The sequence below is a fragment of the Staurois parvus genome, unplaced genomic scaffold (genome assembly GCF_062004578.1).
Source record: "Staurois parvus isolate SC_StPar_1 unplaced genomic scaffold, SC_StPar_1.0 ptg000694l, whole genome shotgun sequence".
Taxonomy (NCBI): domain Eukaryota; kingdom Metazoa; phylum Chordata; class Amphibia; order Anura; family Ranidae; genus Staurois; species Staurois parvus.
In genome coordinates this window covers 4052997-4197175 of record NW_028318490.1, presented here as the reverse complement: position 1 = coordinate 4197175, position 144179 = coordinate 4052997, and the positions used below count along the sequence as shown (strand labels likewise).

The following is a 144179-nucleotide window of genomic DNA, read 5'->3' as shown; positions in this document are numbered from 1 at the left end:
TAAAAACAAACTGCTTCAAATTGCTCACTTCACTGGCGTCTTCACAATTTCTGTGGAAATTGTGTGGTGTTCTGGCCTCCACACAACTGGAGTGGGCAGGTTAGCTTTTGTCTCTCTGCTTCCTGCTCACACAGCTGGGTTCCTATGGCAACTCCCTCCACACCAAGGGCAGAGTCATGGTTATAAACAAACTGCTCCAAGTTGCTGACATCACTGGCGATTGCCATCTTCAAACGGTTGTAGTTTTAAAAGTATAAATGCTACCGTGAAAAGGCTTATATTGTGACAATCACAAGAAACAGACCTAAATTTTGATATATAGTATGTCTCTGCAATATTAAAAATGAAGGCACAGTCGCAGTTTAAAAACGTCCCTTAAAATTTCTTGTGTCTAAAGTGGAGTTTCAATGAAAGTCAATGGGAGGAGTGAGGTGCAAACAAATGGTCATATTCTGAAAACTATCAGGAGTATGTCCTAGCCGTGAACATTTTTAGTGACAGCAGGGTTAGCTGAACGTTTTGATATAAGATATGTGTAGGTGGGCTTGAAAATGGCAGAGTGATGGCAGTTTACAAATCATGTTCTGATTTTTCCTTCCACATTGCAGCTTTCTCACTCTAATGTGACTCAGCTGCCCCCTGAGTGACCTTTGCTTGCACCTGTTACCTCAGTCAGTCACAGGTGTGTGAGGAGCTGTGCTCTAAACAGGCTATTTAAACTTGCCAAATTCACTGGCGATTGCCATCTTCAAACGCTTGTAGTTTTAAAAGTATAAATGCTACCGTGAAAAGGTTTATATTGTGACAATCACAAGAAAAAGACCTACAGTTTGATGTATAGTATGTCTCTGAAAGATAACAAATGAAGGCACAGTCGCAGTTTAAAAACGTCCCTTAAAATGTCTGGTGTCTAGAGTGGAGTTTCAATGAAAGTCAATGGGAGGGGTGATGTGCAAACAAATGGTCATATTCTGAAAACTATCAGGAGTATGTCCTAGCCGTGAACATTTTTAGTGACAGCAGGGTTAGCTGAACGTTTTGATATAAGATATGTGTAGGTGGGCTTGAAAATGGCAGAGTGATGGCAGTTTACAAATCATGTTCTGATTTTTCCTTTGCACACTCTAGCTGTGCTCTGCTGCCACTCTAGATGCACCATTCATTCCTATGGGAAAATTTCGCCGCAAAAACCGCGATATTTCTTGAACGATTCGGTGAAACGTTCCACAAAGTAATAGCAATCCGATCGGGAACAATCCGCACGTTTTGATATATTACTTGTCTTTGTAGTGTAAAAACTGTGGGAGGAGTTAGCGTGGCAAATTTGGCTATAATAATAAGAATAAAAACTAGACAATCTACAATTTCTGGGGAAATTGTGTAAAGTGTTCTTGCCGCAACCTTTACCAAATGATTGATGAAATGTAAGCAGTGCACATTGCAAGCCTGATAGTGAGAAATGCATTTCAGCTTGTATTTTGAAGCTCACAGTCCAGCCTGGTGAGTCATCTGCCTCTTGAGTGACCTTTGGTTGCTGCACCTGGAGAGGGCGGAGTAGGCTCACTGTGCTGAGACAGCTGGGTTGCTATGACAACTCACTCTGAGAGGAATGTCAGCATGTGTGTTCTAAACAGGCTTTTTAAACTTGCCAAGTTCAATTGCGTGCTAAAATTAGTATTAATTAAATATTAAAGAAAAGAAACATAGTGTCTTATCCGGGATATCAATTATTTATTTTTATTTTTATTTTAATTTTTTTTTTATTTTAATTTTATTTTAATTTTAATTTTTATTATTTTATTTTATTTTTAATTTTATTTTTATTTTTATTTTATTTTAATTTTATGTTTATTTTTATTTTAATTTTAATTTTTTTTTAATTTTATTTTTATTTTTATTTTAATTTTATGTTAATTTAATTTTATTTTAATTTTTATTTTAATTTTATTTTTATTTTAATTTTATGTTAATTTTATTTTGATTTTAATTTTTTTTTAAATTTAATTTTATTTTTATTTTAATTTTTATTTTTATTTTATTTTTAATTTTATTTTAATTTTAATTTTTTTTTTTTTTATTTTAATTAAATTTTTATTTTATTTTTATTTTTATCCAGATTGAATAATAATACCATCTCATTTATACAGAAGGAACTGTCATTCCCACTGCAAATATTTTTTATTTATTTTAATTTTTATTTAATTTTTATTTTATTTTTAATTTTTATTTTGTTTTAATTTTAATTTTTAATTTTATTTTTATTTTAATTTTATTTTATTTTTATTTTTATCCAGACTGAATAATAACACCATCTCATTTATACAGAAGGAACTGTCATTCCCACTGCAAATATTTTTTATTTTTTATTTATATTTTTCATTCATAGTTTTTGTTTTTTCACATTGATAAATTAATTTATTTTATATATTTACACAAATCATATATTTAAGTATAATTAATTGATGTAATTATTTGATTATCGGTGGTACACTTATGAATTCATTATATCACATAAGGTAGAATATATTGGAGCGCGGTACACTACTGGTATTCGTGAACATTTTTAGTGACAGCAGGGTTAGCGGAACGTTTTGATATAAGATTTGTGTAGGTGGGCTTGAAAATGAAAGAGTGATGGCAGTTTACAAATCATGTTCTGATTTTTCTGATTTTTCCTTTGCACACTCTAGCTGTGCTGTGCTGCTCAATGCATTCCTATGGGAAAATTTCGCCGCAAAAACCGCGATATTTCTTGAACGATTCGGCGAAACGTTCTACAAAGTAATAGCAATCCGATCGGGATCAATGCGCACGTTTTGATATATTACTTGTCTTTGTAGTGTAAAAACTGTGGGAGGAGTTAGCGTGGCAAATATGGCTATAATAAGAATAAGAATTAGATTTCAAATATGGCAGAGAAGAGCGGTTAAAAACAAACTGCTTCAAATTGCTTACTTCACTGGCGTCTTCACAATTTCTGTGGAAATTGTGTGGTGTTCTGGCCTCCACACAACTGGAGTGGGCAGGTTAGCTTTTGTCTCTCTGCTTCCTGCTCACACAGCTGGGTTCCTATGGCAACTCCCTCCACACCAAGGGCAGAGTCATGGTTATAAACAAACTGCTCCAAGTTGCTGACATCACTGGCGATTGCCATCTTCAAACGGTTGTAGTTTTAAAAGTATAAATGCTACCGTGAAAAGGCTTATATTGTGACAATCACAAGAAACAGACCTAAATTTTGATATATAGTATGTCTCTGCAATATTAAAAATGAAGGCACAGTCGCAGTTTAAAAACGTCCCTTAAAATTTCTTGTGTCTAAAGTGGAGTTTCAATGAAAGTCAATGGGAGAATATGGTCATATTCTGAAAACTATCAGGAGTATGTCCTAGCCGTGAACATTTTTAGTGACAGCAGGGTTAGCTGAACGTTTTGATATAAGATATGTGTAGGTGGGCTTGATAATGACATAGTTATGGCAGTTTACAAATCATGTTCTGATTTTTCCTTTCACATTGCAGCTTTCTCACTCTAATGTGACTCAGCTGCCCCCTGAGTGACCTTTGCTTGCACCTGTTACCTCAGTCAGTCACAGGTGTGTGAGGAGCTGTGCTCTAAACAGGCTGTTTAAACTTGCCAAATTCACTGGCGATTGCCATCTTCAAACGCTTGTAGTTTTAAAAGTATAAATGCTACCGTGAAAAGGTTTATATTGTGACATTCACAAGAAAAAGACCTACAGTTTGATGTATAGTATGTCTCTGAAAGATAACAAATGAAGGCACAGTCGCAGTTTAAAAACGTCCCTTAAAATGTCTGGTGTCTAGAGTGGAGTTTCAATGAAAGTCAATGGGAGGGGTGATGTGCAAACAAATGGTCATATTCTGAAAACTATCAGGAGTATGTCCTAGCCGTGAACATTTTTAGTGACAGCAGGGTTAGCTGAACGTTTTGATATAAGATATGTGTAGGTGGGCTTGAAAATGGCAGAGTGATGGCAGTTTACAAATCATGTTCTGATTTTTCCTTTGCACACTCTAGCTGTGCTCTGCTCCCACTCTAGATGCACCATTCATTCCTATGGGAAAATTTCGCCACAAAAACCGCGATATTTCTTGAACGATTCGGCGAAACGTTCCACAAAGTAATAGCAATCCGATCGGGAACAATCCGCACGTTTTGATATATTACTTGTCTTTGTAGTGTAAAAACTGTGGGAGGAGTTAGCGTGGCAAATTTGGCTATAATAATAAGAATAAGAACTAGACAATCTACAATTTCTGGGGAAATTGTGTAAAGTGTTCTTGCCGCAACCTTTACCAAATGATTGATGAAATGTAAGCAGTGCACATTGCAAGCCTGATAGTGAGAAATGCATTTCAGCTTGTATTTTGAAGCTCACAGTCCAGCCTGGTGAGTCATCTGCCTCTTGAGTGACCTTTGGTTGCTGCACCTGGAGAGGGCGGAGTAGGCTCACTGTGCTGAGACAGCTGGGTTGCTATGACAACTCACTCTGAGAGGAATGTCAGCATGTGTGTTCTAAACAGGCTTTTTAAACTTGCCAAGTTCAATTGCGTGCTAAAATTAGTATTAATTAAATATTAAAGAAAAGAAACATAGTGTCTTATCCGGGATATCAATTATTTATTTTTATTTTTATTTTATTTTTATTTTAATTGTAATTTTTATTATTTTATTTTATTTTTAATTTCATTTTTATTTTTATTTTATTTTAATTTTAATTTTATGTTTATTTTAATTTTATTTTAATTTTATTTTTATTTTAATTTTATGTTAATTTTAATTTTATTTTTATTTTAATTTTAATTTTATTTTATTTTTAATTTTATTTTTAATTGTATTTTTATTTTTATTTTAATTTTAATTTTATTTTTATTTTAATTTTATGTTAATTTTATTTTTATTTTAATTTTAATTTTATTTTTATTTTAATTTTATGTTAATTTTATTTTTATTTTAATTTTTTTTTTATTTTAATTTTATTTTTATTTTAATTTTTATTTTTATTTTATTTTTAATTTTATTTTAATTTTAATTTTATTTTTTTTTAATTTTAATTAAATTTTTATTTTATTTTTATTTTTATCCAGACTGAATAATAATACCATCTCATTTATACAGAAGGAACTGTCATTCCCACTGCAAATATTTTTTATTTATTTTAATTTTTATTTAATTTTTAATTTTATTTTTATTTTAATTTTATTTTATTTTTATTTTTATCCAGACTGAATAATAACACCATCTCATTTATACAGAAGGAACTGTCATTCCCACTGCAAATATTTTTTATTTTTTATTTATATTTTTCATTCATAGTTTTTGTTTTTTCACATTGATAAATTAATTTATTTTATATATTTACACAAATCATATATTTAAGTATAATTAATTGATGTAATTATTTGATTATCGGTGGTACACTTATGAATTCATTATATCACATAAGGTAGAATATATTGGAGCGCGGTACACTACTGGTATTCGTGAACATTTTTAGTGACAGCAGGGTTAGCGGAACGTTTTGATATAAGATATGTGTAGGTGGGCTTGAAAATGGCAGAGTGATGGCAGTTTACAAATCATGTTCTGATTTTTCTGATTTTTCCTTTGCACACTCTAGCTGTGCTGTGCTGCTCAATGCATTCCTATGGGAAAATTTCGCCGCAAAAACCGCGATATTTCTTGAACGATTCGGCGAAACGTTCTACAAAGTAATAGCAATCCGATCGGGATCAATGCGCACGTTTTGATATATTACTTGTCTTTGTAGTGTAAAAACTGTGGGAGGAGTTAGCGTGGCAAATATGGCTATAATAAGAAAAAGAATTAGATTTCAAATATGGCAGAGAAGAGCGGTTAAAAACAAACTGCTTCAAATTGCTCACTTCACTGGCGTCTTCACAATTTCTGTGGAAATTGTGTGGTGTTCTGGCCTCCACACAACTGGAGTGGGCAGGTTAGCTTTTGTCTCTCTGCTTCCTGCTCACACAGCTGGGTTCCTATGGCAACTCCCTCCACACCAAGGGCAGAGTCATGGTTATAAACAAACTGCTCCAAGTTGCTGACATCACTGGCGATTGCCATCTTCAAACGGTTGTAGTTTTAAAAGTATAAATGGTACCGTGAAAAGGCTTATATTGTGACAATCACAAGAAACAGACCTAAATTTTGATATATAGTATGTCTCTGCAATATTAAAAATGAAGGCACAGTCGCAGTTTAAAAACGTCCCTTAAAATTTCTTGTGTCTAAAGTGGAGTTTCAATGAAAGTCAATGGGAGGAGTGAGGTGCAAACAAATGGTCATATTCTGAAAACTATCAGGAGTATGTCCTAGCCGTGAACATTTTTAGTGACAGCAGGGTTAGCTGAACGTTTTGATATAAGATATGTGTAGGTGGGCTTGATAATGACATAGTTATGGCAGTTTACAAATCATGTTCTGATTTTTCCTTTCACATTGTAGCTTTCTCACTCTAATGTGACTCAGCTGCCCCCTGAGTGACCTTTGCTTGCACCTGTTACCTCAGTCAGTCACAGGTGTTTGAGAAACTGTGCTCTAAACAGGCTATTTAAACTTGCCAAATTCACTGGCGATTGCCATCTTCAAACGCTTGTAGTTTTAAAAGTATAAATGCTACCGTGAAAAGGTTTATATTGTGACAATCACAAGAAAAAGACCTACAGTTTGATGTATAGTGTGTCTCTGAAAGATAACAAATGAAGGCACAGTCGCAGTTTAAAAACGTCCCTTAAAATGTCTGGTGTCTAGAGTGGAGTTTCAATGAAAGTCAATGGGAGGTGTGAGGTCCAAACAAATGGTCATATTGTGAAAACTATCAGGAGTATGTCCTAGCCGTGAACATTTTTAGTGACAGCAGGGTTAGCTGAACGTTTTGATTAGAGATGAGCGAAGAAATGAAAAATTCGATTCGGCTGATTCGGCGAATTCCAGTGTGAAATTCGATTCGATGCGAATTTCTCCGCTACGAAGATGACTTATTTAAAGGGTTTCTAGGCTTCAGAGAGCCTTTAAATTAGTGCAGAACACTGTACCTTTAATTTAAATGCCCTTGGAGATGAGGAAGGAGAAGGAGAAGGATGAGAAGAAGGAGAAGGAGAAGGATGAGAAGAAGGAGAAGGAGAAGGATGAGAAGAAGGAGAAGGATGAGAAGAAGGAGAAGGATGAGAAGAAGGAGAAGGATGAGAAGAAGGAGAAGGAGAAGGATGAGAAGAAGGAGAAGGAGAAGGATGAGAAGAAGGAGAAGGAGAAGGATGAGAAGAAGGAGAAGGAGAAGGATGAGAAGAAGGAGAAGGATGAGAAGAAGGAGAAGGATGAGAAGAAGAAGGCTGAGAATAAGGAGAAGGATGAGAAGAAGGAGAAGGAGAAGGATGAGAAGAAGGAGAAGGAGAAGGATGAGAAGAAAGAGAAGGATGAGAAGGAGAAGGATGAGAAGAAGAAGGATGAGAAGAAGAAGGATGAGAAGAAGGAAAAGGATGAGAAGAAGGAGAAGGATGAGAAGAAGGAGAAGGATGAGAAGAAGGAGAATGATGAGAAGAAGGAGAAGGAAGAGAAGAAGGAGAAGGAGAAGGATGAGAAGAAGGAGAAGGATGAGAAGAAGGAGAAGGATGAGAAGAAGGAGAAGGATGAGAAGAAGGAGAAGGATGAGAAGAAGGAGAAGGATGAGAAGAAGGAGAAGGATGAGAAGAAGGAGAAGGAGAAGGATGAGAAGAAGGAGAAGGATGAGAAGAAGAAGGATGAGAAGAAGGAGGAGAAGGATGAGAAGAAGGAGAAGGATGAGAAGAAGGAGAATGATGAGAAGAAGGAGAAGAAGGAGAAGGATGAGAAGAAGGAGAAGGATGAGAAGAAGGAGAAGGATGAGAAGAAGGAGAAGGATGAGAAGAAGGAGAAGGATGAGAAGAAGGAGAAGGAAGAGAAGAAGGAGAAGGAGAAGGATGAGAAGGAGAAGGATGAGAAGAAGGAGAAGGATGAGAAGAAGGAGAAGGATGAGAAGAAGGAGAAGGAGAAGGATGAGAAGAAGGAGAAGGATGAGAAGAAGAAGGATGAGAAGAAGGATGAGAAGGATGAGAAGAAGGAGAAGGATGAGAAGAAGGAGAATGATGAGAAGAAGGAGAAGAAGGAGAAGGATGAGAAGAAGGAGAAGGATGAGAAGAAGGAGAAGGATGAGAAGAAGGAGAAGGAGAAGGATGAGAAGAAAAAGGATGAGGAGAAGGAGAAGGATGAGAAGAAGGAGAAGGATGAGAAGGAGAAGGAGAAGGATGAGAAGAAGGAGAAGGAGAAGGATGAGAAGAAGGAGAAGGATGAGAAGGAGAAGGAGAAGGATGAGAAGGAGAAGGATGAGAAGAAGGAGAAGGAGAAGGATGAGAAGAAGGAGAAGGAGAAGGATGAGAAGAAGGAGAAGGAGAAGGATGAGAAGAAGGAGAAGGATGAGAAGAAGGATGAGCAGAAGGAGAAGGATGAGAAGAAGGAGAAGGATGAGAAGAAGGAGAAGGATGAGAAGAAGGATGAGAAGAAGGATGAGAAGAAGGAGAAGGATGAGAAGAAGGACAGTTCTGTGACAGTTTCTGTCTATTTCTGACAGTTCTGGGACATTCACTCCATACAGCGGTTTCAACCGCTGTATGGAGGGAATGTCATAGAACTGTCAGAAATAGACTATTAATGACAGTTCTGGGACTGTCCTTCCATGCAGCGGTTGAAACATTGTATGTATTTGTTTCCATAAATGGATCCATTTATGGAAACAAATACATACAATGTTTCAACCGCTGCATTGAAGGACAGTCCCAGAACTGTCATTAATAGTCTATTTCTGACAGTTCCATGACATTCCCTCCATACAGCGGTTAAAACAGCTGTATGCAGTGAATGTCCCAGAACTGTCATAAATAGTCTATTTCTGATAGATCTGGGACATTCACTCCATACAGCTGTTTTAACCGCTGTATGGAGGGAATGTCATGGAACTGTCAGAAATAGACTATTAATGACAGTTGTGGGACTGTCCTTCCATACAGCGGTTGAAACATTGTATGTATTTGTTTCCATAAATGGATCCATTTATGGAAACAAATACATACAATGTTTCAACCGCTGCATGGAAGGACAGTCCCAGAACTGTCATTAATAGTCTATTTCTGACAGTTCCATGACATTCCCTCCATACAGCGGTTAAAACAGCTGTATGCAGTGAATGTCCCAGAACTGTCATAAATAGTCTATTTCTGATAGATCTGGGACATTCACTCCATACAGCGGTTTCCGGCAAAAAGTGTATGTGCAGAGTTCCTCTATTCTGCAGATACACTTAGAGGAGCTCTGCAGATACACTTAGAGGAGCTCTGCACATACACTTTTTTCCGGTTTGGAATTATTCTTATTTTCATCCTACTTCTTCTTCTTCTTCTTCATCCTCATCCTCATCCTCTTCTTCTTCTGAGGATGAGGATGAAGAAGAAGAAGAAGAAGAAGTAGGATGAAAATAAGATTAATTCCAAGCCGGCAAAAAGTGTATGTGCAGAGCTCCTCTAAGTGTATCTGCAGAGCTCCTCTAAGTGTATCTGCAGAATAGAGGAACTCTGCACATACACTTTTTGCCGGCTTGGAATTATTCTTCTTTTCATCCTACTTCTTCTTCATCCTCATCCTCAGAAGAAGAGGATGAGGATGAGGATGAGGATGAGGATGAGGATGAGGAAGAAGAATGAAAAGAAGAATAATTCCAAGCCGGCAAAAAGTGTATGTGCAGAGTTCCTCTATTTCTGACAGTTCTCTCACAGCTTCTTCACATGTACAGCGGTTGAAATATCTGTATCCTAAATGGAAACTAATAGATACAAATTGTATCTATTAGTTTCCATTTAGGATACAGATGTTTCAACCGCTGTACATGTGAAGAAGCTGTGAGAGAACTGTCAGAAATAGAGGAACTCTGCACATACACTTTTTGCCGGCTTGGAATTATTCTTCTTTTCATCCTACTTCTTCTTCTTCTTCTTCTTCTTCATCCTCATCCTCATCCTCTTCTTCTGAGGATGAAGAAGAAGAAGAAGTAGGATGAAAAGAAGAATAATTCCAAGCCGGCAAAAAGTGTATGTGCAGAGTTCCTCTATTTCTGACAGTTCTCTCACAACTTCTTCACATGTACAGTGGTTGAAACATCTGTATCCTAAATGTAAACTAATAGATACAATGTTTCAACCGCTAAACATGTGTTCCTTCTGTCAGAGAACTGTCAGAAATAGCGGAGCTCACTGCAGGGACACTTTTGCCGGCTGATCGGGAAATGTTCGATTCGCGCACCCGAAGTAGGCAAAATTTCGGTTTCGACACGAATCGAATATTTCCTGAAATTCGACTCGAATTCCGGTTCGCCTAGTTCGATTCGCTCATCTCTAGTTTTGATATAAGATATGTGTAGGTGGGCTTGAAAATGAAAGAGTGATGGCAGTTTACAAATCATGTTCTGATTTTTCTGATTTTTCCTTTGCACACTCTAGCTGTGCTGCTCAATGCATTCCTATGGGAAAATTTCGCCGCAAAAACCGCGATATTTCTTGAACGATTCGGCGAAACGTTCTACAAAGTAATAGCAATCCGATCGGGATCAATGCGCACATTTTGATATATTACTTGTCTTTGTAGTGTAAAAACTGTGGGAGGAGTTAGCGTGGCAAATATGGCTATAATAAGAATAAGAATAAGAACTAGACAATCTACAATTTCTGGGGAAATTGTGTAAAGTGTTCTTGCCGCAACCTTTACCAAATGATTGATGAAATGTAAGCAGTGCACATTGCAAGCCTGATAGTGAGAAATGCATTTCAGCTTGTATTTTGAAGCTAACAGTCCAGCCTCGTGAGTCATCTGCCTCTTGAGTGACCTTTGGTTGCTGCACCTGGAGAGTGTGGAGTAGGCTCACTGTGCTGAGACAGCTGGGTTGCTATGACAACTCACTCTGAGAGGAATGTCAGCATGCCTGTTCTAAACAGGCTTTTTAAACGTGCCAAGTTCAATTGCGTGCTAAAATTAGTATTAATTAAATATTAAAGAAAAGAAACATAGTGTCTTATCCGGGATATCAATTATTTATTTTTATTTTTATTTTAATTTTTTTTTTATTTTAATTTTAATTTTTATTTTATTTTAATTTTATTTTTATTTAAATTTTATGTTAATTTTAAGTTAATTTTAATTTTATTTTAATTTTATTTTATTTTATGTTATTTTAATTTTATTTTTATTTAATTTTTTTTTTAATTTTAATTTTATTTTTATTTTAATTTTTATTTTTATTTTTAATTTTATTTTAATTTTAATTTTATTTTTTTTTATTTTAATTTAATTTTTATTTTATTTTTATTTTTATCCAGACTGAATAATAATACCATCTCATTTATACAGAAGGAACTGTCATTCCCACTGCAAATATTTTTTATTTATTTTAATTTTAATTTAATTTTTATTTTATTTTTCATTTTATTTTAATTTTTAATTTTTAATTTTATTTTTATTTTAATTTTATTTTATTTTTTTATTTTAATTTTATTTTATTTTTATCCAGACTGAATAATAACACCATCTCATTTATACAGAAGGAACTGTCATTCCCACTGCAAATATTTTTTATTTATATTTTTCATTCATAGTTTTTGTTTTTTCACATTGATAAATTAATTTATTTTATATATTTACACAAATCATATATTTAAGTATAATTAATTGATGTAATTATTTGATTATCGGTGGTACACTTATGAATTCATTATATCACATAAGGTAGAATATATTGGAGCGCGGTACAGTACTGGCATTCGTGAACATTTTTAGTGACAGCAGGGTTAGCTGAACATTTTGATATAAGATATGTGTAGGTGGGCTTGAAAATGACATAGTGATGGCAGTTTACAAATCATGTTCTGATTTTTCCTTTCACACTGCAGCTTTCTCACTCTAATGTGACTCAGCTGCCCCCTGAGTGACCTTTGCTTGCACCTGTTACCTCAGTCAGTCACAGGTGTGTGAGGAGCTGTGCTCTAAACAGGCTGTTTAAACTTGCCAAATTCACTGGCGATTGCCATCTTCAAACGCTTGTAGTTTTAAAAGTATAAATGCTACCGTGAAAAGGTTTATATTGTGACAATCACAAGAAACAGACCTAAATTTTGATGTATAGTATGTCTCTGAAAGATAAAAAAATGAAGGCACAGTCGCAGTTTAAAAACGTCCCTTAAAATGTCTGGTGTCTAGAGTGGAGTTTCAATGAAAGTCAATGGGAGGGGTGATGTGCAAACAAATGGTCATATTCTGAAAACTATCAGGAGTATGTCCTAGCCGTGAACATTTTTAGTGACAGCAGGGTTAGCTGAACGTTTTGATATAAGATATGTGTAGGTGGTCTTGAAAATGAAAGAGTGATGGCAGTTTACAAATCATGTTCTGATTTTTCCTTCCACACTGCAGCTTTCTCACTTCTCACTCTAATGTGACTCAGCTGCCCCCTGAGTGACCTTTGGTGCACCTGTTACCTCAGTCAGTCACAGGTGTGTGACAAGCTCTGCTCTAAACACACTGCTCAAACTTGCCAAATTCACTGGCGATTGCCATCTTCAAACGCTTGTAGTTTTAAAAGTATAAATGCTACCGTGAAAAGGTTTATACTGTGACAATCACAAGAAACAGACCTAAATTTTGATGTATAGTATGTCTCTGCAATATTAAAAATGAAGGCACAGTCGCAGTTTAAAAACGTCCCTTAAAATGTCTTGTGTCTAAAGTGGAGTTTCAATGAAAGTCAATGGGAGGGATGAGGTCCAAACAAATAGTCATATTCTGAAAACTATCAGGAATATGGCTTAGCTGTGAACATGTTTAGTGACAGCAGGGTTAGCTGAACGTTTTGATATAAGATATGTGTAGGTGGGCTTGAAAATGAAAGAGTGATGGCAGTTTACAAATCATGTTCTGATTTTTCTGATTTTTCCTTTACACACTCTAGCTGTGCTCTGCTGCTCAATGCATTCCTATGGGAAAATTTCACCGCAAAAACCGCGATATTTCTTGAACGATTCGGCGAAACGTTCCACAAAGTAATAGCAATCCGATCGGGAACAATCCGCACGTTTTGATATATTACTTGTATTTGTAGTGTAAAAACTGTGGGAGGAGTTAGCGTGGCAAATATGGCTATAATAAGAAACGGAATAAGAATAAGAATATATATGTGAGATAACAATAAGTGTTCCTTGCTATGCAAGAACACTTAATAAGAATATATATGTGAGATAACAATAAGTGTTCCTTGCTATGCAAGAACACTTAATAACTAGACAATCTACAATTTCTGGGGAAATTGTGTAAAGTGTTCTTGCCGCAACCTTTACCAAATGATTGATGAAATGTAAGCAGTGCACATTGCAAGCCTTATAGTGAGAAATGCATTTCAGCTTGTATTTTGAAGCTCACAGTCCAGCCTCGTGAGTCATCTGCCTCTTGAGTGACCTTTGGTTGCTGCACCTGGAGAGGGCGGAGTAGGCTAACTGTGCTGAGACAGCTGGGTTGCTATGACAACTCACTCTGAGAGGAATGTCAGCATGCCTGTTCTAAACAGGCTTTTTAAACTTGCCAAGTTCAATTGCGTGCTAAAATTAGTATTAATTAAATATTAAAGAAAAGAAACATAGTGTCTTATCCGGGATATCAATTATTTATTTTTATTTTTATTTTAATTTTTTTTTTATTTTAATTTTAATTTTTATTTTATTTTATTTTTAATTTTATTTTTATTTTTATTTTAATTTTATGTTTATTTTTATTTTAATTTTATTTTAATTTTATTTTAATTTTAATTTTATTTATTTTTTTTATGTTATTTTAATTTTATTTTTATTTTAATTTTGTGTTAATTTTATTTTTATTTTATTTTAATTTTATTTTTATTTTCATTTTATTTTTAATTTTATTTGAATTTTAATTTTATTTTTTTTTATTTTAATTAAATTTTTATTTTATTTTTATTTTTATCCAGACTGAATAATAATACCATCTCATTTATACAGAAGGAACTGTCATTCCCACTGCAAATATTTTTTATTTAATTTGATTTTAATTTAATTTTTATTTTATTTTTAATTTTATTTTTATTTTATTTTAATTTTAATTTTATTTTTATTTTAATTTTATTTTATTTTTTTATTTTATTTTAATTTTAATTTTATTTTATTTTTATCCAGACTGAATAATAACACCATCTCATTTATACAGAAGGAACTGTCATTCCCACTGCAAATATTTTTTATTTTTTATTTATATTTTTCATTCATAGTTTTTGTTTTTTCACATTGATAAATTAATTTATTTTATATATTTACACAAATCATATATTTAAGTATAATTAATTGATGTAATTATTTGATTATCGGTGGTACACTTATGAATTCATTATATCACATAAGGTAGAATATATTGGAGCGCGGTACACTACTGGCATCCGTGAACATTTTTAGTGACAGCAGGGTTAGCTGAACGTTTTGATATAAGATATGTGTAGGTGGGCTTGAAAATGACATAGTGATGGCAGTTTACAAATCATGTTCTGATTTTTCCTTTCACACTGCAGCTTTCTCACTCTAATGTGACTCAGCTGCCCCCTGAGTGACCTTTGCTTGCACCTGTTACCTCAGTCAGTCACAGGTGTGTGACAGGCTCTGCTCTAAACAGGCTGTTTAAACTTGCCAAGTTCACTGGCGATTGCCATTTTCAAACGCTTGTAGTTTTAAAAGTATAAATGCTACCGTGAAAAGGTTTATATTGTGACAATCACAAGAAACAGACCTAAATTTTGATGTATAGTATGTCTCTGAAAGATAAAAAATGAAGGCACAGTCGCAGTTTAAAAACGTCCCTTAAAATGTCAGGTATCTAGAGTGGAGTTTCAATGAAAGTCAATGGGAGGGATGAGGTCCAAACAAATGGTCATATTCTGAAAACTATCAGGAGTATGTCCTAGCCGTGAACATTTTTAGTGACAGCAGGGTTAGCTGAACGTTTTGATATAAGATATGTGTAGGTGGGCTTGAAAATGGCAGAGTGATGGCAGTAGAGATGAGCGAATCGAAGTATCCGAAGTGGAATTCGAGTCGAATATCGGAAAAATTTCGATTCGTGCCGAATCCGAAAAACAGCCTAATTCGGACGCGCGAATCGAAATTTTTCCGAAAATGGCGGCTGACATGTGCGGCGACGGAGCGGGGATGTCGGGGAAGGCGCGCAGACAAGGCGCGCTGCCCCATAATGCATTCCTCAACGACATGTGATCGCATCAGCCAATCAGCAGCCAGCCAGCCAGCACTGTGTAATGGTCGAGGTATATATAGCGGCCATTTTGGAAATCTTCATTTGCCTGCAGTCATTGAACAGAGGCAGACCGCTCTGTACTAGGGACAGGGACAGAGTTAGGGCCACAGAAACGAGAATTGGGGACAGAGAGAAGTTACTTAGGGACAGAGAACCATTACTCAGGGACACAGACTTGTTAATGAGGGCCACAGAATCGTTATTTAGGGACAAAGAAACGCTAGTTAGGGCCACAGAATTCATACTCAGGGACAGACAGAATTGTTACTCAGTGCCAGAGAATTGTTACTTAGGGCCACAGAAACGTTATTAGGGCCACAGAATTTTTACTCAGGGACAGACAGAATTGTTACTGAGTGCCAGAGAATTGTTACTCAGGGACAGACAGAATTGTTACTGAGTGCCAGAGAATTCTTAGGGCCACAGAATTCATTCTCAGGGACAGACAGAATTGTTACTCAGGGACAGACAGAATTGTTACTGAGTGCCAGAGAATTGTTACTCAGGGACAGACAGAATTGTTACTGAGTGCCAGAGAATTGTTACTCAGGGACAGACAGAATTGTTACTGAGTGCCAGAGAATTGTTACTCAGGGACAGACAGAATTGTTACTGAGTGCCAGAGAATTGTTACTCAGGGACAGACAGAATTGTTACTGAGTGCCAGAGAATTGTTACTCAGGGACAGACAGAATTGTTACTGAGTGCCAGAGAATTGTTACTCAGGGACAGACAGAATTGTTACTGAGTGCCAGAGAATTGTTACTCGCACAGACACAAAATTGTTACTTGCACAGACACAGAATTGTTACTCGCACAGACACAGAATTGTTACTCAGGGCCACAGAATTCATACTCAGGGATAGACAGAATTGTTACTGAGTGCCAGAGAATTGTTACTCAGGGACAGACAGAATTGTTACTGAGTGCCAGAGAATTGTTACTCAGGGACAGACAGAATTGTTACTGAGTGCCAGAGAATTGTTACTCGCACAGACACAAAATTGTTACTTGCACAGACACAGAATTGTTACTCGCACAGACACAGAATTGTTACTCAGGGCCACAGAATTCATACTCAGGGACAGACAGAATTGTTACTGAGTGCCAGAGAATTGTTACTCAGGGACAGACAGAATTGTTACTGAGTGCCAGAGAATTGTTACTCAGGGACAGACAGAATTGTTACTGAGTGCCAGAGAATTGTTACTCAGGGACAGACAGAATTGTTACTGAGTGCCAGAGAATTGTTACTCAGGGACAGACAGAATTGTTACTGAGTGCCAGAGAATTGTTACTCGCACAGACACAGAATTGTTACTCGCACAGACACAGAATTGTTACTCAGGGCCACAGAATTCATACTCAGGGACAGACAGAATTGTTACTGAGTGCCAGAGAATTGTTACTCAGGGACAGACAGAATTGTTACTGAGTGCCAGAGAATTGTTACTCAGGGACAGACAGAATTGTTACTGAGTGCCAGAGAATTGTTACTCAGGGACAGACAGAATTGTTACTGAGTGCCAGAGAATTGTTACTCGCACAGACACAAAATTGTTACTTGCACAGACACAGAATTGTTACTCGCACAGACACAGAATTGTTACTCAGGGCCACAGAATTCATACTCAGGGATAGACAGAATTGTTACTGAGTGCCAGAGAATTGTTACTCAGGGACAGACAGAATTGTTACTGAGTGCCAGAGAATTGTTACTCAGGGACAGACAGAATTGTTACTGAGTGCCAGAGAATTGTTACTCAGGGACAGACAGAATTGTTACTGAGTGCCAGAGAATTGTTACTCGCACAGACACAAAATTGTTACTTGCACAGACACAGAATTGTTACTCGCACAGACACAGAATTGTTACTCAGGGCCACAGAATTCATACTCAGGGATAGACAGAATTGTTACTGAGTGCCAGAGAATTGTTACTCAGGGACAGACAGAATTGTTACTGAGTGCCAGAGAATTGTTACTCAGGGACAGACAGAATTGTTACTGAGTGCCAGAGAATTGTTACTCGCACAGACACAAAATTGTTACTTGCACAGACACAGAATTGTTACTCGCACAGACACAGAATTGTTACTCAGGGCCACAGAATTCATACTCAGGGACAGACAGAATTGTTACTGAGTGCCAGAGAATTGTTACTCAGGGACAGACAGAATTGTTACTGAGTGCCAGAGAATTGTTACTCAGGGACAGACAGAATTGTTACTGAGTGCCAGAGATTTGTTACTCGCACAGACACAAAATTGTTACTTGCACAGACACAGAATTGTTACTCGCACAGACACAGAATTGTTACTCAGGGCCACAGAATTCATACTCAGGGACAGACAGAATTGTTACTGAGTGCCAGAGAATTGTTACTCAGGGACAGACAGAATTGTTACTGAGTGCCAGAGAATTGTTACTCGCACAGACACAAAATTGTTACTTGCACAGACACAGAATTGTTACTCGCACAGACACAGAATTGTTACTCAGGGCCACAGAATTCATACTCAGGGACAGACAGAATTGTTACTGAGTGCCAGAGAATTGTTACTCAGGGACAGACAGAATTGTTACTGAGTGCCAGAGAATTGTTACTCGCACAGACACAAAATTGTTACTTGCACAGACACAGAATTGTTACTCGCACAGACACAGAATTGTTACTCGCACAGACACATAATTGTTACTCAGGGCCACAGAATTCATACTCAGGGACAGACAGAATTGTTACTGAGTGCCAGAGAATTGTTACTCAGGGACACCTAATCGTTGAATTAAATAGTATGTCAGACAACATGCAGAGGAGTGGCAGAGGAGGCAATGTTTTAGGAGCGAGCAGACGTGGCAGCAGAGGAAGGGGTCGAGGCAGCAGTATTCGCAGCCAGAGGCCAGTGCTCCCGGTGTCATCCAGCGGTCGTGTCTCCACCGACAACCCTGCCGTCATTGATTGGTTGGCTCGGTCGTCTTCCTCTTCCCAGGTCACCTCTGACACCTACAGCCAACGGTCGGTGGGTACGTCAGACACAACCGTTAGTTGGCATGGCCCGGGACCAAGCCCACTGAAATCACGTGTCCTCTACCTGCCCCTGTCCTTTGCTGTTCCCTCACCAAGCGAAGTATCGCATGCTGTGGGCTCAGCCCCACTGTACAGTGAGGAAGAGCTAACAGAGGGCGGTCAGGAACGGGGGGAGACATCGGCCTTTTCAGCAGCCAAGCGAACAAGTACTGGCGAGGAGAGTGGCTCGGTAGCCGGTCTAGAGACAGGTCTGTCTCCTGACCCAGACGCAGCCGAGGGGGCTAGTAGTGAGGCGGAGACCCTACTTGATGATGAGGAGGTTGATCGCACTTGGCAGCCTCGTCGTCATCAGGCAATTTCTTCCGCATCATCAGGAGAAGAGGGTGGCAGCTTGGCAGCGAGCAAAACAGTCGGTGGGTTGCCCAGGAGACAGCAGCAGGGTCGCATCAGTGTCAGTGGAGCCAAACGTCCACGGAGTAGAGCACCAGCTCCACTGCAGCCTACCACCACGGCCAGTAGTGGTGCCGTTGCGCACGGAGGAAGTAGCAGTCAGCCAGTGAAGAGTAGCGGGGGCAAAGTTTCCTACTCGGTGGTGTGGCAATTTTTCCTCAAGCCGCCCGAGGAAGTAAACGTAGCCGTATGTCGACTATGTGGCCAGAAATGCAAGCGTGGCCAGGGGGCCCATGTTGGGACTACAGCGTTGCGTCAGCATATGCAGCGTCACCATTCGGTGGCCTGGGAAAACCGTGATAAACATACGGCGGTTCTGCCTGCCCCAGCCCCCGCTCCATCACCCGCTCCGTTACTTGCTCCGTCACCCGACGTCGTCAATCGCCCTCTATCAGCCAGTCAAGGCTCCAACACCTCTGCTGAGGGGAGTTGTCGCTCATTGGCATCTTCCGCTCGTTCAGATGCTCCTTCTCCTGCTACTCCTCTTCTCGGATTCCGTCAACAGTCTTTCTTGGAATCCGTATCCAAGAGACAACAGTTTGCGAGCACGCACCCGACGGTGCAAAAGCTGAACGTCCTCCTGTCCAAGTTGCTGGTGCTGCAGTCCCTCCCTTTCCAACTGGTGGACTCAGCACCTTTCCGAGAAATGATGGCTTGTGCCGCGCCGCGGTGGAGAGTGCCAAGCCGTCATTTCTTTGCCCAAAAGGCAGTGCCAGCCCTGCATTCACATGTAGAAGAGATGGTGGGCCAGTCTTTGAGCATGTCGGTCTCTGCCAAAGTGCACGGCAGCGCCGACGTGTGGAGCTGTAACTACGGTCAGGGACAGTACATGTCATTTACGGCCCACTGGGTGAACGTGGTGCCGGCACAGCCGCACCAGCAACTTGGACAGGTCACGACGCTTTTGCCTCCACGTTTGCACGTCCTTGGTCCAGCAAGCATGTCCGCCTCTACCACCTCTTTTTCCGCCGTGTCCTCAGCCGCCACCCCCGTGCCAAGTCCCATTACCCGACCGGCATATCACATGTGCAGGGCGCAACGGTGTCACGCTGTGCTGCACCTGGTATGCCTTGGCGAACGTAGTCACACAGGGGAGGAACTGCTGAGTGTAATGAACAGAGAAATCGACAGATGGCTGTCTCCGCGCAAACTAAAAATCGGAACCATGTTGACTGACAACGGAAAGAACATGGTGTCTGCTCTGCGTCAAGGAAGGTTGTGCCATGCGCCATGCATGGCTCACGTGTTCAATCTGGTTGTCAAGCGGTTCCTAAAATCCACCATCCCACTGCAAGACATCCTTAAAATGTCACGTAAACTGTGCATGCATTTCAGCCATTCCTACACCGCAAAGAACACCCTCATTGAGCTGCAGCGGCAGAACGGAATTCCACAGCATCGCCTGATCTGCGACGTTGCAACAAGGTGGAATTCAACCCTACACATGTTAGACCGCCTTTACGAGCAGCGAAAGGCCATCACCGATTTCCTGATGTTACAAGCGGATAAAGGTACTCCCCTGTGTAACTTAGATGTCAGCCATTGGCAGCTCATGCGTGACACCTGCCGCTTGCTCAGGCCCTTTGAGGAGGCCACGCTATTCGTGAGTCGGCAGGACTATGGGATGAACGACGTCATTCCTCTGTTGCACGTCCTGGAACAAATGCTGTTAACAATGGCTGGTCAGGGTGCGGTAGACGTGGCGCACAGATCTCAACGCCACATGACCCCTGTGGGGGCAGGACAGGAAGAAGAGGAGGAGGTAGAGGAGGACATTTGTGCTCAGGAATTATTGAGTGAAATGGGTGGTTTTTCCACTCAGCGGACAGGAGTGGAGGAGCAGGAGCATCTGGTAGAGGAGGAGGAGGAGACAGAGGACCCAGACGCACCGTGGCAGTATGCTGTGGAGATGGAGGCAGGGAGTCCCTCGCATTCCTTGGCACAAATGGCCCATAGCATGCTCGGTTGCTTGCGTAGCGACAGCCGAATAATAACCATCAGACAGAGGGATGACTTTTGGCTGTCCACCTTGTTGGACCCTCGCTACCGGTCCAAAATGGTGGCCTTTTTCACACCTGCTGAGAGGGAGGCCAAAATTACGTACTATAAAAACCACCTATGTAGTCAGTTGGTCTCTGCCTTTGTGCGCCAACGTCCATCCTCAGACACTGTGGGCCCTGTGCGCTCGCGTTCCGCTGGCATGGCAGCAGGGGAGGGGTGGGGTGGTAGGAGCAGTGGCAGCTCCACCAGCAGCGGCTGCCTCAGTCTGCAGTCGATGATGAGTAGCTTTCTTCACCAGCGCAGTGAGGAAACTACTAACCAGCCGCAGCAGCAGCAGCAGCATCAGGTGGACCTGGAGCAGGAGCTCAAACAACAGGCTTGGGCCTACTTGGACAGCACCCTGCCAACCGAGGTAGACAATCCCCTTGACTACTGGGCAACGAAACTTGACCTTTGGCCCCAACTAGCTGAATTTGCCCTTGAAAGGCTGTCATGCCCGGCCAGTAGCGTGGCATCGGAGCGCGTGTTTAGTGCGGCAGGAGGTATTGTAACTCCGCGGAGGACACGACTGTCCACCCAAAGTGTGGAGAGACTCACGTTTGTGAAAATGAATCAGGCGTGGATTAGTCTGGATTTCAAACCACCAGTTCCTGACACAACTGACTAAATCCGCCATGAATCATGCCTCAAACATGTGCCACTTTCAGGTCTCCTCACACTGCTGGTGTGTTAAATTTTTTGACATAGGGTGCAGGCAGATTACGGGCCTCACATAGCTGCTGCCAGGCCCCTAATCTGCCATGGGCCCCTATATACCGCCTCCTCATGCTGCTGCCAAGTCCAGAGTCTCTCATGGGTCCCTGTACGGCCTCCCATTGCTGCTGTCTCCATCGCCACACTCTGCTGCCATGTGCCACTTTCAGGTCTCTTCACACTGCTGGTGTGTTAAATTTTTTGACATAGGGTGCAGGCAGATTACGGGCCTCACATAGCTGCTGCCAGGCCCCTAATCTGCCATGGGCCCCTATATACCGCCTCCTCATGCTGCTGCCAAGTCTAGAGTCTGTCATGGGTCCCTGTACGGCCTCCCATTGCTGCTGTCTCCATCGCCACACTCTGCTGCCATGTGCCACTTTCAGGTCTCCTCACACTGCTGGTGTGTAGAATTTTTTGACATAGGGTGCTGGCAGATTATGGGCCTCCTATAGCTGCTGCCAGGCCCCTAATCTGCCATAGGCCCCTATATACCGCCTCCTCATGCTGCTGCCAGGTCCAGAGTCTCTCATGGGTCCCTGTACGGCCTCCCATTGCTGCTGTCTCCATCGCCACACTCTGCCATGTGCCACTTTCAGGTCTCCTCACACACTGCTGGTGTGTTACATTTTTTGACATAGGGTGCAGGCAGATTACGGGCCTCACATAGCTGCTGCCAGGCCCCTAATCTGCCATGGGCCCCTATATACCGCCTCCTCATGCTGCTGCCAAGTCTAGAGTCTCTCATGGGTCCCTGTACGGCCTCCCATTGCTGCTGTCTCCATCGCCACACTCTGCTGCCATGTGCCACTTTCAGGTCTCTTCACACTGCTGGTGTGTTAAATTTTTTGACATAGGGTGCAGGCAGATTACGGGCCTCACATAGCTGCTGCCAGGCCCCTAATCTGCCATGGGCCCCTATATACCGCCTCCTCATGCTGCTGCCAAGTCCAGAGTCTCTCATGGGTCCCTGTACGGCCTCCCATTGCTGCTGTCTCCATCGCCACACTCTGCTGCCATGTGCCACTTTCAGGTCTCTTCACACTGCTGGTGTGTTAAATTTTTTGACATAGGGTGCAGGCAGATTACGGGCCTCACATAGCTGCTGCCAGGCCCCTAATCTGCCATGGGCCCCTATATACCGCCTCCTCATGCTGCTGCCAAGTCCAGAGTCTCTCATGGGTCCCTGTACGGCCTCCCATTGCTGCTGTCTCCATCGCCACACTCTGCTGCCATGTGCCACTTTCAGGTCTCTTCACACTGCTGGTGTGTTAAATTTTTTGACATAGGGTGCAGGCAGATTACGGGCCTCACATAGCTGCTGCCAGGCCCCTAATCTGCCATGGGCCCCTATATACCGCCTCCTCATGCTGCTGCCAAGTCTAGAGTCTCTCATGGGTCCCTGTACGGCCTCCCATTGCTGCTGTCTCCATCGCCACACTCTGCTGCCATGTGCCACTTTCAGGTCTCTTCACACTGCTGGTGTGTTAAATTTTTTGACATAGGGTGCAGGCAGATTACGGGCCTCACATAGCTGCTGCCAGGCCCCTAATCTGCCATGGGCCCCTATATACCGCCTCCTCATGCTGCTGCCAAGTCCAGAGTCTGTCATGGGTCCCTGTATGGCCTCCCATTGCTGCTGTCTCCATCGCCACACTCTGCTGCCATGTGCCACTTTCAGGTCTCTTCACACTGCTGGTGTGTTAAATTTTTTGACATAGGGTGCAGGCAGATTACGGGCCTCACATAGCTGCTGCCAGGCCCCTAATCTGCCATGGGCCCCTATATACCGCCTCCTCATGCTGCTGCCAAGTCTAGAGTCTGTCATGGGTCCCTGTACGGCCTCCCATTGCTGCTGTCTCCATCGCCACACTCTGCTGCCATGTGCCACTTTCAGGTCTCCTCACACTGCTGGTGTGTAGAATTTTTTGACATAGGGTGCTGGCAGATTATGGGCCTCCTATAGCTGCTGCCAGGCCCCTAATCTGCCATAGGCCCCTATATACCGCCTCCTCATGCTGCTGCCAGGTCCAGAGTCTCTCATGGGTCCCTGTACGGCCTCCCATTGCTGCTGTCTCCATCGCCACACTCTGCCATGTGCCACTTTCAGGTCTCCTCACACACTGCTGGTGTGTAGAATTTTTTGACATAGGGTGCTGGCAGATTATGGGCCTCCTATAGCTGCTGCCAGGCCCCTAATCTGCCATAGGCCCCTATATACCGCTTCCTCATGCTGCTGCCAGGTCCAGAGTCTCTCATGGGTCCCTGTACGGCCTCCCATTGCTGCTGTCTCCATCGCCACACTCTGCCATGTGCCACTTTCAGGTCTCCTCACACACTGCTGGTGTGTTAAATTTTTTGACATAGGGTGCAGGCAGATTACGGGCCTCACATAGCTGCTGCCAGGCCCCTAATCTGCCATGGGCCCCTATATACCGCCTCCTCATGCTGCTGCCAAGTCTAGAGTCTCTCATGGGTCCCTGTACGGCCTCCCATTGCTGCTGTCTCCATCGCCACACTCTGCTGCCATGTGCCACTTTCAGGTCTCTTCACACTGCTGGTGTGTTAAATTTTTTGACATAGGGTGCAGGCAGATTACGGGCCTCACATAGCTGCTGCCAGGCCCCTAATCTGCCATGGGCCCCTATATACCGCCTCCTCATGCTGCTGCCAAGTCCAGAGTCTCTCATGGGTCCCTGTACGGCCTCCCATTGCTGCTGTCTCCATCGCCACACTCTGCTGCCATGTGCCACTTTCAGGTCTCTTCACACTGCTGGTGTGTTAAATTTTTTGACATAGGGTGCAGGCAGATTACGGGCCTCACATAGCTGCTGCCAGGCCCCTAATCTGCCATGGGCCCCTATATACCGCCTCCTCATGCTGCTGCCAAGTCTAGAGTCTCTCATGGGTCCCTGTACGGCCTCCCATTGCTGCTGTCTCCATCGCCACACTCTGCTGCCATGTGCCACTTTCAGGTCTCTTCACACTGCTGGTGTGTTAAATTTTTTGACATAGGGTGCAGGCAGATTACGGGCCTCACATAGCTGCTGCCAGGCCCCTAATCTGCCATGGGCCCCTATATACCGCCTCCTCATGCTGCTGCCAAGTCTAGAGTCTCTCATGGGTCCCTGTACGGCCTCCCATTGCTGCTGTCTCCATCGCCACACTCTGCTGCCATGTGCCACTTTCAGGTCTCTTCACACTGCTGGTGTGTTAAATTTTTTGACATAGGGTGCAGGCAGATTACGGGCCTCACATAGCTGCTGCCAGACATGTAATCTGCCATGGGCCCCCGTACCGACTCCTCATGCTGTGACGTTGCAACAAGGTGGAATTCAACCCTACATATGTTAGACCGCCTTTACGAACAGCTAAAGGCCATCACAGATTTCCTGATGTTAAAAGCGGATAAAGGTACTCCCTGTGTAACTTAGATGTCAGCCATTGGCAGCTCATGTGTGACACCTGCGCTTGCTCAGGCCCTTTGAGGAGGCCACGCTATTCGTGAGTCGGCAGGACTATGGGATGAATGAGGTCAAATCGGCCATGGGCCCCCGTACCGCCTGTTCACGCTGATGCTGGTCCCACAGTGTGACCTGGGTCCCTGTACGGCCTTCCATTGCTTCCACTCTGCCATGTGCCACTTTGAAATCTCCTCACACTCCTGCGGTTGTCCATTTTGTCATAGGTTGCTGGCAGATTACAGGCCTTCCATAGGTGCCACCAAGCCCCATATCGGCCATGGGCCCCCGTACCGCCTGGTCACGCTGCTGCTGGGCCCATAGTGTGACCTGGGTCCCTGTACCGCCTCCCATTGCTCCCACTCTGCCATGTGCCACTTTCAGGTCTCCTCACGCTCCTGCTGGTTTCCATTTTGTCATAGGTTGCTGTATGGCCTCCCATTGCTGCTGCCTCCACCGCCACACTGTGGCTCCAAACACTGGTTTTGGCCCCGTGACTGGCCAAAGGAGTGAAGTGTGCAGTGATTCTAAGATCGACGGCACTCATCTGCATGTCATACTGACAGACAGTATTATTTCTCTTCCCCAGCAGACTCCAAGGGCATTTAAATTAAAGGTACAGTGTTCTGCACTAATATTAAGTCTCTCTGAAGCCTAGAAACACCCTTTTTTAAGTTAAATTCACAGCGAATTTATTCGACTCGAATCGAATATTGTCCACGAATTCGCCGAATCAGTCGAATCGAATTTTTCATTTCTTCGCTCATCTCTAGATGGCAGTTTACAAATCATGTTCTGATTTTTCCTTTCACACTGCAGCTTTCTCACTCTAATGTGACTCAGCTGCCCCCTGAGTGACCTTTGCTTGCACCTGTTACCTCAGTCAGTCACAGGTGTGTGACAAGCTGTGCTCTAAACAGGCTTTTTAAACTTGCCAAGTTCACTGGCGATTGCCATCTTCAAACGCTTGTAGTTTTAAAAGTTTAAATGCTACCGTGAAAAGGTTTATATTGTGACAATCACAAGAAACAGACCTAAATTTTGATGTATAGTATGTCTCTGAAAGATAAAAAATGAAGGCACAGTCGCAGTTTAAAAACGTCCCTTAAAATGTCAGGTATCTAGAGTGGAGTTTCAATGAAAGTCAATGGGAGGGGTGAGGTCCAAACAAATGGTCATATTGTGAAAACTATCAGGAGTATGTCCTAGCCGTGAACATTTTTAGTGACAGCAGGGTTAGCTGAACGTTTTGATATAAGATATGTGTAGGTGGGCTTGAAAATGGCAGAGTGATGGCAGTTTACAAATCATGTTCTGATTTTTCCTTTGCACACTCTAGCTGTGCTCTGCTGCCACTCTAGATGCACCATTCATTCCTATGGGAAAATTTCGCCACAAAAACCGCGATATTTCTTGAACGATTCGGCGAAACGTTCCACAAAGTAATAGCAATCCGATCGGGAACAATCCGCGCGTTTTGATATATTACTTGTCTTTGTAGTGTAAAAACTGTGGGAGGAGTTAGCGTGGCAAATTTGGCTATAATAATAAGAATAAGAACTAGACAATCTACAATTTCTGGGGAAATTGTGTAAAGTGTTCTTGCCGCAACCTTTACCAAATGATTGATGAAATGTAAGCAGGGCACATTGCAAGCCTGATAGTGAGAAATGCATTTCAGCTTGTATTTTGAAGCTCACAGTCCAGCCTCGTGAGTCATCTGCCTCTTGAGTGACCTTTGGTTGCTGCACCTGGAGAGGACGGAGTAGGCTCACTGTGCTGAGACAGCTGGGTTGCTATGACAACTCACTCTGAGAGGAATGTCAGCATGACTGGTTTAAACAGGCTTTTTAAACTTGCCAAGTTCAATTGCGTGCTAAAATTAGTATTAATTAAATATTAAAGAAAAGAAACATAGTGTCTTATCCGGGATATCAATTATTTATTTTTATTTTTTTTTATTTTAATTTTAATTTTTATTTTATTTTATTTTTAATTTTATTTTTATTTTAATTTTATGTTAATTTTTATTTTATTTTTAATTTTATTTTTATTTTAATTTAATTTAAATTTTATGTTAATTTTAATTTTATTTTTATTTTAATTTTATTTTTATTTTAATTTTATGTTAATTTTAATTTTATGTTAATTTTAATTTTATTTTTATTTTATTTTTAATTTTATTTTTATTTTATGTTATTTTAATTTTATGTTAATTTTATTTAATTTTTTTTTTAATTTTAATTTTATTTTATTTTAATTTTATTTTTATTTAATTTTTATTTTATTTTTATTTTTATCCAGACTGAATAATAATACCATCTCATTTATACAGAAGGAACTGTCATTCCCACTGCAAATATTTTTTATTTATTTTAATTTTTATTTTAATTTAATTTTTATTTTATTTTTCATTTTATTTTTGTTTTAATTTTAATTTTTAATTTTATTTTTATTTTAATTTTATTTTATTTTTTTATTTTAATTTTATTTTATTTTTATCCAGACTGAATAATAACACCATCTCATTTATACAGAAGGAACTGTCATTCCCACTGCAAATATTTTTTATTTTTATTTATATTTTTCATTCATAGTTTTTGTTTTTTCACATTGATAAATTAATTTATTTTATATATTTACACAAATCATATATTTAAGTATAATTAATTGATGTAATTATTTGATTATCGGTGGTACACTTATGAATTCATTATATCACATAAGGTAGAATATATTGGAGCGCGGTACACTACTGGTATTCGTGAACATTTTTAGTGACAGCAGGGTTAGTGGAACGTTTTGATATAAGATATGTGTAGGTGGGCTTGAAAATGGCAGAGTGATGGCAGTTTACAAATCATGTTCTGATTTTTCTGATTTTTCCTTTGCACACTCTAGCTGTGCTGTGCTGCTCAATGCATTCCTATGGGAAAATTTCACCGCAAAAACCGCGATATTTCTTGAACGATTCGGCGAAACGTTCTACAAAGTAATAGCAATCCGATCGGGATCAATGCGCACGTTTTGATATATTACTTGTCTTTGTAGTGTAAAAACTGTGGGAGGAGTTAGCGTGGCAAATATGGCTATAATAAGAAAAAGAATTAGATTTCAAATATGGCAGAGAAGAGCGGTTAAAAACAAACTGCTTCAAATTGCTTACTTCACTGGCGTCTTCACAATTTCTGTGGAAATTGTGTGGTGTTCTGGCCTCCACACAACTGGAGTGGGCAGGTTAGCTTTTGTCTCTCTGCTTCCTGCTCACACAGCTGGGTTCCTATGGCAACTCCCTCCACACCAAGGGCAGAGTCATGGTTATAAACAAACTGCTCCAAGTTGCTGACATCACTGGCGATTGCCATCTTCAAACGGTTGTAGTTTTAAAAGTATAAATGGTACCGTGAAAAGGCTTATATTGTGACAATCACAAGAAACAGACCTAAATTTTGATATATAGTATGTCTCTGCAATATTAAAAATGAAGGCACAGTCGCAGTTTAAAAACGTCCCTTAAAATTTCTTGTGTCTAAAGTGGAGTTTCAATGAAAGTCAATGGGAGGAGTGAGGTGCAAACAAATGGTCATATTCTGAAAACTATCAGGAGTATGTCCTAGCCGTGAACATTTTTAGTGACAGCAGGGTTAGCTGAACGTTTTGATATAAGATATGTGTAGGTGGGCTTGATAATGACAGAGTGATGGCAGTTTACAAATCATGTTCTGATTTTTCCTTTCACATTGTAGCTTTCTCACTCTAATGTGACTCAGCTGCCCCCTGAGTGACCTTTGCTTGCACCTGTTACCTCAGTCAGTCACAGGTGTTTGAGAAGCTGTGCTCTAAACAGGCTATTTAAACTTGCCAAATTCACTGGCGATTGCCATCTTCAAACGCTTGTAGTTTTAAAAGTATAAATGCTACCGTGAAAAGGTTTATATTGTGACAATCACAAGAAAAAGACCTACAGTTTGATGTATAGTGTGTCTCTGAAAGATAACAAATGAAGGCACAGTCGCAGTTTAAAAACGTCCCTTAAAATGTCTGGTGTCTAGAGTGGAGTTTCAATGAAAGTCAATGGGAGGTGTGAGGTCCAAACAAATGGTCATATTGTGAAAACTATCAGGAGTATGTCCTAGCCGTGAACATTTTTAGTGACAGCAGGGTTAGCTGAACGTTTTGATATAAGATATGTGTAGGTGGGCTTGAAAATGAAAGAGTGATGGCAGTTTACAAATCATGTTCTGATTTTTCTGATTTTTCCTTTGCACACTCTAGCTGTGCTGTGCTGCTCAATGCATTCCTATGGGAAAATTTCGCCGCAAAAACCGCGATATTTCTTGAACGATTCGGCGAAACGTTCTACAAAGTAATAGCAATCCGATCGGGATCAATGCGCACATTTTGATATATTACTTGTCTTTGTAGTGTAAAAACTGTGGGAGGAGTTAGCGTGGCAAATATGGCTATAATAAGAATAAGAATAAGAATATATATGTGAGATAACAATAAGTGTTCCTTGCTATGCAAGAACACTTAACTAGACAATCTACAATTTCTGGGGAAATTGTGTAAAGTGTTCTTGCCGCAACCTTTACCAAATGATTGATGAAATGTAAGCAGGGCACATTGCAAGCCTGATAGTGAGAAATGCATTTCAGCTTGTATTTTGAAGCTCACAGTCCAGCCTCGTGAGTCATCTGCCTCTTGAGTGACCTTTGGTTGCTGCACCTGGAGAGGGCGGAGTAGGCTCACTGTGCTGAGACAGCTGGGTTGCTATGACAACTCACTCTGAGAGGAATGTCAGCATGCCTGTTCTAAACAAGCTTTTTAAACTTGCCAAGTTCAATTGCGTGCTAAAATTAGTATTAATTAAATATTAAAGAAAAGAAACATAGTGTCTTATCCGGGATATCAATTATTTATTTTTATTTTTATTTTAATTTTTTTTTTATTTTAATTTTAATTTTTATTTTATTTTATTTTTAATTTTATTTTTATTTTAATTTAATTTTAATTTTATGTTAATTTTATTTTTATTTTTATTTTTATTTTATTTTTATTTTATTTTTATTTTTATTTTATTTTTATTTTAATTATAATTTTATTTTTATTTTATTTTTATTTTAATTATAATTTTATTTTTATTTTTATTTTAATTTTATTTTTATTTTATGTTATTTTAATTTTTATTTTATTTTTATCCAGACTGAATAATAATACCATCTCATTTATACAGAAGGAACTGTCATTCCCACTGCAAATATTTTTTATTTATTTTAATTTTAATTTTAATTTCATTTTTATTTTATTTTTAATTTTATTTTTATTTTAATTTTATTTTATTTTTTTATTTTAATTTTATTTTATTTTTATCCAGACTGAATAATAACACCATCTCATTTATACAGAAGGAACTGTCATTCCCACTGCAAATATTTTTTATTTTTTATTTATATTTTTCATTCATAGTTTTTGTTTGTTCACATTGATAAATTAATTTATTTTATATATTTACACAAATCATATATTTAAGTATAATTAATTGATGTAATTATTTGATTATCGGTGGTACACTTATGAATTCATTATATCACATAAGGTAGAATATATTGGAGCGCGGTACACTACTGGCATTCGTGAACATTTTTAGTGACAGCAGGGTTAGCTGGACGTTTTGATATAAGATATGTGTAGGTGGGCTTGAAAATGAAAGAGTGATGGCAGTTTACAAATCATGTTCTGATTTTTTCTTCCACACTGCAGCTTTCTCACTTCTCACTCTAATGTGACTCAGCTGCCCCCTGAGTGACAATTGGTGCACCTGTGACTCAGTCAGTCACAGGTGTGTGACAAGCTCTGCTCTAAACACAGTGCTCAAACTTGCCAAATTCACTGGTGATTGCCATCTTCAAACACTTTTAGTTTTAAAAGTATAAATGCTACTGTGAAAAGGTTTATACTGTGACAATCACAAGAAACAGACCTAAATTTTGATATATAGTATGTCTCTGCAATATTAAAAATGAAGGCACAGTCGCAGTTTAAAAACGTCCCTTAACATTTCAGGTGGCTGTGAGTGAAGTTTCAATGAAAGTCAATGGGAGGGGTGAGGTGCAAACACATGGTCATATTCTGAAAACTATCAGGAGTATGTCCTAGCCGTGAACATTTTTAGTGACAGCAGGGTTAGCTGAACGTTTTGATATAAGATATGTGTAGGTGGGCTTGAAAATGACATAGTTATGGCAGTTTACAAATCATGTTCTGATTTTTCCTTTCACACTGTAGATTTCTCACTCTAATGTGACTCAGCTGCCCCCTGAGTGACCTTTGCTTGCACCTGTTACCTCAGTCAGTCACAGGTGTGTGAGAAGCCTCGCTCTAAACAAGCTATTTAAACTTGCCAAGTTCACTGGCGATTGCCATTTTCAAACGCTTGTAGTTTTAAAAGTATAAATGCTACCGTGAAAAGGTTTATACTGTGACAATCACAAGAAACAGACCTAAATTTTGATGTATAGTATGTCTCTGAAAGATAAAAAATGAAGGCACAGTCGCAGTTTAAAAACGTCCCTTAAAATTTCTTGTGTCTAAAGTGGAGTTTCAATGAAAGTCAATGGGAGGGATGAGGTCCAAACAAATGGTCATATTCTGAAAACTATCAGGAATAAGGCTTAGCCGTGAACATTTTTAGTGACAGCAGGGTTAGCTGAACGTTTTGATATAAGATATGTGTAGGTGGGCTTGAAAATGAAAGAGTGATGGCAGTTTACAAATCATGTTCTGATTTTTCCTTTACACACTCTAGCTCTGCTCTGCTGCTCAATGCATTCCTATGGGAAAATTTTGCCGCAAAAACCGCGATATTTCTTGAACGATTTGGCGAAACGTTCCACAAAGTAATAGCAATCCGATCGGGAACAAACCGCACGTTTTGATATATTACTTGTCTTTGTAGTGTAAAAACTGTGGGAGGAGTTAGCGTGGCAAATATGGCTATAATAAGAATAAGAATAAGAATATATATGTGAGATAACAATAAGTGTTCCTTGCTATGCAAGAACACTTAATAAGAATAAGAATATACTTGTGAGATAACAATAAGTGTTCCTTGCTATGCAAGAACACTTAACTAGACAATCTACAATTTCTGGGGAAATTGTGTAAAGTGTTCTTGCCGCAACCTTTACCAAATGATTGATGAAATGTAAGCAGGGCACATTGCAAGCCTGATAGTGAGAAATGCATTTCAGCTTGTATTTTGAAGCTCACAGTCCAGCCTCGTGAGTCATCTGCCTCTTGAGTGACCTTTGGTTGCTGCACCTGGACAGGGCGGAGTAGGCTCACTGTGCTGAGACAGCTGGGTTGCTATGACAACTCACTCTGAGAGGAATGTCAGCATGCCTGTTCTAAACAGGCTTTTTAAACTTGCCAAGTTCAATTGCGTGCTAAAATTAGTATTAATTAAATATTAAAGAAAAGAAACATAGTGTCTTATCCGGGATATCAATTATTTATTTTTATTTTTTATTTTAATTTTTATTTTATTTTATTTTTAATTTTATTTTTATTTTTATTTTATGTTATTTTAATTTTATTTTTATTTTAATTTTATGTTAATTTTATTTTTATTTAATTTTTTTTTTAATTTTAATTTTTATTTTAATTTTTATTTTTATTTTTAATTTTATTTTAATTTTAATTTTATTTTTTTTTATTTTAATTTAATTTTTATTTTATTTTTATTTTTATCCAGACTGAATAATAATACCATCTCATTTATACAGAAGGAACTGTCATTCCCACTGCAAATATTTTTTATTTATTTTAATTTTAATTTAATTTTTATTTTATTTTTCATTTTATTTTTATTTTAATTTTTAATTTTATTTTTATTTTAATTTTATTTTATTTTTTTATTTTAATTTTAATTTTATTTTATTTTTATCCAGACTGAATAATAACACCATCTCATTTATACAGAAGGAACTGTCATTCCCACTGCAAATATTTTTTATTTATATTTTTCATTCATAGTTTTTGTTTTTTCACATTGATAAATTAATTTATTTTATATATTTACACAAATCATATATTTAAGTATAATTAATTGATGTAATTATTTGATTATCGGTGGTACACTTATGAATTCATTATATCACATAAGGTAGAATATATTGGAGCGCGGTACACTACTGGCATTCGTGAACATTTTTAGTGACAGCAGGGTTAGCTGAACGTTTTGATAGAAGATATGTGTAGGTGGGCTTGAAAATGAAAGAGTGATGGCAGTTTACAAATCATGTTCTGATTTTTCTGATTTTTCCTTTACACACTCTAGCTATGCTCTGCTGCTCAATGCATTCCTATGGGAAAATTTCACCGCAAAAACCGCGATATTTCTTAAACGATTCGGCGAAACGTTCCACAAAGTAATAGCAATCCGATCGGGAACAATCCGCACGTTTTGATATATTACTTGTATTTGTAGTGTAAAAACTGTGGGAGGAGTTAGCGTGGCAAATATGGCTATAATAAGAAACGGAATAAGAATAAGAATATATATGTGAGATAACAATAAGTGTTCCTTGCTATGCAAGAACACTTAATAAGAACTAGAAAATCTACAATTTCTGGGGAAATTGTGTAAAGTGTTCTTGCCGCAACCTTTACCAAATGATTGATGAAATGTAAGCAGTGCACATTGCAAGCCTGATAGTGAGAAATGCATTTCAGCTTGTATTTTGAAGCTCACAGTCCAGCCTGGTGAGTCATCTGCCTCTTGAGTGACCTTTGGTTGCTGCACCTGGAGTGGGCGGAGTAGGCTCACTCTGCTGAGACAGCTGGGTTGCTATGACAACTCACTCTGAGAGGAATGTCAGCATGCCTGTTCTAAACAGGCTTTTTAAACTTGCCATCTTCACTGGCGATTGCCATCTTCAAACGCTTGTAGTTTTAAAAGTATAAATGCTACCGTGAAAATGTTTATATTGTGACAATCACAAGAAACAGACCTAAATTTTGATGTATAGTATGTCTCTGAAAGATAAAAAATGAAGGCACAGTCCCAGTTTAAAAATGTCCCTTAAAATTTCTGGTGTCTAGAGTGGAGTTTCAATGAAAGTCATATTCTGAAAACTATCAGGAGTATGTCCTAGCCGTGAACATTTTTAGTGACAGCAGGGTTAGCGGAACGTTTTGATATAACGGGCTTGAAAATGAAAGAGTGATGGCAGTTTACAAATCATGTTCTGATTTTTCTGATTTTTCCTTTGCACACTCTAGCTGTGCTCTGCTGCTCAATGCATTCCTATGGGAAAATTTCGCCACAAAAACCACGATATTTCTTGAACGATTCGGCGAAACATTCCACAAAGTAATAGCAATCCGATCGAGAACAATCCGCACGTTTTGATATGTTACTTGTCTTTGTAGTGTAAAAACTGTGGGAGGAGTTAGCGTGGCAAATATGGCTATAATAAGAATAAGAATATATTTGTGAGATAACAATAAGTGTTCCTTGCTATGCAAGAACACTTAAGAATATATATGTGAGATAACAATAAGTGTTCCTTGCTATGCAAGAACACTTAATAAAAATAAAAGCGGATGAAAGCACTGAAAAACATATGATGAAACAGATGATTTTTAAAAATTTGGCTAATGAAAAAAACACCAAAGCTCAAAAAACACACAAAAATGCTCATGTTAAAACACATGACAAAACGCTCAAAACTGAATGCTCAGGTAAGAATGAAGCCAAACAGAAAGGCTGCAAAACCGAAACTTACAGGTTGGAAGAGGCAAAACATGCAAACAAATGTGGACAGCGCCTATTTCACCAACATAAATACACATACAATGTTTTCAATATATTACTTTAAATAACATACAGTGTTAGGAAATCCCAAGTTAGATCATCTACTGTCACTGCAGAACAGCAGGATAGGTGGCCTGCCCACCCAAAAATGATAGTTTTTAGAGGTGCAGTCTGGTGATCAGCCCCTGGCCTCTTAAATGCTTAGGATAGTCCAAAAGCAAGATATCCTCATCCACATTTGCATGTGTTACCTGCAGTTGAATTCTTCATGATATAAAATAAATAAAATCCTACAGGAGAAGTGGAACCTCTTCATAAGAACAATAGGTGTTCCCACCCAGGAACTGAAGTGCGTGAGCTCACCAATGGATTATTCAAGATATAACCGAAGGCAAAACTTTTTTTTTTAGTTTTGGATATTAGAAACGGATTAGAACACCCTGTACGGTTTCTGATTCTATCTGTGTCCTCATTAGGGAGATGCATCCTCATTGTCTGTCCTGTTTACTGTTATTACCAAAAAAGTGAAAGAAAATCCCAAATTTTGGGGTGATCTTGGTAACAGGGGATTTTCCTAACTTTGGAGGGATTTCTTCCCTGGTGTGGCCATGGGACAGGAAATTAAAGATAATCTCCCTGGTAGGACAACAATTGACAGCAATTTTAGCTTTAGTTCTACTTTAACTACTTTCGCCCAGAGTTTGATTAGTTTAAAACAAGTTACTACTACTGCAGTCATGAGCTTGTATCTGTTTTGGTCATGTAAAAGTGTTAATGCAAAAGTGATCCAATCACTTTTACAGTATTTGTAGTGTGCCACTTTCCCTCGCTGGTCCCTCTTCTTTATGGTTTCCAGGTACTCCCACTCCTCTTAGGAGCCTGAGGACACAACAAATGTGTTCAGATTGCTGAGTGCTATGTATGAAACTAGAAATGTTTAAAGTGGTTGTAAACCTCAGGCATGCAATATGAACAAAGCATATCCCTCTATAGTGTGTACTCATCTCAATTAGGGCACTAACAGCACTAAGTGTCATTTCTGTCTGATGATTTATTCCTCTTCCATTAGCATAAATCACTTCTGACAAGTTTTCCTGACACCAAGAGAAAAATGGTGACAGGGTTGGGATCACCAGCAGGGTAACAGTCCTAGCTCTGTTCCTGTGTGAAGGGGTGTGTGTCTCAGCTCTCAGGCTCTCCTCACTGAACTCTGCTCTGAACCTCAGCTCCCCTTTTTGTGAACTCTCAGACAAGCTTTACAAATGTATCACTTTGAATGGATGTACAGTAGAGAAGACTGCAGATAGACAGGTACAACATATGTAGGAGATTTTGTTTAATCTCTGTGTATCACCTGCGGCCAGTCACTTCACTGGGCATACAGTCATGGTATAATTTATCAGCACGCATGCATTTCTGTCAGATGTTGTACCACCTTGCCCAGAAAATTGTCGCAATTACAAATATTTTGGCATTTTCATGTTTATTTCTTTTGTTTGTATTGGTATGACACAAAAAAAAAAAAGTTGAGAAACAAAATGCCAAATCTGACACATTCCACACAAAACCTCAAAAATGGACTTGACAAAATTATTGGCACCTTTTCAAAATCATAAGAAATAACTGAATTCCAAGATTATGATGCTCCTTTAATTTGTAATTAAACTCGCCTGAGTCATTTAACAGATCTTAACGTTTCTGTCACAATATGGTAAACCAGCGGCCCACCCTGGGAATGACGCAGGCTCACCTGAGGTGCGGGGTCTAAGCATCCACCGGTCTTCCCCAGAGCTCCTAATGGTGGAGATGGATTTGGCTGCGTCTGAATGCCAGGTCGCAGATCTCAGGATCACCCCACCAGGGAATGAGTAGGCTGGAAACCAAAAGCGGATCAAACAGTTCAGGGATCAAACAGAAGCGGAGTCAGTCACAAGCCAAGGGTCGGTCACCAATGGTAGTAGATAGGATGAGGCAGAATCGTAGTCAGTAGCAAGCCAAAGGTCGGTAACGTAGATGAAGCCAGCAGCAGGAACAGTAAGCGGGATATTGGCTGGTAAGGCACAATAATCTGGCAACCAGGAAGTGCAGAGACATGGTTTTTATAGGAAGTTCATGGGAGGAGCAAGGAGTTCAAGGTTCAAGACAAAACAGGGCAAAGGCAGGATCATCCAAAGAATTGTCAAGGGAGCTGTCCAGCATTCCAGGTGGCTCAGTGAGAAGAAACACTGTCTCTCACCGCAGAAGGCCCAGGTTCGATTCCAGGCTCTGACAGTACTCCCCTCCTCACAGGACGTCCCCTGGACATCTTAGGACCAGGCTTGTGGGGAAACCTCTGGTGGAATTCTCTTGTTAGTCTAGGAGCATGAACATTTTCCTCAGGCTCCCAAGAATTTTCCTCTAGCCCATATCCTTCCCATTGGACCAGATATTGCAACTTTCCTCTAAACATCCTAGAATCAAGAATCTTCTCCACCACATATTCTTCTTCGCCCTGTACCTCAACAGGTGGAGGAGGTGGAAGAATTCTTCCAAAGAAAGGATTTTCATTAAATGATTTGAAAAGCGATACATGAAAAACCGGGTGAATCTTCATACTGTCAGGAAGTTTTAAGCGAAAGGTAACTGGGTTGATCTGAGCAGAAATCTGAAAAGGACCAACAAACTTTTGACCTAACTTAGCAGATGGCACATGCACCTTCAGATTCTTCGTTGATAACCAAACTTTGTCACCAACATGAAACGTAGGAAGTGCTCTCCGGTGTCTGTCAGCAGCCTTTTTGTAACATTCCTGAGCTTCCCTCAAAGTCTCAATCAATTTCTCCTGAATCTCCTGCAATGTAGTTAGTCTGTTGGTAACAGCAGGAATTGGAGTTGTGATAGGGAGATCAGGAATAAAAACTGGATGATAACCGTTTAAGTAAAAAGGGACTTTGAGAGGTGGAACTATGTTTAGAATTGTTGTATGCAAACTCTGCAGTGGGAAGACAGTCCACCCAGTCATCCTGAAGATAAGTGACAAAGCATCGAAGATACTGCTCCATGGTTTGATTAGTTCTCTCAGTCTGACCATTAGACTGGGGATGAAAAGCAGAGGACAGATTGATTGTAACACCCAAGGCTGAGCAAAAGCTTTTCCAAAATTTCGAAGTAAACTGCACACCTCTGTCAGCCACCACATCATCAGGGATTCCATGCAGTTTAAATACTTCTCGAACCATTAGTTCTGCAGTCTGTTCAGCAGTGGGCACCCCCTTCACTGGAACAAAATGGGCCATCTTTGTGAGACGGTCAACCACCACCAAAATGGTGGTCATTTCTTTTGAGGGAGGTAAATCTACCACAAAATCCATAGAAATAGACCCCCATGGTCTCGATGGAACAGGGAGTGGCTGAAGCAACCCCAAAGGAGAGGCTCGGGGAGTTTTATTGCATGCACAGGTCAAGCATGAGGCCACATAGCGTTTGACATCCTTCTTGTACCCCGGCCACCAAAAGGAACGTGACAACAGTTCTTCGGTCTTAGTAACTCCAAAATGCCCAGCAAGTTTGGAATCATGAACCAACTTGAGAGCTTCCACCCGAACAGATTCAGGTACATAAAGATGATGTCCTTGAACCCAAAAGCCATTTTTGTACACCAGGTTCATGTCCCTAGGAGGATCATTGAGAAGTGGGTCATTCTCATACCCCTCTTTGAGAAGACACAAGAATGTCTTTGCACTTGTGGCCCCTAGGAAGTTCTTTTGTGTTAGGATGGAATATTCGGAGTTGCCCTCCAGGAGAGGCTCGGACAGCATCCTTGATAAGGCATCGGCCTTACCATTCCTCGATCCTGGTCGATATGATATAACAAAATTAAATCTGGAAAAGAATAGAGACCAGCGAGCTTGTCTAGAAGACAATCTCTTGGCCGAACGAATAAATTCCAGATTTTTATGGTCTGTGAGAACAGTTACAGGATGATTAGCTCCTAGCAGATGCCTCCATTCAGAAAAGGCTTCCTTAATTTCCAGTAGCTCTTTATTCCCAATGTCGTAATTTCTCTCGGCTGAGGACATCAAACGGGAGAAGAAGGCACAAGGATGAAGCTGCATCTTTTCACCACTTCGCTGAGACAGGATCGCTCCCACGGCAGAATTGGAGGCATCCACTTCCACTGTAAAGGGTAGTTCAGGATCTGGATGTACCAAAATTGGTGCAGAAGTGAAAAGAGTTTTTAGTTTTTCAAACGCAGCTTGTGCCTCAGAGGTCCACACAAAGGGTACCCCTTTCTTTGTAAGCTGTGTGATTGAAGCTATCACTTTAGAAAAGTTTCTTATAAATTTTCTGTAAAAGTTGGCAAACCCAACGAAACGTTGAATTTCCTTAACATTTCCAGGTGCTGACCAATCTACCACTGCTTTGATTTTCTCAGGATCCATGCTCACGCCCTCTGGAGAAATGATATAGCCTAAGAACTGGATCTGGGTTTGTTCAAACTCACATTTTTCCAATTTAATGTAGAGTCTATTCTTCCTTAATCTTTCAAAGACTGTGCAAACATGTTTGCGGTGCTCCTCCCAATTATTGGAAAAGATAAGGATATCATCTAGATAGGCAATCACAAATTGGTCCAGCAGATCACGAAAAACATAGTTGACAAAATGTTGAAATGTTGCAGGGGCATTGCAAAGTCCAAACGGCATCACCAAGGATTCGAAATGCCCATACCTAGTTCTGAAGGCAGTCTTCCATTCGTCTCCTTGACGAATGCGGACAAGGTTATATGCCCCTCGTAGATCAAGCTTAGTAAAGATCTTGGCAGAGCAAAGTCTTTCCAACATTTCAGAGATCAAAGGTAATGGATAGCGGTTTTTAATAGTAATTTTATTCATGTCTCTGTAGTCAATGCATGGACACAAGGTGGAGTCTCTTTTCAACGAAGAACAGGGCTGCCCCCGCTGGAGAAGTTGAGTGTCTAATAAAGCCCTTCTCCAAATTCTCATCGATCCACACCCCGAGTACTTTTAATTCAGGTTCCAACAGATTGAAGAGGCGGCCAAAAGGTATTTCTGCCCCTGGGAGCAGCTCAATGGGGCAATCATATGGGCGATGAGGGGGAAATAGATCTGCATTCTTCTTGTCACAGACGTCCCGGAACTCATGGTAATGTGTGGGCAAGTTGTCATATGACTGGGTAGCCACTATATCACCTTGCGCTTCCTTGGTCGGTGATGAACTTGGTCGGCAAGGTTTTTTGCAATGTTTTTTACAGTGGGAGGATGTAAAATCTATAGTCCGTGCTCCCCAGTTGATGGAAGGATTGTGAGTGGAGAACAAAGGAATGCCCAGGATGATGGGAAACTTGGGTGATGTAATCAGCTGAAAGCTGATGGTCTCACAATGGTCAGCCTCAAACAACAGTTTCAGGGGGACCGTTTTATGGGTAACAGGTCCTGAAGATAAGGGTGACCCTTCAACTGTCTCCATATCAATAGGGGTAAATGTGTCTCTTGCTTCAATATTATTGCTGTTGGCAAACTCTATATCCATAAAGTTCCCCCCGCTCCGGAGTCCAGCATAGCTGAGCAGGAGATTTCATGGCCCTCAAATACAAGTTTAAAAGGGATAACAAAGTGAGAAAGTAGGGAGTTCACTTTATTCTCTTCAGAAATCAGTGGGGAGACAGACTGGCTTATAGAGTTTATGTGTTCAGGCTCAATCACATCAGTCACAGCAATAGTTCTTCTAACCTTGTTAGGACAATTAATTGCATAATGACCAGAATCCCCACAATAAAGACATAAATTCTCTGAACGTCTTCGCTCTTTCTCCTGAATGGAGATGGATCTCTTGATTGCATCAACCTGCATAGGCTCAGGAGTGTTAGAACCCAGAGAGACTCTTGAATCCTGCTGAACAAACGGACTAGCAGAGAGATGCATGCCCCTATTACTTCCAAGTATTCCCAGCTTCTCCTTTCTCCTTTCTGTAAGTCTTTGATCGATTCGGATACACAATTGGATGAATTCCTCAAGATCATTAGGCGTATCACCTCTGGCAAGCTCATCCTTTACCTGTTCAGAAAGCCCTTGGCGGAACTGGCTCTTTTGTGCTGCAGGGTTCCAAGTGGTATCTGCAACCCAACTTCTGAACTCGGCTGTGTATTCAGCGACCGAGCGTCTACCCTGCCTTAGACTATGTAATTTTGCTTCGGCAGAAGCACAACGGTTGGGATCATCAAAAACCTGATTCATCGCGGTCAAAAAGGTATCAAAATTATTTAGAATGCCATGGTTTTGCTCTATATAAGGGGAGGCCCAAGCTAAAGCTTCCCCAGTAAGAAGCCCAATAATAAACATTACCTTCTTTTTCTCTGAAGGAAACGCAGCAGGGTACATTTGAAAATATACACGACATTGATTAAGGAAACCCCTGTATTGGCGGCGGTCTCCATTAAACTTAGATGGTTGGGGCTGGGGCATATGTGAGCTAGGATCATCACGGTTCAGCAGTTGCCTCTGCAGAGCCTGAATCTCTCCCTGTTGCCTATCCACAATGCTTTCCAGTTTGGCAACTTTTTCCTGATGGGTAACCCCAAATTCCTGCAGCTCAGCAATTTGCTGCCTAAGAGGATTCACAACACTTGCTATAGCGGCCTCCATGTTTGGGCCAGATTATTCTGTCACAATATAAGGTCAGGTTCAGAGACCAGTTGCTAAAGCAGTTGTAAGGCTTACCTGAAACCAGCAGGATTGGTAAACCAGCGGCCCACCCTGGGAATGACGCAGGCTCACCTGAGGTGCGGGGTCTAAGCATCCACCGGTCTTCCCCAGAGCTCCTAATGGTGGAGATGGATTTGGCTGCGTGTGAATGCCAGGTCGCAGATCTCGGGATCACCCCACCAGGGAATGAGTAGGCTGGAAACCAAAAGCGGATCAAACAGTTCAGGGATCAAACAGAAGCGGAGTCAGTCACAAGCCAAGGGTCGGTCACCAATGGTAGTAGATAGGAATCATAGTCAGTAGCAAGCCAAAGGTCGGTAACGTAGATGAAGCCAGCAGCAGGAACAGTAAGCGGGATATTGGCTGGTAAGGCACAATAATCTGGCAACCAGGAAGTGCAGAGACATGGCTTTTATAGAAAGTTCATGGGAGGAGCAAGGAGTTCAAGGTTCAAGACAAAACAGGGAATAGGCAGGATCATCCAAAGAATTGTCAAGGGAGCTGTCCAGCATTCCAGGTGGCTCAGTGAGAAGAAACACTATCTCTCACCGCAGAAGGCCCAGGTTCAATTCCAGGCTCTGACAGGTTCTGTATCCACTGTGCACAACATTGTCAAGAGGTTTACAGCCCATGGCACTGTAGCTAATCTCCCTGGACGTGGATGAAAGAGAAACATTTATCAAACATTGCAACAAAGGATTGTTTGAATGATGGATAAAGTTCCTTGATCAACTTCCAGACAAATTCAGGCTGACCTTCAGACACAGGGTACAACTGTGTCAGCTTGCACTATACGTTGGCATCTGAATGAAAAGGGACTCTATGGTAGGAGGTCTCCACTGCTGACACAGAAACATAGAAAAGCCAGATTGGAGTTTGCCAAAACTTACCAGAGGAAGCCAAAATCCTTTTGGGAGAATGTTCTGTGGACAGATGAAACAAAATGTATAGCTTTTTTGGTAAAGCCCATCATTCCACTGTTTTAAGAAAAAAATTAGGCCTTTAAAAAGAGAATACAGTCCCTACAGTCAAACGTGGTGGAGGTTCACTGTTGTTTCATGGGTTGCTTTGCTGCTTCAGGCACTAGATTTCTTGACTGCATGGCATTATGAAATCTGAAGACTACCAAAGAATTCTGGGGTGCAATATAGGGCCCAATGTTACAAAGTTGGGTCTCCGTTAGAGGTCCTGGGTCTTACAGCAGGACAATGACCCAAAGCATAACAGGGCATTCACATTTAAGTAAACAGCAACTGCACCACACATATGTTTTCTTGCGAACATTGGAGTGAGAGCAATAATTCTAGACCCCTCATTTGGAGTTTACTCAAATACTGAGCTGTGAAGGTGTTTAACCGCCTCCCGCCCGCCATATAAGGAAATGACGGGCGCAAGGCGGTTCTCTCATTCTGGGAAGACATCATATGATGTCCTCCCACTCTAACCGGTCGTGCGTGGCTCTGAGAGCGCACAGCGTGGGGATTGGTGGATACAGCAGATCACCGATCAATGGAAAGAGCTGAAGATGTTTTCTCTGTCATGTGATCAGCGGTGTCCAATTACAGCTGATCGCATGTAAATAAGAAAATGCTGGTTATCGGCATTCCTCTCCTCACAAGCTATCACGCTGACAGCTCGTGAGGAGAGGAGAGCTGTTAACGGCATTCCTCAGAGGAGACATGTACACTGATCATCAGGGCACTGATGATCAGTGTGCCCCGATGATTAGTGTAGCCCCATCAGTGCCAGCTGTCAGTGCTCATCAATGTTACCTGCCAGTGCCCATCAGTGCCACATCAATGCCACATATCAGTTCCTACCAGTGTACATCAATGCCACATATCAGTGGCCATCTGAGCTGCCTTTCAGTGCCACCTATCATTGCCAGCCAGTGCCACCTATCAGTGCTGTCAATCAGTGCCGCCTATCATTGCCAGTCAGTGCCACCTATCAGTGCACATCAATGCCGCCTATCAGTGCCCGTCAGTGCTGCCTATCAGTGCCGCCTACCAGTGCCAGTCAGTGCCACCTAACAGTGCCAGTCAGTGCTGCCTGTCAGTGCCACCTATCAGTGCTGCCTATCAGTGCTATATATGTGTGCTACCTTTCAGTACCCATCAGTGATGCCTGTCAATGCCCATCAGTGCCACCTACCAGTGCCTCCTAATTGGTGTGCATCAGTGCCATCTAACAGTGCCCATCAGTGCAGCCTATCAGTGCCCATCACTGCAGCCTCATTAGCGCACATCAGTGAAGGAGAAAAATCACTTATTTACTACATTTTATAACAGAAATTAAGAAAAAATTTTTTTTTTCAAAATTTTCAGTTGTTTTTGGTTTGTTTAGCAAAAAATAAAAAACCCAGAGGTGATTAAATACCACCAAAAGAAAGCTCTATCTGTCACAAAAAATTACACAAATTTCATATGGGTATAGTGTTGCATGACTGCGAAATTGTCATTCAAAGTATAACAGCACTGAAAGCTGAAAATTGGCCTGGGCAGGAAGGGGGGTATAAGTGCCCTGTAGGAAAGTGGTTAAAGCACCACCTATGGATAATTATGGGTACTGTAATTTTTCTGCATTTGTTGGGTGCACGCAGTTTTGCAGCTTGATATATTTGGTATCTAGTTAGTCAACATGACCTCATATTTTATTTTAAGCATAAATGGGGATTCAATTGTGTTTCATGTGTGATAAAATTCATTTTAGTGTTTTTTTTTACCAAAAATATAGATTTGATTAACAGTTCCAAAAATATTCTGCATCATAAAAATTTGCAACTACTTTTTATTTTACAGTGCCTCTGAGCTCAGAAAATATATAATGTTATGAGGATTTTAAGTAATTTTTATAGCCAAAAATGCAGATTTTAATATGCTGCAAAAAAAATTCACTAGAGAGGAAGTGGTTAAAAGAGTTCTAAGGTCACAGCATATGCTTTCATTCTATATCATCAACATGGTAATAGCAAAACAAACAATATTTTTTTTGATCATCACATACTTGAAAAATCTGATTTCATGTTGTTAGTTCTGTCTGCTAGCCATCTCTTTCCAGAAATTTCCTAGATTCCCTGCATGCTTTACAGTCTCTCCTCTGTTGTTTACTTTCAATTTCTAAGGACTACATATCCCATGGTACATTGCTGCCTGCAAGCATTGATTCCTGTGCTAACTCTGCCTCCTGAAACCCTTCCTCTCAGCACCTCTACATACCTCTCAACTTTCTGAGATGGGAATGAGGGACACCTATAAGCAAAAGTATGTATTCATAGCCCCCCCCCCCGCCATTCCCCCTTACAAGGAAAATTAATACGCAAAAATGCTTGGTTAAACCCACACGTGCTTTTTTACCACTACTATTCCTTTATATTATCTTTTGAAATGTACAAATGCAACAGTTTAGAAATTGGATGAAAGGTTTAACACTGCAAAATGTTTTGATATAAAATAGCGCATTTTTAATACAGGTATATACATCCAGGGCTGTATATAAGGGGGTAACATCAGTCCTCCTATACAGGGCCCAGGCAGCTGGGTGTATCGGATTTGGGCAGGGAGGGTGATCGGAATGGCGGGAGGGCAAATGGAACCAATCCTCTGTATGGCTCCCTCTGAAGCAGCTGAAAGCTAGATTCTTCTCCTCTCCTTCCCACTGGCTTTCAGCTACTGCACAGAGAGACATACAGAGGAATCCAGTAATCCCCCCCCATTGCATCCATCACCCTTTCTATGCATAAAATATTTCCCCCTGCTGCCCAGGCCACCCCCATGTGCCAACAAATATCTAAAAGGAACGAGCGCTAGATCTATATAGTGGAGCAGCTTAGCATAAAAGGGTAAAACCTCAGAAAACCTCTTGGAAAAACATCAATATGTAAAGCAAACATGCAGCGCTCCTAAATGGTATGAAACAAACAACATAGAAAACAAATATATATTACTCCCAGTTTAACATATATGCTTATATGTATGCAAAATGGTGCATGACCCCCATGTGCCCCCACCATTGCAGTGCTGCCGGGTTCCATCCTTTCCTTCTCACCAATAGCTGCAAGCACACAATAGAATCCTTCAGGATGGAGAGTGGGGGAAGGGTCCGGAAAATATGTCACATTTACCAACCCCTTCCGTTTCTGAATGAACACAATGAGTGATTGGTACCAATCACTCACTATTTTCATTCATAACTGAAGCATAGGAAATTGTGTGCTTTGGGGGGGGGGGGGGGGCATGTCAGGTTGGCTGTATAGGGTCCGCGGTTCAACAGGAAGAAAGGTCAGCCGCACACTGGAGGATAGATCGGATAGATAGGGCCCGCAGTTTCCAACAGCAGCCATCTAAACATCAGACAAAAATACAGGAGAAATGAGGCTGCAAGACGGATAGATGGACTTTGTTCCAAATAAGGGACAGTCCCTCAAAATTAGGGACAGTTGGGAGTTATGACCTCTGTAGTTCAAAAGGCAGGCTCTGTGAAATGGGTGACACAGCAGTGCCTATTCACAGGGCATAGTGAATATATGTCACAGAAATGTAAAGATGTAAATCTGTAAGGATCTCCATAAAGTAAGTTCACAAACTGCAGGATTATAGGCTAGAAATAATACGATGTGGAAATGATTAAATGATCTTAAACCATAGATACACTCTAAATATCAGTATTGGTTGGACTGACTTGGTAATCTTCAACATTCATATACTGTGGAACCTTGCGAGTATATGGTTTAGTCTTTCTCAACCTTTTAAACACAGAGGAACCCTTGAAATAACTTTCTAGTCTCAAGGAACCCTTGCTAATAACACTATCTACAACTCGTAATACATTCGTGTGATGGTCATTGGGAAGAATTACTCCCTTACACATAGCTAAAAAGATCAATGATGTCAGTGGGAACTTATCTGAAAGGCAGAAACTGCTCATTGCTTAAGGAACCCCAAGCAACCTCTGGAGGACCCTTAGGGTTCCATGGAACCCTGGTTGAGAAATACTGATCTAGCTGATGGAGAATTTAGACAAAACATAATTTTATTTACAGATTTGATCACAAAATTATTTATGTTTATGTCCAGATGATTTTGTACTGTAGTTTTCTCTAGAATACAGTCAGTTTTGCTTTGTATCTCCTTATTATCTCATTGCAAATTATTTATGAACAGGATGTTAAATAAGGGTTTTCCCACTGGGAATTTATAAGAGGCTTTTCATTTCTAAGAACATACACAAGGTATAACACCTGACTCCTCACTATTAGGCCACTGTAGAGTTCCATGTTTATTTTTTGTTAACCACTTGAAGAACAAGGCATTTTTTTATATGTTCACATGAATGTAAAAATCTACATTTTTGCTAAATAATTATGAAAAACCCGCAAAAATGTATATATTTTCTGAAAGCAAAGGGCCCGTAGAATAAAATGATGGCACAGGATATTTACACAACTGTTTATCAAATGTATAATTTAAAAAACACACTAAAATTAATTTTAGTGCACATAAACACAGTATAATTCCTATTTTTTGTGAAAGTATAAAACATAGGGTTATGTTGAGTTTTAAGGGATAGGTTCACCTTTTGTAACATTTAGGGTGTAACATGTTACAAATAGACTGGCCTCTGCAACCCTCAATCCCTGTTGTGAAAGCTAGCGGTGGATCTTTTCCTCCCTGCTAGCTGTCAAAATTTAAAAAAAAGGCAGCCAAGTGGGGCTCCGCCCGCCCTGCCGTGTCATTCATTCACAGTATTCTGTGAATGAGAACACTACAAGTTCCAACAAACTGTTGGTTTGTAGTTCATTGAGTCTTCCTGTCAGTGAGCATCTGCTTTCCCATTTGAGATGTACAGGCAGACAGAAACACTGACAGGTCTGCAGGAGACCTTCATGGCACCCCTGATCTACTGATCGCTGGTGCAATGCTTTAGAACAGGGTTTCTCAACCAGGGTTCCTCCAGAGGTTGCCAGGCGTTCCTTGAGCAATGAGCAATTTTTGCCTCGCAAGTAAGTTCCCACTGACACATTGATCTTTTTAGCAATCTGTAAGGGGGTAATTTTCCCAATCACCACAAGTGTAAGGAGCATTCTTACCTCTGACTATCACACTAATGTATCATAATTGTAGATAAAGTCATTTTTAACAGGGTTTCCCTGAGAAAGTTATGTCAAGGGTTCCTCTGTGTTTAACCTCCCTGGCGGTATGATCATGTCAGGAATTTTGTGCTGAAAGCGGTACCATTTTTTTGCATGGAAATATGTAGTTTTTAATTGTAGGCTGTAATTTTTAGGAATAACTCACTGAAATCTATCCGAAAAAGAGTCTATTAAACATTCTGGATATGATAAAACTTGAAACACGAAATCATAAATTATAATTTAATAAATAATCATAAAAAATAATAATATAATAATAATAAATTTAATTCAATAATATAATCAAACCAAAAACACTGAAATTTGAAATACAGAGGCAAATTCGCACATCGCTGAGCAAAGTCGCAAAATCGTTTTCAGTGTCTGATGACGAATTTCCCCACAAATCATTATCACTCAATTCTGCAAGTGGTTCTGATTTACTATCGTTGTTCTAAAACCGCTTTTGATGTAAAGGGATGCTTTTTGGCCGTCATGGACTTTTCTAAGTTTCCAGGCAGAAAGAACAGTCAAAATGCAGGCAGGGCACAGGACAAAGCACTAGGGACAAAATGTATGTGAAATGCAGTGAAAAAGCAATGACAGCAAAAATGTAATTTTTTAAAAATTTCAAATTTCCCGCCGGTTCCGCCGCCCGAACGTTCCGACGTCACGGGGACCGGAACACGGAAGCCAGATGCCGGCATCCGCCGGAGGAGATGGACGGGGACGCTGCAGGGGACACATCGTGGGAGCGAAGGACAAGGTAAGTGCTGCAGGGACCCCCAGAGAACGCTGCATAGTAAGCCCGAGTGTAGCTCGGGGTTACCGCTCTTGGTATAGAAATTCTACCCCGAGCTACACTCGGGAAAACCGCCAAGGAGGTTAAAAGGTTGAGAAAGGCTGCTTTAGAGGCTCCAGAAACAAAAAATAATAAATAGAATTTTTTTACCTGCAAAAAACCTGCATTTTTTTTTTTTAAAGGTGAACTTATGCTTTAAAATTGCATGTAACACTCTGTACTCTTACTGATTGCAGGATGTTAATTAACCACAAGATGGCAATGTTCTGTAGTTTAATGATTACAGACTTTAATATATCAAAGTATTGTTGAACTTGTGTGCAGATAGCAGGACTGCAGTATCCGGACAAGCTAAAACAAACTACATTTCCCAGAAGAGCTGGCAAAAGAGAAGGAACCTATATAATCAGGATCTTTCTGGATTGGAAATAAGGAGACTGTGAGAGTGTGAGGACATGTGTGAGAAGCTAGTGCAGATGACCTAGGCCAGATTAGGTCATGCCAGAGTGGCATAAAGAGAGACTACAGATTGTTGTTATTGCTGACAAGCAGGAGAGTCAACTCTGCAGGCAGGTGGATTGGGGTTTCATCATTAACATCAATTCTTCCTCAGAGGGATCGAGAGAACAAGGGCCCCCCCAACCGAGAGACCATCCTTTGCTCTGGTAATATTACAGACCTGGTGAGAGGGTCCATAACCCAGACTGTCACAAGTTAGTCAGAAGTGATTCTGTTGTTTTCAGTTGCTCTAGTTCAGTACACCTTTCATCACAGTTTGCCATTCAAGAGACACAGACTTCCTAGCCCATTCAGTACTGCGGCCTACTGTTCTAGAGTCTCCCTGTTGCTCTGAATGCTGAACTCTTGCTACTGCACATGTGTCCATGCGGGCAGGAGTACTGTTAATATCTCATCTTAAACCTCCTCCAGCTGCAAAAGAGCTTGCTTCATCAGATGAATTCACACCTATAGGATTCAATGCTAATGAAGTCTACTCCCGCCCATTTCTATATAACAATTCTTGCATTCATCTTCTGTGTTAAAGGGACCTTCCCAAGTTTTTCTTACCATCAGTCAAGGGGGAGCTTCTCTTACTACTGTACCCTTTTCAGGAGATCTTGTTTCCATCCAAGAGGACTTAAACTCTATTGTGCACCAACTAGGGCCCAATCAAGCATGTAGAAGAATCTGTTTTTATACGTGGGAGTGATGCTAGAGGGGATGTTATTACATGCAAATTCATCTTGAGAGTTAAACCCTGTCTCTGGTCATTGAGAACCCATAAATGAGTTAGCCCGACATCTCTTTATACTCCATTTCATCTCACTTTGGGAAAGAAAACGTCTCAGTACTGGAATTAAACTGATACTAAAGGCTTCAATTTTTTCTTCTAAAAATAACAAACATGTTATACTTACCTGCTGTGTGCAGTGGTTTTGCACAGAGCAGCTCACATCTTCCTCTTCTCGGGTCCCCCTCAGACTCTCCTGGCCCTTCCCTCCTGTCGGGTGCCCCCACAGCAAGCAGCTTGCTATGAGGGCACCCGCTGCTCCGTGTGTCCATTCACTTACACAGCCATGGCTTGAATCCACCCCCTCTCTCTTCTCATTGGCTCACTGGCTGTTATTGACATTGTTTCAGCCAATGAGGAGAGGGAGGCACAGGATACCTGAGACTCCAGTGCACATCGCTGGATGTGGGTGAGTATTGGGGGGCTGGGGGGGCTGTTGCACTGAGAAGGTTTTTTACCTTCATGCATAGAATGCATGAAGGTAAAATACCTTGAGCCTTTACAAACACTTTAATGTTTACACTCTGGTCCTGCAGGACAATTGCTTCTATTTAAAGTGGTACTGTGTATGTTCCTTTTGACTAAGTTTTCCAGAGTGACAATTTTTTATACACACCTGCCATTGTTCTTTTGTGCTTGCATTACGTTTACTCTAAGTTCAATACAATCAGAGCATTGGTCCATCTTAAACTGTGTGATTGTTTTGTGTTTAATAGCCAGGGGGTTCTCCTGGCCAAGGGTATACGGTGGTGCTAGCAGGGGTTGTGCTCTATCAAGCTCAGAGTGACAGGGGACCCAAAATACTCAGTGGCTCCTGAGGGGATAGCACTACATGCACATGCCTGTGAAATGGCAGAAAAGGCAAAATAGTCCATAGGTGATGCTTTAAAAGCCTTTACAAATTATCATTGTAGAATTCACCACAAATTATGGCCCTCAAAGTATTGCTCTCACACTGCCAGGTCTACTGCCTGGGATTGGTCAGACTCCCATAAATATGGAGATCAGCCACTCCTCACCTTCACCCACTGGCTTCTAGAAACCTTTTCAAGTCTCTAAAGCAGGGGGAAGTACCAGAGGACTGACCTGTAGAGCCATCCAGCCCTAACCTGAAGTAACCTTACTGACTCACTCCCGGACTGACTCACACCCAGGCTTCTAGCAAGGCTCTAACTATAAACAAAAAACTAACTGCACTAGAGGATGTTACATACAATATATATGGCCTATGGGCACCAAGTGGTTAAAGGCTAAGTTCACTTTGTTTTTTCTAAATTCCAGCTTCCATACGTACCAATAAACCATTAATCCACCTCTTTTGCAGAAAAAAAACCTTTCTTTATTATCATACATGCAGCCCTCACCTCAGCGTCGAGATTGTTGTATGATAAACTTCTCATTTGCTTCCTCTACGGACCTTAGGATGTAAATACTGTTAAGACACAGGAAGGAGTTCACACTCTGCACTTGGCCTCCCTCTTTTGGGAGATCGCTCCCACCCACCACCCACCTCTGTGCACACATACAATCAAAGTCAAGGAAGAACATTGACACATACATAGCCTTAGATCTACCATCAACTATGTAGTGCAAGAGCCTGCCTGATTGGATACAGAATAATTGGATAGATGGTGTATCCTCCTATTATATAGTTTTGGTAAATCTAAAGGAGATTGTACAGTGATTGTACAGTCAGGTTGTATATTGGATGGCCACCTTTATCCATCTAAAATGAACACTAGTGATGGCTATATTGATACTTCAGAGGACAGGTTTCCTGGGGTTGTCAACACAGGGCAATGCCTGCATAATGTGTTGTAACTGCCACTTGTACTCCCTCTTAGAATCCCCTGGGAGCAGGGTGTCAATACAGGAGCATAAGTGAGAGAAATTGGAGTCGGGGATAGAGTGCCATCACCCTATAACTGGAAGGCCTAAACAAGGACCTTCATGGCACTATAACCATATATTAACTTAAAGAAAGCAGCCGATTTAAAAACATTGGAAATTATTTTTAAATTGTCATTAAAATATAAAAGTTTGTATAATATATTAATGATAGGAAAGGACCCAAGTCAGCTAAACCAAGCAAGGTGTCATTGGCAAAAACTGGAATTCTTCCCTTTGTGAGTGAAGCGCTTGGAGGACTGAGTAAAGGGCCTACATATTCCCCAGGATACTCTTCTAAAAAAGAAAAAGAAAAAAAGTCTGTATCAATATATAGTTGAAGATAGTTTGCTTCAAGTGTTTCAAGATTCAAAGTGAAAAACTTTAATTTGAATAAAATATCAATATGCAACTCACATGATTCAGGTGCTCCATTGCACCCAATATTTCACGCATAAAAAAATATATCATAGCTGACACCCTCTGGCTATACAAGTTCTCTCTGTATTCCCCTCTGTGATCCCTCTCTAAAGCGGGTCAGCTGACCGCAATTGTCATGACGTCACCAAGCCCCTCCATTTGGGAGCACCTGAATCACGTGAATAAAATGAAAGTTTTTAAACAATAAAGCACTATTGGTTTGCCTTTGTATTTCCTACATGTATGCTGAGTGGAGGAGAAGGAGTTAGAAGAAAGGGGCTGAATCAACAGTGGAGGAGAATCTTGGTAGAAGTCAAACCATCACTATTTGTCCACCTAAAGGACACAAGCTATTTTTGACCAAACTTAGTTGTGAGGTCAAAAATTCCAGGTGAGAGCACAACTGGTGTCACTGATGGTGGAGGTGCACTATACATGAAAAAATTTTTTTGATGGCATGGTTTTTCGAGTTGAAAGGGCTATGCATTAGAGATGGACTGTATTAGTTCTTAGTAATTGTGCATGTTGTTTGCAATAGCTTTTCACTATCCAGTTCATATTGGGATTCATTTTTATGTCACCATTTTCATTTGAAAAAAGCGTGGCACTGTTATTGCATCATTTTGTTATTTAGCACATTTATATGAGTATGTTTAGGTGTGGGCAGCTTTTCATTATTTATTTGATTTTTTAATTTTGAGGTAGGATTTAATTGCTCGCAGGTTTATATTTATATCAGGGTTTACCACGACTTCATGTGCTGTATTGGACCATTCTTTTTTATTGGCCTGTTTATGTATACAAACTCTACATTTGCCTTTGCTTTCAGTTCTTATAGCTACATCTCGATGCACTGTTGATGCGTCTGGTACGCTAAGCCTCATTTGCCACTGTAGATGTTTGAAGGTAAATCATGTTTGAAATAATAATGAAGTAATTTTCTTAAAGTGTTACTAAACCCAGGACCCTGCATCCACTATATCTGGTCTCCCACAGTACACAGAACATGAAAATGTAATTATTTTAGTAAATATAAACTGCTAAATACCTTTTCTTATCAGCAGTTAGAGCAGTCTTGTGACTTCTATCAGTGTCCAGACCAGCACTAGCTAAGGCTTGTAGGAGGAGTTTTCTTTCTGCTCTAGGAGGATGCAAAACCCCTGACCTCTCTAGCAATACACACCAAACTGAGCATGAGCAAATGCCTACAGTTCAGTCTGTCTTATCAGGAGATAAGAGGTGGTCAATTGAAAAAGGGGAGGAACAGAGAAGACAGGATCAAATGACCTTTTTACACAATACAGAGGATTAACCCCTTAGGTTCCACAGTGAGTACAACAAGCATGTTTTACTGCATATACAGACTGATATTACTTTTGTGGGTTTAGTAACACTTTAAAGTCAAATTCCTGGATGATATACGAAACGCAAATTAATTCAGCTAAGTGCTTGTTAAAACAGCCTTATTGTTTTATCACAGCAATGTAAGTACCTGAATTTGGCTTTAAACATCAATGGAAAGGGGTAATGATAAACTTGTATTTTGTTTTTTGTTTCTAGCTTGTGATGAATCTCTTTGAAAACAGCTTGTACCATTCAAGTATGCTCCACACCCTTTAGTAAATTAATTGTATCCAATTTGAGAGCATCTAAATTGCATGACAGATGCATCCCATATGCTTCAGGTGGATTTCTACCGTTCCTATTCAAAGGGAATTGACAATCACCTTGATAACAAAACACAACTTTAATTAGAAAAAGATAAAGCTTACAACATCATCATCTTTTCAAACATATCTCATTCTTATAAATGCTCATAAAATGCATGCCTTGTTTTATGCACACACATGGGTTTATGATTTCACAGAATGCTGACTTTACCTGCATCAGCTTACAATCACAAATGTAGTGTTTACTTTTTGTCACTATTCATGTATTGTAGAAACCCAGGAAAATATATTTCACAAGAGAACCCAGAGTAATGTATGCCAATATCTAATAACCAGGGAACACCAAAGGTAGTGATTACACTCATTGTGCACTTCTGGTTCATGGGAAGCGTAAAAACTAGGAGCTGCACATAACTCTTCTAATAGCGAAATAATCATTACTTGAGTCTAGTTGATGTCTTGGGTTTGGCAGCTTGCCAAAAAAACGGAGGGCCCATTGGGAAACGAGTCACCTAGATTGAGAAATCTTGTGTAATCAAGCCAATAAAAGAAACAAACATGTTTAAAAAAAATCAAAGTTCTAATAATTCAGTCTGTAACAGCTAGAAAGCAAAAGACAGCCTTTTACTGGTTGAATTATTAAAAGACTTTGGACTCTCAAGACATTTGTTTGACGCTTTCACTGGCTCAATTACTGGTTCATGACAGCAAGTTTTTAAAAGTATCCTATGTTCACTTTTTATTTGCTATTCTCAAAAGGGTTTTTTGCTAGAAAGCAATATTATAATCGATAGTCAGCATGGATTCACAAAAGACCAAAGTTGTCAAATAAGTCTGCTTTGTTTTTATGAGGAAATTAGCAATAACTTAGACAAAGGTATGGCTGTGGATATAGTATACTTGGAATTTTCTAAAGTGTTTTTACCCAGTTCCCACTAGACAGCTAATGTGTTCTATATGCTTAGAATATTCAGTCTGTAAATGGATAGAAAATACTGTATTCAAAGAATAGGCAGTAATGATTCCTTCACTGAATTGGTCTAAGGTTATTAGTGGTGTCCAGCAAGGTTCAGTGTTGGAACCCTTACTTTTTAACCTAGTTAATTGTTCTTGCATGGCAAGACCACTTACTGTTATCTCCCATATATATTCTTATTATTTAGCCAAATTTACCACCCTAACTCCTCCCACAGTTTTTACACTACATAGACAGTAACATACCAAAACGTGCGGAATGTTCCCGATTGGTGTGCTATTACTTTGTGGAATGTTTCGCTGAATGGTTCACGAAATATCAGCGTTTTTGTGGTGAAATTGGTCCCATAGGAATGAATGGCGGAATGTTCAAAACTAAAGTGGGAGCTGACAAAAGCTAGAGTTTGAGCTGAAAAATCAGGACATGATTTCTAAACTGCCATCACTCCCTCTTTTTCAAGCCCACCTACACATATCTTATATCAAAACATTCAGCTATCCCTGCTGCCACTAAAAATGTCCACTGCTAAGCCATAGTCCTGATAGTTTTCACAATATGATCATTTGTTTGCAACTCACTCCGCCCATTGACATTCATTGAAACTCCACTCTAGCGACCTCAAATTTGAAGGGCAATTTCTAAACTATGACGGTGACTTCATTTGTAATATTTTAGAGACATACTATGCATCAAAATGTAGGTCTGGGTCTTGTGATTCTCACAATATAAAGCTCTTCGGTGTTGGATTCAAAATTTTTAAACTACAACCGTTTGAAGATGGCAACCGCCAGTGAAGTGAGCAAGTTGGAGCAGTTTGTTTTTAACCGCTCTTCTCTGCCCTTGATGTAGAGTGAGTTGCCATAGGAACCCAGGTGTGTGAGCAGGCAGCAGAGTGTAGGCAAGAACACTTCACACAATTTCCCCAGAAATTGTAGCTTTTCTAGTTATATATGATATAGTTTAGTGCTTCTCAACCTTTTATCATTCAAGGCACCCTTTAAAGTTTTGAACAATCTTGAGGCACCCTTTAAAATTTTGGACAGTCTCAAAGTACCCCATTCTAAAATGTAAAAAAAACTATTCTAATAGTTTTACCTAATGCAGCAACACCCACACATGTAGGACACCCAATGTTAGAGGGGATTTATTCTTCAAAACAAATACAATTTTCCACACTGATACTGAATAGTATTCAAATGTTTCTCCCTCAGGTTCTCTCTATCACTTAGCTAACTTGACCCTATTAGTGACAGAGATGAGATGGAAGGGTCAAACAAAGATGCAGTGCAGACAACCGACATTCTCTGTATCAACTTATGGCGTCATTGGTTGTTAGGACGCCTCCGGCTAGAAAAGGTTGTAATGGTGTACTATGAAATCCATAGCTTTTTGTAACTAAAAGGCAGGCTTGTATACAATTTTTTGCAATTTTTAGGCATTGTGCCAGGGCTCCCCTGAAGAAACTTCAAGGCACCTCAGGGTGGCTGGGTACCCTGCTTGTAAAAGGCTGAAGTAGATCACAAAACAATAGTGCAGCGCTAGGATAAATTAAAATGTATGTGCAGTACAATGGTGCAATGCAAATATATCAAACACTTATGTGTCACCACAAATCGAAAAAAATATCACAAAGGACTTCAAATGTAAAGCCAGAAATGGTGAATTCAGTGGTTCTTCAATTGTGAGAGAAATTACAGATTTCAAGCATCCCCAATCATCTTACCAGAATCATTTGACCCCCAATTAAGAGTGGTCAACCAGCACTTGTGTATCGTGCCACGATATCAAGCTTTCCTCTAAACCACATGTCAAACGATGGTACTACTGCGTTATATAAGATCGCTGTGCATATATACTCAATTGGATATAGTATCCTGAAAAAGTAAAAGACACACTCTCCATAGTGTAATCTCAATTAAAACACCAATTTAATGTGCTAATTGCACTTACTGTACAATGAAAAGATGACAACCATATGGTATTAAAATTCATTTAATTATTCTGCTGTTGATTGAACGTAATGGACTCTTTAACCTTGCAAATTATGACAGTATAACTTGTTAGCCTTTCTTTTAGCCTATTCTTTTTTAAAGCATTTAAACTGATTTTAAGAATGGCTGTTTTACCTTTAATTTCCATCCCTAAACAAGGAAGAAAAAATACATTTCCTCTTCACACAGAGATCATCTTAGGCTTCTCCCTACAAAAAAAACCTGGAACATCTTCACGGATGCTACATGTATTATAAAGCAGAAGGTGTGAATGCCTTATAATTGCAGAATTCTACTTCCTTTAGGCTAGGTTCACTTTTGAGCTTTGTAAGAATGCTTGCAAATTTGTGCACATTTCCTCAACATACAAAAACTTGCAGCCCTTTTGCAGGCACACAGCTGTGCCAATAGTTCTTAATGACACCCCCCCACCTTGCACGTACCTTGCTAATGCATGTGCTTTTGCGCTCACCTGTGCCAAGACACTTGCGTTCTGGTGGTGCAGCATGCATTTTAAAAAGTGTTGTGCACTTCTTTTGTGCATTTTTCATGCGTAGGGCAGCCCAGTGAATTGAATGGGTTGCCATAAACACAACGTACAAAATCATGCTAAAATATGCCTACATCGGCATAGGTGGATTTCAAATGTCCTTTGTTCAAGGACAGAACTTCATATGTCACCTTGAGTACCAGAACATTATGCATCCTGATTGTACTACAGTAATAAAAAAAGAAGGTTCAATTTTACCTTATGGGTTGGACTGTAAGGTAAAATTGAACCTTCTTTTTTATTACTGTAGTACAATCAGGATGCATAATGTTCTGCTTCAGTGCAATCTAAACACTGAAAGTGTGATCTCTGTGACTGATCCAGTTGTAGTGAGATAGCTTTACTTATAGTTTTAGTAGTCTGGAAGACAGTGATTCGATCCAAATTACATCTTGCAGATTGTAGAATGCTTTAATCTGGACAGCTTGTACAGATCATAACAGATGAGCATCGGATAAGTAAAAAATCATAGTGTGTCTAGTTCCAGCAGAATACTGTACATGCGGTGAATGGAGACTAAAGCATGAAGAAGAAGAAGGGTGGGTATAACTTCATAGAGCATCCGCTAGCTAAGGAGTGAGGAAAGGACAAAATTATTTAAAGGCAAACAAACAACAATGCATGTGTAACATGATACTCCCCGCTGAAATCTAGGATTTCAAATATTAAACAATTGTGAATCAAGTCCAAACATTAAGTGAAGACTCTGTTCCAGGAACACGTGAAAAGAAAGAAAGGGGAGAACAAGAGGATAATAATGCAAACATTAACATACTATAAAACTTTACAGTTACTATTGATGTCTGTCATGAGTCTGTCATCAGAGGGAGAAGCAGCAAAATTCATTTGAAGATGAATCCTCTTCCTTAGGCTAAAGAAGTACCAGTTCAAATGTAGAATCATTGTGAATTTTGATAGGGTCATCATTTAAGAAGTCAGGTGGAGGTGACCATGAAATGTTCAGAAATGCAGGGGCTGGTACTGCATGGGTGCCACAATCAACTGGGTTGAGGACTATAGGCACATGGTGGCGTTGATCAAGATTGGAGAACCTTCTGACGTGTCCTACTCTGTTACTGATATACACATAGAACTTTTTTTTGGTTGTGTATGTATCTTAACACTATTTTGTTGTCTGTGTAAAAGTGAAAACAGTCTATTTCAAGTCTATATCTCATTTTATAAGCTCAGCAATTTCAATGGCTAATAAGGCTGCACAAGTTCAAGCCTTGGAATGGTATGTGCTGGTTTTGGGGTTAGCTTGGCCTTACTGACGACAAAACTCACACTTACTTTGTCTCTTGGATCAAAAACTTTTATATATGCTACCACAGCTATTGCTTCAATAGAATCATCAGAATAAACATGGATAACTCTTCTGGTGGCATTCATTAGGGATGCAGAAATATAAGAGCATGATATCTGAAATTGTTCTAGTGCTTTCAGAGACTCCTTCCATGATTCCTATGTTTTATGTTTCTCTGTGGGTAATGAGGCATCATAATCTGTGTTTTTAGAGCTAAGCTTTCTTAGAAGGATCTTACCCTGAATGGTAGGGTGCTATGAAACCCAGAAGATTGTAGTTGCTGTTCACGGCAGACAAAACTCCTCGTTTCACAAAGGGCTTGCTGATACTTGAAATGTGAACATGTCTTGTTTGACAAATCCAAGGCTACCCTACATATATGAAAGATCCATTCCTAGCTCAAATCCCTTTCCACCATCAGCATGGTTCTCTTGAGAAGGTAGAGATTTGAGCCTGTCATCTTCCTAAAAATTCTTTTGCACAAATTTACGTGCATCAGATCTGAATTCTTTTTTCACCTTCTTGAGCTGTTCTTCTCAGCCCATAAATTCCTGCAATAGGAGAAGGGCTGTCACCAAGAACATGTGCTTTCAATCGATAGTCTATGACTTCAACACTGACAGCATTGTTGCGAACCCATCGAAAACTAAGGACATTTCTGTTGTCGTCTCGAACAATGAAAAAATGGAAAATTTGCTGATTGTAGTCCATAACAGCAAATGGTTCTTTTCAGAAGCAAAGCAGAACCATAAGGTTGTTTTTCAGGTTAGGCTCAACAAGAGGGACATCACTGAGGGAAACATCTTCATATTGAGTACTTGACTCAAATACCACTCTGATCTGATCTGGCTTGCGAGGATGGTACATGCCAAAGCATGGGAGGTGACAACAGTCCTCTGCTTCCTTGAGAGGTGGTGCAGGCTCAGCATGATCTCTCGCCAATAATCTCTGCATAAAGTCAGCAAAGTGTTCTTTTCATCTTAGGTTTTCTATTTAGGGTGCGTGGTAAAGAAGTAAATTGTGCTTCTGCATGCTGAACATTATTTGGTAGTTTCTTTCTTGAGGCACGAAATGGTAGGGGTGCAACCCAGCTGTTATTTTTAATTGTCCCAGGAGAACTCCTTATGTACAGTTATTAGGAACTCCTTTTCTTTCATGGTGGCTGCCAGTTCATTATCTTTAGTCAAACCCTGTGGTGTTAACATTATCATTCCAGAAATGAAAGGCTTTGTGTAAAGAACTGTTGCTTGACTTTACTGCAAAGACTTTCTTTGACATGATAGTGATGTGGGCGCTGTTTAAAACATAGAATATGACCATTTGGCAGGACACATGTCTTGAAAGAAGAAACTGTGGAAGACCTCCTGACATTACCCAAGCAAATTTTGCCAATAATGACTCAGCCTAGGTCCAGGCTTTGGTGCGTTATGTGGCCCATTGATTTGTTTGCTTACACTCAATTGCCCTCACAATCAACTTACTGATGACCAAGTAATTAGTGTCCAGCCAAAATGTGAACTAAATAAGCAATAATGCATATAATTTTAGGAATGAGGCCAGAACCATTCCACTTAAATTAGTTATCCTAATCCTGAGCTATTTTTTTTAAATGTAGTTGTAAAATTAAAAAGATGCCCTCAGTCTATAGGAATTAAGTGACTGAAATCATACTGTGTGTGCAGGGCATCATGGACTCACCCCCAATGGGTTTTCACCTCAGCACCTTGCACTCACAGTATGTTAATGCGGAGAGAAGCACTGACATCAAAGCTTTATCACTGCTCTCTGCATCATTGAGGACTAACCAAAGCTAAGAGGAGATCCAAAGATGCCCAAAGTTTGTTTAGGGGGTGGGGGTTAGAGCCTGGAGTTGGGCTTTAACCTTTTATAATCGAGCACACGTTTGCTAGTTTCCCTTAATTTTGTAGTATGGCAGTTTTCTGAAAAGAGTAAAACACATTTCTAAATGGTATAAGTACGGGGTGTTTTGTAAAGTGGTTGTTTTGTAAAGCCCTCTGAAAATTCTGGGACCACCTGATTTACTTCCACAGTATTTCACTTATTATTTAGTGCTTCATGGATGTAAAAGGGTAGATATGGCATCATTATCTCCCATAACAATAATTATGTGACCACTGAAGCACGTTTGAAAAAAAAAAACTAAAACAAGAAGGGTATTCTCAAAAGTGGAGAACTGGACCATAGTAACCAGTTTTTTGTTTTTATTTTTCATAGAATATAAGATGAAACCTGATAGGGCACTTTTTTTTTAGAACTTGTTTCTCAAGCTTTCATTATTGAAACTGCTAAGGCTGTTGTAAAACACAGATCTGCCTTTTATAACAGGTTTATAGACTAGCACTATAGTTGCCAGTAGCACTGTGCAGTAATAAAGGAAAATGTGTACACCATAAAATGCATTTTTATGTCCTTTTATACAGCAGGACTCATTTAGAATGAGAAGAACACAACAGCTTCTTAAAGTTTACAAACATTCTAATAGCTTGAGTGATCTGAATGTCACAAGCTACATTTGGGAAGTTTACCACACTGCCCCCTGGGAACCCATTTATATACATACTCTACAATGCTACAAAGAAACTAACTGACTGGGTGATGCCATACTTGGGAGTCCATCTCCCCTCCTCGCAATCACGTTTATATTCAGTTAACTACCCTCTCTTATATAAATGACAAGAGCAAGGTTCACTAAATTGTGGACAGTGGTTCAGACCTGGACCGAGCGACAGTCTTGTCTGGACCGTGGCCGTGGGTGTTGTCTCTCTTTGATCTCCCACCCAGCCACTGCGATCATCCTCTCACGGGGGCAAGAGGTGTTGCATATCGGGAAAGAGGACAGGATTCTTTCCATATTAACAAGCTGGTTATCATCTGCTTACTATTTTAATAAATTGGGCAGCTCCCACCTTTGCTACGATATGCAGCACCTCCCACCCGCTGTGAGGATGATAGTGGCAGCCAGGTGGGAGACCAGAGAGAGAGAACACCCAGCTGTGATGTGCCTTTGCTCTGGTGGGACTATGCAGGGGAGGCTGAATGATGAAAGGGGGCTGTGATGTAAAGGAGGAGAGGGGGCTATGACTGCAAGGGGCACTGTAATGTGTAAAGGGGGCACTGTGCAAAGTGGGCACTGTGTAAATGGGGCACTGTAATTTGTAAAAGAGGCACTGTGATGTGTAAAGGGGGTACTGTGATTTGTAAAGGGGGCACTGTGTAAAGGGGGCACTGTTATGTGTAAAGGGGCATTGTGAAGTTGAAAGGGGGTACTGTGATGTGTAAAGGGGGCATGCTATATGTAAAGAGAGCACTGTGTTGTGTAAAGGGGGCACTGTGAATTGCAAAGGGGCATTGTGATGTGAAGAGAGAACACTGTGATGTGTAGAAAGGGCACTGTGATGTGTAGAAGGGGTATTGTGATGTGTAAAGGGGGCACTGTGATGTGTAAAGGAGCATTATGATGTGAAGGGGAACCAAGGACACTGTTGGACTGCTTTAATGAGGGGACTGTGAAGTGAATGGGGTCTGTGATGTAAAGAGGGAGCTGTGATGTTAAGGAGAGTTGTGGTGTGAGGGGGGGGGGGGGTGCTGAGGATAGTGATGTATAGGGGAGACTGATGTAAAAGGGGGCTGCGATGTGTGTGAATATTTTACCAACTGGACCCCCGTGAAGTTTAATTTAAGATCCTTGGTAGTCCAGGGAACATCTTTCCAGTTGGTCGATCTGTCTTGGATCAGCAGAATATATGCAGTTACAATGACCATATTGCCTAAGTTTTTCTATCTCTTCTAATCCTTGCCAGTATTGCTATGGCAAGCTGAGCTAATGCATTTCCAAGTGAAAGTCCTTCATTCCATCTGGGTTAAGAAAGGCCATAAATTAGCGAAAAAACCCTATTTACCCCAAGGACTGGGTATATATAGAGCAACAGGCTATACATCCTTACACAGTAAATTATTTGATGTGGAGATCCCCTAAAGACAGACCTCCAATTACGGCCCCAACGCTGTCAAACTTGCTCACTTTGTGGGACCACCTACAGACTCATACTTCACTTGTCTCAGACTTCCCCCCACTTGCTCATATATTCAACAACCCAAAATTCCCTCCAGATGTGAATGCAAAAGGCTTTTGAAGGTGGATAAATAAAGGCGTCTAACACATTGATCATTTATTCGATTGCAAGGGACCTTTCACCATACAACATTGCTTTACAAATCTTGGGATGCCCCAATCCTAGACTTTTCGTTTTTACTAAATATCCTATTTTTTACACCTCAATGCTCAAACTCACTGGAATCTCCCTCTTTGACAGACTATGAAATGTGGTGTGTTAATGATCAGAGTTTAAGTGAAGTTATCTGTATGATTTATGGGCTCCTACTCACCATGTTCCACAGGTTACTATATACAGTCAGGTCCATAAATATTGGGACATCAACACAATTCTAACATTTTTGGCTCTATACACCACCACAATGGATTTGAAATGAAACGAACAAGATGTGCTTTAACTGCAGACTGTCAGCTTTAATTTGTGGGTATTTACATCCAAATCAGGTGAACGGTGTAGGAATTACAACAGTTTGCATATGTGCCTTGTTAAGGGACCAAAAGTAATGGGACAATTGGCTTCTCAGCTGTTCCATGGCCAGGTGTGTGTTATTCTCTCATTATCCCAATTACAATGAGCAGATAAAAGGTACAGAGTTCATTTCAAGTGTGCTATTTGCATTTGGAATCTGTTGCTGTCAACTCTCAAGATGAGATCCAAAAAGCTGTCACTATCAGTGAACCAAGCCAACATTACGCTGAAAAAACAAAACAAACCCATCAGAGAGATAGCAAAAACATTAGGCATGGCCAAAACAACTGTTTGGAACATTCTTAAAAAGAAGGAACGCACCGGTGAGCTCAGCAACACCAAAAGACCCAGAAGACCACGGAAAACAACTGTGGTGGATGACCAAAGAATTCTTTCTCTGGTGAAGAAAACACCCTTCACAACAGTTGGCCAGATCAAGAACACTCTCCAGGAGGTAGGTGTATGTGTGTCAAAGTCAACAATCAAGAGAAGACTTCACCAGAGTGAATACAGAGGGTTCACCACAAGATGTAAACCATTGGTGAGCCTCAAAAACAGGAAGGCCAGATTAGAGTTTGCCAAACGACATCTAAAAAAGCCTTCACAGTTCTGGAACAACATCCTATGGACAGATGAGACCAAGATCAACTTGTACCAGAGTGATGGGAAGAGAAGAATATGGAGAAGGAAAGGAACTGCTCATGATCCTAAGCATACCACCTCATGAGTGAAGCATGGTGGTGGTAGTGTCATGGCGTGGGCATGTATGGCTGCCAATGGAACTGGTTCTCTTGTATTTATTGATGATGTGACTGCTGACAAAAGCAGCAGGATGAATTCTGAAGCGTTTCGGGCAATATTATCTGCTCATATTCAGCCAAATGCTTCACAACTCATTGGACGCCGCTTCACAGTGCAGATGGACAATGACCCAAAGCATACTGCAAAAGCAACCAAAGAGTTTTTTAAGGGAAAGAAGTGGAATGTTATGCAATGGCCAAGTCAGTCACCTGACCTGAATCTGATTGAGCATGCATTTCACTTGCTGAAGACAAAACTGAATGGAACATGCCCCAAGAACAAGCAGGAACTGAAGACAGTTGCAGTAGAGGCCTGGCAGAGCATCACCAGGGATGAAACCCAGCGTCTGGTGATGTCTATGCGTTCCAGACTTCAGGCTGTAATTCACTGCAAAGGATTTGCAACCAAGTATTAAAAAGTGAAAGTTTGATTTATGATTATTATTCTGTCCCATTACTTTTGGTCCCTTAACAAGTGGGAGGCACATATGCAAACTGTTGTAATTCCTACACCGTTCACCTGATTTGGATGTAAATACCCTCAAATTAAATCTGACAGTCTGCAGTTAAAACACATCTTGTTTGTTTCATTTCAAATCCATTGTGGTGGTGTATAGAGCCAAAAATGTTAGAATTGTATCGATGTCCCAATATTTATGGACCTGACTGTATGACAGAATGGAATAGGGATCTTTCTAAAGATTTTAAACTCTTGGTGCCCACTCCTTCGATCCTCCCTCCAGGGTATCTTGAAAGTCTTATAGAAGCCAATCCAGTCAAGGGGCTGTAGCCTGGGAACCCAGGAGGAAGACCAGGTGAAGATGGAAGCCTCTGCTGCAATGACAGCACGCCACTGGAGGGCTTTGTTCTCAGGTGAGTCTTTCATAATGTGCTAGTATGCAATGCATGCCATGTAATGACTAAGCACGTGTTCTTGTGAAACATGTCTACTGCTCCTCTGCTCATTCTTGGAGCTGTCATGTTTTTATCATATTGCATGTAAAGGATTCCAATAAAGGATTTCATCCACCACATCGCTGTTTGTGTGGCCAACCATTCTGTTTATCCATAGCACATTATGCCTTTACCTTGCAGTTTTGGTTTTTTTTACATTTACTACCACTTTAATGCCTCACTGTATTGCTTTAGAGGGTGTACTATGTAGGGCACAATGCTCCATATTTGGTGGGATTTCCCAAAGTTGGGAGGGTTCTGGAATAGGGTCTTTTCTTTGCTCGAGTTACTGGTATTTCAAACCTGTTCCTGTGATCTCTCATAGCTCTCACCAACTGATCACGTTTATTCTTCTTGTTGCTAAAATCTCGATAGCAAGAGCATGACAGGGACCCTTGGTCTTCTTGAGGAGAGTGAATTATATGACTTCTTGGATTATGGTTCAAGAACAGATTGCCAGTAAGATCAATGGCAAAGTACAACAATATGAGAAGACATGGGAACCTTGGACTAAATATATGCATATTCAGTTAACTCCTTCTCCAGTAATGACTTTGATGTCTCAAAGAGTTTCCTAGCTCTATCGTTTTCTTTCCTTTTTGATTCTTCCTCTTATCTCTTCTGTTCTTTACTTTTTTTCTCTTCTATGCCTTTCCTTTGAACATCCTCCCTTTGCTATCAAGAGATGTTTGTTGCAAATGGTGTCACTAAGCATTTGGACTGGCCATGCTATGTTTAACTTCCATATACTGTACTTATTGTACATACAGTTGTCATTATTCTTCAGACACGCTTTGATAACAAGTTAAAAGAACCTTTCTTTTCTTTTTTTTTTTTTACTATGTTTTATACATTTCTACCTGTATGACCAGTGCTTCTGCTTGATCTTTGTAATCTTCCAACATTTTCTCAATAAAAAATATTGCATGAGAAAATAACCTAAGGACACAAAACTAAAATCCAACCTTGTTTGTATTGTTTGCTGTAGAAAGACAAGGAAGTGTAGAGTGCTAACATGGATGGTTTTTTTTAGCACATTAAGCTTACTAAGATTTCTTGTATGGTTACCACTTTTTATCAGTTATATGTAAGTAAACTAAAAAATTTTGAGTTTTAGCCCACCGTGGTTGCAGACCATTGGACATACAGTACCTGTTTATTTCTTAATTTTCTGTTGAGTTGTACACCCCTTTTCCCACCAATGGATCTTGTATTTAAAAAAATTACAAGTGAGCGCTTGGTTTTCTAGCTGCTTGCATAAAGGTGAAACCTCTTACCCTCTAAATAAATATATATACAGATATGCAGCACTGAAAAAAGGAAATATTAAAGTGACTGGTGCGAGCGCTTTATAGCGCTATAGGTGATAATGAGTATAATGTGAATCTTATACCCAGATGACCACAAAGGGATAAAATATACACACATGCGCTTTAATTTTGCGCTTCTGGTGAGTGCAATCACATTGTCAGTTCCAGTCACAGATTTCACCGACACGGATCACCTGAATTTTGGACTTTATTTATTTTGCTGTTTTATGTCAATTATTCAACAAATCATTTTATATTTATTATATTTGTTTATTTTCACTTGTTGATACATCATCACTGGATGATTCACGTTATACTCATTATCACCTATAGCGCTATAAAGCGCTCGCACCAGTCACTTTAATATTTCCTTTTTTCAGCGCTACATATCTGTATATATAATGGATCTTGTATGAGTATCCAAGGATGACATCTCTAACATTAATATTTTTCAGAAAAAAATGAAATTGGAGCTATGCTTCTGATACTTTTGTCTTACAGCCTGGGCAGTACCTTATCTATCACACCCTGCCCTGTGCACAAAACAAAACTTAGTTTATATTAGCATGGTGCACTTAGAGAGATAAAATGGCACTAACACTCTTTGTTTTTTAGCTGAGCTGTAATACCAGGATCCAACTGTCACTGATCTTGCAGGCCAACTCAAAAGTTTTGGATCTTACTGTAGTCACCCTGCTCTAAGCAGAAGTGACTATTTTAATGTAATGTTGCTAGGCTGTAATCAGCCTAAACTGAAATTGATAGATCTGCAATCACTTAGAGCATAAGAGCACAGGGATCTAATAATGTTGGATTATGAATATTTATGTTCCCACAGGCCAACCACTATGAGTTTTATGCCAGTGTTACAGACTGAGAGAGTATATAAATATATTTTTTTCCATGTCTCCTCTTGCCTAGGGAGGGCAACCATTGCTCAGGAGACTAGGCCAGAGTCTAGGGTCTATTCTTAAACTGATCTACTGAATGTGGTCTTTCCAGGGGGAATGGAACAGTGCCTAGACAAGGAATACCACTGAAGAACTTTGACTGGGATATCTGGGACCTCACCAGAAGTAAACTGTCCTACCTGAGAATGTATTACTACCTCACCTACTCTACAACCAGGAGCTTAAACTCACAGAATGCTAGAGCAGCTTAAAGGTTTTATGAAGGCTGAACGTTTTTTCACTTGTTGGCCTAACTTCTGGAGTCTGCTGTACGTTTAGGATTGTCCTGTGCTCCAGCCCTCTCTCCCTCAAACATTGCTGAATAAATTCTCTGCAAACAAATGATCAACAGTGTGGAAGTCGATCTATTGGTCACCACTGGTGGGTTGGTAAGCACTCTGGGACAACTATGGAACTGTTTAACCCTCGATAAATTAGGAGGTACTAATGCAATCAGTAGCTTGTTTAGGGTTGGTCTCTACATTACTGAAAAGGGAAGCATATTATAAGAGCTGCTTTGTTTTTTTTCACCTATCAGTCAGAAGTAAGTATTTGATATTTATTCGTGCTGGAAATTGTTTTAAGCCATGTTAGTTCTCTTTGTCTTTAGAAGTAAAACCATTTTATATTGTATAATCATCTATATGTAAATTAATGGTGCACAAGGGAGACACAGAAATATATTCAAAAAACCATAATAATAACTTACATTGAAAACTAGACAGGTTAAATGCAGAAATGAATAACAGCTTGCATTTTCAAAGCCCTTTTGTGTTATGGGAATGTCTCTTTAAGCTTTGTGAGATTAGGGTATTTAAGGACAGGTGGAGAGTATAAAAGTTCACAAATTGATCCAGTGATGAGAAAAGATGTAAGGACAGGCTAGGGAAACAATATCTGGAAAGATGCCATGCATTATTATGAATCTCAGAGAAACATAATGGAGAGTGGGGCATGCTCTGTAGCAATGAAGATAGAAACTGTAGAGTACTGGTTCAGTCTTGGCAGCACATAAAACAAACAGCATTTAATCTGTAGCCGCACAGACAACTCATTAAACCTCTTTATTGCAGACCATTTATTAATCACATTCACCTCCCCACCTATAGGCAATAGCTTCAGCCAATCAGATGACTGCAGAGAAAGTATAAAAAAACATGAGCTCATGAGTCTACCTATGAATTAACCCCTGCTGATATGGTGATAATTGGTGAGTAAGTGCTGGATGTCAGTGTTCCTGTGAAAAGCTCGTGCACCTGCAATTCATAGATTAGACCTAAGACTGATACTGTAACAATTGTATTTATAATACGAGGGGCGTTCAAGTCAAACTTTTCTTTTTACAGATATAAAAAGGAATGCTAGCATGGCGGTACTACACGCAGTAGTAAGTGGCAAGTATGTCCTATTACTCATGGGCGGCGCATATGTCACGGGCCAGTCCTGAGACCAATAATAAAGATGGCAGACAACAGCGTTAGTGCATGGAACAGCTTGTAGTGATAACGTTTCTTGTGAACTAAGGCGTAAAACCCATGGATATCTACAGAAGACTTCAAGCACAATATGGTGATGAGACATTCAGCAGCTGTAAGACATTTGAATGGTGTAAACGTTTCAAAGATGGCTGTACATCCATCAGTGACGATCCTGGCTGTGGTGGTTCCCAGCCCACAGCACTCTTTCCTGTGAACATTCAGTGCATTGAACACCTGATCCTGGATAATTGATGCACAACCTGTCGTGAAATTGCACAGGAGACAAATCTTTCTGTGGGAACAGTGAACACAATGATGACAAAGTAAAGCAGGCTGTCCTAGGATGGTTCAAGCGTACAGACAAATCTTTCTATGCCGAAGCTTTCCAGGCACTAGTTAAACACTGGGATAAGTGTATAAATATAGCAGGGGAGTATGTTGAAAAATAAATTCAGTTTCCACTCCTTGAAATTTGTTCTTTTATTATATAAATGAAAAAGTACTGGTTTGACTTGAATGCCCCTCATATATTTAAGTACTGTAGTAGAGTCCGAATCTGTTTCTCACAAAAAGGTTGGCACTTTGCACTTGTTAGGTATTGTCATGTGTTTTAAGATGCATTTTCATAGTGCATTGAGCAGCACCCTAGCTAAAACCTTTAATATTACTGTCAATAGAGTGGAGAAGGGTTAGAACTTTTGCCATATTTTCATTATTGTCTGTTCCCCCCATTGGGGAGATTTTGTCTCTTATTCTGCTTTGGTGACAGGTGGTTGTGGGAGGATTGGAGAGGAAATCTCTTCAACAAAGTGTAGTATCAGGTGTTTATTGCTGCTTGTGTCCTTTTTGTGAAGTTTGCCTTCACTTAAGGTCCTGGTAACAGGGCAAGGAGAAATCTCCTTAACCACTTGTTTCACCAATAACATTTTAAAACAGCACTGGAAAATCGTCTGTTTGTTCCAGTTTTTTTTTAAAAGGGCACCAGAAATCAGCAGGCCCTTCAGGTCCTGGAGAGGGTTTCAGCTGGAAATGCTAGCTGTCAGTGATAACTGGCATGCATTATTAAGCTCAGGAGTTAAAAAGATCAACTCTTAGGCTTCTAATGCTCTCACAGATTTCTTCATAGGAATATTCCGTAGAAGCCAAATGCTTTTGCATAGTGTTTATATCGGGAGTATAGTAATGTCACAAGTGATGTCCCCACAATTCCTGTCAGTGCTGAGGCTTGAGCTGTCCTCTACCTACAGCAGTAGATCACTCACATAAGTGAACGCAATGTCATTGAAATTTTTACTGTTCACAAATCTGAGAAAAAGTTGCTGTATTGGTAATTTGTGTCCTCATTAACCAAACTTAATCGTATCTTAATGTTATGCTAATAATTTATGCAAACCTTTTTTCCCCCACATGCTTAAAAAAAAACACATGCGTTCACTTTGAACTTTACCATTCCACTACACTGGATAAAAGTTGCACTAATTTGATATAAATTTAATCAGCAGACTTTGTTGAATATATTTTTCAGCAAATATAAGGGGGTGTCCAAATTGTATAAGCATTGCCTTGGAAAAAATGAAAGGAAAATTCATTTTTAAAATGTTTTTCCTAATTAGTCCCAATAAATACCAAGGAAAAAAATATTCCTGTCTAAATGTGTTACTAAATTAAAGACTTACTGTACCTGTCCCAAAACCCCCCCAAAATGTAATATGTTAGGGTAAACAACAAACCTTAAAAGATCTAGAGGGAGATTTACTAAAACTGGTGCACTCAGAATCTGGTGCAGTTGTGCATGGTAGCCAATCAGCTTCTAAATTCAGCTTGTTCAATGAAGCTTTAGCAATAAAACCTGAAAGCTGATTGGTTTCTGTGAAGCACTGCACCAGATTTTGCATTCTTCCATTTTACTAAATAACCCTCTATATGTGTGGAATCGAGTAGAAATGTAAAAAAAATGCTCTGAAACTTGAGGTTAAAGCAACCAAAAAATGCACAATAAAAGTTTAAAAAATATGTTCTGCCTTAAAGCCAAACTGCAAGAATTAGAAAACTCTAGTTTTGTAGTGGGGCCCCTCTGCATTGCACAGCTTAAATGCTTGTTATGTCTAGAAGGTTTCGAAACAGGAATTATTACCTACCCAATTCTCCACTGCAGCAGGCTCCAATGCTCTGCTCTTCAGTTCTTCCTGATACTCCAGGGTGTGGGCAGTCCCTCGTACATCACGTATAATGCAAGGCTATTCACCTTGCATTGTACATGGAGGGGGTGAGCAAGTGACCAAGGCTGTGAGAGGCTTACATTGGAAGCTACAAGGACCATGCTGGAGTGTGAATAAGGTATTTCTCCTTTTTCCAGCACCCCTAATAATAACAAGCAGTTACCCTTGTAGTTCAGTGTTCCAGGAGTTGGGATTTGATCCAGGATTGTCCTCCATATTACTTCTTTCCCCCCACTTGATGTCTTCAGTCTTCAAAGTTGAATGACAGCCAGCATCATTCAACCAATTCCTCTGAGCCCATAATGCTGCCTGGGCACAGAGTACTACTGCCCTAAGTAGGGTCCACACCTCATTGTGTAAGCAACATTCAGGATCACTCACCACTGGAGGAGAAGAGGAAGGACTCATGATCTAACTGGAAAGTCCTGAAAACTATTGAAAATATGTATGTATGCATTTTTTTACATTCCAGGGGGCACATAACATGCTTCTGCATTGAAAAAGAAACTCAGTGAGAAACTTTCTGGCTGCCAATGTTGGCCTTTCCTCCTAAAAATATTAATTTCACAGTGGTCTTATCGAACTTCATGATTCAGTACTTTAACTCACTGACCCAGATCACATATGCAGATAAATATTTCTGATTTTCCCAGTCTTTCCTGATTTGCATTCTTGTTCCTGGGTCAAAATGACAGACAGTCCAGTTATGTTTTTAGAAGGAGGCCAGCAATGGCAGCTCCTTATTTCCCTATGAGAGGTTTACTTTAATGGGGGCACAGAGAATAATATAAACCTGAAATATGTTGTAACATTTCAAAACTCCAAAACAAATTTAAAAATTGTTTGAAATGGCACTTTAAATCCCAAATTAACTTTCATCTTAAATCTGCTAAATACATTATAGGTGCATCAAATAAAAATGTGCAAAGGTTTATAGTTAATTTTCTTTTGAAAACAGGAAGAGCTTTAGAAAAAAAAAAGAATCCTGCCCCATGCCAGCAAGCTATAGAAAAGACCCTTGCTATTTCTGCAGTGGCAAAGGTCTCTGTAGAGGTCTGACAACCCTACTAAGTCAGCGTTATAGCTCTGCAATCAACAAAGCTCATGCTCCCTAGTGATTGGGGAGTTTTAGCTCTGTTTTCTAGGGGTATGTTGGACCTCTTCAGAGAGCCCACTTTTTCCTCATACAGATAAAGGGTCTTTTCTGCAGTGTAGCTGTCTGGGAACAGTCTTTTCTACTCAGGTTGTGGCTGCTTTCTAAAGAGAATGAACTGTAAGAATTTTCATGACTTGTTTTGATACACTGGGAAAGTAAAGTTGGGCTTTAATCTTAATACGTAGTGGTACAGGGGATTCTGACATTGATGCAGCCTATACTTATTCCTGGATATGTGTGGATGGACATAGAAAATTGAATATTTTGTTTTCAAAATAGCCAGTAAAATATCAAAATAATCTGGCTGAAGGCAAAAATCAGTTTGTAGATGAACAACAGGCATGAGGCCAAAAACTGTGAAAAACATTCTCAAGAACTTCAGTTTATATACCTGCAATATATTATCATTATTTCATGGGGACTATGGTAGTGCAGTATAGGGAAGAGAGTGGCACTTTGGTAGTACTGGAACTTTTTAAAGCAGAACTTTAGGAATAAGGTTAATTTCCCCTAACCACTTTCCCCTTTATCTCGATTCCGTGGGGCAGAAATGCTTCGTCCACCCAACCTCTTCCTTTTCTTGATTTTCACTTTTCCTTTGTCTCCAATTTGATCCCCTTTTGCTCCTTCCTCTTTCCCCTTCTCACTCTGACTGTCAGATGATTCATCAATGAAAGCCAAATTTTGACCCCACTCCATGGCTCGTCTCCCAGCATCCTCTGTTCTCAGTGCAGGAGTAAGTGGGGGTGTTTGTGGAATGATGGGGGTAGATGTTGGAAGTGTTTGTGGTTCTTCATTTTCCTCTTCTTCTTCTCTCTCGTACTCCTCCTCTCCATCCACATCCATTTCTTCATCCTGCTCTTGTCCTGGTTCTCGTATAGTCCCTTTCTGCCGAAGCATTCGTTCTTGAAAGTTAAGACTTATTCCACGGTGGGGAAGTTTAATATCAGCAGTCATATTTGCTGTCCAGTTTGCTGCATGGGCTGTTAGTCCACCCATCTGAAAGAAAAGGTAAAGGTGATTGTCTATGAGTCTTCACTTTCTTTTTGTGAACAATGAAAAACAACGTACTGTACTTGCATATTTCCATATTATTATGCACTCAGTATACACAGCACAGAATACCTGTATCATAACATACTTCTGCTTTTGTAATACAGCTAGAAAACAATTTACACAAACCATTGACCTAAATTAATTAAGATTAACTTAAAGTAGTTCTGAAGGCTCGAGGTTTTTTACCTTCATGCATAAAGGTTTAAAACCTTCTGTGTGTAGCAGCTCCCCCAGCCCCCTCAATACTTACTTGAGCCTCATCGCGATCCAGCGATGTGAATGACAGCCTCGGCTTTTCTGGGTCTCTGCCTCCTCATCATTGGCTGAGAAAACAAGCGGGAGACATTGGCTCCCACTGCGTCAATCACAGCCAATTAGCCAATGTGGAGAGAGGGGCGGGGCCAAGCAGCGGCTCCATGTGTGAATGGACACACAGAGCAGCAGGTTCCCCCATAGCAAGCTGCTTGCAGTGGGGACACCCAACAGACAGTAGGAGTCAGGAGAGCCTGCGGGGGACCCAAGAAGAGGAGGATCCAGGCTACTCTGTGCAAAATCACTGAACACATCAGGTAAGTATAGACATGTCTGTTATTTTACACAAAAAATGAACCTTTAGAATTGCTTTAAAGTATATCTAAAACCAAAATCTTTTTCATGTTAAATAGAGAAGACTTATGTGGAAATAGTGTGGCGCTCTCTTCTTTGCACTTCTTTGCACTTTTTTCTTGTTGGCATTCTGCAGGCCCATGTAGACATAGGGCACCCAGAGAGATGCCTTTCCTGTTTGACTTTGAGGACTACTCTCAGATCCTGAGGATTACTTTTTAAACCAGGGTCCAGTGCTCCCCCGAACTCCTCTTATCCTAACAAAACAGCTAATCAACTATCTTTTTCAGAAGGTCAGAAAGTTAACAATTGCATTATTTCATATTTTTCCAAACAAACTCTGGGTGGATCATTTACTTACAGTCCTGTAATACAAAATATGGCATTATGTAGGAGCTTTTCTCTTTTTGGAAGGATTTACTTATGTATGTTCTTGGACTGGATTTCCTCAAATTCTCCCTGTTTCCTGTACTCTAGTGAAGTCAGTAAAAATAATTCTGATTGCCAGATTAATTTTTCCAATAAGCATACTGTGGGAACCCCAAAGAGGCCATAGAGGCCAGCAGTTTGTAGGTCCCAAGGTCTTTCCCCACTATTGCCCCCAGCCAGGCACACATGCAAGTTCTCTCTCTCGGCTCAAGAAACAGTTTAGGGTGTTGTTGGTTTTTTTTTTTTTTATTATTTTATGGTTGAACTGGGATGGTGATTGGGGTAAGTAGGATGTTCCAATATTTTGCTATAACAAAACTTTGAGGACACTGAACTTGCTTCTTGAAAAATAGAATTCTTGGAACTTAGAACACTGTCTCTGTGTAGCAAAAAGCGGACAGGTTCTGCAAAGCAGTATTGAGAAGGTTGAATCTTGCTCAGGGAACTGTCCAAACAACAGCTCTTCAGGAAAAACATATTAGCAAACACACGGCTGACTTTCTAACACATAAGACGGATGGTAGCACTCTAGCCTCTAGTATCTCTCCCAGCCTGTACAGAATGAATCTGGATAACTAGTTGTCTCCCACCAATATCCTGCAGGCAGCTTCTCCCAGTGCAAACAGCAACTTCAGGCCTTCCAGCCTCCAGGATGGCGTCTTCACTCAACAGGCACATGGCAGGATTGCCTGAAAGGTAGACGAGCCCCCAGGAGATGGTCTCCCCTTGGCAAGAAGAAGATGACCAGGCTGCTCCCTGCACCAAAGTATTCTCTAGGCTGACCATTCTAGAGATTGGCTGGGTCTACATAATTATTAAGCTGCTGATTAATATGCACACCTCTGTTTCCCAGAGCTCCTCCAGGTAAAGAGGGAGAATGAAACAATCATTCAGCCCCTGGAACACAGACCAGACCAAATTAATCAAATCCAGCTCCACTGGTTACAGTGAGCTAAACTAAATTTACCTACGCTAACACTTAACTGTAAACCCCAAACAGAATTCCAGCCTCCCAGACTCACTTGGTACAGTGAGCATATCTACATTTTCCTAACAGAACAAATTAACCCCATTGACTACAATGGGCCTAAACATAATTTATCTATTCTAGCACCTGAATAGGAGGGTGCTACACTTAAAAAGCAGTATGGTCATAGACAAAAGGGTGGATAACAAATCTGCAGAGAGAATGAGAGAGTGATAAAATGGAGTTACAACCAAGGTTTTGGATAGAGTAGAGAAGGGACAGATCCTCTTTAAAGTTCCATTAATATCGTATTGGTATTGTATGCAGACTGAGTGAGGGAACTATGAATAAATTGTCAGCAGGGCATATTGACTTCTTAGGTCTTGCTCATACTATATATTGCTTACAGCACAAAAAATGGCAGCCATCCCAACCTATAACCAGCCTTAGCAATAAGGTGCACATGGAAGGGCAATGCCATCACAAACAGACAAAAGATTTCCCAGCAACACTTACCAGCCAGCCTGTAAAACAACCAATTTGTCCCTGTCTAACAGTTGGCGTTAAAAACAGAGGGTTTTGTTTGCACCTATTTGCAAATACACGCGTAAGCCACAGTCCCGCGTCAAGGGTCCTCTGTATACTGTGGACCTTACTCTAAAATTTACAGAGTCTCCATAGTAAGAGCACATATATCAATGGATAGGTAAAGGGCAGGTGTGCCTTGAGGAGCCCATCCCTCCTTAAAGGATGCCTTTGCTGTAATTTTGCTATAGCTGGGTGTTGCATGCATCCCTGTACCTTTGGCCCTGTTACACAGGGCCAAATGTGTTGTTTTGCAGGCTGGCTGGTAAGTGTTGCTAGGAAATCTTTTGTCTGTTTGCTATGTGCATTGCCCTTCCATGTGCAACTTACTGCTAAGGCTGGGTATAGGTTGGGACGGTTGCCATTTTTTGTGTAGTTGGCTAATTTGGATGCAGGGATGCACTGGATGCCTTTGCTGTCATTTTGGTATAGCTGGGCATCATGTGCGTCCCTGCATCTTTAAGGAGGGATGAGCTCCTCCAGGCACACCTGTCCTTAACCTATCCATTTTTAAAATGTTTTCAATGCAAACTGTTAGACAGGGCTAAATTGGTTGTTTTGCAGACTGGCTGGTAAGTGTTGCTGGGAAATCATTTGTGATATATATTGCTTAGTGTGTAAAATATAAGACTGCACTAAAGATAAAAAAGTGTTTCTTATGGAAGTCTGGTGATAAAATTAACATGTATCATAGGCCTAGTGGATGAAATTATAACTAAACTTTCAAAATCACCAAAAACCTCATAAAATGGAACAAAAAAGCAGGACATAGCTCACAAATGACTATACGGTGAATTTCCTCTGGTCCCTACCCACCCTCCTTATAACATATCATTAGCTCTAAAATTACAGTTGCTGTACTCTAATGATCAGCATCATATTCTGTGAAGTCACCATCAATGAGAGGCTCATTCATCCACCTTGTTTATCTTTTAGTTCATTAAAACAAGCAATTTGAAATACTGTACATACTATGCAAATACTGTGCATATCTAGAAAGTCCACCATAGACTTCCTGGATACCTGTCCACTGGCTGTCCTCAAAAAGTATACTCACATGCCCAGCAAATCCAGTGTTGTCTGGTGAAGCCTGCCAGTCCTCTGCTGGGTGTCTCTACCAGGTACTAGCACCCAAACCCCTGGAGATGCACCACTGCACAAGCGCAGTGTGCCTGAGACTGCATGCAAAATGTGCTGGAAATTGCCCGGAAGCCTCCTGGGGTGGGTGATGCAAGTATCCCAGGATACTTCAGGAAGGAGGGAGACATCACTATTGCTTGGGAAAGAAACCATGATGTGCTGGGCATGTCCAACTGAAAATGTATTAACCCCTTGACGCTGGCGCCTCCCTGGTCTTTAAGGAGTTTCTGATGCTGAGAGGCAGTGCGGGGTTTATGATCATGTGACTGCCGTGATTGGCTCCGGTAACTGTGCTGGGAGCAGACAAGGCGCATGCTCTTGTCATGGCTTTGTTTACATTTTGGTACGCTTATATATGGCCTCTTGGTGTTAAGGCCAATCCACCGAGAGGCTGCATATATGCATACTCTCAGCACCAAGGAGTTAAAGAAGAACAAATTTAATCTCTGATTGGGTAACAAGAAGGGGGTTGGAGGAAAAAATATGTAAAGTACCTAAAGAAGGTGAAGATCTCCTTTAATACTCTTTTTTAATTATTAGCATTTTAAACAAAAGTAATGGGATTATTCAGTAAACCACAGCAAGAAATTGAAAAGTGCATCATCTCACAGGAAAACCAGTTAGATTTAAAGTTAACTGAAATCAGATTCCAAAATGTTGAAGTCTTATTAGTTGCTGTGGGTTCATGCATTTTCTTCTTACTTTATTGAAACAGCCTACTTTAAAGTCATCCTAAAGGCCTATTTTAAAAAAAATTAAAAAAACATGTCTATGCTTACCTGCTGTGTGCAGTGGTTTTGCACAGAGCAGCCCGGATCCTCCTCTTCTCAGGTTCCCCTCCGGCGCTCTTGGCCCCTCCCTCCTGTTGGGTGCTCCCACAGCAAGCAGCTTTCTATGAGGATACCATCTGCTCCATGTATCCATTCATACATGGAGACATGGCTTGGGCACTCCCGCTCTCTCTTCTCATTAGCTCACTGGCTGTGATTAACAGCAGTGGGAGCCAATTGCTTCTGCTTCTGTCTCAGACAATGAGGAGAGGGGTTCCTGGAATAGCCAAGACTCCAGTACACATGGCTGGATCAAGAGGGGGCTTAGGTGAGTATTAGGGGGGCTGCTGCATACAGAAGGTTTTTTATCTTCATGCATAGAATGCATAAAGGTAAAAAGCTTGAGGCTTTAGAACCACTTTAAATAAATTGAAGGACTACTAGACGTGCATACGGGTTGATTTACTAAAACTGGAGACTGCAGAATCTGGTGCAGCTGTGCATGGTAGCCAATCAGCTTTTAATGTTATCTTGTTCAATTAAGCTTTGACAAAAAAAAACTGGAAGCTGATTGGTTTCTATGCAGAGCTGCACCAGATTTTGTACTCTCCAGATTTAGTAAATCAACCGCACAATGTCAAGAGCATTGCTTCTTTGGCTCCTATTGTACAGATAAACATGTGCATATTTGCTTTTATTACAAATACATGGATTCCCAAAACACTTTTATAGATAAAATATAATATATTTACCTCTGCCCGTGTTTTTCTGGACAAAACTCTCAGCCAGTTCCCAATCATTGTCAAGATGGAAGCAAAGTAGGCAAGACCGAGCAAAATCCAGAACCAGACCAACGGTTTGTACCACGTGTGCTCCTTACCAGCACTATCTCCTGCAAATTGACATGTGAATTAGAGACAACCATCCTCTGATAAAAAGCACCATCTATAGATCATAATACTCTAAACAACTTGCCTATAAGGCTGCATGCACACTGGGTGTTTTAATAATGCGGTAGCATTAGCTGTGTAAAGTCACGCTAAAAATGCGAGTTTTTCAGCGGTTTTTAGCATTTTTGCATTAGCGGTTAGCCGTGTTTTTCCACGTTTGTGTTTCTTAGTGTTTTTTTACCAAACATTTTTTTTTGCTCAAAAAAAGTCACAAAAAGACCTGTTTGCCATGTTTTACTGTGTTTTGCCGCATTTTCCATGTTTTTCAGCATTAGAATGTTTTTACAGTTAAAAAACTCCTCTAGAAACCAACTAGTTCTGGGTTTTTTTTCCAGCCAAAAAATGCCCCAACCAAAAAGCCCTGATTACAGCCTATGTGTGGATGCTGGGGAGTTTACTGGCTGTGAAAAAAAAATTCCAAAAGCCAAAAACAGCAGCTGTAAAAACGTTCAGTGTGCATGAGGACTAATAGATCTCCCCTTGAGTACTCGAAAATACAAAGGTGTTTCTTATTCAAATGTCTTACATACCAGAGCTTATTCACTATGATGTGCGTAGAATAATAATGCAGAGCAGAGTGTATTAATTATATAGATTTCACATTACTGTTTATTTAGTGCTAGTATTTGTATGGTGACCTTTGTTTGTAAAGCAAACTTAAAGTAGGGGAAAGTGCTTCTGGCAGCACATAGCAGGAACCTCCAGTACCTCAATGCTTTCTGTTGAAATGTTATATAGTACGTAATAAATTGTATAGAGAGTAGCTGCAGGATTCACTTTGTAACTACTTGCCAACTGCTCCATGTATTTATACTGTGGGGTAGCGGCTCTTCTGCATCAGATCACATACATGTATGAGATCTGGCATTTCCAGGTAGAGGGTGCGTGTGCACATGTATGCCCGCCGTTCCAGCTGTGCTGTCATTTGCTACAGCACAAACCTATCAATGGGTCCCAGCCAATGATTTAAGACTGGGGCCCGCTGATTGGCGAGTGAATGACAGAAGAAATGTAGGGTTCCTCCAACAAAAGCTCTCTGGTTTGCTAAAATTAACAAACTCCAGGTCATGGAAGACCTTACAATCACCTCGCACAACATGGAGGAGTTGTTCAACAAAACTTGGATTCCCTGGAACTTTTTTGTGCACACTGATGCCTATCTCAATGAGCTGTCCACCCCTTTGGGATTCATTACATCTTCTAAGACCCCTCTCAAGAGAGGGGTGTCCATGTGACCCTTTTTCTTTCCCTTACTATTTCACCCTGGTCCTGTCTTAATCATCCGCTTTTTCTCTTTTTCTATCTCTCCGACTTTGTTTCCGCTCAATCCTTTTCTGCACTCTACCTAACCCCCTCATGCTCTCCCTATCCATCCCAACTGCTTCTCTGACTCTCTAGGGACAATTATTCCCTTACCTTTTAGACCACCATGTTTTTATTTTGCGACTCGTGGTCTAGTGTTCCCCCTCCTCTTTGTTTTTAGTTCCCTGCAGCATTGCTCTATTTAGTTTTATGCAATAACTGGATAATGAGCTTACCATATGCTACAGCATATGCTACTTCTCATAATAATGTTCTCCACTGGAATTCACTTTTGTAATATCAGTCTCAGGGAATGTTCATTGCTACACTGCAGTATCAAAATGTTTTCTGATGCTTTATTATGTGTTTATTACTTTGGAAGTTATTATGAATCTTTTTCACATGATATTGTACTAATACTGTACTATTATTCTCTGTATTTCATATAACCTTTGCTAAATAAAGAAATTATACAAAAAAAAAAAGTAAAATATACACAGGGCTCTCTACCAGTGTAGCAACGTGGCTGTTTTTTTCTCCTTGCAAAGCAGGGAGTAAAATTAGTCACATCCACTAGTGAAAGCAGCACACTTTACACATTGATAGACACACAGTTAACCCTTTTAATCACCCCTAAATGTTAACCCCTGAATGTTAAATCCCAGCCAGTTTCAATAGTACAGTGACAGTTTATATTATTAGCACTGGTCACTGTATTAGTGTCACTGGTGATGTCAGTGTCAGTTAGCCAGTTCCCACAAAGTGTCAGATTGCCTGCCACACTATCACAGTCCCACTATATGTAGGTGATCACCGCCATTACTAGTATAAAAAAATACATTAAACTTCCAATATAAATCTCATCGTTTGTAGATGCTGTAATGTTCATGCAAACCAATTAATATAGGCTTATTGGAATTTATTATTTTACCAAAGACATGTAGCAGAATACATTTTGGCCTAAATTTATGAAGAAATTGGGGCGTGGCCAAGCAGGGCATGTGAGTGGCTGTGCTTCACAGAGCTCCCGCTTCTGATCCTATCACTTATCCATACTGGAGAGATTTTTGTGGCTCCTGCTATTTTTGCAGAGCGGCCCTGACCTGGGGCACCTCTACATACTTGGGGTGAGCTTTTACCTACAATGATGACCCGTAAAAGTCAGGAAGAATCGGCCAGCACGGACTTCTCAAACATGGCATCCAAACAATAAGAGAAAGGACCATAGCTTCGAAGAGTCGCATAAGTGGCCTGGAAGATAAACTTCCCCCATTGCTCTCTGATCCCCGCTCTATGGCACAATTAACTAAGACTAACAATGTCAGAATGGATGATGAAAACCGTCTACGATGTAATAATGTACATATTGTAGGCCTTCCAGAACGCACTGAGGGAAGTAACCCCACACAATTCATCAAAACCTGGATGGGCACATCGTACCCCTACTCGCCCGTTGCCTGCTGGACAACCGCCCAGACCTGTTTTGGCTCGTCTTCTCAATTACAAAGATAGAGAGATCATACTACTGCTGGCTAGGGAGCGCTACAGCAATCAATTCAATGGGGCTAAAGTTTCCTTTTACCCTGACTTCTCGGCGGAGGTGCAGCGTAAGAGAGCTAAATTTCTTGAGGTTAAAGGTCACCTCCGAACCCTGCAACTGACATATGCGATGTTGTACCCTGTTCGCCTGAAAATCATTGCCAATAATCAGTCGCACTTTCTTGATTCTGCTGTCGCAGCCTCAGATTGGGTGGACATGCATGAAGCTCAACAGCGACATCGTCCACGCAATCCAGATGATTGACTCTTGCCGCCATACCTTCTTTGATAAGCCGGGATGCCTGATATGCCTTGTTCATTCCTCACCGGGAAGTTATTTTTGTAGACTGACGCAATACCGAGCTCCACTCACGTTTGATGTAAGATTTGAATAATCACACTAGTGTTTAAATGGCAGTTAACAATATGCTATTCAATCCATTCGCACCTGGGTGTCAGCAATTTGGCCCAGTGGGTAAGTGAACACCCAGTTCACCAAATGTTTTGTGGATTTGTTTTGTTAGGCACCGTTATGCCACTGTTCAGAATGAACCTTCAAACCTTTTTTCCAGTGTTGGCCATCTTAACTACCTTGTTTTTTTGTGAGTGCAATATAGAGCGTGGTCTTTCTGACTGTTTTAAGGGGGCAGTGGAACCTTTGATACTGAGCTTCTCCTTTCCTAGTGATATCCTAACATTACTATCTCTACTCAATTTATGGAAGACATTCCTGTGATCTCATGGAAAATCAGAGGCCTCAATGACCCACTGAAAAAGATGATGGTATCTACAGTACTATGTAAACATCAGCCTGCTATCTGTGGCCTACAGGAGACTCAACTCACCAGGGGCACTTTGTCTATGGCACGGTTTTCCTCGGTGGGGTGGGTGTATCACTCCACCCACACCGCCTATTTACGTGGGGTGTGTGTATTGATCCATAAAGACATACCTTACTGGGTGCTGGTGTGTGAAACTGACCCCGAGGGCAGATTTGTATTCCTGTTGTGTACGATATACTCTGTTACCTGTGTTTTAGCAGTTGTTTATATACCTCTACCCTTTTCAGCTAATATCTTGAGACAATTGGTAGAGTTTTTGCTTGATAAGCCTACTGTGCCATTGTTTGTGCTGGGCGACTTTAATGGGTATCCGGATCCCACTTTAGATAAGTCCCCCCCCTCCCCTGACTGCAGCAGGTTCCTGGGCTAGAGGGACTGTCTTTGGTCATTTCTTGTCTGAGGTAGATTGGGTGGATTGCTGGCGTATGCGTTACCCCACTTCCCGTCAGTTCTTCTGCTTCTCCAAAACCAATAACACACTTTCTTGCATAGACATATGTGTTGGAAATTCATTAGCAGTTTTTCTAATTATAATGATTACCTATAGCCCTAGAAGTGTATCCGATCACTCACCATTAGTGGTCAAATTACATATTAAATCCGGGTCAGCTCTCCCTTGGGCTCCGTGGAAATTAAATGCTTTTTGGTTGAATTTGATCCCTTCCCATGACACAGTAGCGCAACAGATCAATGATTTCTTCCATCATAATGATCTTCAAGTTGACCCTTTACTTGCTTGGGATACATTTAAGGCATTCCTTAGGGGAGTGTTAGAAATATCTACAATTAAAGCTAAGACGAGGATGCACGAGGCCCAGGTTACCCAGCAGGCATAACTATTGAAGTGTACATATATAGATAACCCAACTGAGTCTAACAAACAGGCATGATTATCAGCACAGGAGGTGCTTCTTCACCTGACCAGTTTGCAGGCAGAGAGGAGGAGTTTCTTTGCTAAGCAAACATTCTATGAAGAAGGTGAGCAGACTGGCCGCTTGTTAGCCAAATTAATTCAGACTCAGTACTCAGTACAACCAATTGGGTCGTTGATTTCCTCAATGGGTAGATTGGTGAATACTCCCTCCACTATTATGGAGGAGCTAATTCACTGTTATACGGACCTACTCATCAAAATCTCCTTCCACGTTTGAGGCCCTGAATTAATATGTTCAGGATACCCCTTTATCTACAATCTCTTCTGCCCAAAAAGTACACCTGGACTCACCTATTGCAATAGAGGAGCTTGCCAGGGTGACCAGTCTATTCCCAAATAATAAAGCCCAGGGGATGATGGTCTCCTGATGGAGGTCTACAAGATATATGCTGATTCCATGTTGCCACGACTATTAGCGGTGCTTCATGCAGCCTATGACAGACACATTCTACCAGCCTCCATGACTAGGGCCACAGTGGTACTGCTGCTGAAGCCAGACAAGGTGGCCAGTGATCCATATTCCTATATACCTATCTCTTTGCTATAGTTGGATGTGAAGATCCTAGCCAAAGTATTAGCACTTAGATTAAATAAAATCATCACCACAATAGTGAACCCTGATCAGGCAGATTTTATGCCACAGACATCTTCTGCTGTCAATTTATTGATATGCAAACGCTGGCTGACAACATGGGTTCCAGAGCACGGTTGTCACTTAATGCAACTAAGGCATTTGATAGTATAGAATGGGACTATTTGTTGAGGATTCTAGAGAAATATAGATTCGGCGAGCGTGTTATAACCTGGATAAAGCTTTTATATCATTCTCCCTGTGCAGCTATCAGACAAGGCGGAGCAACTTCCCTAACTTTTAAGCTAGCTAGGGGTACCTGACAGGGATGCCCCTCTCTCCTCTATTGTTTGCTTTGGCGATTGAACCTCTGGCGGAGTGAATCTGGGCTAGTGAGGAAGTGGTGGGTTTTCGATATGGTAACATCCACGAGAAAATATTGTTATATGCAGACAACGTATTGCTTTGGTGATACAGGCTCATTCTTATGAACAACCATGCATATAATTTCTCAATTGGAAAATATTCTGGGCTAATAATTAACTGGTCTAAGTCGGCCCTGCTGCCACTTGATGGGGTCACGGACCCAGCAATGTCTACTTTTTGTCCAGTTATAATAACATCCTCCTTTAAATTCTCATTAGTTCAAATTTTCTAGACTACTGTCGATTAAATCTCGCTTTAAAGACAGGGTAAAGATATGGTCTAAGTTCTGGTTGTCTTTGGCAGGTAGAGATAACCTTAAAAAAATGAAATTTATGCCCCAATTGCTGTATTTTCTTCACAATTCGCCATGGCACCCACCGTGGATACAGATAGAACAATTACAGCATCATAAGGATAGAGGGGGGATAGCTTTGCCAAATCCCTGGTTGTATTATCTAGCTAGCCAGGTGCAACATCTGCGTAAAGGTATGGCGGAAGGAGGCACCACGGCTAATGATTCTACGCTACAAGTAATGTTATTGTATGGCCTCTGTCTCATTACCGCTCTGGCTCAATCTTTTTGTAAACCAAATAAATCCTTCCCTACCTATCGACTAATATATACAATTTGGGTCAAGGTCAAGCAGCTGCAGCAGGTTACAGGTCACACCGCATATAGTCCCATATGGAATAATGCAGCATTAACAGAACTGGCCAAGCTACAATATGCCTCTAAGTGGAAATCCTATGGAATAACTCATTTGAAACATATATTCAACAGTGGTCAACTCATATTATTTGATACATTCAAATCCAGGTATAATTTACCGCCATTATACACCAGCTAAAATGTGTATGATTGTGTATGTGTATGTATGTGTATGGTGTACCAGGACCCTCTTTGTGGCAGATGTAAGCGGGACCAGGAGGATCTTATTTACATGCTATGGTGGTGCCTGAAACTTCATCGATACTGGGAGGAAGTGGTCAACACTCTTAATTTAGTGTTTCAAACTAACCTACTTCTAGACCCTAAACAATGTCTTTTAGGTATTTTAGATAATGTTATCCAAGATACATTTATACTAGAAGCCCTTTCCAAGGCCCTGTCCCAGGCACGCAAGGCTATTCTTTTGCGTTGGAAATCAGAAACTCTCCCTATGGAGGATTGGAGGATTAAACAATATGATTGTTTAATTTACCAACATCGTGGGTGCCCAGGTAAATTTGAAAAGCTCTGGGAAGCATGATTGGCTACTCCGGGTTTAGCCCCATTGGATTTGATAATGCATAGGCTGTTGTAATTATCATTTCATGATGTGCTCTGCCTGCTGTGTTGTTCACCACAATTATCATGTAGTGAGATCTATCAGCTGGTACACTGCCGGAGGGGAACATCTACTGCTCTGTGTGTGTGGGGTTCTGCATGTGCCTTTACTGCATAATAATACCACAATCTTGTTGTACTTATTTGTTCATTGGACAACTGGTAACACTGGAAATGATCTTTCAGTACTTTTGTTGTTTTTGTTAATGGTGGATTCTTCCATAATGTGTTATATATGGTACTGCATTTTGTAATAAATACGCCTTAAACATTAATAAATAATATTTTTGATTTGAAAAAAAATTATGAAGAAATTAATTAATATGTTTTATAGCAGAAAGTAAAAAAATATTGTTTTATTTAAATTTTCAGTCCTTTTTTTTGTTTGTATAAAAAAAAGCCAGTGGTGATAAAATACCACCAAAAGAAAACTCTATATGTGTGAAAAAAATATGCATTTAATTTGGGTACAGTGTTGCATGACCACACAATTGCTAGTTAAAGTGGGGTTAAAATGGATGACTGCCAGGTGTATTTTCTATTTCTGAACGCCAGGTGCTTCAAATCCAAGGGGATCTTGCATATAAAAATCAACCCAATTTCTTTGATCCAGTACAGTGCCCCACCCACCCAACCCCCTTATCCACACTATTGGCCTGCCAATATAGACTGCCAATAAAAGTGTCACGCCAAAAGCACAGCTTAGCAGATGGGAAAGATAGGTGCAGGGACGGTGCTTCCACTAGGCAACCTAGGCAGCCACCTAGGGCACACTGCAACCTAGGGGCACCTGGGTGCAGCACCGTCCGGCATTCTCTCTGTGTGGCCTATGGACCTCTTCTATGAATTCTTAATTTCTCTGCTGAGTCCCCCTCTCCTCATACACAGGAAATGGTGAGGGGATGATGGTATCGTTACTCTGCACAACTGTATCACAGCCTGTCCACACACATGACCATATAGTACATATATACACACTTGACAGTATTCCATGTAGCAGTGAAGTGTTGGCTCCCCCTAGAATGGGAAGTAATGACTTTAGTCCAGGACCATGGCCAGTCAGCAGTCTCTGATCAGAGGATCAGTACATACATCTCAGGTACACACACTGGCGCACATGATCCTCCAGCTGTAACAGGGGGCCGGCTAGTGACTGAATGGGGTGTGTCCAATGCTGGCTCCACCTTCTTCTACACAGCTGCAGCTAATAAATAGGGGGGGTGTTCCCTGGTTTCAGGGTTAACCCTATGTGAGTAGGATGATCAGGGCTCGACGTGTATGAGAGCGAAGTGGTATAGCGCTGGGAGGCCTCCTGTTCTCACCGAGAGCCACAGTCTAGACTTCGCATCCCAGCAGGAGCCATCAGCGGAGAGCTGAACATAGGAGGATGGTGGATCATGGAGCTAACAGGTGGAGGAGGGAGTAAACAATGGTCGGGCTGAGGGGAGCGTGTACTGATTGATTGTGTGGGATGCCGCCACATCAGGAATGATCCTTCAGTTGAGGGGAGAGGGAGGAAGAAAGAGCAGAGGAGGATGCCAGGTGTCTGGGACCATTGTAGCAGCTGAGCTGTCACTCCTTCCAGTGTTCCACTCAGACTCAGTCCCTTAGTGCAAGCCATCTAGCGGCTGCTGATCACTGTGGAGTTTTGCAACTGTCCCTTTTTTTTTTCTCTGCCAGATTGGTTAATACAGTTAATTTATATTTGGCTAATATATATTTTGTCTTTAGCCACTTGCCTACCAGGCACCTTTACCCCCTTTGTGCCCAGGCCAATTTTCAGCTTTCAGGGCTGTTGCACTTTGAATGACAATTGCACAGTCATGCAACACTGAAATGAAATTTTTATAATTTTTTTCAGACAAATAGAGCTTTCTGTTGGTGGTGTTTAATCACCACTGGATGTTTTATTTTTTGCACTATAAACAAAATAAGAGCAAAAAAAATCTAAAAAAAAATGTTTTTCTTTGTTTCTATTATAAAAGTTTGCAAAGAGGTAATTTGTCTCCTTCACTGATGTGTGTTGATGAGGCAGCACTGATGGGCACTGATAGGCAGCACTGATGGACACTGATTGGCTGCACCGATGAGGTGGCACTGGTGGGCATTGATGAGGAGGCACTGATGATGCTGCACTGATATGCAGCAGTGATGGGTACTGATAGGTGTCACTGACGGGCTGCACTGACTGACAGCACTGATGGGCACTAATGGGAGGCGCTGCTGGGCACTGATGGGTGCAGCTGCTTGTACAGCATTGATGAGTGGCACTGATGGGGTGTAATGATGGGGGGCACTGCTGGGCACTGATCGGTGGCACTAATCATCAATGCCGATCTGCTCTGTGACAGTTGCCAGTTATCGGCAGTACTTTCCTTACGCTGTGACAGTATTTACTCATTGGACACAGCTGATCACGTAGTAAAAGGCCACTGTGATTGGCCTTTTACCTCATCACGTGGTCAGCTGTGATCACAGAGATCGCCGGGTGCATGCCGCTGGGGGTCATATGACGCCTCCCAGAACTGGAAACCTCGCTGTAGCTGTCATTCGGCTATAGCGCAGTCAGCAAGTGGTTAACATCGGTGCTGGTGGCATCTTATGGCACTTATTTTTGCAAATTAAAAGAAATTTAGCAGTTTTGTTGATTTAATATTTTCTACTGTTTAAAAAAAAATTTTTTTTTGGGAGGGGGGGGCTCAAGTAGCTGGTCTTGCTTAGTCTAGCACCGGCCTGGATAGGTGTAATACTCATGCATCACTAAGGGCAAGTTGATAGTTGTAAGCCAAAGCAATCTTCTGGTTTGGATTCAGAAGAATATACTTATATTCTGCCTGTCTTAGTAATGTATGTACATATGCACCCTCCATTCTTCTCCCACAGAATCAAATGATTCCCTGGTGTCATACTTGATGATAATGACATCAATGGTGTTCAAAGGCTTTTATGTATACCACATGTATGCTTTTCTAGCTCATTTATCAAAATCAATTACCGTACTAGCATTTAATCAATGATTAAAGCAGTATTAAACTCAAAAGCAAAAATGTAATTAATTGCAGCTTACCAATCATTGGATGTGGTAGCAGCTTTTTTATTTTTGTTGGTTATGCTTCGCTCCCCCTCGTTTTCATCTGGTAATCTGGCCAGTAACATAGCTCCTGTATTAGTGTGTCTACTCTCCAGCTGAAGGGACATAGGAGGCACCCTTGGACAGCAGCATTGTCAGTCTGGGGGAAGGGATTTGTCAGGTGGACTAGCAGATTTAGATACATTAACAAATTGAAGCCAAACTCAGCAAATCCTTTATAAGCAGTTACAGCAAACAGTTTTGTTCCGTTTGGAATAAAGTTTTCACATAAAAATTAAAAGCTGATCATTGTAAGCACCCTTGTCAGTATTAAATGGTATGTCTTTTCCCTGTACCTAATTCATCTGCAAGAGAGCTTGTTCTTTTGAAAAACAACAGACTTACTGGGTGGATCACCAGATGAAAATAGAAGAAAGAAAGCCTAAAAAAGGAAATAAATGCAGCCACCACATCTATCAATTAGTAAGCTGCAATATAATAAATGCTTGCTTTTGAATTTAATTCTGCTTTAACCAATATTTGATGTATTTATTTCATGCACTAATGCAATATACTGCCAAATATTCCTAAACTTCATTTGCAGCAGCTGGACTTTAACCTGCTGGAACTGGTGCAGTTAGTGGAATGCATGTCAGCCAAATATATAGAGTGCATGCATGGATCCTCCTCTCCAGTCAGCTCATGGTACTTACAGCAAGGAGATCAGTCTCTACAAAACATTACGCCTATTAATCTGTTTAGTATGAATTATGCAGAATCATTACATACAGCATATGGGAGCTGTTTTACCTGGATTTGTATGTCTGTCCATCCAGACTTAAGATTTACACAGCTCTGCCATACAAAATAGCCCTGTCTGGCAGGGGAGGATACCTGATTTTTCAGGTCCTGTCTCTCCCCCTGTTGTGAATAAACAATGTTGCTTGTTAATAGATGTATACTACAGCACAACTAATTCTGGTTCTGCAATGCTCCTTCCTCTCTTCCTGTCATGTTTGATGTACAGTGACTGCAATAGGCTAATACTAGATCAAATTTAGGTACTTCGATTTTTTGCATTTAAAAAATACATTTAAATGTATAAATATACAGCTGCATTTGTTGTATCTTTTATATCAGCCTGAAGTTCAGCTTTAAAGCGGAGCTCCACCCAAAAGGGGAAGTTCCGCTTTAAGGACTGCTCCCCATTAAGGATTGGCACCTTTGGGGGGCGGGGGGGAGCGGGTACCTGAATTGGACAGGTACCCATTCCCATTTCCGGTCTGATCACCTATGCGATCGGAAACAGAAGGTGTCCTCCCTCCCTTCCTGTAGTCTTTTGGGACACGTAACAGGTCCCAGAAGACTACAGGACCATTCATGAAGTGCAGTGCTACTTGCGCATGCGCAGTGGGTACCCGGGTGTGAAGCCGCAAGCCATCACAGCCGGGTGCCTACACTGAAGATGCAGGCCTCCTGGAATCCAGGACGGCTGGTGAAACGGGCTGCGGGGACCGAGGGACAGGTAAGTGGCTGTTTTATTAAAAGTCAGCAGCTACAGTTTTTGTAGCTGCTGACTTTTATTTTTATATATATATTTATATATATATATATATATATAAAAAGATTTAGAGCGGAGTTCCACACAAAAGCGGAAGCTCCGCTTATTTGTCTCCTTCCCCCTCTACTGCCATATTTGGCACCTTTTAGGGGTGAGCTGGTACCTGGTTTTGACAGGTACCCGTTCCCACTTCCAGCTCAGTTTGCCGCAGCGAAGTGAGCCGGAAGTTCAGCCCCCTCCTCCCTCCCACAGTCTCCTGGGAACCTTCACAGGTCCCAGGAGACTGCCGGACCAATTAGGAGGTGCAGCACGGCTTGCGCATGTGCAGTGGGCACCAGGCTGTGATGCTGCAAGCTGTCACAGCCTGGTGCCCACAGGAAAGATGCCGGTGCCATGGAGGAGAGAAGGGGAGAAATGACCGCGCAGGTGAGAACATCGCTGGACTCTGGGACAGGTGAGTGTGTGTTTATTAAGTCATCATGCACACTTGATGTTTTGCTAACACTGGTAACGTTAGCTGTGTAAAGTCACGTTAAAAACGTGAGTTTTTCAGCTTTTTTTTAGCATTTTTGAATTAGCGTTTAGCTGCGTTTTCCTGCGTTTTTCCGCGTTTGTGGTTTTTTGTGTTTTTTTACAGAAAAAAACATCCAAAGTGTCGGTTTGCAGCGTTATACCGCGTTTTGCTGCGTTTTTCGGTGTTAGAGTGTTTTTACAGTTGAAAAACTCCTCTAGACACCCACTAGGTTTGGGGTTTTTTTCCAGCCACAAAACGTTGATTACAGCCTATGTGTGCATGGACACATAGGATAACATGCTGGGGAGTTTATTGACTAGAAAAAAAGTCAAATGCCAAAAAAAGCAGCTGTAAAAACGTCAAGTGTGCATGAGGACTAAATAAACACAAAAAAAGTCTGGAACTCCCCTTTAAATAGATTGGAAGCATGCAAATTTTCACTCTTCCCTGAATATTTTTTCATTTGCTTTTGCCCATATTAGGTAGTTTATTTCTCTACACAACCATCGTATCCTTTTTCTGTTTACAATATTCACATTACTATTACTGGTAAACTTAGAGCTGGTTCACATCTGAATTGCACAGGAACGTGGTCCGTGCTTCAGTGCAATTTAGTGTAGTGGGATTTGCAGCCCATTCATTTGAATGGACTCAGATTACATTGGATCGCACAGAAAGCAGTGCATGCTCTACTTTTGCCATCAAAAATGCAGAGCACCAGAACTCCCATTACTGTGGTACTATGCGATCTGGGGTAGGAAAACGCACTGTGTTTGCGATCTGCATTTGGGGTGCTATTAACCTCCCTAGCGGTATGATTCTTTCTGATTTTTTGTGCTGAAAGCAGGACAATTTTTTTGCATGGAAATATGTAGTTTTTTATTGTAGGCTGTAATTTTTAGGAATAACTCACTGAAATCTGTACGAACAAGAGTCTATTAAACATTCCGGATATGATAAAACTTGAAACACAAAATCATAAATTATAATTTAATAAATAATCATAAAAAATAATAATATAATAAATTTAATTCAATAATATAATAAAACCAAAAACACTGAAATTTGAAATACAGAGGCAAATTCGCACATCGCTGAGCAAAGTCGCAAAATCGTTTTCAGTGTCTGATGACGAATTTCCCCACGAATCATTATCACTCAATTCTGCAAGTGGTTCTGATTTACTATCGCTGCTCTAAAACCGCTTTTGACGTAAAGGGACGCTTTTTGGACGCCATGGACTTTTCTAAGTTTCCAGGCAGAAAGAACATTCAAAATGCAGGCAGGGCATCGGACAAAGCAGTGGGGACAAAATGTATGTGAAATGCATTGAAACAGCAATGACAGCAAAAATGACATTTTTAAAAAATTTCAAATTTCCCGCCGGTTCCGGCGCCCGTACGTCCCGACGTCACAGGGACCGGAACACAGAAGCCGGATGCCGGCATCGGCCGGAGGAGATGGCCGGGGACGCTGCAGGGGACACATCGCGGGAGCGAAGGACAAGGTAAGTGCTGCAGGGACCCCCAGAGCAACGCCGCATGGTAAGCCCGAGTGTAGCTCGGGGTTACCGATCTTGGTATAGAAATTTTACCCCGAGCTACACTCGGGATTACCGCTAAGGAGGTTAACAATGTTTTGGAACCTGCAGCAGATTGCAAACCCAGTGCCTTTTAAATACAGTGCATGAAATGCACATGGAAGGCACTTTTCCCACACTGCGTTCTGGTGTGAACTAGCTATTAATGGGTGCTGTTAATAGTTTTTTTTTTAACATATGATTTATACAAATATTTTAAAGTGGAAGGCAAGTCAAACCCAATCTAAGCTTAAATCTACTCCCACCTCCATTCTAATGCCCCGTACACACGATAAGAAAATTGTCCGAAAAATTTTGCGGAACCACTGATCGAACGATTTTCTCTTCGTTGATGAGCAGGATGTTTTAACCAATAACGAAATTGTGAATGAAAAAATCCGGTTGAACAACAGTGAAAAATTTTGTCATTTCGCATATGAACAACTGATTTTCTGGTGGTATGACGGTCGTACGAAAAAAATCTATCAAGCGCTATCACGCATGAGCGGAAACAGAAGATGACCCGGATGTTTATGTCCAAGGAATCTTCGTAAACAAACGAAAAATCCAAATGTTAAAAGTAGATTGGCCTAATGAGATAATGAAACCAGAATTCTGCAGATTATATTTTATGTATCACTATTTATGTATATAGATAATGTAATAAACTATATTATACTTATTGTTGGTAATTGTTGTGTATATCGCTCATTCTGGCCAGAAGGGCGTGGCTACAAGGTCACAGGCACACTGCATCACTTCCACTTGTACGGAAGGCGTCAACACTACGTATTGCCCGACAAACAATTTTTTTAGATTGGTTAATGTGGGCCACAATTTCGACCAATGAGCGCACGCCTCTTGGTCGTCGGATGACTGATCGGTCGATTTTCTAATCGTGTATTCTCACCTTAAGACTTATCTTTTTACCTTGTAAATGGAAAGATGTATGTACTTACCTATTCTGAAGTCGCTCTGGTCCAGTCACATGATCTCCCAGGTGCTGGGGCCCAATTATGTGACCAGACTGGTGCGACTTCAGAATAGTTAAATGTAGGCATCTTTCCTTTTACAAGGTAGATAGAAAAGGCTTAGAATGGGCATGGCAGTAGATCTAAGCTTAGTTAGGGCTCTTTCACATGGAACCTTCTGATTGGGTCCGCCTGCCCGTTTTTCAGGTGGACCCAATCTGAACCTCCATTCTCTTTTTGGAGCAGCGGGTGTAAACGGCCATGTGTTCGTTTACAGCCACCAAAATCTGATCCGATCCTAAATGGCAAAAAGGGACGGAAGAGGATCCAATTCCCCTTCCGTTCATTGGATCAGGTCAGATAAAAGCGGACAAACAGTCCGTTTTCATCCGACCTCCCATTGAGGAGAGCGAGCAGCTCTGTGTCTGCTCTGCAGCAGCGGAGCGGACACAAAGCAGTCATCTGCTTGATCAGCGAGGATCAGCGGAGAGATCCCCCGCTGAGCAAGCAGATCCACTAAACGGGTCTGCCCCGTGTGAAAGGACCCTTAGGGTTTGTCTTGCTTTTTCCTCTCTTTTTTTCTTGCAGTTTTTGCACCTACCTTAATGAATGTCCATTCAGTGCCAGTGAAATGCATTGATAGTATTTTGTTGAGATTACCAACAAAAATGTATAGCTTAAAGTGATACTAAATCTTTTTTTTTTCAAAATTAGAAATATGTCATACTTACCTGCTCTGTGCAGTCGTTTTGCACAGAACAGCTCCGATCCTCTTCATCAGGTCCCCCATTAGTGCTTCTAGCTTCTCCCCCCTGAGCAGTGACCCAGAAAATGCCGGTTGCCTGGGGGCACCGCTGTGTGCTCACTCCTGAGCCACTGTTCTGTGCGTCCATAAGACCCCCACTCTCTCCTCATTGGTTCATTGGCTGTGATTGACAGCAACGGGAGCCAATGGGGAGAAAGAGTCCTCATACAGCCAAGGATATTGTGAACATCGCTGGATCGGAGAGGGATCAGGTTAGGATGGGAGGCCACTGCACAAAGAATGTTTTTTACCTTCATGCATAGCCTTTAGAACCATTTTGAGGTAGAAGACCCTTCTTTAGAGCATTTAACCTCATGGACTCCTCTGTGGGACTACATTTTACCTACTTTGTCTCAGAAATCTCCTGCTTACTTCCCATTTTGGTAGTCACACAAGACAGGAAGGTAAATCTTTCCAGCAGGGACACAGGCAACAATTAAAAACAGATAAGGGTTTTAAAAAGTCACCACTTTATTTGAAACTAAAAAAAAAGATTTTAGCTTTTAAAATGTGAATGTAACAAATAACATAATCATACCCTAGCACTATGCCCCCCCCAAAAAAAAAGAAGGCTCTCTTGTGATCTTGGTGTTCATTGGCACCAAAACAATGATATTCAAATGAAAAGATTGTTTTGGAAACTCTACACATTTTGAATTGCATCCTGACAGGAGTCCCAACATCTGCACGCACCTATTGTACAGTAACACCTGGTGCTTCCTCCTGAGTTCATTAAAGCTACTCACACTTTGTCAAATATTAATCTTAATCCATTGTTGACATTTTTTGTCTACCCACTACTGCATTATGTCATTGTCGATTTTGCCTCCAGCTCACTCCCATGCTCATTGAAAAAAAATTGAAGCTAGTGTGACGATTAATATTTAAGTCATCGCACAACAGTTTGATTTTGTTTTAGCCGTATGTACCATGTCATTAACTAGTTTGTTTCCTATTGCCATCAAGTTAGTCTTAAAAAAATCCCTGTAAGCAACTTTGCAACTTCTGATGGTGGCAGCGGTGTAGGAACAGGGGTCACACAGGTTGCAGTTGTTCGTTTGGGACCTTTAGGACCTCCTTTGTCACATTATTCAGCCACTTCATTGGGGGATTTACTAAAGCTGGAGCACTTCGAATCTGGTGTAGCTGTGCATGGTAGCCTATCGGCTTCTACCTTCAGCTTGATCAGTTAAACTTTGGAAATAAAACCTGGAAGCTTATTGGTTTCTATGCAGAGCTACACCAGATTTTGCGCTGTCCACCTTTAGTAAATAAGCCCCACAGTGTTTTACCACCATTTGTGGTCACTGCAAGGTCACCATTTTCACTGCCCATGGGTTTGCAGTGATCCCACTCTAATCGTAATGTCACTTCTAGGGAATGGACAGGGTCTACTATCAGCAATATAGCAGGCTTGCAGCACCGCTCAAAGTCAGGTAATGTATTGTAACCCCTCCGATACTCTGAAGATGGGAGCTGGCGTCCTGACACTTATCCAAGAGTGTGGAATCAAAAAGGAAGATGGGTGCCACTCAAACTGACCTACATGAATTGACTGAAGAGTGTCTGTGTTGGCCCTCACTCCATCCATGCCCTCTGACACATGTTGCTATGCTCATTGGGGCTTGGTCACAGAGGCCTCTGTGACCAAGCCCCAATAAGAGGGGTGAAACGCGGGAAACGCGGGAGTAACTGGAGGCCGAGGCCAACACAGACACTCTTCAGTTAATTCATGTTGTTGTGTTTGTCATATTTGGATGGAGTTGGTTGAGAAAAAATCCTTGCATGCTTGCTAACAGAAGAAGGGAGCAGAATGATGACTCATTGAGGTAATGTCCTTTAATTGTCCAGTCCCCAGGTTGGGGTGTGTTGGTTACCTAATTGCATTGCTTAACTACATTGGAGGAAGGTGAGTTTACCAACCTGAAAATGCTGTCTGGCAGAAGTGCCTAAAATACAGGTATTTTAGCTCTATATTTAGCATTTTGTCTATTGTTCAGCCTTGATGGAAGACTACAAGATAGACATGTGCGATTTTATTCATTTGGATTCCTTTTTTGGATGAAAATTTCAGATTCTGATAAGCCCCTCTACAACCACCGCCCAGGGTTGTGGGGAAGAGGCCCTTGTCCCTACCTACATGGCGAGAAGGTGCTTTGGGGGGGAGCCCCCCATGTATAGGGCATGTGGCCTGGTATGTTTTAGGAGGAGAGGTGCTCCCCCCCCCCTTTCCTGCCCTGCCGGGCTGCATGCTTGAAGAATGGTCTGGAATTTTGGAGGGAACCCCCACGCTGTTTTTTAAAGAATTTTTTTTTAACTGTCACTTCTTAACTAGCTGCCCACTCCTTAACTACCAGGCTATTCCGAATGAATTAAACTGAATACCGCAAATATGAAACAAATTCAGAAAACGAATGGGGTCCATTAACGAATGCATCTAAAATTAATTCTTCAATTAACAAATGTATCCGAAAATGAAACAAAACCAAATTTTCCAGCATACACATGTTTACTACAAGATCTGTCCAGCCACAAAACAATTATCAAATATCCCCAACTGATGTATAATTTGCATTTAAACCATGCAGTTTTTAAAGGTAATGAGTAATTTTTGTATATAGTATATTTCTTTTGCTATGTATTATTGTGAGGGCTAAAATATAAAACATTTAAGTGTATTTTTATTTTGTGCCAACAGCAGGAGCTCTGGTCTCTTATCTATACATCTTTCCCAGGCAACCATTGCCTGCTTAGCAGAAAAAAGCTTGGTGTTTAAAGAGTACAATAGCTAAAGCTAAAATTTAGCCGCCCAACTGATGAGTCAGAGCAGAAACCCATGAAATCCCCCCCCCCCCCCACACACACACACACACCTTTCCCTGCTTTCTGGATAAAAGAGCTCTGCACAAAATGTAATTCAAGAAAGTGTCTGAATGTTAACAGCTGCTGCTATTTTCTCTTGTTAGAAAATGTTAGATGCAATGTATACCATGTGTCATGGGTGCACCATGTTCAAATGTTTATTTTTAAAAAATGAAAATTGTAAAGCAAATATATCTACAACATGTTTGTAAATGTATACATTTAAAAATAAATATAAATAAAATAGACCCCAAAACAGCAGTTGATCTATGGAAGAATTATAGGATGTTCACTCAGCAAAGTGTATGTTCAATTTGTACAGTAAACATTAGTAAACAAATTACCATCATGAAATAAAATCTCTTCCAACACAAATATACAATATACAAATAGAGAGTGGTGATAGCAGCACTCAGTTCCACACATATACCTCAGTGCTCCACATAGATGAGATAATATCAAGTAAAGTATTTTCTGACCTCCTAAGATTTTCATAGGCACATTAGGACAATGTAAAGGTTGCTTAATTAAACGAGCATTTTTTTTGGTTACAGCCCACTTTTCTCTTTGACCCACCTAAATGTCTGTTTAATCTAGCAACCGTTAATCAACCCACTGTAGTATAAGCACAGATAGGGTTTGATTTATTAAAACTGGAGAGTGCAGCTGTGCATGATAGCCAATAGCTCCCGCTGCTTTCTCTCAGCCAATGAGGAGGCAGAGTCCCGAGAGAGCAGCCGCTCTCATGCACATTGCTGGATCACGATCAGGCTTGGGTATTAGGGGGGGCTGCAGGAGGAGCTGGATACTGAAGGTGTTTTACCTTCATGCATAGAATGCATGAAGGTAAAAAAACTTTCAACATTTAGAACCACTTTGAAAAAAAACCCGGAAGCTGATTGGTTTCTATGCAGAGCTACACCACTTTTTACACTCTCCAGTTCCAGTACATCAAACCCATAGTCTACATGGGATTGGCAGCTCTAAATTCAGAAGCAGTACAGCATCATTACCACACCACTGAAGGAAGCTACATTAGGTGGACTTTACTTGCAGGCTCAGCACATCTTTAAATGTTTCCATATGTTTGTACACCATTACTTTTGAAAGCACGAAAATATCCTGATATTGATTACCTGCTACATAGTCTCCAAATCCAATAGTAGTAAGTGTGATGACTACAAAATAGATGGACTCCAACAAGGTCCATTGCTCAATTTCCTGGAAGATTAAAGTTGGTATAAGAACGAAGAGGACACAACCAATGAGGAGGAAGAGCACTGCTGAGATGACCCGTACAATGGTAGCAGAGACACGCCATTTCTGTGAAAAGGTAGAAAGATGGAAACTAAATATGTTTAAATGTATCAGGCAATGCTACAAGCTTTGATAAATGAATAAGTACTCACTTGATATTTATAATTAAAAATCAGTCTTTGAACTCCAGTCAAGTGACTCTGTCTTGGCTGAAATGATTCTTCAAGTGAAAATGAAGAAAGCACCACAATTCAACCAGTTCAACTATGAGGTTCTTAGGTTTTCTAAAAGAAACTCACAACGAATAAATTGTTTCTATACATGTGAAACTTTGTGGCGCACTCTACTTTTCCACTTGAAGCTTTTGTTCCAAGGACTTAGTGCATAGTCACAGCTCACCAGATGTGTGCAAAGAAACAAATAGAGCTTCTGAGGAAGAGGTTCTGCCTCAAAACGTGTCACAAATTTGGAGGCCTACAGTCCCCCAACAGCCACCATCTAGGGAGATTGGACCATGCTGTCTTTTTTGTGATGTGTCTTTGATTTTATTCCTTTGTGAGTATACTACTTTATATTCAATAAATATCATTTGTAGAAGGTAATGCACTAGGCCCGTGCGCCCTCTGTTTGTTTCTTTGCACACAGCTCCTTTGGATTTCTCTGGTCTATTGAGGACAGCAAGGCTTGCATTCCCAAAAAGTACTCCATGTGGGGTTACTGACATTGTGGTGCTCGTTGTCCAGCGCAGGAGTTACAGCATTCGTTTGCTCATGCTATTTTAACAGCTCACCAGATAGCTGCCTACACATTTAAGCACCGCTAGACCCACTAGACATATTACTGAAGTTGGGGTCCAGTGCCCACCTGTCTTGTCTGTTCCCTGAGGCTGAAATGATGTCATTAGTCAGCTGCAGGCAGTAGGAAAGGTTCGCTCTTTCCCAGTGATCAAACTATATCTTTGTAGCAGGTCGCAAACAAAAAGCTGCAGCAGGGGTTGATTTGTGTCAGAAAAACAGCCAAGAGCTGCATAGGCATCAAGATTTGCTTGATTATCTTCTATATGTGTGGTAGAGCTGGACCAAAGAGAATCAGAATTAATTTTATTGCATAAAAAATGAGGTACTGTAGTTCTCCTTAAAACCCGGTTGATAATGATGTGGTGCAGGATTCACAGCAATTAATGTGCGCTTCCCACACCGCATTACAATTGCACTCCATTCACATAAACCACTGCAGGCGTCAATGTTAAGTTAACGACACCCCAAAAAAAGTTTGCAAAGCGCATTGTGTGATTTGAACCATACAAAATGAATGGCGCAAATTGCACTGCAAAAGAATCAGGTGATTTAAACAGGAATGCGGTGCGATTCCTGTCCCAATCACATGTAGATTCCCTCTTTACATCAGTGTGAAGTGGTCCTAAGAAAGGGTTAACTTGTGGTGGAAGTATGGTGTGTGGGGCTATGGTCTTAGGCTGCTGCCTCTCTGATCACAGTAGATGAATCATCAATCGGATGATCTATTCTTATACTAGATTGTTTATATAATTGTATCAAATTTTATTTACTGCCATTTAATTGATATGAACTACTGCATTATGGGGTTGATTTAATAAAACTGGAGAGTGCAAAATTTGGTGCAGCTGAGCATAGTAGCCAATCAACTGCTAACTTCAGTTTGTTCAATTAAGCTTTGACAAAGAAAATGGAAGTTGATTGGCTTCTGTGCAGAGCTGCACCAAATTTTGCAGTCTTCAGCTTTAGTCCTGAAGAAGTTTGTCTTTCCCCCAAAACACTGTCTAAATCTGATGTTCTTAGTCAATACATATAAAAATATACATACTGTATATTTAAAAAAAATACTATTTATTACATATATTTAAAAAATATACATATATTTAAAAGAATCACCAGGCGAGATGAACAGTTGTGCTTGGTGCTACTAACAACAGTCAAGATTACTCCTGGGACTTAAAATCAGTGGGACAGCTGTAGTGGCTGCTGTTTAAAATGAATATTCTGTACAATGTTCAAAAGCTTCCTTGAAAAATTTGATGTAACAACAATATTGTTACATTGGATTTACTCTTGTTTCAGTCATGTGGAAAATAAAGATGTGACCTACGGCGTGCATATGATGCCAGTTAAAAATACCTTGCGAATAAAAAAAAAAACATTAAAATGAAACATGTTCCTATTTAACTCTTATAAACCCTTAGTTAACCATAATGAGCCCTAAAAACTGCTGTGCTTTTTTATTTTTCATTTATTAACTTTTTTTTTAAACTGCTTCAAAAAAGAAGAGAGAGAAGCAGGATAACACTGGGTTAAAACCTTGGAATGACATCATCCCAAACAAGCAAATGATTACAGAAGACAAAGAACAAGGGACTTTCAAGAACGTCAACAAAGTACATAAATTCAAAGCATGAATATAAAAAAATTATTATATTTTCAGATTTATTAAACACATCATATAAAAGATCCACATAGTGAATATTGTATTGTGCATCACCTGTGATTCTCTTAAACTTTTATATGATGTGATTTATAAATCTGACTTTTTTTATATATTCATGTGTTGAATTTATGTCCTTGGGTGCTGTCCTAGAAAGTCCCCATTTTTTTTTCTCCGCTGTAATCATTAACTTTTTTTTCATTTTGCAAGAAAAATATACAAAATTGAAAAAAAAAAACTTTTTTTTTTTAATGCAGCATTGTAATGCTTTTCACCAGTAACTTAATTTTATTGTTATTTTAAATGGGACGTATTATGGAATCAATGCATACTTTCACAGAAACAACACTAGTTCAAAAACTAACACTGGTCAAACTCGACATTTTTCATCTTGTTGCCTATCTTAACTATTATTGAAAATAAGGTCATTTTTGCGGTTCATTATTTCCAAAAGAAAGCTTTGTATCACTGTATTATTTTAGTAATAAAAATGTTTTCACCAAATCAATAGGTGCATAGAAGAAATGTCACAATTGTTCTTGTCCATAGGAGGTTATAGCTGCAAGAGCAGAAGTGGTTAAATACTGGATATTACAGTTTTTGGGTAACTTCAAGGGAAGTTATCCCAAAACGTGAATTCATTTTGAACTTATGATTATTTTTAAAATAAGAAACAGGCAGTTTTATTTTTATTCTGTATTCAGAGTCACCAGCAGCGATGAAGGTTATCAGAAAAACCGCTGCCTGTGTACTCTTGGAAATAAAATGGAAATTCACCAAAAACTTGTTTTTTTGTTTCTTTTTAGTTTTTGATTGAGTGTGGATGGGTTACATTGCTCTTTGTGTAATCTCTCCCATGTCCTGTCCCACTGACCCCACAGGCAGTCATAAAAAATATCCCATACAGGAACACTAGAAGAAATAAAATCCAGATACAACTTCAACCCTACCTTACTTCTACTAATAAAATGGCTTTTACTGCTGTTTGTGCCTCTGTTGGAGAGATTCCGCTTGCTTCTTGACACGATTAAGGAAAAACATACAAAATTAAATTACCTGACATAGGTTCTAACTCTTCCCTATTGTACCCAAAACTAAAAAAAAATTTGATTGTAGGCCTACTTTAAGACTGCTTAGATGTCCTTCCTGTCACAATGTTCTGGCTTGTTTATCAGTGCTAGCAACAAGTGCCTATAACAGGGGTCTCCAAATTTTCAAAACAAAGAGCCAGTTTACTGCCCTTCAAACTTTACGGGGTCCAGACTGTGGCCAGTGGGAGTAGAAAATGTCCTGGAACTGGTGGGATTAAACAATGCCATAGGCTTGGTGGTCAATGGGAGTAAAAAAATTACATCATTGGTGTCAGTGGAAAGAATCGTGGCCCATCATTGCTGTCACCCATATGGAAGAAAATATATTTGAAATATATTTTTAAAATATTCTTCCCAAATATATTGACATATATTTGAAATGCTACAATTTTGGCCATATTCAATATATTTCAATAAATATATATATATATATATATATATATACCGTATGTTGAAATGAATTTGTATTACAAAATATATGCAAAATATTTTTAAAAATACATTTTAAATATACTGTCTGTCTTTAAAAATACAAATCTACATTTTTGGAATGCATTTACAAATATATGTAAAAATATATGTTAAAATTACTTTTTTATGTTAAAAAAAAATCTGAAGAATATATTTTAAAAAAATATATGTTTACAAAAATATATTCTTAAAATATATTCTTTAGAATTTTACAGAGTTACTGAGTCACTGGCCTTGAAGACATATGTAGTCTGTAAAGTGTCAGGACACCTGACATGACATACCAGCAAAGGCTAATAAATACTCTAAGCAGCTGAAAAGTGAAGTCAAACTGCAGGTCACTGGGCTCTGTCTTTAGCCTTTATATAGACTTAAATAATGAGTTATGTCTGTCCTGTTACGTAGTCTTCTATATACTACATACCTCTGCCCTTCTAGAAATTAATATACTAACAGACTGTCTCATGTGATTTTCTGTCTGCACATAGTCCCAAGCACAACTCAAAATCTAATTTCAAAAGCACAAAAAATTCAATTTCAGCGCGGCAAATCAATGGCCAAGCTCTTTCTGAAACAAGATTCAGTTAATGTATCTCTATGCAAATACCTCCAGGGACGGTGTAAGGAAAGACAAGTGAACAAAACTAAACAACAGCACACACTTACAGATAGATGTAAATGCTTAAAGAAAATAGTCACTGGTACAAGCAGGGGCGGACTGACCATTTGGGAACTCGGGCACTACCCGAGGGCTCGGTGTCAGTAGGGGGCCCCATGGGATGCCCTTGATACCTTTCATAGGCTTTTTTGGGTGTGGTTTGAGTGTGAGCGTGGACACAGGAGCCCCATAATCCCCTATTGCCCAAGGGCCCCATGATTTGTCAGTCCACCCCTGGGTACAAGTATAATACAGGCACATCAGAAAACAGACAAGATAGAAAATGACAAGACTGTAAAATACACTGCTACACTGGATCCCAAACTGTTCTTAGGCGTGGTGGCTGCATTACTTTCCTTTTTTAGGCTTTTTATCTTTATTTTGACTTGTAATCCTGCCAATGACACACTAACTGTCCTAGAGTATCTAGTATTTATAGTAGAACAGCATTGTCAGCCTAGGACAGAATTACACAATCCCCCCCCCCCCCCCCACACACACACACACACACGTTCTTCAATCCACAGAAATAGTTTGAAATAATACTAACTGATATAAATCAACAGAGAGAGGGAACGGAAAGTTATCAGCTTACAAGATTTATGATAGGATCAAAAGGTATATTTTTGCACTTGTCAAACTGATATAACAAATGCTCATAATGATATACGTAATCGACCAAAAGGGAGCAAAAAAAAAGTAATTAGGATTTACAAACCATTTCAATGCAAATGGGTAGATTTATTATCTGGTGTAGCTGTGTATAGTAACCAATCAGCTTCTAACTTCAGCTTGTTCAATATAGCTTTGACAATAAAACCTGGAAGCTGATAGGTTACTATGCACAGCTGCACCAGATTCTTTGTGCACCAGTTTTAACAAATCTGTAACACATGTACAGCACAGTGGCTAGGTGGATAGCACTTCTACCTAGTAGCACTAGGGACTTCAGTTCAAATACCAGCAATGGCACTACCTGCATGGAGTTTGCATGTTCTCCCTGTGCCTGTGTGGGTTTCCTCTGGCTACTCCGGTTTCCTCTCATACTCCAAAGTCATGCTGGTAGGTAAATTGGCCCTAGTATGTATACATTATGTATGAATGTGAGTTAGGGACCTTAGACGTAAACTCCTGGAGGACAGTGACTGATTTAATTTCAATATTTCCTTAGGAAAACATACAAAAACTGTAACAGTATATATTCAACAAATATGTAAATACTGTAATAATAAAGCACATCTTTCCAGGTATGCATCTTAAGTATTGGTTGAGTGTACACCATACATATTAACTGTTTGACCATCTTGATATCAACTAATGTTTAAATAACACATAAACAAACATAAAGTAATGTATAGCATAGTCCTGATATAGAATTTGGCTTAGTTTTCTTTCCAGTTGTGGGGGAAATGTTAATCAAGAGTTGAAGAGCCATGAATACCATGTCAGCCAGGGTTGCCATAAGTCAATAATAGCAGAATACTTTCCTATGCTGGAATCAAAGAGTATTTCATATGTACTATGAGTGTGAATCGTTTGGATGACTTCAAGATCTGGAACTTTTGAATCTTTCCAATGTCTAATAGGTGGTGGGCTGCTAGCAGTATTTGTGATATCAAGGTTCTAAATATAGGAGGGGTAGAATCCAGGTCTAGGGATAATAATGCCATACCTGGACTTAATGATATATTTAATCCTAAGATCTGAGTGATAAGATTGAAAACTGGAGGCCAGAATCTGGAACGTTTTGGGCAAGACCATATAGTATGGGGCTCCACAATTCCTCCAGCAGTTAGGAGACATTTCAGAGGAAATGTTAGATATAAAATGTGGTGTTAGATACCAGCATAGTAAAATTTATTGATTCATCTCCCATAGATTCATGCTCTTGGTAGACTTATATGTGGTGTGCAAGGCTCTCTGCCACTGCTCATTGGAATATTCCATACCAAAAATCTTTATCTTTTCAATTGGAGAGGATTTAACAAACTCATTTTTATCTTGTAGCAGTGAGCAAAATAGAGAAATACCCTTAATATTTGTATGAGTTGACTGGAAGTATTGGGCTACTTGCCAATGCACAGAGATATTCAGATTATGAGTATTTTGTAAGAGGTGAGCAATTTGTACATATCTATAGTATTCAGTGGAAGGGAGTGCAATTCTACTTGTAGTGTTCAAAAAGTTTTCAGAGCAGGTCCAACATATAAGTCCTCTAGGACTAGGATATCCCTAGAGTGCCAAATTGCATGATTAAGGTCAGGTATAAGAAGTGCTAGGATGGCTAATGGGAATTTTAGGGGAGTTAGTTTCAGTTTTGTATATGAGGTTTTACACAAATGAATCCAAGCTTCAACTGATGCTACTATAGTAGGTGCAAATTTTGTATCTCTACGGTGAAATGTGTGGTTGATATTAAGTAAATTTCCAAGTTTCTTCCTGGCATTTGAGATTGTTCAAGTTCTGCCCATAAAGTATCAGATCGAGGAGCGAACCACTTTTTAAGTTGGGCAAGAGTTGAAGTCTAGTAATAGTCACGTAAATGAGTGTGATCAACACCCTCTGCTCGCCTTGACTTAATGAGTTTGCTAAAAGCACAGCATGCTTTCTTACCCTGCCAAAGATATTTATTTAATATATATTGCAGAGATAAGAAGTAGGATTTATGTATAGGGATAGGTAATGTTCTATATAGATTTGTCAGTTGTGGGAGTATTTGCATTTTAAAGGCTGCTAAGCGTTCTGCCCATGATAATTCATATTGGCCAATTTATCTAATTTTCTTCGAAAAGAGTTTAGCAATGGGGTGTAGTTTTCCTTAACAAGGTCATCAGCCCTGGAGGCAAGAGTAATACCTAAATAGGTAATCCCTCTGACAGGGACTGATTTGAATACATAATATATATGTAAAGTGCTGCATAAATTGATGACTCTATTAAAGTACCTGAAATAAATAAATATACTGTACTCTCAGTGACCACATTTTTGTATTACTCAGTCATTGTTGGTATCACTCTTTGCTGGAATTGCTGAATATTGATGTACATGTTGAACTAAAACTATATATCTCTTACCAAGAATATCATCTCCACTTTTCCGATTCCTTTCCGAAGAGAAGATCCTAAATGGTCACCAACACCTGCCAGCAGGATGCCAAACAGTGGAATGCCAATTAGTGCATAAAAAATACAAAAAATCCGTCCGCCTTCTGTCTTTGGGGCATTATTACCAAAACCTGTAAAATAGCATAGAAAAAAAATATTGACTTGGTAAAAAAAGGATTTTTTATTATTTTTATTATAATTGCATTATTATATTATTCATTTCTCACTGAATCCAAAACATTCTTCCTGAAAAACAAGTAATCTACTGCTTAACCAACATTTCATTACAGTAAAAGATGTGGGAGATATTAAAAAAAAAAGAAAACATTTTTTGCTTTAACCACATAAGCTCTGGAAGATTTTACCCTCTTCATGACCAAGCCATTTGTTTTTGCTGTTCAGCACTGTGCTATATTAACTGGCAATAATTGCAGAGTCATGCAATGCTGTACCCAAATTAAATGTTTCACACAAATAGAGCTTTTTTCTGGTGGTATTTGATCATCACTTGTTTTTTTTTTAGTTTTTATTATATAAATGAATAAAGACTGAAAATGTTTCTGTTATAAAACATATCCAATAAATATATTTAAAAATCAAATTTCTTCATAAATTTAGGTCAAGATGTACTCTGCTATATGTCTTTGGTGAAAAAAAAAATCCCAATAAGTGTTTGGCCCAGCTCCTGCTGCTGCCTCTGTGCCTGTGTGACGAGGGAGAGAGAGCATCGCTGGTAAGTACACTGGTCAAAAAATTAAAGGAACACTTTGAAAACACATCAGATCTCAATGTGGAAAAATATCATGCTGGATATGTATATTGATATGGACTGGGTAATGTGTTAGGAATGTAAGGATGCCCCATCGCTTGATGGAAATGAAAATTATCAACCTACAGAGGACTGAATTCAAAGACACCCCGAAAATTAAAGTGAAAAAATGATGCAGCAGGCTAGTCCATTTTGCTGAAATTTCATTGCAGCAACTCAAAATGGTACTCAGTATTCTGTATGGCCCCCACGTGCTTGTATCCATGCCTGACAATGTCGGGGCATGCTCCTAATGATACAACAGATGTTGCCCTGGGGTATTTCCTCCCAGATCTTGACCAGGGCATCACTGAGCTCCTGGACAGTCTGAGGTGCAACCTGGCGGCGTCAGATGGACTGAAACATGATATCGCAGAGGTGTTCCATTGGATTTAGGTCAGGTGAGTGTGGGGGCCATTCAATGGTATTAATTCCTTCATCCTCCAGGAACTGCCTGCATACTCTCGCCACATGAGGCCGGACATTGTCATGCACCAGGAGGAACCCAGGACCCACTTCACCAGCGTAGGTTCTGATAATGGGTCCAAGGATTTCATCCTGATACCTAATGACAGTCAGAGTGCCATTGTCTAGCCTGTAGAGGTCTGTGCATCCCTCCATGGATATGCCTCCCCAGACCATCACTGACCCACCACCAAAACAGTCATGCTGAGTGATTTTACAGGCAGCATAATGTTCTCCACGGCTTCTCCAGACCCTTTCATGTCTGTCACATGTGCTCAAGGTGAACCTGCTCTCATCTGTGAAAAGCACAGGGCACCAGTGGCGGACCTGTAATTTCTGGTGCTCAATGGCAAATGCCAATCAAGCTATATGGTGCCGGACAATGAGCACAAGGCCCATCAGAGGACGTTGGGCCCTCAGGCCACCCTCATGAAGTCTGTTTCCTATTTGTTTGGTCAGAGACATTCACGCCAGTGGCCTGCTGGAGTTCATTTTGTCGGGCTCTGGCAGTGCTGATCCTGTTCCTCCTTGCACAAAGGAGCAGATACTGGTCCTGCCGATGGGTTAAGGACCTTCTACAGCCCTGTCCAGCTCTCCTAGAGTAACTGCCTGTATCCTGGAATCTCCTGGAAGCTCTTGAGACACAGCAAACCTTCTGGCAATGGCACAAATTGATGTGCCATCCTGGAGGAGTTGGACTGCCTGTGCAACCTCTGTAGGGTCCATGTATCGCATCATGCTTCCAGCAGTGACAATGACCGTAGCCAAATGCAAAACTAGTGAAAAACAGCCAGAAAAGATGAGTAGGAAAAAAAATGTCCATAGCCACCACCTGTAAAACCATTCCTGTTTTGGGGGTTGTCTCATTGTTGCCCATCTAGTACACCAAGGCAGTGGATAAGGGGGTACCGCCAGTCCTTGTGTACAGGGCCCAGGCCAGCAGGGGGGCCCAGGCAGCAGGGTGAATTGGATGTGGGCAGGGAGGGTGATCATCATAGTGGGGGGGGGGCAATTACTGGAACCGATTCCCTGTATGACTCTCTCTGTAGCAGCTGAAGGCCGGCTTTTTCTCCTCTCCCTCCTGCTGGCTTTCAGCTGCTGCAGAGAGAGCCATGCAGGGGATCGGTTCCAGTAATTGCCCCTCTGCTGCCCAGGTATCCTTCCCCCACAGTGCTGCCAGCTTCTCTCCTCTCTTTTGAGCAGCTGCAAGCACACAATAAAATCCTTGAGGATGGAGAGTGGGGAAAAGGTCCAGTAAATACATCACATTTACCAGCCGCTTCCTTTCCTGAATGAAAACAATGAGTGATCGGTACCGATCACTAACTGTGTACATTCATAACTGAAGCATAGTAAACTGTGTTTTTTTTTGAAGGGGGGGGGGGCTGTATGGAGCCCTGTGGTTTTTAACAGCAGCCCTGAGAACACCTGTTGTTAATTTCATTAACATCAAAGCAGCTGAAACTGATTAACAACCCCCTCTGCTACTTCACTGACCAAATCAATATCCCAGGAGTTTAATTGACTTGATGCTATACTAGGATTAAAAAGTATTCCTTTCATTTTTTTTGAGCAGTGTTTATAGCAAGGTGAGGGGGTGATGCACTTAATAAGGCATTTTTACCTGAATGCAGGGAATACATTAAGGTAAAAAATGATTTGCTTTTAGAACCACTTTAAGGAATATGCTCCGGATTATAGATGTTTTTATTAGTAATATGAAGCTGTATAGATACTACAATGCTCAACTACATTTTTGTGTTTATTGTAGCATGAGATTGCTGAACACTGACCTACTTTTATCCCACTGAAGTGTTGCAAATGAGGTATTTTTCAGAAGTGATTAATTTTATAATGCGAAACATTCAGGATCTTACATTATACAAAACACAGTGGGAACAGCAAGCTCACTAAAAACAATCATACATGCAGCCAAGCCTAAAGTTAACCATAATCAAACGTAATTTTGCAGCAGAATCTAAACGTCAGTCTGAGCATGTACAGAGAGAAAGCCAATTTTATGTCTCTGATTATATAGTTGGAAAATGTCATCTTTGCTGATTAAGCAGAGATGAGCTGTCAAACCGTGCTAATAAAATTACTGGCATGTCCAATGAATGTGCATGATAGGTGAAAAAGCAATCTTCTGTGAATCAGACTGTGTCTGATGGAACATTCAGAAGCTCTAGTGCATGGGTGCCCATACCGTGCTATTGTCATGAGCTCTAAATCATAAAACTCTGCTTAGTGTTGACAACTTCTTAAAGGTAAATGCAAGAAACCTGTCTTTATGATCTCCCTGCTCATGTCCAACACTAAATAAACAGGCAATTTTTTTAAATGACGCTAACAGAGTGAAAAGCGCTGTATGCAAAATGAACTGTGCATCTTCTAATAGAATTGTTAAATGTGTACAAAAAATCTTGTAGTTATTGGAGTTAATTTACTAAGGGCTCATGTACACTTCAGCTGATAAACTCACGTTTAGGAGCTGTTCAGCGTTTTTTTCAGCAGCCCCTGAACTCACCCTAATGTTTTCCTAGGTGTCCATGTACACATCTTCATTTACAGTCGTTTACAGGCATTTTAGTTTACAGTAGTTTTTTTGAACGCAGAAAACTTGCGTTCAGCAGTCCATTTTATCAGCTTTTCAAACACAAAACTCTTGCAAATGTGGCTAATCGCATTTATATGCGTTTGCGGTTTAATTTTTTTATAACTGTTCCAGTTCCCGATGCTGTCCAGAACCTTTTTTGCATCATGCATGCAAAGCGTTTTCAAGGTACTCAAATGGACAAAACACTGAACACAGGATGTTCCTACCAAGCTTGTCACACATTGTAATGACAAAGTCACACCTCAGACCTCTCCCACCCTTGGAAACAAAAGATATGTTATTGACCATTCACACCTCAAATTCCTCATGATGACCCCCTGCCAGGTGGCCTTAATGACTCACTCCACCAGACACCTTTCCACCCTTGGAAACAAAAGAAATGTTAATGAGCAACTCATACCTAAGCTAATCTCAACATATACTGCTGTCTCTGCTTCTACTCTCTGTATTTCTCTGAAACAGTCTGAAATAGTTAATAATTTACCACTTTTCAGTGCATTCTGGGCATTTGAGAGGTTCTCCTGTGCTTATCTTTAAAAAAATGCTTCTAAACGCAAACGCACATAAACGCGCATAAACGAGTTATGCAAACACGGCTAAACAAACGGTTTTTAACCTACGTTTTCCAGCAGTCAGTTTCCATTGTTCAGAAGTGTCCCGTGTACATGGGGCCTAAAGGGGTACATTATTTGAAATTGGCAATTGATTGTCCACTTAGCTTAACGAGTAAGGTAAAGCTGTATTTGCTTCATCTAATTATGTGCAAGCAAAAATCGTATCTTTTTTTAAATTCCACTTGCCTACTCTAAAGCTGGTCATAGATGTAAGTATTAATTTTTTGATCAGCCAGCATGCTGATTAAATAAAAAACAAATGGATTCCCCAATGCACCCATTTCAGATGGATGAAGACATCTTCTCTGCTGTGCTATTGTGTTTTGACAGCAGGACTCCTCCACTGTCAGCATACAATGATCAGCACTGCAGGAGATATGCTGCATATGCTGATCGAATGAAATATTTTCCAACATTCCCGAACATTGGATTGACTTCTCTCTAGTCGGGACGGCCATAGATGGATGAAAATTTGGCCCTTCCCTGCTGAATTGACCAAAGTTTGATACATCTAGAGCCAGTCTATGATATTCAGCCCTGGTTCACACTGATGCCGTGTGGAATTTGCAGCATTTTCTGTGCAAATTCCGCACCGCATCAGAACCGCACCCTGTTCATGCGAACTGCTGTATATTAAGTTAACAAAACCCCAAAAGCGGCCCGCAAAACGCGGTGCGATATGCAGAAGCGGATCGCATAGTTGTGAATACCCATGCGATCCGATTCTAGTGTGGACCAAAAAAAGGGTCCTGCACCTTTTTGGTGTGAGTGCAGTGCGATTAGAGCCGTACAAAATGTTTGGCTCCAATCGCACTGCACACAAATCGCATGTGATTTTTTTGTGCGGTTGCTGTGCGAATCACATGTGATATACTGCACCGCATATATGAACATTGCTTCGTCTTATTTGCTAAGCTAAGTGAACATTCTCTACAGCTTTTATCAACCTCACTGTGAATGAGCTGCCCCATGTGTGACACACTTTTCAACATGTGAACCCGCGTTCTAGCTAACAGATATGTGAACAGGACCTTGGGGATTTACACTAATAATTTTTTATAATCGAATGTAACCCAAAAGACTTGCAATGTTGAAAGTCTGCATTATCTCAGCTTAGTCTGGAGTGATTAAATATGGAAAGCATGCAAGGACACACAAACTCTTTTGATGCAACAACACAGTCAGTTCAGGTTGGTTGCAATAGAATAATAATGAGTTTACTATTTGCTACCTGAGGACACACTATAATTTATTTAAAAAAATAGAAATCTTCAAATGCTTTTAAAGTATTATTTGTTTTGTGACTCATACATATGCTCTTTTAGCTTGTAAGTGTTTCTCCAAAATATTTAAAATTTCTCAACACGGGAATAAAAAATGAAGACTATCAGTCAGGGCTTAGAGCCCCATGAGAGTACTCGATTTCTTCTGAAGACATGACAGGGGCAAGCATCACAAGATCGATAGAGAAATGTGTTCTACACTGACCTCACTCACATACAGTACTGAGAGCATGTACATGGAGCTGTCAGATCAACCGAGTACTTACAGTTATTAACCTCTGTATCATACTGTACTACTAATAATACTGATCTTGTGCTACACATATTATTATTCTCTAGCTCCTTAAGTGTTATATGTAAGCTATTTGGGTTTGAGCACATTCTTTTACTTCTACTGCATAGTTACAGTTAGTCTGTCTGAAAAAAGACAAAAGTCCATTCAGTTCCACCATCAAAAAAAAAAAGTTATTATACTATACCCACAGTTGATCTAGAGGAAGGCAAAAAACCCCAGCAAAGCATGATCCAATTTGCTCCTGCAGGGGAAATAATTCCTTCCTGATCCCCCGAGAGGCAATTGGATATTCCCTGGATCAACTTTACCTATAAATGTTAGTATCCAGTTATATTCTGTGTATCCAAGAAAGAACCCAGGCCTTTTTTAAAGCAATCCACTGAGCTGGCCAGAACCAACTTTTGAGGGAGTCTATTCCACATTTTCACAGCTCTCACTGTGAAGAAACCTTTTCATGTTTGGAGATTAAATTTCTTTTCCTCCAGACGTAAAGAGTGCCCCCTTGTCCTCTGTAATGACATTAGGTCAGTGCAGGTCAGTGACCAGACTTGGGTCTGTAGCTCTCCCCATTTTTTTTCACATCAGCACAAGGAATGTACCATTTTTCCACACCCTCCTCCATTCATAGGAGCAGTAATATAGCTAAAATGAATGAAAGACTCAATGGTCTGCCTCCTCCATTCATGGAGAGTTTTTCATTGATAGAAGCTATAGTACAGCTTCTATGAATTAAGTGGCAGGGACAGAAAGGGTGAGCATGGATTAAACTTTTCAGGAGTGCCTATGAGAGGTCCAGCAGCTGTATTAACCCCGGAAGCACCAGAGAATTGCAGAAGTATGGGGAAGGGGCAAAGAATGGAAGATTTCAACTAAGACAGCAGCCACCAGCACAAGGGACATGTCTCATTGAATGTAAGTACCTACTAGTTAGTAACTGTGCTGTTACTTTGCAAAGTAAATTATGTGCAAGTAAAAAGCTTTGTAAAGAATACCCAATCATGTGCAAGGAAAATAAACAGAAATAGGATTTCTACTTGCATGTGATTCGATGATACACTATATTACCAAAAGTATTGGGACACCCCTCCAAATCATTGGATTCAGGTGTTCCAATCACCTCCATGGCCACAGGTGTATAAAATAAAGTAGTTAGGCATGCAGACTGCTTCTACAAACATTTGTGAAAGAATGGGTCGCTCTCAGCAGCTCAGTGAATTCAAGCGTGGTACCGTGATAGGTTGCCACCTGTGCAATAAGCGTCAGATGCAATGGTGTAAAGCATGTCACTACTGGACTGTAGAGCAGTGGCAACATGTTCTCTGGATTGACAAATCACACTTCTTTGTCTAGCAATCGTTTCTGGATTTAGCGGTTGCCAGAAGAAAGGTACTTGCCTGACTGCATTGTGCCATGTGTAGAGTTTGGTGGAGGGGGGATTATGGTGTGGGGTTGACTTGGCCCCTTAGTTCCAGTGATGGGAACGCTTAAGGTGTCAGTATACCAAGACATTTTGGACAATTTCATGCTCCCAACTTTGTAGGAACAGTTTGGGGATGACCCCTTCCTGTTCCAACATGACTGTGCACCAGTGCACAAAGCAAGGTCCATAAAGACATGGATGAGTGAGTTTGAGGTGGAGAAATTTGATTGGCCTGCACAGAGTCCTGACCTCAACCCCATAGAACACCTTTGGGATGAATTAGTGTGGAGACTGTGAGCCAGGCCTTCTCGTCCGACATCGGTGCCTGACCTCACAAATGCGCTTCTGGAAGAATGGTCAAACATTCCCATAGACACCCTCCTAAACCTTGGGGACAATCTTCGCAGTAGAGTGGAAGCTGTTATAGCTGCAAAGGGTGGGCCATCTCAATATTGAACCCTATTGACTAAGACTGGGATGCTATTAAAGTTCATGTGCATGTAAAGGCAGGAGTTCCAATACTTTTGGCAATATAGTGTATGTCAGCACTTTACCTTGTTCACTAGGTTAAAGTGGAGCTCCACCCAAAAGGGGAAGTTCCGCTTTAAGGACTGCTGCCCCGCTCCCCATTAAGTATTGGCACCTTTGGGGGGCGGGGGGAAGCGGGTACCCGAATTTGACAGGTACCCGCTCCCACTTCCAGTCCGATTGCCTAGGCGACCAGAAGTGGAAGGTGCCCTCCCTCCCTGTAGTCTTTTGGGACACGTGACAGGTCCCAGAAGACTACAGGACCATTCATGATGCGCAGTGCTACTCGTGCATGCTCAGTGGGTGCCCACACTGAAGATGCCAGCCTCCAGGAATACAGGACAGCCGGTGAAATGGGCTGCGGGGGACACACCGCGGGACCGAGGGACAGGTAAGTGGCTGTTTTTTAAAGGTCAGCAGCTACACTTTTTGTAGCTGCTGACTTTTATTTTTTGACAGCGTGAGTGAAATTCTGCTTTAAGTGAAAATTCCCTTGCAAAGTGAAAAAAAAAATCACTTTGTAAAGTGAACATGCCTTTACTCCTTTTGTAAATGAGCTATGCTGACTTGTAATATGGTTGGTGTGGTTGTATGTATTATGTTTATTCCATACCTTGTAGTACTGTATGACTTGAATAGTGTTATACATTTTCTGTAATTTCTAATGTGTTTTGTATGAATTTTCTGGCATGACTTGCTTGTATCTATGAACTATAGTCCTGAACGGCTTTATACAGGCTACAACTATGAGCTGTAGTCCTCAAGGACCGTATATGTGCCACAACCATTTTTACCTAAATGGTTAGGTCACCTTTTCAGAAAAAATAAAAATGTGAACCAACACCGTGCACCCTCCCCTTCCCATCAGTCCATGCTGTACTTACCTCCATGGGTGATGACTCTGAGCTGTCAGTGACCACCCAGGGTAGAGGACCGGGGATTTGAAATCCTTGCTCGCCTCCTTCTACTTTCTGCAGCACCTTCGGGATAGATCAGAGCGATGCTCTGTGCCAGCTATGACTAATCAGAATTGCTCTGGTCTGTCCCAGAAGTGCTGCAGAAAGAAGAGGGAAAAGAGCAGGGATTTCAAATCCCTGGACCACTGCACCTGCTTCATGGGCACTGACAGCCCATCACCGACAGAGGTAAGGACAGTGAGAACTGGGGAGGTAAGTTGGGCATACAGCATTAGTTCACCTTTCCATTTTTTTCTGAAAAGGTGAGCTTACACTTTAATTAAGTATTAAAGCAGATAAACCCTAAAACTGTGTTACAATCCTAACCATTGAGCATGGGAGTTGCATAACCCTGATGTACACCATGACCATATCAAATAAATAGGTTTTATTTCAGTTTATGTAAAGTCAAAGTTATTTTATTTAGTTATAAATAGAGCAGGGAAGACGTGGAACCCCGTCACATTTTTATTGCTGTGGATAGACAGATTCACCTTCTCAACTGATATTTTGAGAAATTTTGGAGTCGTCTGAAAAACAAGAGGTGAGAGTAAATCCCCCAATGGGGATACCTCTGTCTAAAAGGGAAATTACCCTCACTTTGCAGAGATTTCACCTTACTTCCTATTCTGCCTCCAGAACAGGAAATTAAGGGAAATTTCCCCAACAGGCCACAGACAGCAAAAAAAAAACTGACAGTAGTATTAACCCTTCCCTACTTTATCCAAAAATGAAATACACTGTACACTCTAATAGAAGTAAGTATACATGAAATAAATGTGAGTACAATAAGTTATATTATACTGGATTTGCTGCTTTTAAGCCTAAATATGGTTCTTGTGTGCTATGGTGAATATTGACCATTACCAATTGTGGTGATGACGGTTCCCGCAAAGAAGAAGCAACTCCCAATGTCCCACTGCGAGGTAACGTTGGTGCCATTTACTGCAATATCAGCTCCAGAACCCAGGGCTTCTTTCACCTGCTGTAGAGCCAAACAGTTACTTAACTGTGCAAGCCATCATTTCCTTTTCCCCACAGTATATATCATGTAACACCTTAAAGAAGAGCTGAACTAAAACACAAACAACTGAAATGTACCATTGACACACATCAGCTGCATAGTTTCAGAAAGGTATAATCTATCAAAGAAGGAGGTACAGCGCTCTATATTACAAGTCTAGCATTCAAATTTTGAAATATGGATAAATGTCTCATATGGTATGCATTATTGCTGAAAGGGAAGCTATATATTCCTACTAGAGAAACAGATTTACAAAGACACAAGCATACATTCACTAAAGCATATGGTATTTTCATTGCCTCTTTTTTTCTTTTTGCAATTTATTTTATTTTTCAAAGAAATAAAGTTTTAATGTATTTCTGAAAGAACATCACATGAGTTGTAGCTCCTTAAAGTACATGTATGGCCAAAACCTATAGGATATGCAAACAACAATAATACTTTATATACTAAATACGTAGGTAGGTATGTGTGTATTCACAGTATGCCCCCTTCATTGTTTATTCTGTCCAAGTTAAATGCATTCATACAGTAGATGTAGCAAAGTAAGTTTCCTGATATAATACAGATTGCAGTAAAATGTGTCTGCAACAGATGATATAATCAAACTCATTGAATGGATCAAAGATATGAATGGTACACAATCAATCTATGCACATTTGTTTCCAAAGAGGAGTGGCTTTGGCTCGCACACAACATTGCACAGGACTGCAGCCTGCCACATCATCTAAGAATGACTGGACCAATTTAATATTTCTCCTTGATAAATTAGGTAAAACGGTCATTGCATTCTTATTCTTTGTTCATGTTGTTTTGCATAGTTATATACACTAAAAGTGCCATTATTCAACTTTTGGGTTATCCATACACATATCACCTGTGGAAGTGTTTTATTTGCTAGATGGATTTTTATTTCAGAATACATATTTCTATTATACAACTGTAAAGTATGTATATTCAGACCTGAATTTTTGGAATACTCCAATAAGAGAAATAGGGGTGTAAAAGGAACAGGGCTGGGCTGCTTTGTTTTTGGATGTTCCTGTGAGCTGAAAGTTGTAAAAAGCTCCCATACGAATATAGATTCTTGTTAGAATAAGCTTTTATGGCTTCTATAAGAGTGACCACCCTTTTGCTGTCAGCTGTCAGCATCTGAAGTTGAAGGATATTAACTTGGCTATCAAACCATTAGAATAGAAGATGTGAATACATCAGCATGTAAATGTAACATTGTTACATTTGCTTCCATTGCCCCCCAAACAATGTGCAGGATAACCATATCTACCAGACCTGGTTATCCCCAAGGATGGCCAAATCGTCTATAGATCAGGTTGATTACAATCGAGAAAAGGTCTGTGTCATTCCAATATAGCACAACACTGCAGTTCAGGGCCTGATCATAGTACATAGTGGTTTGAAATGTATCACTGATATGGATAGATGAATTGGAAAGTCTTGATTAGGGTGTATTTTCCATTAGAAACAGTGAGCCTGTGCCTGTTGCAGTGAAGGCAAAAAGAAAGCCTTTTCCACTAGTTATAGGCAAGACATTTTTCCCACCATCATCAAAAATATAGATGTATGTATATTATATACACACATTTTTTTCATAGCATTCTTGGCCAGTAGAACAATATTCTGTGCAAAAGGGATGACCCTAGCACAGCTGGTTTGCTTTGGGTATCAAGACTTGTGTGCTCACAGTGATGGCAATCCAGTCCTTGCCATAATCCTGACTCCACCCTCTTTAATGACAAAGCTAAACACAGAGGAGTATGGATGTGGGCTTGCATGAAAGATTTATCTTTACATGTCCTGCAGACATAACCGTAAGCATGACTAAAGAACAAAACATAGACAAAACATGAGTGTTACTAAATAATGCAGAATAAGAGAGGGAGTGTGTCCAAATGACATTCTGGCTATACAATTCCAATCAGTTTTCTCTCTATGGCAGAAGGTAAGAGGATGACAACAACTATAGAACAGTCAAGTTTTTTAGCTTATGTAATTACAATTGTGTTTCCTTATATTTTGTACGTATGGCTAAAGAAGAGTTATAATATTCACCAAATGAGGTAATTCAGTTCTAGTTTCCAGCATCCTGGAAATGTTAATTTTTTTTAGTTAATTTACCAGTAAGGTAATTAATGTAGATAACCATGTTGCTGTAATCTTTTTTTTCCTTTGCAAGCCCTAGGGATAAGAGTAAGTAATAAGTCCATGATTCTAAAATCCGTATATCCAGAATATGGAGATAAGGAAATATTGTCTCTATTTACTATGTTGTTAGCAACTGGAAGACAGATAAAAATGGAAACTTTCTTTACTTTGTGCTAAATATCCCCCCACCTCTGTTGCCTGCATAATATATTACAGGCAATACTTGTTGCCACATTAAGAATGCAGAGCAGACTTTTTCCACAGAAGTCAATGGCCTTAATTAATATGGCAGAGTGGAGAGCAACAATGTACATTTACCATAGGACTTCAGGTTAAGTTCACCTTCAGGTCAAACAAAACAATGGAAGATGACTGCTCATTAGTTGTTTCCATATAGCTCTTTGCCATTATATGTCTTGTAAACTAAGCATTTCTACATATTTGTATGAATCCAAATGTTATCATTCTATGTCTATTTCTTACCAACACAAAGGTTTCCAGGGATTCCTCTCTAACACAGGAGTGTTCTGCAAGGAACTCATCTCGTTGTCTTTTGAGTAGGCTCTGCTGCATAGCCTCAAAGGGTTGTTCAAGCTTCTGGAAGACCACCGCTCCTGTAACCAGGTACCCTAGCACTATACCAAACAATGCCAGCACAGTCTTCTTCTTCATGACGTTTTTGCTGGCTACTACCACCTCCTCAGTGCCAGTTTGATCTCCAAGTAATATGGAATCCTCGGAGGAGCAGGATAGTGGGTACAGGAAGCTGTTAGGTAGTTGCCCTACCGGGGAGCGACAAGACACTAGAAAAAAACAAAAAACAATAAGGTATAATTTGAGCAAAAAGGTAGGAATAACAACTACACAAATAACTTAATTTAGTATTCTTATTTATGTCAGGATGATTAGAGTAACTACTGAATGGTCAGTATATTAGTACATAAAATCAACTGCGTTATCTAGAATTGTAGCAATTAATACTAATAACCAACTGAATAGGATAGATAGACCAATATGTACTCTTGCATACTAGCAAAGTAGTTTGAAGGGTAGTAAAAATTATATAATTTATTTTCCAAATGCTCAGATTAATGGGTATGTTTTATCATTGTTTTATGCAGCATAATTGTACAGAAACCATTTTATATATTACTTGTAAATGCGCTGCTTAAATACACAAAAGGTTTTTACTACTAAGTATTAATTCAGCAAGAATTAAATTATAACAAATATTTTTAGGTTCCCAAAGCTTCAAGGGCATGGTTAAATCTAAGCTGACAAGTTTATTGGATCGTCGTAAATCTGCACTTTAATAAAGCTTCTATATAAGACATCCAAGTTTCACAAACAGCTTCACCTGTATTGATTTTTCAGTGTTTACAGGAGTCATTAAACTAGAAGCAATTATAAATATTGGTTAATTAACTGAAAATACAAATTAAAATGTATGAATGTATGCAAACATATTTATACCATTATAGTAACAGCAATTGCAGATTTAAAGAAAGCTGTGTTTGTTTCCTTAAAAAAAGATATTCCTAATCCCTAGGCAGTCAGCTTTGGCATAATATATTGTGCATGTAAAAAACAGTGTATAAACAAAATTATGAAAGAGGTACATTCCACAAAACTGTACAATCTCATATTCTCAGATTACCAGAGGCATATTGTGTATACAAATTACTATAGGAACATCTCCAAGTATAAGAATGTAAGCTTTCTAGACAAGGGTTCTTGAGTCTTACTACTTACCGGGACCACGTCCTAGAACAAGTGGGGGGGGGGGCAATCTATAGGGTATAAGGAGCATACAGGTAGACACTCACACACTCAGACAGGTATGGCCCCCTACAGCAGGGCCTGCAGCTCAGCCTGTGCTGTAGATGTCCGGAGGAGAGTGATACCCACCACACTGATTCCTCCCTCCTATCCACACACTGCATGGGCGTGGAAATTAGGACTGAATAAGAGATAGAGAGAGTCATACAGATATAGGCACTGAGACAGGAGGGGAAGGTAAATGAGGCTGGATAGCAATGAGAGATGGAAAAATAGGCTGGAATTGAAAGGCACAGGCAGAAGGATGCAGATGCAGAACATTATGATACAGGAAAATAATCATCATGAATGATGCAAAGAGGTATCACAAAAGTCATGCAAAAGATAATACATACATTAACCACTGTTCTGCCAGTAGTCAGGAGACCTGCTCCACTTACCAGCAGTTGTGCGGATGCAAAGCTTCTCACTTCTGCTTATTCTGCAAGTGTACTGAAGAACGTAGGACAGCCCCTACACTGCTATGCATGACACCACTCATTCAATGCACAGTCTAGGGACCTAAGCCCCATGATACCAGTATACTACCAAGTGCTATAGCATCTCACTGTCTGAGCAAGATGAAGTTGATCTTTTTCCTCTGTGCCATGTAAGACACCACAGTGCTCCTGAACTAGGCTGGCTCATCTTCAGTATCAATATAACAGTCCAAATGGATGACAAATGCATCAATTAATACTAATCTGCTAAGACTTGCTGGACACAACCTATTCCCTGTCTAGAAATCTTCTCTTAACTCTTTCAACTAGCAGCCATATAAAATCATCTAATGTGTTTTCATTGCATAGCATCACTCTCTTGCCTGCTGGAGCCATGCAGCACTGCATAGCAACCCCACCCACCTTGGTAAAATGCAGGGGAGCAAATATCCCTGATGATGGAGAGCTGCAGTGTCATTTCACCCTCCCACTACACTTGCTTATTGTTGGCAGTCAAGGGGTTAATGCTCCACATTTTCTCAAGACTCTCATAAATGATGATGATGACAATCAATAAAGAGCAGTACCAGTAGTACTTGCCACTTAACCTTACCACTTAACCCCTTCACGGGACAGAAGAAGCCAAACAACAGATAATAGCAAGTCCATCATCGGTCATATTTGAAAACTGTTTTAGTACATACATTAGCACATGTGCTGGATTGTCTGGCAGTGTCACCACATACATTTTCTATTTTCTATCCATACTGCAGAGATACACTGATCATTATGCACAAACATTTAGTGAAAACACAGTCTACATATTCACACTAAAAAACTTACCTCCCGTATACTAGACAAATACCTAACTGATCAGATTGTTTTAAACCAGAACAGAGTGCATATGGTGTTCCTGTCTGGTCTTTATACACTCATATGGGAGGAATGGATAATGAGTATAGAGGAAGAGGATGATGATGAGGATAATGATGACTTCATCTTGCCCTGTACATTTTAGGAGCATTTTTGCTATTCTCTGCATAAGCCAGCAGTATGGCTCAGCAGCTAAACATCTGGCTCTTACAAATTTGGATGTATCCATGTTTACTCAAATCCGTTAAATCTTCTAGGGTGGCCTATTTTGACCATTTAAAAGGATCTCTAAACTACAAATATGTACTTTTTTATTCCACGCACCATGTCCATCTAAAAGGAACTCTAAGCTACAAATTATACTTTATTATTCCATGCACCATGCCCATCCATTCTTAAAGAAAGATGGTGTGATATGGGGCACCTAAAATATTTTTAAAAATCATTTAGAAAGCGACAAGATGAGAGACGTAAATGGTAAATGCCATTTGAATAAGCCTAGAATTACAAAAGGAGTCAATGCACTCTGTGATGCTATCAACGTTAAGCAGGAGAAGCTTCTACCAGACAATTCTGGACATATTCTTGCTGCTTGCCTAAATGTGTCATCAGAAGTCATAATGAAAGATATTAATAATCATAATTAATACAGACAATGCATATGATAGAAAAATGGCTGAAAAAGCAAAGACAATAAGGAAATAGATTAATTGCCTCCAAGTGAGTGACGGCAACTGATGAAGAGAGGGAAAGAGAGGGTAAGTATTGATGAGAAGAAGGTGTGAAAGAAAGCAGTAGGCGGTCAGCAGGAAAGTTAATCAATTAGAAATGAAAGAGGTAGTAAAGGGAGGAGGGTGACAGAAGGAGTGACATAGAATAATCCTCATTCTCACTGGTTCTGTTAAGCTTCGGACTTAGCTTCCTAGGTACAGCACTCTCTGCTTCTTGGGCACAGCACTCCCTGTTTCTCAGGCACAGTACTCTCTGCTTCTTGGGCACAGCAGTCTCTGCTTCTTGGGCACAACACTCTCTGCTTATTTGAAACAGCACTCTATGTTTCTTGGGCAAAGCACTCCTTGTTTTTAGGAACAGCACTCTGTGTCTCTTGGGAACAGTGCTCTCTGCTTCTTGGGCATAGCAGTCCCTTCTTCTTGGGCACAGCACTCTGCTTCTCGGGCACAGCACTCTTTGCTTCTCGGGCACAGCACTTTTTACTTCTTGGGCACAGCACTCTCAGCTTCTCAGGCACAGCACTCTGCTTCTCGGGCACAGCACTCTCAGTTTCTTGGGCACAGCACTCTCTGCTTCTTGGGCACAGCACTCTCTGCTTCTCAAGCACAGCACTCTCTGCTTCTCAAGCACAGCACTCTCTGCTTCTCAAGCACAGCACTCTCTGCTTCTCAAGCACAGCACTCTCTGCTTCTTGGGCACAGCACTCTCTGCTTCTCGGGCACAGCACTCTCTGCTTCTTGGGCACAGCACTCTCTGCTTCTTGGGCACAGCACTCTCTGCTTCTCGAGCACAGCACTCTGTGATGCTCTGTGTCCTCAGTCTGTCACAGCTTCTGCAGACAGGTTGACACAAAGCAAAATATATAATATCAGAGTGCTGAGACTAGCCTTAACCCATTTCCTGCCTACATGCAGAACATTACCTTGTGATTTTAAAGATCCATCTAGTATATACAAACCTTCACTCAATGCCATTCCTGTCAGAGATGTACAAAGCACATTAACCCATTAACTCCTTTCATGCTGGTATCAAGAGTTTACCTATCACAATCTTGAAGTAACAATGTCTAAGTATCACCACCATACACAGTAGTGCTTTGATGCTGTCTGAGAATATGTGACACCTAATACCTTAAATATGAAAACTCAAAATCTGTTCCCTGTCCATATTACAGTCACAGTGCCCAGTGAGGGAGAGCTACCCATACTGCCCTCTTCAGCTGTTTACTGGATAATGGAGGGTTAAACCCCTTCCCTGCTCCATCAGCATTTCCAGATAAGTGATAGCAATCAATGGCGATCAATAACCATATTATCATCAGAGTGTGTCTGGGGACAGGGAATATGGTACTTATATAGATATACACTTATATTTACACATGTAATAGTAGTACAAAGACACTCGGAAAAATAATCTATTTGTCAATCTAGTCATATATGGACATTTCAACACAACATTTGCTGATCTCTAAACTAAATTGTGACAATTTTCATTTGTCAAAATATCAGCTTGGAAAGGAAGTTGGTTGGAAAGGGACTATGTTGTAGATTTACTAAAAATGGAGCACTCAGAATCTGGTGCAGCTGTGCATGATAGCCAATCAGCTTCTAACTTCAGCGTGTTCAGTTAATAATAAAACCTGGAAGCTGATTGGTTTCTATGCAGAGTTGCACCAGATTTTGCAATTTCCAATTTTAGTAAATAACCCCCACTGTATAGAAATAATTTTAGGATGTATGTGTACTCCAAAGAGTATATAGAAACACAAAAGTTTGTGAACATCTGATCCTCACGCCTATATTAACCTGTTGGATATCCTTTTCCAAAACAATGGAAATTAATATGGAGTTGGACCTCTGTTTGAGACTAAAACAGCCTCCACTCTTCTAGTAAGTAGTACAGTCTATTCCAGTCCCCTTTACTGCCCCCCTTCTTTGCACCCCAGTCCCCTTCAGAGCCCCCTCTTCCTTGCATCCTAGTCTCCTTTACAGCCCTCCTTTCTTGCACTCCAGTTTCCTTTACATCCCCCTCTTCCTTGCACTCCAGTCCCCTTTACAGCCCCCCTTCCTTGCACCCCAGTCCCCTTCACAGCCCCCTTCCTTGCAGCTAAATCCGCTTCACAGCCCCCCTCCTTGCACTCCAGTCCCCTTTATAGCCCTCCGTTTCTTGCACCTCCATCCACTTCACAGCCCTCCTTCCTTCCACCTCCGTCCCCTTCACAGCCCCCCTTCATTGTACCCCAGCCCCCTTCATAACCCCCTTCCATGCACCCCAGTCATCTTCACAGCCCTCCTTCCTTGCATCCCAGTCTCCTCCATAGCCCTCCTTCCTTGCACCCCAGTTCCTTTCAAAACCTCCCTTCTTGCACTTCAGTCCCCTTTACAGCCCCACCTCTTTTGCACCTCCACCCCCTTCACAGCCCCTCTTCCTTGCACCTCTGTCCTCTTCACAGCCCCCAATTCCTTGCACCTCCATCCCCTTCACAGCCCCCATTCCTTATACCCCAGTCCCCTTCTCAGCCACTCACCTTGCACTCCAGTCCCCTTTACATCCCCCCCTTCCTTGCACCTCTGTCCTCTTAACAGCCCCCTTCCTTGCAACCCAGTACCCTTCACAGCCTCCCTTCCTTGCACCCCCATCCATTTTACAACCCCACTTCCTTGCACCCCAGTCTCCTTTACATCCCTCCTTCCTTGCACCCAAGTCCCCTTTGCAGCCCCCCCTTCCTTGCACCCTAGTCTACTTTACAGCCCTCCTGCCTTGCACCTCCCTCAGTCCAGTAATGCTCTGACTGCAGCAGCAGTCTGCAGAAGCAGCAGTTATCTTGTATTCACTAAATGCTGTAATGGCAGTGGGCGCCATTGGCTCCTGCTGCTGTCAATCAAATCCTGTAAGAAGGAATTGTGGGTGGAGCCCAGCTTCACTGTGTATTCCTATAGATGCACAAAGCCCAGTTTGGGAGCAAGCCTGCATGAGTGCCCCCACAGTATCTAGCATGTAATGAATCATTTGGAGAAGAGAAGGAGTGGAGAGTGCTGGCAAGGGACCCTAGAAGAGGAGGTAAGGGGCACAGGGCAGGTAAATATTACAGGGCAGGTAAATTTTATTTCAGGAAAAAAATTAATGTTTACAACCGCTTTAAAGTCCAACAGAAAATAAATTCTAGGTGAATCCCAGGTGGTGACAGACCTAGCAGTGTTTGCTGTAACCTCTGCACCATACTCAGGACTCCCGCCCACCTACTCCTTAATGGATGTGGGAAGGCTGGTGGAGAGCTTCTTGAATAACTCATCTGTACCCATCTATTGTGGGTACAGAAATCTGCAGTTTTACTCTGGGAAGGTCCCTGTACCCTCAGGGGACAAGGATGACACCTAATGTAAGGATGACCTTGATGTATTGAAATATGATCCAGTAAATCCAAGACGAAAAAGCCCTGGTTGCAGCCAAGCCCCAAAACCAAATGCTGTGAAGGGTCATGGGCAAGTTGATGGCGATTCCATTGCATATTCAGTACAATGTGTCCTGACCGTAGCTGAAGAAATAGAGAGAGGGATACCTCCTGTTCTTGTGGCCCTTTTGCAGGCCATAACACAGATAACTCAGTCATATTCTACTGTACAGCAAGCCTTCTCTAAAGTTCATAAGACAGTTGTACAAAGTTGTTGAGACTCAAGCCAGAATGCAACAATCCCTCTCAGATATGCACAGGACTGTGGCCAGATTGTGCTTGGAAGGGAAGATCAAATGGGAAGGTAGACCAGAAAAATTGTGCCAATATGTCAATATAAAATATTACAGCTGTGGGGAGACTGGATATTTTAAAGCACAGTTTCCAAGGAGGGGATTCCCTCCAGACGCTGCAGTCCTAGAAGCTTTTGGGAAGCTACTGATCATGAAGCTGTTGAGAAACTAAAGAGGGCCCTGGTGAAAAACCAACTGAGTACCCACCTACAACAGTTAGCTCGAGTTCCAGAGAAATTAAGAAATGTTAGTAGAGGTCTAAAATCCCATCTAGGGCCCCATATGCTTTTTCTGAGAAACCCTCCAACACACTTCCTTTGACATTGTGTATTCAGTGCAGACAAAACCGGGGTATCAAAACTGAGAATTTCCCATATGATTTTTACTTGCCAGTCAAGTTGGTATTTGACCCATCCATAGTCAGGCAGTCAGAAACATTTGACACCCTAGTCATCATGTGTTCTTGCCTGCCGGGTTACAACATGAGTTCTCTGATAGTGGGGACAAATATTGACTTAGCATTTACTCTCTCCCCTTGTCTCAGAGAGTAACCCAGCGACATAGGATGTACAACCATGCTACAAAGGGAAACCAAAGTTTAGTGCAGAATGTCCCAGTGGAAGAAGAGGAAAAGTTGTGGAGACTGGATAAGGACAAAATAATACTCCTAGACTGTAAACTCCAAGGAGCAGGGCCCTCAAATCCCTCTTGTATGGAACTGTATTGTTGCTGTATTGTCTCCCGTTATATTGTAAAGGGCTGAGCAAACTGTTGGCGCTATATAAATCCTGTATAATAATAATAATACTGCAGTAAGGAAAAGTGGTGTATAAACGAGCATCAGTCAAGCTAAGCAGGGACCAGCCAAGCCCTGTTGTTGCTTGAAGCTGATCCACAGGGAAGGGACACAGGTGGAGCTGTTCAATGAAATAGGGTTGTCAAGGGCCTTGCAATGAACCCGAGGAGGAATCCATGCCCCTTTGCAATGTTACTGACTCCGTAGTAAAATTACAGGCTTGAATACTGATAGCACAAAAACAAACAATTTATCTGAATAAAAAATAAAAAAACAAAACAAAAATAAATCTGTGCTAATACAAAAAGCAGCCTGCAAAATAAGAATGATATATGGTATAAAGACCATAGAGAACTTTAGTATAATTTGCTGCACTATGAATAGTTAAATCAAAACCATATAGCCACCAAAAACTGTTAAACTTTGCAAAAAGGCCAAGCTATTACCAATTGATAGAACCTATCCATGTTAAAGGATCAATGCATAAACATATGATGTGCAAAGCCACCACCACAACACTCAGCAGATGGTGAGATCTCTCAAGCACAGAGGTCAGTATGTGCTTGCTCCCATCTGGGAATGAGAGCAATCCCTTCACTTTACACCTTCACACACAGCCTGTTGGTTTTCGGCAAGACTTAGACGCGAGGTTGGAGACTTTTCCCTCCAAAAGCTCTTTGGTGACTTCAAACTCCGTAACTCAATCCGGTAATGCCCAAAAGCGGAAAAAAACAGTTTTCTTCACTCAAACTTGATCTTCAGGAGCCCTGAACTCTGCATTCATGTAAAGAGAGAAAACAGGTGGCACACACACCTAGTGCATTATCCAAGGTTTATTGTAGGAGTGAAAGAATAATAAAAACATACTCACAGACGAAGAATGTATCTAAAAAGCATAGAAAAATGACAATGGCCACAACGGCAGGCAAGGTGTTCTCACTGTCAGTGCGGTCAAATGGCTGACGCGTTTCGGGGACAAATCCCTTTCCTCAGAGCTGATGACCAGCCTCTGATGCTGATGTATGATGGATGGAAAGTAAGAGCCTTGTTGTTGTGGCATCAACAGCAAGGCTCTTACTTTCCATTCATCATACATCAGCATCAGAGGCTGGTCATCAGCTCTGAGGAAAGGGATTTGTCCCCGAAACGCGTCAGCTATTTGACCGCACTGACAGTGAGAACACCTTAACTAAACTAAAAATTCTTCCTGCGCCAAGTGAAAAACACTACTACAGGATCTATCCTGCTGCTGTGCAATGTGATAAACACAAAATGTGATAAATAAAAATAAACAGCGCAAACATAGACCTCTCTATCACAACAAATATATAAAGTGCAAACATATATAGAAAATTATATTAGTAGTGAAAGTCCATCATGATAATAGACAACAAAAGTTCAGAAAATTCGTGCAAAAAGATCAAAAATTCTTCTAATGAAAAGAAAAACTTCCACCTTCCACCCGTGCAAACCAACATCAAATGCACTCACCAGATATAGGTGAATGAAACGCCTTTTAGGAATTTTTATGGGATCCTAAACCCTCTTTCGTGTCCACTCTATAGGAATCCTCACCTTCAGTATAGGCTCCACCATACAACCGGGGAGCCTATACTGAAGGTGAGGATTCCTATAGAGTGGACACGAAAGAGGGTTTAGGATCCCATAAAAATTCCTAAAAGGCGTTTCATTCACCTATATCTGGTGAGTGCATTTGATGTTGGTTTGCACGGGTGGAAGGTGGAAGTTTTTCTTTTCATTAGAAGAATTTTTGATCTTTTTGCACGAATTTTCTGAACTTTTGTTGTCTATTATCATGATGGACTTTCACTACTAATAATTTTCTATATATGTTTGCACTTTATATATTTGTTGTGATAGAGAGGTCTATGTTTGCGCTGTTTATTTTTATTTATCAGAGTGAGAACACCTTGCCTGCCGTTGTGGCCATTGTCATTTTTCTATGCTTTTTAGATACATTCTTCGTCTGTGAGTATGTTTTTATTATTCTTTCACTCCTACAATAAACCTTGGATAATGCACTAGGTGTGTGCGCCACCTGTTTTCTCTCTATCCAGTGGCTGATTTCCCCATCTGAGGAGGGCTGCACCCCTGAAGCATTTCCTTTGGTTGTCGCTGTCCTGGTACCCTTGGCTTCCCTTTTGGCTGTGCATATCCTGAGGCGCTGGAGAGTACATACGATATCTGGTTCGACTGCATTCATGTAAACCCTGTGTCCCCTTTTCCTACTTTTTCACAGTGGCAGAGCCTTGCAAGGTCACAGCTTATCTATAATTTTATTAATTCATTGATATTATGCATACTTTCTATTATTACATACTGAGTATATTTGTATTAATTTATCATCATGTTTGAAGATAGCATTATATAATTTTGTAAAAAATGTATATGTGTCATAGGTTTGTTAGGATGATGTACTGTATATCTTTTGTAGGTTGTCTGCATCATGTATCTAGTTTAGTTCTATTTAAAGGAGAAGTAGGGCCAAAGCTATTTTGCCCCTATTTATGGGAATCATAGGAGTGCACTTCTTTCTGTGACCTGTATTCAGCCAACAGCAGGCTAAAATCCACTGTTGGTTGATGTCACTCAGCCGGTGGTCACCATTTAAATTTTTTTTACTCTTCCATATTGGTCTTTTAAAACCTGCTGGACTGGCAATATATTTGGCTGTGGAGAGTTGATGTGCCAAGAACGAGGCAGTGGATTTAATTGATTGCCAAATGTATGCTGATAGGTGGGCGATAGGGGTTTTTTAAAGGGATTAGAAAGTCAGTACAACCAGCCCCTGAAGATGTCCTGTTGGACAAAACACATAGATTGGTGCTATTGGCACTACTTGACAGCATTTATAGTAAGCCTTATGCCAGTTTATTTTATTGTAAAAAAATAAATAAATAACTTTTATTACAGTATTATACTGTCTGGAGCTTCTATATTTTGTTTCCTGTGGTTTCAGTGATTATTGGGCCACAGTCCTGAGGGATTGGGTACAGAGAAGACTTGCAATGTGAAGGAATTCCTAATGGGGACAAGTGCATACTGACCTTTGTTCTCGCCATATGGTGAGTGTACATCCTGAGTGTTGTGGCGGCAGCTGCTGCACATCATATATGCACTGGTCTTTTTACATGGATTTGTACAATATAGATTCTGTCAGGACTGGACTCACCAATAGTGGTGGGACTCACCTGCCTTGTGGGTTGCAGTACCAGGACTGGCCAGCGGGTGCTCTCAGCAACCAGAGGCTCACTCCTGCAGTCAGCCAAAACACCTGAGGCTGATTGCAGGAGGTGCATATAAGGAATGGCCAGACTTGCAATCAGGGCCTTGGTGTATGTTTCCCAAGAGCCCCTGTACCTGCATCCTGTCTGCTTCCTGTCTGATCCTGCTTGATCCCTGACTCTGATTGAACTCCGCCTGTCCTGACCTCTGCTATACCTGACCACTCTCCAGTCGGCTCCTTTGGTACCTTGTCTGCCTGATTGTTCCTGACCCGGCCCGTCTGACTACGCTCTGCCTGCTCCTCTGTACCTTGCCTGCCCATTTGCTACGGACCCGGCCTGCCCGACTACGCTTAGTATTGTTCTTTTGTTATCTGTTGGGGGTTTTGGTTTGGTTTGTTTGCACTGTGTCTATGTTTAGTCTTGCACTGCGTTTATGTATTGTTTAGTCTTAAATAAATTATATTGTTTATACTATATCTGAAGCCTGCGTTTCCCTGTGTCAGTCCACACACCTCTGGTCATATCTGGAGCCCTGCGTTACACCAAGGCCCATCCTGACCAGAAGTGGCTGCACAGGGAAGCCATCTTGGCTTATTGTTGCTGGGAAGGATGAATCTTGATGAGGTGGTGTATTTGTCTCTGCTAGTGTTTGATGACAGAGATTATGCTTATCAGACTCCAAAGGAGTATACCAGGGATCAACTATTAGAGTGCATAAGGATCGCTCATTGCCTAGTAGATCAGGGCACAGAGTTCTCTGAGGTGCAACCATTGATTCAGGTTTGTGCAGAGTTGGTTTCATCTGGTACCCCCGAAAGCAGGATGACTTTTTGCCGCCATTTAGTGCCGACCAGGTAGAGTCCCTGGTATGGTTATTGGAGGATGATGTGGATTACTTTCTGGAGCGTTATTCTGCATGTTCACAACAGGTACTAAGAGACTGTATAAACACAGTGCAGTCTTTGACCAGACAGCCTTTGTGTAAGCTGAGCTTTGTTCAACCCATACTGCAGACATGGTCAGACTTTTTGCACCCAGCCTCAGTCAGCTTGCAACGTCATTCCTCTGCTCAAGGCACTCTTCCTGCATCCCCGACAGCACCCCCAGTGACAGCCCAGTATACTCTGCTAACTACCACATATCAGTCCCCTGCTCCCACTCGCTGCACCTATCCTTTCTTTATCCCTGTAAAGAAGTCCTCTGTAGCAACTGCTCCCTCCTTTGTTCCATCCCCCAGCTCTTCTCTGTCTACAGCTGCTCTATCCACTTACAAACCTGCGCTTACTTTCTGTGCTCCAGTAACTAAAACCAGGAAAAAGCGAAAATTCTTTCCAACCAGTACCATCCTGCCAGTATCCAAACCGGTCAGCCTGCCGTCTGAGAACCCGCCTTCCGTGGTTCAGCCTGGTGCCCCGGCACCTGCAATTCAGCCTGATACCCTGATGCCTGATGACCCAGTGTACGCTACCCAGCCTGATGGTTCTACCCAGCCTGATGGTTCTACCCAGCCTGATGTTCCTACCCAGCCTGTTGTACTGATCGAGCCAGATGACCTGTTGCCAGATGACCCGGTGCCCGCTGTCAAGCCAGATGACCCGGTACCCGCTGTCGAACCAGACGATCCAATGCCTGATGACCCGGTGCCCGCTGTCGAACCAGATGACCCGGTACCCACTGTCAAGCCAGATGACCTGATGCCAGATGACCCGGTGCCCGCTGTCGAGCCAGATGACCCGGTACCCGCTGTCGAGCCAGACGATCCGATGCCTGATGACCCGGTGCCCGCTGTCTTGCCAGATGACTCGGTGCCCGCTGTCTTGCCAGATGACTCGGTGCCCGCTGTCTTGCCAGATGACTCGGTGCCCGCTGTCAAGCTTGACGACCCGATGCCCGCAGTTTTGCCAGATGACTCGGTGCGCGCAGTTTTGCCAGATGACTCGGTGCCAGCTGTCTTGCCAGATGACTCGGTGCCCGCTGTCGAGCTTAAAGACCCGATGCCCGCTGTCTTGCCAGATGACTCCGTGCCCGCGGTCTTGCCAGATGACTCGGTGCCCGCTGTCTTGCCAGATGACTCGGTGCCCGCTGTCTTGCCAGATGACTCGGTGCCCGCTGTCTTGCCAGATGACTCAGTGCCCGCTGTCGAACTTGACGACCCGATGCCCGCTGTTTTGCCAGATGACTCGGTGCCCGCTGTCTTGCCAGATGACTCGGCGCCCGCAGTCTTGCCAGATGACACGGTGCCCGCTGTCTTGCCAGATGACACGGTGCCCGCTGTCTTGTCAGATGACTCGGTGCCCGCTGTCGAGCTTAAAGACCCGATGCCCGCTGTCTTGCCAGATGACTCGGTGCCCGCGGTCTTGCCAGATGATTCTGTGCCCGCTGTTGAGCTTGACGACATGATGCCCGCTGTCTTGCCAGATGACTTGGTGCCCGCTGTCTTGCCAGATGACTCGGTGCCCGCTGTCGAGCTTGACGACCCGATGCCCGCTGTTTTGCCAGATGACTCGGTGCCCGCTGTCTTGCCAGATGACTTGGTGCCCGCTGTCTTGCCAGATAACTCGGTGCCTGCAGTATTGCCAGATGACTCGGAGCCCGCTGTCTTGCCAGATGACTCGGAGCCCGCTGTCTTGCCAGATGACTCGGTGCCTGCTGCTCCGCCTGGTGGCCCGGTGCCTGCTGCTCCGCCTGGTGGCCCGGTGCCCGCTGCTCCGCCTGGTGGCCCGGTGCCCGCTGCTCCACCTGGTGGCCCGGTGCCCGCTGCTCCACCTGGTGGCCCGGTGCCCAGCCTGATGTGCCTCTGTCCGGTGCCGAGCCTGATGTACCTCTGTCCGGTGCCCAGCCTGATGTGCCTCTGTCCGGTGCCCAGCCTGATGTGCCTCTGTCCGGTGCCCAGCCTGATGTGCCTCTGTCTGGTGTCCAGCCTGATGTGCCTCTGTCCGGTGCCCATCCTGATGTGCCTCTGTCCGGTGCCCAGCCTGATGTGCCTCCGTCCGGTGCCCAGCCTGATGTGCCTCTGCCCGGTGCCCAGTCTGATGTACCAGTCCTTGATATCCCGCCAATTACCGGATCCGGGCGGTGGAACATTTTGCCCATTTAGGATGGTTTGGAGCATCCTGAGGCCGCTCCTTGAGGGGGGGTACTGTCAGGAATGGACTCGCCAATAGTGGTGGGACTCACCTGCCTTGTGGGTTGCAGTACCAGGACTGGCCAGCGGATGCTCTCAGCAACCAGAGGCTCACTCCTGCAGTCAGCCAAAACACCTGAGGCTGATTGCAGGAGGTGCATATAAGGAATGGCCAGACTTGCAATCAAGGCCTTGGTGTATGTTTCCCAAGAGCACCTGTACCTGCATCCTGTCTGCTTCCTGTCTGATCCTGCTTGATCCCTGACTCTGATTGAACTCCGCCTGTCCTGACCTCTGCTATTCCTGACCATTCTCCAGTCTGCTCCTTTGGTACCTTGTCTGCCTGATTGTTCCTGACCCGGCCCGTCTGACTACTCTCTGCCTGCTCCTTTGTACCTTGCCTGCCCGTTTGCTATGGACCCGGCCTGCCCGACTACGCTTAGTATTGTTCTTTTGTTATCTGTTGGGGGTTTTGGTTTGGTTTGTTTGCACTGTCTGTTTAGTCTTGCACTGCGTTTATGTATTGTTTAGTCTTAAATAAATTATATTGTTTATACTATATCTGAACCCTGCATTTCCCTGTGTCAGTCCACACCCCTCTGGTCATACCCGGAGCCCTGACAGATTCTTTCTAAAAAGAGCTTATTTTTTTTTGCAAAATTGGACAGTTTTTTGGGCTATATGGTTTTGTGTTAATTATTCAGAGACTGTTTCCCAAGAATGAGTTTGATATGGGTTGCAGAAAGAGTGTCCAGCACCAAATCCATTTGCAAGAAGAAAAACTGTTCAGAGAGAGATTTCAACGGATTCCATTGAGTGATGTGAAAGACCAGTTGGTTGAGTTGAAGAGGGCAGGAATCATCCAAATGTCCCAGAGTCCTTATGCCTCCCCTATAGTGCTGGTCTGGAAGAAACATGGCTCTCTGGGGATGTGCATTGATTACCACACCCTCAACAGAAGGATCATTCCTGAGCAGTACACCACTCCACAGATAGAAGATGCTCTGCAATGCCCGTTAAAGGTAAAATGGTTTAGTGTGTCAGACTTAAGGAGTGGATATCATTAGAACCCTGTGCACCCGAAGGCAGAGAGGAGATCACCTTCATCTGCTTATTAAGGTTCTACAAGTTTGACTGGATGCACCAGAGTCTGTCAAGAGCACCTGTGAACATCTAACAACTAAAAAAGTGTACAGTGGGTAATATAAATCTTAGTGAGCTTCTGGTGTACATGGATGATATAATAGTCTTTTTTTGGCAGAAATTGTGAAGAACATGAGAACCTGTAAAAGGTTTTGAAGCAACTCCACAATGAGGGGTTGAAGTGTCAGTTCTATCAGCCATCTATCACTTATCTCGGGCAAGCAATCTGCGCTGAAGGAGTGGCCACCGACCCTAACAAATTGGAAGCTACGATCTCCTGGCTAAGACCCTGCAACGTTACTGAAATGATGTTATTCCTGGGGTCATGCTTCTATCATTCATAGAGGAATTTACCAAAATAGCCTGACCCCTCAATAAATTGCTGGGAAGGGAAAACGAGGAAGATGACTTGGAATTGCCCAGACAGGCCTGTTCTAAAACTTTAGAGAATCAATATAATATGAATGGTCCAATCAGTGTGAGCAGTCCTTTTGCTAACTAAAGTTTTTCAACCAATGCCCCTGTTCTGGCCTTTGCTGACCCAGCTTGGCCCTACAAACTACAGGTTGAGGCAATCGGAGATGGACTAGATGGAGTGTTGTATCAGGAATAAAACAGACACCTTTGACTTGTCCTCTATGTGAGCAGGAGTCTTATTCCTATTCCACTCCCACAGACTAGAATTCCTTGTCTTGAAGTAGACAATAGTGGAAAAGCTGAAGCACTATCTGTATGGGCAGACTTCTAGGTCATGGCAGATCATAATCTATTCATGTACATACTCACCACAGTGAAGGTGGACTCCACAAGGCAGCAATAGTTAGCTGCCTTAAATGGCTTCTGCTTCAGCTTGAAGTACTATCTAGAAGTCAGAAATAGGGATGCAGACCCTCTTTCAAGCACACCTTATGATTCTGAGCCCACCCAAGAGAGTGGACCTGAGTGATGTTGGAAGGAGTTCAAGCCTTATGTCAAGGGGTCAAGCATCGAGTTAAGGGAGCGACAGGAACTGAAGCCACTAGAATCACTGCCACAGATGTTTCCAAGCTCTACTGTGACCTCACTCAAGTGAGAGACAGTGGCCTGCCAACTTTCTTAAAAAAGCAGAAGATCCTCTCTGCAGTCTGACCTTGAAAGCTCTAGAGAGTGGTTATCTGTAACTTCTGCTGGCAAATTCTCTGAAGGAGGCATAACTGTTCCACAAAGAGTAGGATCGGTGATGGGTTGGTCTACTGAAGAGGCCCCTTGGATGTTCCTGAAGACAACTGCTAAAAACATAGAGAAGCCATGCTAGCTGGTTTGCATGATGATCATGGTCATTTAGGGCCAAGGAGGACATTCAAATTATTGAGACACTGGTTCTGCTGACCATACATGAGTTGAAGGTTAAAGGTTACTAACACTCCTGTCTATGCTGCATCCAGGCAGTAGTGTCGGACGTAAACCGGACGTTGTGGAGCGGCCATTTTGTAGAAGGTTTTTACACACCATGCTTGATTTGTGAATGAATACATGCTCAGAAATTCTGAAGGACCCTCTGCACACTGGTATATACCCTTTCAAGCAAACTATGCAACAAATAGGGATATTTGGTTCACACATATTGCAATACATGTTTAAGCTGGCCAACTGCGTCAAAGTAATCCCTCTATGGCCAGTCCTACTCTGCCCTGCCTACGCAAGTGCTACTGTGGACACAATGCTAACATAGGGGAAAAGACACAATGGGGAGAGCTACAAGGTTCAGGTCTGGCTACTGACCCAACAATACAACAAACAAGAGATCCCTGTGCTCAAATCCATACAGCTAGTGCATGCATTTATCCATCAGGTGCTAAAGGGGTGTAACCACATTAACTCTAGAAATTCTGAAGGACCCTCTGCACACTGGTATATACCCTTTCAAGCAAACTATGCAACAAATAGGGATATTTGGTTCACACATATTGCAATACATGTTTAAGCTGGCCAACTGCGTCAAAGTAATCCTTCTATGGCCAGTCCTACTCTGCCCTGCCTACGCAAGTGCTACTGTGGACACAATGCTAACATAGGGGAAAAGACACAATGGGGAGAGCTACAAGGTTCAGGTCTGGCTACTGACCCAACAATACAACAAACAAGAGATCCCTGTGCTCAAATCCATACAGCTAGTGCATGCATTTATCCATCAGGTGCTAAAGGGGTGTAACCACATTAACTCTAGAAATTCTGAAGGACCCTCTGCACACTGGTATATACCCTTTCAAGCAAACTATGCACTGGCCATAGAGGGATTACTTTGACGCAGTTGGCCAGCTTAAACATGTATTGCAATATGTGTGAACCAAATATCCCTATTTGTTGCATAGTTTGCTTGAAAGGGTATATACCAGTGTGCAGAGGGTCCTTCAGAATTTCTAGAGTTAATGTGGTTACACCCCTTTAGCACCTGATGGATAAATGCATGCACTAGCTGTATGGATTTGAGCACAGGGATCTCTTGTTTGTTGTATTGTTGGGTCAGTAGCCAGACCTGAACCTTGTAGCTCTCCCCATTGTGTCTTTTCCCCTATGTTAGCATTGTGTCCACAGTAGTACTTGCGTAGGCAGGGCAGAGTAGGACTGGCCATAGAGGGATTACTTTGACGCAGTTGGCCAGCTTAAACATGTATTGCAATATGTGTGAACCAAATATCCCTATTTGTTGCATAGTTTGCTTGAAAGGGTATATACCAGTGTGCAGAGGGTCCTTCAGAATTTCTAGAGTTAATGTGGTTACACCCCTTTAGCACCTGATGGATAAATGCATGCACTAGCTGTATGGATTTGAGCACAGGGATCTCTTGTTTGTTGAATACATGCTCAGACACAAGAATTGTTTGTAAGCGCAATTTTAACTAAATAAATGGCCAAATTCCTACCAGTGCCTGCTACACTATATTGATTTGTTCTGATATATGTTATGATGCCATTGGAGATCAGATATACTCTGGAATGAAAGGCACCTATGTCTATTCAATGCTGGTGGATTTTTACCGTCTGGTACATCTCCTACGTAGATGAGGTCGGATTTGGGAGCTGGGACCATGGAGTAATTTGAAAGTGGAATTGGTTAAAGCTTTTTTCAAGTTAACATAGGGTAAGAGTAAGGATGACAGTTGTTTAGAAGTGGACACACGGTACAGTTTTTGCACGATTTATCACTAGTTTGGAAGTGCGTTTTTGTAAATCATATCACATATTGTGAATAATGCACCATGTGCGAATATAATTTTTCTTTTGAGGTTTTATTGGAATAAGAAGAATATTCACATTTTGGAGGAAGAATATTAAGGAAGAAGATATTCACATCCACGGATGTTTAGGACATTTAGACTCTGGATCTGGACTATATATTTTGGACTTTCGGGGGAGAAAGTATATTAATTTAGCGTCTGGAGTTTTATGTAGCTTTTGTATAGACAGTATTAGCACACCGATATATTCACTTATGTGTGCATATAGGCTTTTACTTATTTGAGTTTAAGGGCTTTGGCAAAAAATGCCTAAAGCTCCTAAACTCGCATTTAGAAGCAGCCAGTGTACATGAGGCCATACTCTGTTAATGTCTGTAAACAGAGAGGAGGGAGAGATCTTGTCTCTAAACTCCCCCCAACTCTATCCTTCTCTATGCTGTTATCTGTACACTTGCCATTTTGCCAGCAAAACTGAAAGCTGTGCAAGCCACCTGACTTGTCCTTAGCAACTGATGACATCTGCGGTTGCCAGGATGCAGCCTGGTGGCTTGCATAGCTTTCAGTTTTGCCAGAAAGAGCACTGATAATAGCGTAGAGGAGGAGAGAGTTGGGGAGGAGGTGAGGGATGAGCTCTCTCCCTCCTCTCTGTACACAGACATTAACCCTTTCATGAACTGACTGTAAAAGGCTATATGTCATTTTGCTGTGATGCCCCTGGGGACTCTTTGCGGCACCCTGGTTGAAAACCCTGTTTTAGACCTCTGTGGGAGCCCACCTGCCCAGGGCTGCCACCCCCAATCTGTGGAGAGACTGTGTTAACCCAGATATATGCTGTCCTGCTGTGATCCTACTGAGCAAAAGCACTGCTGCGACTAGTGCATTCTGGGACTGTTGCTGTCACTCTAGGGACTGAAGAACTACAGCTGAAAACAGAGCTGCTGTTAGGGATCCGGGAATGACCAGAAATGTGTGGACTGACACAGGGAAGTAGCAGGCTTCAGGAACACAGGCGTAGTCAGGGCTGGAGAGGTGGAATGGTCAGGCAGGCCGTAAGGTACCGTCAGGCACCGCCCGGCGGGATCTCTAGTGACCCACAGAACAGGATTCCCCAGGGTGCGGAGTCTAAGCCCCAGTCTGCCTTTTCACCAGAGCCCCTGATGGTGGGGATGGACTTGGCGCAGGATTGAGACCAGGTCGCGGTCCCTGAGTGCACCCAACTGTGGTACAGGGGTCCGCCGAGGGTATGTACCAGGGGAAAGCCTGATGTGAAGGGGCTGACAGGTTTGGACAGTAGTGACTGGATCCGTGCGGGATGGATGGATCGTCTGGGTAGCGTCAGGCGTAGTCAGGCAGGCCAGGTCAGCAACGTGCAGTGAGGTACCGGAGGAGCAGGCAGAGAATAGTCAGGTCACAAGCCGGGTTCAGTAACTCACGGGCAGCGCGGTACAGAGGATCAGGCAGAAGGATGGTCAGGCAAGCCAGGGGTTCAACAGGAGACGGTCAGCAGAGGTCAGGATCAAAGCAGGGTCAGCAACTAGGCAAATAGGCAGGAACACAGGATACCAGGTACAGGGGCTCATGGGAAACATACACCAAGGCCCTGATCACAGTTCTGGTCCTGCTTAAATACACCTCCTGAAATCAGCTTCAGCTGATGGTTGACTGCAGGAGTGAGCTTCTGGTTGCTGAGAGCACCCGCTGGCCAGCCCTGGTACTGCAGCCCACACGGCAGGTGAGTCCCACCACCAGCGGTGAATCCATTCCTGACAGCTGCTGTTCCAGATGCCTAGGCGAGGGAAGAATCTTCCTGGCAGACTTCAGAGTGGGGAGAGGCCTAGGCATCCATATTTGTTGCATTCCTGATTAAAGGGACAATACTACCCCTTTCTTCAACCCCCAGAGATTTGTTCTGAGAAGTGTTTCCTATTTCCTGTTGGGATAAAAAAACCATCTGTTTAGAGCACTACAAGGCAGACCCTGCGCCCCAGTGTCGGACATAAACAGCTATTTACCACTGACGAGTGGGCTGGTGATCAGGAAGGACTGTGTTTTTATAGCCTCATCATAAAGTCGCTTTTCTGTTATCCCCTGCAGAGCAACATTTGATTTGGAAAGGGAGTTTCAGATATGAAGCTAATCAGGTTCTGCTGCATTACATGTGTGCTAACAGTAAACATGATAGGACAGAGCAAATTCTTTACCAAGTAAGTTCTGTTTCTTAACTGTGCAGTCAGCAGACTAGGGATGTGATCTTGACAAAACTGGGCTGCAGTTCAGGTCAAGAACCAGGCTAAACTGTCTGGCAGTGGGTGCCGAGATTGCAATACAGTCTGTACAGAATTACACATCCTTTAGCAGTTAGTACAGTTCAGCTGAATGTACTATATTTAAACTGTTTATCTAGCTGCATTGCTGGCGTTTAGCTTTAACCCCTCCCCCCCACCTTCTCTCAGTTCTTTAACTGGTTCTAAATGCTGGTAGGCAGAGGCAGGCATTCTGATCATGTCACCACTGTGATTGGCAGTCACAGTGATCACATGATTGGAAAGATCCCGATTGCAAGTATGCATCAGGAGCTTTTGGGTACCCGCCAGTTACTGCGCTGGGAGCACACACTCAGCACAATAAATTGTTTACATAGGGATCCATACCGTATATGCAGCCACTTGGCATTAAAGCCTACCACATATATGCGTAGGGCCATCAGGAAGTGGTTAATTAATGATAAAATTGCTGTTGTAGCAACTTACTGACAAGATTCTTCCTTAAGAAAGGTGTCAAGGTTCAAATGTCAACTTGTGATGCCTGTTGGTTTATGGCAGAGGACTTGAATTAAAATTTATGGAGGTCCAGTCAGCAAAATTTCCTTTCAGCAGAGGACCGAATCTCGTTAGCAATATAGCACATCACAGTTCCCCAGTACATTATGATCTTTAGCATACCTTTCACAATGTAGTCGCCTCTACATCACAGTCCCCTCTTTAAAGAAGTCCCACAGTGTCCTCTTTTCCCTTCATATCACTGCCTTCTTTACATCACAGCGCCCCTTAACAAAACACAGCATCTCCTAACACAACACAGTGCCCCTAACACAACACAGTGCCCCTTAACATAACACAGTGCCCCTAACACAACACAGCGCCCCTAACAACACAGCAAATATATAGAAAAGACGGGATGCTTCTTTGCTGGACAGAGATGTCTCTTTGCTGGATGGAGATGTCCCTTCTTGGACTGGTTGTCTCTTTGCTGGATTGGCATGTCTCTTTGCTGGACCCAACTGGGAAAAGAGACAGCCCAGTGCAGCAAAGAGACATCGCCATCCAGCAAAGAGACAGCCTGTCCAGCAAAGAGACAGCTCATCCAGCAAAGAGACAGCCCATCCAGCAAAGAGATAGCTCATCCAGCAAAGATACAGCTCGTCCAGCAAAGAGACAGCCTCTCTGGCAAAGAGACAGCCACATCCAGCAAAGAGACAGCCCATCCAGCAAAGAAACAGCACCTCCAGAAATAAAACAACCCCATCCAGCAAAGAGAAAGCCCATCCAGCAAAGAGACAGCCTGTTCAGCAAAGAGACAGCCCCTCTAGAAAAGAAACATCCCGTTCAGCAAAGAGACAGCCCATCCAGCAAAGAGACAGCCTGTCCAGCAAAGAAACAGCCCCATCCAGCAAAGAGACAGCCACCCAGCATAGTGACAAGCCTCCAGCAAAGAAACATCCGTTCAGCAAAGAGACAGCCATCCAGCAAAGAGACAGCCCATCCAGCAGACAGCGCCATCCACCACCGCTACAGAGCTGTCACAGTGTGCCAGTGGGTGAAGAAGAGAGACCGCCATTGTCCCTTCAGTGCTGCGGCCAGTGTCCCTGTGTCAACTGCGCTTTTTCCTTGTCATCTGGAGCTGTCACTGCAGCGCCTCCTCTCAGCCCTGCTTTAGACATAGCCATATAGCCTTTACATTACAGCGCCCCTTAACAAAACACAGCATCCCCTAATAAAAACACAGCATCCCTAACACAACACAGTGCCCCTAACACAACACAGTTCCCCTTAACATAACACAGCACCACTAACACAACACAGTGCCCCTAACAACACAGTAAATATACAGCAAAGACGGGATGCTTCTTTGCTGGACAGAGATGTCTCTTTGCTGGATGGAGATGTCCCTTCTTGGACTGGGTTGTCTCTTTGCTGGATTGGCATGTCTCTTTGCTGGACCCAACTGGGCAAAGAGACAGCCCAGTGCAGCAAAGAGACATCGCCATCCAGCAAAGAGACAGCCTATCCAGCAAAGAGACAGCTCATCCTGCAAAGAGACAGCCCATCCAGCAAAGAGACAGCTTATCCAGCAAAGAGACAGCTCGTCCAGAAAAGAGGCAGCCCCATCCAGCAAAGAAACAGCACCTCCAGAAAAGAAACAACCCCATCCAGCAAAGAGACAGCCCATCCAGCAAAGAGACAGCCCCATCCAGCAAAGAGACAGCCTGTCCAGCAAAGAGACAGCCCCTCTAGCAAAGAAACATCCCATTCAGAAAAGAGACAGCCCGTCCAGCAAAGCGACAGCCCCATCCAGCAAAGAGACAGCCCGTCCAGCAAAGTGACAGCCCCTCCAGCAAAGAAACATTCCGTTCAGCAAAGAGACAGCTGTCCAGCAAAGAGACAGCCCATCCAGCAGACAGCACCATCCACCGCCCCTACAGAGCTGTCACAGTGTGCCGTTGGGTGAAGCAGAGAGATCACCATTGTCCCTTCAGTGCTGCGGCCAGTGTCCCTGTGTCTGGACGTGACTGTCCCTCAGTCTGCTTCCGGACCATGGTCCACCATTTAGTGACCACTGCTTTATGGGAATAAAGGAAAAGATTATCACTTTTCCAAAGTTTGCTGGTGAAGATCCATATTTTCCTATTTCCTTCATTACAGCACCCTGCATAAACTGTGAGCAAACGTAAAAGGTGAGCAACAGATAGAATACAACATCTCTGAGGTCAAGAACCTGGCTAAGCTGTGGTGCCGAGATAACAAGACTGTCCAGACAGAATTACAAATCTTTTGAAAGACGAAACAGTTCAGATATACAGTGAGTACTGTATTTCTACAGTTTATTTAGCTGCAAGTCTGTTCTATGCTCCCATTCACATGCCTGTTCCTGCTAGTTTTTATTTTTTGCTCTTTTTCGCGCAATTCTGTGTGTCATGCATAAGGCAGCCCATTCATTTGAATGGTGCACAATATAAACCTGTGACTTTGTGTAACAAAAAGGTAGGCTTGATCCATCCTCTGCCTTGTTGACAATTTTTTAGCAATTTGGAGCAATTTGTAGGCAAGATACCTCTGAAGAACCCAGATGGCTCCCTACTTAAAAAAGGCTGTACTAAACCAATGCCCCCATCTCAGCATGCCTTGTGTGGGTATCATATCTCAATTTGTTAGTGCGATACTAAGCCTAGCAAGTCGACTGATGTTGGTGAGCTGGCATAAGACAGTATTCCCAGAAGCAGCGTAAGAATAAATCCAACTTACTAGCACAATTGGATTCTAGTAGTATTACTTTGGAGCCCAACACCTCACACTAGTGTCCAGCATATGATAGAGAATGACTTTTGGAGATATTTGTGAAAGCATAGTTTATTACTCAAGAAAAAGAGCACCTAAGTCAAATACAATCTAACCATGGCTCCTGTGTATTTTTCTTTTTCAAGATCTGGAAAATTAATTTAATTTTTACAATATAACACTTTACTCACTGAACATTCAGCATTTATATATATCACTATATCAGCTGCTTTGAAAACCCTTTTGAGATTCAAATATGAAGAAAAAATCCAATTGTCTTCTCCGTACATTACCAATGGTCTACTACTGTGCAGTATCTTCCTGAATGTATCTGTTAGATTCATCTCTGTCTTTGTGTCATTAAATAACAATGAAGTCAGCATCTTGTGATGACAGGAAAGGGAGTCGGTAGAAAAGAAGGTAGAAGAGATGATGGTAAACAAAAGAGGTGCAAGCGAAAATGATAACATAACCTGTGCAGTATGTGTTACTATAAAAATCAGAAACGCATTCATTTCAGAGCAAAGAGCATCAAAATTGCAGAATGCAAATGTTTATTTAAGGTAGAACAAAAAAAGAAACTTTTTTTAAATTTCAGATAGAGTAAGGGAGGATATTAAGCATTTATATATATATGACAGTTTTATTTTTGCTACCTAACAAAAGAAAAAGAGGGACGCCAAGAAGCCTCAAAGCGTGGTAAGTTTTATTTGGTGTAGAAAAAAAAAAAAACAATAATTTATACACTTGCAAGTCCAGGTGAAAAATGCAGGAAGAAACTGTGTGGAGACAGACCCAGAGTTAAAGCCTCAAGCTGGAGCTGGAGTATGGGTCACCACAAGTGCACAGGGAACCGCCGATGCTGAAGCCAGTATGAGTGGCTCCACGTCAAGTAAACATTCAGATCACCTCCTTCTTGTATCCACACCACAAGAAATCATGGGAAATGCGTTTCAGGAAGAAAGTTTTTCCCTTCATCAGTCGCTATTTTCGCTATCTGTGTCCCATTGGACATTGGAGAGTTCCCTCCATTGTTGCATGGCCAAAACAGAAGATGAGGGGAAATCCCTCCAAAGTGAGGGAATTCCTGGTTGTTACCAGGCTCACCAGAACTAGTGTCCTCATTGGAAGATTTATGCTCTATTCCTGTTTGAATGGAAACCCACAATTTAGGATTTTCTTCACTTTCACTTCAGTGATAACTGTAAACAAGAGAAATAGAGAGTGCATCTCCCGAATCGGGATATATCAACAACAATGAAAACTGGACAGGTGTTTAGTCCCTCTCCACTCTATTCAAAACTAAAGCAAAAAGTTATGCCTTAAGGCATAATAATTTAAAGGTATAAAAATTTAAAGGG

At 41.3% G+C, this 144179-nt stretch overlaps 1 protein-coding gene across 2 annotated transcripts; it reads right to left on the bottom strand.

Annotated features, from left to right (window-relative positions):
• Positions 1-68320: 68320 nt before the first annotated feature.
• On the bottom strand, positions 68321-120795 carry KCNK4 (potassium two pore domain channel subfamily K member 4). 2 transcript variants are annotated; one of them, XM_089652833.1, is made up of 7 exons: positions 120347-120795; positions 118611-118930; positions 115808-115925; positions 105925-106085; positions 98053-98239; positions 78416-78555; positions 68321-73109 (listed from the first exon to the last, which is right to left on the bottom strand). In XM_089652833.1, exons 2-7 carry the CDS (start codon positions 118797-118799, stop codon positions 72621-72623), a joined length of 1284 nt encoding a protein of 427 aa, XP_089508959.1. In that variant the 5' UTR covers positions 118800-118930; positions 120347-120795; the 3' UTR covers positions 68321-72620. The 2 variants fall into 2 exon arrangements, with proteins under 2 accessions (XP_089508959.1, XP_089508957.1); XM_089652831.1 differs by lacking the exon at positions 120347-120795 and adding an exon at positions 119880-120056.
• Positions 120796-144179: the final 23384 nt, after the last annotated feature.

Excerpts from the sequence above, each read along its gene's own strand:
- KCNK4 (XM_089652831.1), bottom strand. The coding sequence starts at position 119,937 with ATGCTCCTTATACCCTATAGATTGCCCCCCCCCCCACTTGTTCTAGGA. Across the intron at positions 115,926-118,610 it reads CCCTGGAAACCTTTGTGTTG|CAGGTGAAAGAAGCCCTGGG; the intron begins GTAAGAAATAGA and ends TTGGCTCTACAG. Across the intron at positions 106,086-115,807 it reads AACCGTCATCACCACAATTG|GTTTTGGTAATAATGCCCCA; the intron begins GTAATGGTCAAT and ends GCTATTTTACAG.